Genomic DNA, 121,896 nt, shown 5'->3' on the forward strand with positions numbered 1-121,896 from the left:
GCGTTTCACTTGTCAGAGTGAGACTAAGCTTTTACTGTACATAAGTTTTATGGGGTGAGCAGCCCACTTCTTTAACGGCTCAACTGAACAAATTCCCAGAAGTCTATGCTTTAACACGCCTCATGGCTAAACAATACAAAACAAAAACAAAACAAAGGTTGCCCAAACTCAGATCTCTTTAGGCAACGTAATCCAAACTTGTGCATTCCTGATGAGCTGGCAGAGTAGAGAAATAACACAGGCCATCCTATTAATGCTTAAAGCGCTCTGACAGAGCCTTTTGTTACTTACTTAAACCACACTGCTACAGCAACCCAGCAACCTAATGGAAGACTAAAAGCCATTAGAGGAGAAGGCTTAGCCAATATAAACTGGGCACACAAACTATGAAAGGAGAAGATTAGGGCAATCGATATCTTCCTTTATTTTCTTCTTCCTGCTCTTGCTTTTTTCCTCCAGTGTTAAAACTGAATGTCAAAGTATCTTTATCTGCTGAGTAAAGGAGGCCCCTGTTTACACAAGGAGCATGGACAGAGGGTACATCACATGCAGATATAAGGCATCTCCATTTACGCAAGCTGCAGCTTTCACCCTCGGCTTCCTATTCAGGTATACTGTACACCAACTGGCCACTTTACTTAGTCATACTAGGTACACTCACTAGGTAACACTGCTAGAAATGAATGGGGCCCAATTTGCCTGCGGAGGTCCCTATTGCATTCACTTTTTGATCCATATTGATATGACGGTATCACACAGTCCATCTATGATATAAAATCTCTTGTTTCATCTACATCCAACAAAAAGGAGATCCGCTGGGTAAAGATCTGATAGACAATTTGAATCTCTTGGCCTGGAAGTAGCCACCTCTCTTGGTGCAGAGTGGTCACCAAGGGATGGACATGATAAGCAACAATATTCAACTGTATTAAGCATTACCCACTCCTTTACATTGCCCCGACCACCAGGAAGCATTGTTACTACCCAGGATGGCTCAAAGCTTTCATGTAGTTACACCAAATTCTGACCAAACAATTTGATTGTTGCAGCTGAAATTGAGACTGATCGACCAAATTTCATTTCTCCAATTTCTTTTGTCACATTTTGGTTCAATTCTGTAAATTGTAGGCTTCGTTTCCAGTTCTTAGCTGCAAAGAATGATACTCAATATAGTCTTCTACAACCATATCTTTGTTGTACTGAGGGGTTATTAACCAAGGTTATCTACCATTTCAAACAAATATGATCATTCTTATTTTCCTACTTTATCAACCCTCCAGAACCATCTTTGAAAACGTTTTATGGATAGCTAATAAAGTATACCGAGTACACAGTTTAATTGATTGATTAGGTTGTTGCCATGTGAATGAATGACTAAGGTCTACACAAGTAAACAATTCAGCAAGTGTACCCAATAAATTGGCCAGTGTGCGTGTCTGTTGGGCATCTTGGCTTTCATGTCAGGAAAAGCAGAAAAACTCTTGCGAGACAGGACGCATGAGTGTAGTCTGCAGTCATGTTTGCATGGCGACAAAGCAGGGAGGAGCATGCTGAGGGAAGGCACAGTGTGTCTTTTTACAGGCCTGCTGAGGCTGGCATGAAAAGAAAGCCAGAGAGTCGAAGACGGATGGTAAAACCAAAACTTCAAAGACCTCTTCTCTTCCTCTCCTTTAGATGTGCTGTACAGTAGAACACTGAAAGGGAACCTGCTGGTTCACTTTAACACAAAGACACATAGAGCCATGTTGTCTGATACTCCCACAAACACACCTGGAACTATCAAGATAGACGTTTCCTAATTCTACAAGAACTATTGTGCATTTAGAAAACTACACATAGAGTACCAGACTTATGATGTTCGACACATTTCTACCTGTAAAGCCAGCAATAATCCAGCACATACAGACAAATGCTCCAGGCTCTGGCACCACAAGGTAAAAGGTTCGAGTGTGTTTGCTGAGAGGACACAACTCTTTCATGTCTACTAGTATTTTTTTTCCTTTTTTTTGTTGTCACAGACAAAATAAAAACAAACCACTTTTGTCGTCTTACAAAGAGACTAAACAGCTTGGAAAAGGGTGGCTAGAGGCATCGGAGCTGGCGTCACAAGTTGTCCTTCAATAACATCCTTTTCCTCACTATTATATACTCGTTTATGTTCAAGACGATTTCAATTGCATTATCTTGAGGAACTTTACAAAGAACATGTTTGTGCCCAATTAAATACATTAAATTCCATTTTAGTTCGTTAAAATGAGGACAATCCGGTCTAAATCAATTCAATTATACCCTATAATGACATCTCATCTCCAATAAAAACAACAGCTCTAATGCTTCTTGTAAAGAAAATGAGCCGACTGTGTGCAGGAGGCAAGAAGACGCCTCCATAAAAACAGTCCCAGCTCCCACTTATGTCTTCCTGTGACTTACTGCCCTCTTGTGGCTCAGGAGAGAAGCAGCATTCGTGTTTGAATCCCAGAACCCTCACAGTGCCTCATCACCAGCCAGCAGCTGCAGCAAACCACAACTCTGCCACAGGGTGTGACTGCAGGACCCAGATGGAGTGAGCGGCAAGGCAGAGGGAGGAAAAGCGTATGGCTTATTTTTACCCCCCTTTTTTCTGTGGGTCGCCCAAGGGGGTCTGCCACAGCCCCCTATCTTCCCACCACAGTAGCCACCAAGCCCTGGAGAGAGAAAGCCAAGGCACCACATATTAACAGGGGCTAAAATAAACAATGTGAGCACACACACAAAATAAATCCACCCTGACTGGTTGACTGCAAGCACTGGAGCGCAGCAGATAAGCCGGTGCTGTTGCTTGGTGGTCTGTGGGGTTGATGTGGCTGCTGGTGATGCCACAGTAATCTCCCCCTTCCATATGCAAACGTTGGGCCCTCATAACGAGGAGGCAGTGTTGCATGTTCAGGCTGAATACACACTCTGCAAACAGCTGAAGTCAAAGGATACATTTGCACAAATACTTCACATACTTGTGGTGGGGATACTGCCATGCACAAGTGGCAAGTTTCGAGACATCTGGATATCTGCCCCAAACACACAAAAAAAGGGAGGTGAGTGGAAGGTTAAATGCTGCAACGTTTATATGTACATATACTGAGATTACTGAAACCACTAGAACTTTCTCACATTTTTTTTTTAAATGGCAACAAAACTGCTCATAACTGCAAAGTGAAAAAAGCGACACATGATTTTTTAACTTTTTTTTTTACAAATACAAAATTTAAAACTGCATAAAGACCCCTTCACCTCCATAATAAAAACAGTTCATTTCAAAATTCACCTAATTATTAAATACTTTCTGTTAATTTAATGCTCTGCTCAAGTGAAAACAATATTGGCATTTTTATCCAACTTGCAAAATGTTGAGTGTGACAGAAAAAAAAAATTAAATAATAATAATATCAACCGGAACAAACCATTTCTGCAGTGAAGCCTACTAGGGATGCTTCTATTGAGCAGGAACTGATTTGGACTTTGACAACAAAAATGTAAATTAAATTCTACTTTTTGTAAATTGATACTCCATCTTACATTTTTCACCATCTTCTTGGAGATGATCGTCTCGTTTATAATCAGAAACAAACTTTCTTGATTTAATTTAAAAAAAAATTATAATAAATAATCATTTTAAAACCAAGACTTCTAGGGGTATGGATAATTTTGGCCTCAAATAAGATTTTCTTCCAGCTGTTATACTCCCATCATCTTCGAGTAATACAATATATTTCACGAGAGACATAAAACTTGAGAAGTGTTACTTTGGTGAATAAAGCCCTCAAGATCTCCTCCTAAAGTCGTTTATTACACTTTCCAATGGATAAATGTGAACACTGAAAGACAAAATTCGAGAACATTCTGGAGATTTAGGTCCCCCCCTTTCCCGTATTAATGGGTATTTTACTCCACCTCATTCGACAAAAAAAAAAAAAAAAGACATTTTGAAGGGGCAGTGACAGCTTTCACAACCAGAAGCTTGGCAAGAAATACACCTGGTTGGATTTGCAGTTTACGGAGTTGGTGCCAACATTTTCTCTCTGCACATAGCTCGATATTACTGCAGATGTAAGGAGCAGATACTGAATATGGGAAGCTATGCGGCCTGTGAGTCTAAATGCCTAAACCTCACCTCTGTCCAACAACAACAGCGCTGCGGTCTACAACAAACTGGCAGCTGCTCCTGCTGCCACAGGCCTCCAACATGCTCATTAGTTGATGAGAAATAGATTTAGCCTCATATTACTGAGTGTTTACCGAGTAGCTCCTCGAGATATATTCAGGCGAGAGCAGTCAACTTCCAGCTGGATCTTCTCACAGGTGGACGAGGCAGAGCTGGCGCAGGTGGAAGCGATTAACTTAATTATGGTTTAGTCCCATTTAGTTTTGCCCGCGTCATGCTACTGGCCTTAGAAGACTGCTTTTCTCCTTCTGTTATACAATTTGTCTAGACTCTAGACAGTAAAGTAGATTTATTTTGGTGTGGCCAGTGTTGTAACACCCACCAATAACAAAAAGCAGCGAAGACTAAGGATGGTTTGTTACAAAAAGTAGCTAATTTGTATTGGCCAAAGTTGTATCACTAGCTGGCACAACGCTATATTGTAAAATAAGTGTCCCATTAACCATTATTGTCAAGTGTAAGAGGAGAAAAAAACCACACTAAATATCTCCAAAGAATGGTTTAAGTTTAATTACTTTTTTTTAAATGACTAAGTATTGTCACTATAAAAAGTAGTTGTATAAATCAGTTTTTTTGTCATTTTATTTGTCAAAAAAGTTGTGCTCTGTTGCTCGTGATTGATTTGTAAAGCAATAAACAGGATAAAACATCCAAGCGAGTGAATATTTTTATAAGCACTGTAATTATTTGGACTTCAACAGCCATCGTAACACTGAAAAGCAAATACTGCAGTTCATTTTAAGTGTAAAAGAAAAGAGGTAAAGTAAAAGAATAAATAATCCCCTTCTTAAACTGATTACAATATGTGACTGCATGTGGCTGCTCCAAATAAGTTTGTTTTGAGGAATCACTTGAAACTAAAAAGTACTTCTTAAAAAAAAAAAAAACATTGTTTTAGTTTCTGTTGTCTGAACCGTAGTATAAACAGCTCTTGACTCAGATGTTCAGTGACTCATTCTGCCTGTTTTTTCCTACTGAAAAGCTTTAAATACGTCCTTTATAACACTCTTTACTGTCACAACAGAAACCAGACGATGTATTTACATGGCATATTATGCGCATGAAAATGATCGCTAATACTTTCTTGAGCGTCACAATGGTGTTATTGTTTCGCTCTGCTAAGTCCTGTGCACTGTCAATCAGCGTGCTAAATCAAATACAAGCAGCCCCCTAACCACATCAAATGTCAGGTGCACAGAGTTCATATGAAAAGAAAGTTTTTCGCACATTGTAGGTCCAAAACCCAGTCGGGATATCGCTGTGTACCCTTGAGCGAGCTACTTTACCAGAGTAAATATTTGGTCAGCTGTATAAATGGGTGTTGTGTAAAAAGCTGCAAAGTGAGCTGGCAGTGCTGGGAAAGAGTCAATGCCAAAGAGAAACGCCTCCACTCAACTATTGAGTGATGAAAATACATGTGTGATTAAATTACACTGTAAAAAGAAAAAAAAAGAAGAAGAAGAAAGCAGAATAAAAAAATTATTTAGATTGAAGAGGCAGTTTTATGTATTTTTCAGGCCATTCTATAGCACAATCATGTTAACTTCAGTTGGCATACAAATGCTGCACATATCAAACATGACTTCAAATAAATTTGACGTTGTAATCTTTTGCCTTGAAATTGGATCTTTGTGTCTTTAAGAAGCTCCTACTCTTTCGAGCACTTCGCCTTCAGCACATCGTCCCAACATTTTTTTCTGAATCACCCTAACCAGTTAGGCTCAAAAAATTTTTGGTTTGGATGCCTGTCACAACACATAGAATTATTTCTTGTATTCATGATTTTATTGACCTGATTTAAATATTCAGAAAGCTTTGACAATTTTCATTCATGATTTCTTGTAGTTGTCGCATTAGCTATTTGTATTTATTATTGAGTGAATGAAAAGGAATAACAATTCATGTCCTTTCTTCAAAAAGAATGATGTCTGAAGCTTTGAATGTGAAAACAACCTTAATCATGTGATTGTATTTTAAATTTAAGGATAGTTTTGTTAGGTTTCCCCATCGCTTAAGGAATGTAGGTTAGAAAAAGGAAATCGTAGAATACAGCCTACACTTAATTTAACCTTTGGCTTATCAGGCCTTTGTGATATCTCCTCTCCTGGCAGCAGAAATCCTGTGCTATCGGAGAGTTTACACTCTGTCTTAAATTTTTGTGCACACGTTGTTTTTTTGGGGAGCAGAGAGTGAGGGGAGGTTGCTTAATGTCACTTTCTTTAAACGTGTCACTCAGTTTCAAATGCAAAGTAAAGAACCACAAGGAGATCTGAGGCAGAGTGTGAAGATTGTTCTTTAGATTTATTTTAAGTCCTCCAGTGTCTTTTTACTTAATTAAATACATAATAAATATATCTGAGATAGATTATCAATAATGGTAATTCTTGACTGATTTCCAATTTCATAATTTTTCTTATAAATTCAGATTTTTTTTTTTTAAATTAAAGTGAATTTTTAAAGCTGATGAAAAATAAATCTTAATCTTAAGAAATACACAGAAATCTCACTGCTTCGGTTATTTGTAATAGAGTTTGCTCATTAGATAAGTAAATAATTAATTATTCAAACTAGTTGTAATGTATTGAGTCTGATTTATTTATGAACATGAATGTAAATTAACACAGCGCCTCAAAGCTATTTTACACTCCTTTTAATGGTGTAAAATAGCCATGATATGTGTTTTTTATCCTTTACTAAACATTAACCAAGATGTCACCCATCATATAGTCTAAACATAAACCACTAAAAATCATTTTAGTTTTTAGGAGTCTAAACTTCAACATTTCTGAAAATAAAAACACATAAGCACACACACACACACACACACGCAGTCAACATGTTTATGAAACAACACTCGGCCCTCCTGGCCCCACCTCTATTACCCAATTACACTCGCCCTGCTTGTAATGATTGTGTGGTCTGAATGATAGCCAGCCTGTTTTGTTGTTTCTTACCACATTCCCTCTCACACACACACGCAGGCACACACACACACACACACACACACACACACACACACTCTCACGCACGCACACAGTCTCTTTGCGTCTGGATGGATTTCCTCTAGAAGAATTACAAGTAAAGGCAGCGTCTCAGTTAGTAGGGAGTAGGGAATGTCTGAGGCTGAAACACGAGACTTTAATGATCTGGAGGGAATCCAAAAAACTCTTCGCCCCCACACCTTTTTTTTTTTTCCCTTTCCTTTCTCTTCACCCTCTCTTGTGAAACTTTGGCTGCCATAAGCCCTGTAGAATAGACTTGTTTGTGTGCCGAAGTAGCTGAGAAACAGAGTCAAGACTCACTGTAAAGCGGGTGTCTCGGGGCGGAGGTGGAAGCCACAGTGGGAGGACACCCACACGAGACATTCCTGACTGACAGTGAGCTGTAAACAAACATGTCTTGGCTGAAGGGTTCCAAAGGTTTTCTTCAGAAGCAGAACGGAAAACATTAAAAATATGGATGGTATTGTGAGGTACTGACCACCAGCATTGTTGATTTCGGAATGGAGTTTCTACAACTCTGAGAAGTGGGGTATGTTGTCTTTTTTTTTAGTCAGTCACCCAGAAGATAATAAAATGACTGTGTTAAAAAAAAGGTAAAACATTTGCAATGAAGCATTCAGATCAGACATAACAACCTTTGAAAAGTAGTAATATGGAGTTATGGGAAAAAGAAAGTACAACCTCTTTTAGTTTTTACATATTAACATTGGTGAGTATCAGGGATAATTGTCTTGTAAATATCTGGTTCCATTTGTATTTCTAACTGCAAGGGTGCAAATATACATAGCCATTTCAGGATAATTATATATTGAACAGAGCTAAAACTAAAATAGGAAAAAAAAAACAAAAAAAAAAAAACCTGTAGCAGCAACCCCCAGTAGACATTTTCTCATGGTTGAATTGTAACCCAGTCTACTTTACAACAGTTTATAAATCTCTTAAAGTCCCACCAAAGCTTTTGATTCAGGCCAAGTTTCAGATAACTGAACCAATAAACATCTTCTTGTCTTTCTATACTCGAACCCACGACTGCAAGGCATCTAGTTCTTAAAGCTGCGAGCAGGCCTAATGCCTCTGCCACCATGCTTAAGAGGTGTGCTGATTTGCCAAGTTTACTTTTTGGACAACAGCTTAAGATTTTAATCTTTTTCTGCTCATGTCTGAAATAAACACAATACGAGTTGCTTAAGTGGAGAGATAAAGAGAATGAATCAGATGATTAAATGTGATTCATTCTCAGCTTGGGTAATTACAGCTGTTATCCAAATTGTAATTAGGAAGAGTCCGAGGATTTTAATATTTTTCCATACTTTGCTTTTTTTTCTATATTTATATTAATGAAAAGATATAAAATAATACATTTCATTCATTAAAATTGTGTAGTAACCCTGGTGAAAATGAATGTATGGAATCTGTCATTCCTTTACACTTAAAGTTAGATTTAACCATTTTTAAACCAGAGATGGTTTATAACAAACCATCTCTGCATTCCGATTTGGAATTTGGAATTTAATCTGATTATCCCGATTAAACCCTAAAAAACAAAGTAAAAAGTGTACTTTCTTTTAGTCTGTAGGGTCAGCCAGCATCTTAAACATCCAGATAAACTGTTATTTATCCCCTCTGCCACCTCATCCTTCCCAAAGAAAAATCTTTGATGAATGTTCCTTGCATATCTAGAGGGAAGTTGTTTGAGTTGGCGTTGGACATTGTTTGGGCCTATGCACAGTAATTTGAGACAGCTGCAGAGAGCAGACCTCAGCACCAGAGGCAAACTGTTTCTATTATTGTTAACAACTATTCAGATGTGAAAGAAAATACACAAGTCTAAGTGCCAATAAGAAGTTTATTTAAATTCAGTCAATATTGTTAAAAAAAAAAAAAAAGCCGTGAAATACCTTCGATATTTCTTTATACAAACTCTAGTTGCTTGTAGATCTAAAAAAAAAAAAAAAAAAAAAATCCTTCCTGCTAAACAACTGCAGAGAAAACTAGTAAGGCAAACTGGAAAATGTTTCCTCAGAATTCATACCAGGCGAGAAACGGGCCTGTTTTTCCTCAGAATTCTGATGATATGCAGTAAATTTACATATTGAAATCAGAGCAATGCAAAAAACCAAACAATATTTACAATTCCTTTTTAAATCAGATTTGTTTCGTAACAAAAGTCTGAAGAAAAAAAAAACAAAACATGTGGCAAACGGGAGAAAAGCATTTTGTTTCATCCACATTAAAGCACTTTCCGGAGCTACTGTATCGATGCGTACATTTGCTACTTCAGATATGCCTTCATACCGGAGGGAACGCGAAATGTGACCAGGTTCTAATTATTCCAACGCTCCTCAGTTTCCTTTTTTACTTCATAAATATCTTCGGTTTTGCTCGATTGCAGTGTTGTCTCCTTCACCGTGTACGTTATGAAGTAGCTGCTAATCTGCCTCTTTTTGGTTCAATGTGCATCACCTACATCAAGAAAAAAAAAAATCAAGAGGTTTCTTTGCTTTGACAAGAGCTTTTTTGAATTACTGCAGCAACGAGGCAATAAAAATACTTTACTATGAGCTACATGTGTTTGGATATTTGTAAATCTCAGGGTTTATTAGTCCCGAGACGTTTCCTACAATTCTGAGCCGAGCTACTCTCCCCCAAGCATTTGAGGCAACGAGGGAAAAAAAAATAAAAAAATCAGTTTGTTTGCCAGTCTGTTACAATATTTTTTAATATATATATTTATAACAAACCATCTCTGCATTCCGGTTTGTATTATTTTCAGCTTCTAGTCTAACCCTGTTAAATACTGTAGGCAGAAACACTGAAGCTTCAACACTGTTCACAAGATCTCTGAATCAGCCGAAAAAGAAAGGAAAACATTTTCAGTTACGATCCAAGAAGAAAAAGAAGAATCCAATTTAATATTCCAGAAACAAAGGCTTGTGACATTTCCTCTGCTGGCAGAGACAAAGTCAACCGAAAGGTCACTTATCTAACTCTGAACATTGATAAGCTCCGCTATAACGTGTCACACATACAATAGTGAGTGAAGAACAGAAGCGATTAAATGATCAATGTGGAACAAGGGTGACCTCTACTGATTCAACTAAGAGAGACCTTCATAAGACCAGAGGGGGGGAAACGACAACAGGATGAGCAGAGAATGAAAAGAAGTCCAGAGTTTGTTTTTTTTTGCTTCTGTCTCATAAATGAGGCACATCAGTCCAGATGCTGAGGAGTGGGAGGTGTAGGGAAATGAGAGAGGACGGCGGAATGGGTTGGGATTTTAGTGGGCAATGTGGACCGTGAAGAGATGTTTATTTGACCAGCCTCTTGGCTACATCTCCATAGGCGATCTCTATCTCCTTGTCGCTGGGGCAGGTGTTGGTAAACTCCTCACGTGTGTAGGCGTTATTCAGGTACTTCCAGATGGACGTCATCTCTTTGGGAATGTCAAAGCCTCGGTACTTCTTAGTCACAACCTAAAAGAGAAAGTTCAAAGTTCTCTTGAACAACCTGTAACATGCGACAAAGAACTGCAGGCAACTGAGATGAAGATGCAACTGTCTGGGGGCATTTTCAGTCTTCATAAAAACCTTTCATCACAGTCTGTTTAAAGTTAAAAGTTACGATATACACGGCTGTGTGAGGAAAAATTCCATCTTACTCCCGAGAGGTTGAATCAGGTAAAGTAAAAATTCATCTAATTTGACTCAAACTTGCTTAAACCATCGACGTTTACCTTCACTATGTGCAGTTTGGGCAGCAGGTTGCAGTCCGCCAGGGTCATTTCATTCCCGTCCAGGAACTTGCGGCTGGAGAACTTGATGTCCTCGATGCTGTTGTGGTCGATCTCGTCGGGCAGCGGGGAGCGAAGGTAGTCGTCCAGCTTCTGCAACGTCTTCAGCAGCCCACGCTCCAGAGCTGAACACAGCGACAGCAAACGGAGATCATTTCACTGAAGCTGCTTAGGCTGTATGCTTTGCAACCACACGGGGGCAGCATTTATCAAGTAATATACAATATGTACATTAAAAAAAAAAAAAAAAAAAGCTTTTATCGTATGTATTTTTGATTATAAAAATTTTTTAAACAATATTCTGCATTCCGTTAGGATGGAAGGCAAATTCTACACACAACACATTTTATCATCTGTGATTGTTTAAGAGATTTTATTGTTAGAAAAAATGCGATGAATTTGAGGGAATGAAAGCTTCAGGGGTTCAACAGCTGCTATGTTTTAGAGCGCTTATCAGTGAACTGTGAGATTCAGCCTCTCACTGTTGACACAGCCAAGGCCCTCGTCTAAACTCACTATGGATCAATATTTCCCCAAGGCGGAGCACAGGCACCTGAAGCGAGATATGGACTTCTCCATAAAGAGCTGTAACAAGAAACCTAACCTAGATTAAGTAATCCCTAAAAGACTTGATATTCTAATCTGTAGTCTAACTGAGAGATGCTTTACTTTGCAGGGGTAAGGTAGAACAGGAGCAGACTGTGAGCACTGGCTGCTGAGAGGTTTTTTCTGGAAAGCTCCAGGTGAGATGAGGAGCGACACAAGAGGAGGCAGCAGAACAAAAGAGCTGTGTTCCTGAATCAGGGCAAGAATCCGCCAATCAGGGCAGGGCTACAAAGGTTGCCTAGTGACCAGACAACACTCCCTTCACAGCTGAAAGGTATCCATGATGCAGTTAATCTTACACACCTGTGTGAGAATGCGAGTGTGAAAGACAAATGCAGATAATTTACCCTCGTTTGCATCTGGCTTGGAGTTCTTGATGTAGGCAGAAAACTTGGCGAAGATGTCCATGCCGGCTGTGTTAGACTCGGGGTGTTTGGCACCAAGCTTGATGTATCTAAAAAAAAAAAAAAAAACAGCAGATAAAACAAAGTCTGTGCTTTACCAAAGGAGAATATTTTTGTCGTTATGGTAATCACAACTGACAGCAAAGAAATAATCTTCAGTTGCCCAAAAATACCCACAATTCTGAGTAAGGCAATGTAATCTACAGTCAAAGTAATGTACCCATATAGAGCATAAATCTAACTGCACATCATCCTGGTGAAATTAAGGTGGTTTATGCTTTTCTTCAATGGTAACAGGCCAGATGGATGCAGCCAAATACAAAGCAACTCAAGAGAAAAGCTGAGAAACACTTCAGACAAATGTAGGATTATCACAAAACAAGACAAACCCCAACATGTAACCAGATCAAAGATATGATGTAGATTAAAGCAGATCCATGTGTTGAAATGACTTCCTTGAAATCTAAACTTAAATCCAGTAGAGAATCAGTGACCAGACTTGAGAAATACTGATCAAACACACCCACACAGACACACACACTGCATACAGCTAACTGAGGTTCTTTTTTTGCACAGAATGGTGAAACACTTCTGTCTATAAACAAGCTGATAAATATACAGACTCAGGGAAGTTGTGATTTTACTAGTAAATTATGTTTTACAGCTTGTATAGTTTTATTTTTATTTCACAATTATGGACTATTTTGTATTTGTGTATCGCGTGAAATCTATCCAGGGGCTTTTACTCAAGAACAGACTGGTGCAACAAAATTTGCTTTCAAATTTATTCATTCAACTTAATGCAGTGAGCGCTCTCAAATAAATAGTGACCCAAACTTTGTTCTTATTGCTGAAAAAAAAACAAGAGTCCTTTTCTTCTGTTTTTCAAATCGAGCCCAAAATAATTTGCAAACTTGTTTCCCCCTTTTTAACGGGTGCGGGGTCGGTTGGACCCCATTTGTAAACAAGGGTTAGATAAAAGGCAAACATTCAAAAATAAACCTTTTGTTATTTTTTTTTAATGTAGTGATTTACACTTCCTACAAATAAATCGAACTACTTGTTTTAATAAAATACTGCAAGCCTAATTTATTGTTGATGCTAAAACATTTGGACACCACTGGTGCAAATCCCTTTTCCTAGACATGTTGTGGCGTAATTCTCTAAATGACTTAAGTTGAGGTCTCCACTCCCATTTTATGCTCAGTGTTTTGACTATAATGAGTTATATTTGGTGCATAGGTGTGGTGTGCTATTATAGTATGGGTTAAGAAGGACTCACTTGGGTGGGCTGAGAACATCCTCCAGGAACTCCTCGATCTTGTTGACATCAGTTTTGACCTCGCCATTAAACGTGATGAAAGGCGGGTGCGTGCCGGGAGCCAGGTTCTGGAGGTCTGCGGGCTTCCTGTGAAATCAAGGCCATTCGATTCAGTCAAAGCCGTTTTTTTTGTTTTTTTTTTAAACCAAGTCGTCCAGGCTTTTCTCCCACTGCAGCTCCAGCTGCTGTCTCTCTAACCGAGTGTTGTGCTCTTGTGTGTGTCCTCCGTTCTGCGGCCTTCGCAGCCAGCACATTCTGTACCAGATGGCAGGCAGATGAGGCCGAGACACAAACAGAAATGAGCATGTGCTGAATGAGGAGTGTGAACACAAGTGAGTGGTCAAACACAAACGGCGTGTTAAATCCTCTCGCTATAGAAAAGCAACACGAAACACAGCAGCGATGTTGCTGTGGGCTACAAGAACAAACGTCCACAGATCCTCAATGTTTTTATTGTGACGACGACGACGACGGCGGCCGCAGTTTGAGAAAAGCCATTTAAGGGCAAAGAAAAAAGGGGAAATGACCTCAACTCTTTGGCATGTTAATGGGGTGTGGTACAGTCCCCGAGAGATATCACTGAGGAGCGGGTAAAGAGGTGCCCTCACAGTCCAGGAGAGCAAAAACATGTCAACCAATCAGAAGATTAAGAAATTCCAAAGAATTATTATTAATAGATGTAAAACATGTTTTTCCAGGGAAACAAGCTCAACACGGCCTCCACTTCTGGTTAAATTCTACGGTAAAACCACCATAAACAAAAACATGCATTTCATGTTGACTTCAAAGGCTCCCAATGACAAAGAAAAAGGCAAATATGAGTTATTCATTCAAAAAATTAAAATACAGCAACAAGAAAGAATTACAACTGGATGAAGGGAGAGAAGGAGGTAAAGAAAAATAGTGAGCAACATCAACTGCTTTACATGGCTGAATTTTATAACATCCTTGCAGGAGCCACACAGGGAAATATATGTAAATATATCTAAACCTCTGAGCTAATTATGAATACGCAGGCATGCAAGTAAAACCTGACGACTAGCAAAATAGGCATGGCTTTAACTTCCAGCACACTTATTGAGACTCAAATTCCAGGTTTTGGTTGAACTTTTGAGCTAAATTATATGAATGATAAAATGGTGGATGAATAGAAGAATAAATTGATGGAAAGGTGGAGGAATGAATTAGCAATCTGAACAGACAGGTAGATACAGGGATGGATGGAAAAAATGGATAGATTTGTTTAGGAAGCAAGAGGAATGTGACTCACAGTTACATTGTTGTTTTTTTTCAGGGGGAAGCCCAATCATATTTCTATTGCCATATAAGCAAACAATGTTTCAAAAGAAAGTGGCAAAAAATACGTAGAAGACGTAAATCATCCATCAGAACCCTGGATGGAGGTGCAGATCATCGGGCCCCTGGAGAAAGTACATGTTCCTGAAGCTGGTAGGCAAAACTAAAGAAAAATTCTGAAGATCACAGTTTTCTTATCCAAGTGGTTGGAAAACATGTTCCGCACCAAACGGGAAGGGAGTCGAGTCAAGGAGCTTTAAATAGCTTCTCCGGAGCCTGTATGTTTATTTTTCTCTCATTTTCTACAGCTTGGGAAGGGGTCATGGGAAAACCAAACAAGGAGTGGGGAAGCAGCGAGCGTGTTAAAGGGTGGAGCTGGATCAAAGGGCTACAGCACGGCTCCACCCAGGAGGAAATCAAAAAGATGCATTTTGTCTGAAATTAAGCAAGGTTTAAAAACAAGCAGGCCTCACCTTTTCAGGTCCACTGTGGTGACGTTAAAGACGACTCCTTTAAGCCAGAGTATCATGAAGAGCCTCTGAGAGAAGGGGCAGTTTCCGATGCTCTCGCCGTCGCTTCCCGCCTTCAACAAACAGAGTGAGAGTTAGAGAAGCAAAAGAATAACCAAACAACTTCACGTATCTTTCTTTAGAAACAAGGGGACAAAATGGGTAAAAAAAAAAGAAGAAAACAAAACAGATTTAATCACTAGAACCATGGAAACCCTAACAGTCAATATCTAAACATCTCTGAATGCAGTCGGCTTGCATTTTAGGGCTGCAATAATTCAACAAGTAGAGATCATATCTCTGTTACACAACCTTTACAAAGTTCACAGCTTTTCACTTCACTCCCCAAGTGAGGCTCTGTTTCAGACAATGACTCTTTCAGGCTCTCCGCCTCAAAAAAGATAAGTAGGAGTGAAACGCTGGACGCCGACTCTTAAGTCCTAAAGACTTCAGCACATTTTCCTCTTCATCAATCTGCAAAAACACTTCAGAGTAACGGGAAACTTAAGAACAAGACTTTTCTTAAGTAAGCCTGCACAAACAGGCTGAGCAGGGTGATTAATCGACACAAACTCTTCCAGTCTGATGAATACTGTTTAACGACGCGATCAAAACAAACCGGGGGCTTGAGAAAATCAAAGCTAGCCAGTCACAAAGAGTTTGTTTCCTTTGAAATAAATGTCTGTGAGTGATCCGCCCTACTACAAAAGAGAAAAGTTAAAAGCAGTGATTTGTTTTCTCCTTCACACCGAACAATAATCACAAATAGACAAACCGTCAGAGCAGTAAGAGCTTTACCCGAGGTATCCTAATAAAATCTTCTTAAATGCACATTTAGATAAATACCAATATCAAATTTAACAGCCTGAAATTACATTAGTCTTAAAAAAAAACTTGTATAACTCCAGAACAATAAAAAAAAGTAATCTAAAAAAAGGTTTTTAATATGTTTTAATGATTAGTAGCAGTCAGTTCTTCAAGAGAGCACAGAGTTTGATGTTGGACATGGGCTTGACCGGTCACATGTTAAGCCACACCTGGACCAGAGGCCTCATCAGAACAGTCTTACATGATCAGAGGAGAAAAAGGATCCAGTTCTTGCTTGGTGGTTCAAACTCTATTCAGATGAATGAATGTAAATTGTGCATTTCACTTGGAAGTCAAGGAAGATGGGTCTTAATAAGCACTTTGAAAGTTTTCTGTATTCACAACATAAAGGCTGATTTCCTTTTACAGCAGGACTCGTGCTGCTGAATGTACCAGCACCGGCGTTAATGATCGTCTCATCACGGTTCTTGTTCGACAAGGAAATTTCTCTGATTTAAACGAGACACAGGAAATCCATAGAGCATTGTGGAGAGGAACATAAGGCGCTACACTCAACAATGCTGACAAGCTGGGAGTGCTATAAAAGCAACCTGATCTTCCTGAACGCCTCAGCTGAGCCACAGCGGCAACACCTCCAAATCAGGCCGAACTGATAAAGGAAAATCATGCAGAACCAAGTACAACGTGCCTTTACTCTTTTCTTTTAACCAATTTAGAAAATGTCATATTTAAACTGATTAAAATTAATAACGTCCCATTTTTAAAGTTGAACAACACAAAGGTGAAAGTTTCATATTTATTTTGCGGGCCGCTGGATGTGTTTGTGCATGTAAAGCAGTCCATCAGTTCTGCAGAGCACAAGCTGAGGTCATTTGAATGCTGGTGCCCCGGAATATATTCATTACGGTAGAGCTGCAGAACTCTGCATTCCCCTCTCTCTCTCTCTCTGTGCAGTTCTCCTTAAGGCGGTTTCACGTTTTCAAGAAACTGCACAGATCATGCAAAGTGGGCCGAAAGATAAGACTCATAGTTACTATAGGACAGATTTGGAGCGAGCATTGTGACTGATTAAAATCAGTTGACATCTTAGATAAACACTTTCCTATCAGAGATGCAGGTCTGATCTGTGGACAATAGAGGACTTTGTTCCAACCAAACCCAGCATTTTCTTGCTCATGTGGACAGACTTGCTGCTGTTGTCCTCTGTGTGACGCCCTGTGGGATGGCTCCGTTTGATCTGTCTGCTGGCTCCCATTGTACAGCGGCTGTCCTCTCCCTTTCCCTTTTTTGAACTCAATATCTGAAACGCTGGGATTAAATCCCACAGCCATTATTTGGTAAATGAAATTCCCCTCAAGCGTTTGCATGATCAGCTCCAGAATAAAGCTCCGGCCTCGGGGCAGTCGGACCTGCGTCAGGATCAGAAGGACATCAGCGGGATGATTATCTCGCAGCACAGCGCCTACAGAGGAGCATTCAGGTCTAGATCAAGGGTGGAAACGCGACACAGCAACCGTTCCCATAGCAATGGCTGGAACATATGACATGGAAAGAAGAGCTTCCACCATGCAGAGGAAGAATAACGCAGGTGAACTGTCTGAAGCGCGCTCTCTGTCAGCGGTGATAAAATGCAAAGCGCATGACAAAATGGCATTTGTAAATCAAAAGAGGGTTTTACTGTAATTCAAGATAGAGAGCAGCTTTAAAATAGAGTACATATGAGTCACTGTGATCGAGAAAGAGGGCACCGTTTTCTTCCTTGTTCCCAGAGCAGTGGCAGACAGCAGCTCTCTGCCAGGAGAGATCGGCAGCATGACGAGAGCCAGAGACGTTACAGGAAGCTAGGAGGAAATTAAGGATCAAATGTTTTGATAAACATGAAGGAGTGTGAGGGGTAATGGATGCCTTAAGTGGGAATGAAAGGAAAAGGTTAGATAGCAAGCTCTGCAAGCAATGTGCTCTTTGGCTTACAGCCCTCTTCTTCCTCCTTCTCTTCCCTTTTAATTCCTTCTCCCCTCATCCTGGGCCCCTCTGTGGAGTTGGGGGGGGTTGGGCATTTGGAAATAAGGGAGAAAGTATTCCAGAAATGTCCTGTTACACCCCCCCAACCAAGATGCCTTCCTTAGTTTAGGAGGTGATGCTGGGAGAGAAGAGTTTTACTGAAGAGGACAGCAGAATGATACTGTTCTCAGCGTTGCCATTAAAAGGTGAAAATTCATAACCCAGAAGAGGTTTGGGACAGCCTCGTAAACAGTGTCCGCCTTCGTCCTACTAACACTTTCCAGAGTTTGACATTTAGGAGAAGGTTTCTGGAGAAACTTCTGTAACGCACCAGCACAAAGCATGGCTTGTTTGTCAAGTTTTAGGTCATATTTTAGCAAGAGGAAGGAAAAAAAAAAAACACAAATAAAACTCATGCACAAGAACAAGCTATGTACCCATAAAAGGCAAAACACATGAGTTGGCAAAGGTGTAGCTTTTCCAAATAGGGCTGTTATTCTGATGATTATTAGGGGAAAAAATCTTAGCATGTTATGCTGATTTTTTTTTACTTGTTATGCAATATTAGAAATGCATTAAACATGTAAATAAATCCATACATTGCTCCTGATCTGATCTGTTGATTATGTTTTAGATTAACCGATAAATAATTGGATAGCAATAGGTGCTTAATAGATTTTTTTTTTGCAGAATTTAAACTGGGTAAGGCTAAAACTATGCCACTAAAGGAGTTCACAGAAGATAAGATAGATAGTTGCATTTTTTTAAAAATGTATATGTTTTTGAACAGTTTTGCCTTAGCTGTTGCTGTGTGTGTGTGTGTGTGTGTGTGTGTGTTTTTAAGCAAATTGGCATTTCCAGCTAATGATTAATCGATTATTAAATTCGTTGCTGATTATTTCAATAATAAATTCATCACAATTAATCATTTCAGTCCTATTTCCAATTAATTCCTTAAAGAATGTAGAAACATTTACTAGTGACAACTGTACTCATTTGTTTTCCCCAGTATTAGAAATGTCCAGCAGCTGCACACATATTTAAGTCATTTGGATAAAAAAAAAATTATTTGAAACAGGAAGTAAGCATCAGCTGACTTTTGCAAACAGCAGAGAGAAAAATCAACAGATTCCAAACACACACACACACACACACACACACACACACACACACACACACACACACACCGTTACAGTGGAGGGCGTGAGTGTGGTGTATCTAGGAGACGATGACCCGGACAGTGAGGCCAAACAAAAGTATTCAGGATGTGGCTGGGTATGCACTCCCAGGCACCAAGTCCAAGCCCATAACATTTTACAAGCATAAGATGCAAGCTCGACATGCCGTTTCTGGAACGGTGACGCGACAATTCTCTACAATAATGAATCCTGTTCATGCAGGGCACAGTCCGCTCAGCCTCTGGTACAGAAAGCTAATTTTAGTAACGTGGCGGCCCGTGCAGCTCCCCTCCCCGACACACTTCTTTTTCTAAATTGGTCGGACTGCTCTGAAGGTTCAAGCCGCACTTGACCGAATAAGGAACTGACGATGCAACGAACGCCACAGCTTCCCTCCTGATGCTTTCACACAGTAGGAATGCAGCCATGGAAACCTGAGGGCAACGCCTCTCGAGGCTTTCTGGAAAAGTCTCCAGAGTTGGTGGGTGACTAAAATAAATCCTGACTACATATGAAATGAAGAACTCTGACATAATTACAGAGCTTGTACTGGGATTTTGTTCACTTTATAGATAGAAAAAAAAAAAAAAGCTAAGTGTAATAATTACTCATGGGCCATATTTTTTAATCATTCGGCGCCTTGCAAAGTTATGCACACCTCTTTGAATGTTTTCATACAGAAAGCTAAATACAGCTCAGATTTGTTACCTAAAAACTGGTCCACATTAGAATAACATTTTAATTTTTCACTTATCATAAACCTGAAATACATAGAAATTTCTGATTACAGTGTAAGAAAACCTGAAAACGTTTAAGGGCTGTGCCTACTTTTTCCAAGACATTAAAGACAAAAAAGCTTAAAAAAAAAAAAAAAAAAAAAAAATCCTTAAGGGTAAAAAAGTGAGGTTTGGCCTTATGAGTGAATGACTCAGACTGGATCGGGTGGGTAATGAGTCCTGACCACAGCCAGAAAGATGAGTGTACAGAGGAGTCATTTTCAGAGGGAATATGGGAAAACCAACACATCTTTAGTCCGGCTCTGACTCAGGCTGCCGTCACTCTGTGGAAAACTCAGAACTTTCCAGTCAGTTGTCTGACTACTGTGCTGGATTAGTCCATGAAAGAAAACCAGTGGATTTGTGTGGAAACTTTGACCCTGAAGACTAAAAAAAGCCTTGAGCAGAAATGAAGGGAAGATAAAGGTAAAACAGGAGGTAAATGTTTCACCTTTACAGCTGGAAACCAGTCCCTAATTCCAGAGCTGGCGTGCCGATCAGTGCCAAAGAAACCCTGGTTTTATCAGCCTCGCTGAACAGAGGACAAACTGACGTGCCAAAGATTTGCCTCCCAGGTCGTCTACTACATCTTGCTTTTCCCTATAACACTATAAATAATCAAATATGCAAAGCAACAGCTCGTGCTCCAGTTTGCGAGTTTGAATAGGTCAGTACATAGACTATTTTTATGCATCTTACTGCTCTTTCCTTTCAACAGGTGCTGTATTTCTAATTTCCATACAGTATGAAAATACTTCAAGCCTATCAAAAGGTCTCAAAGATATGAATGTTGTCTTTAATAAGGATAACTTTCATTTTAAAAAATGATCTTGCAGAAGTGAAAACTGAAAAGCTTAATAAAAATGGCAACAAACAACCAATCAATGTACTATTATTAGTAGTGCACGGAATATGTGTTCAGGTTACATATTTGAAGGAGTCAGCACACACCACATGAAATACAAGAGAGCATAACTTCAGTCTTGTTACTCGTCTATATGATCAACATTCTTTGCTAAAAGAAAAATCAAACGAACAAAAAAACACACACATATATATGAATTCCTTTTTTAATCCCATCTCTTTTCAGCAGATGAATTGTGAATACGCAACAAGAAAAAAAACACAAGTTACTCTCACATTAGGCTTATTATTTCACGAGAATGCTCTGATCCTAAATGTTTTATCTCCAGATGTTGAACTTACAAAAATGCAGGCTAAAAGTTTGCGTTTTGGTCATTTTTGTTTCTCTTCCACATGTCTGTGGTTACAATCAACATTCTCTTTAGCTGTGTAACATTTCTACTAAGTTTTCCTCTTTGTGTTTTACTACCACAGGAAACGGCCATAAAGTAATAACTAAGGGTGTAGTGGGAATCTCATGGCACGAGATGCAACATAGGAGGCAGGAAAACCCATCAACAGCACCTTATTACCACATAATTAAAATATTCTTTATTGCCTGCCATGTACCAATTTTTATGTCGTATGACGAGGATGATGAAATTTTGTCCAATCATACATAACAAAATAAGCACAGAGCAGCTTTGTATGAAATAAATGAAATGGAAGATTATTTTTTTTCTTCTGAGACCAAACTAAGCAGTCAACCATGTCCAAGTCCAACTCTGTCGCTTTCTACAGCAAAACAGTGAGTTGGTGCATCTTTGGGATTAGAAAGTGAAAACAGGGTCCAGCTAAAAACCAACAAAAAAAACTGCCAACAAATTCTGATCAGAAAAGGAGAGGCCACATTTATTTCCTTAAGCCCGGCCGAGTGGCTTGGACAGAGCCACTCATCCTCAGAACAGCCGATGAAATGTAAAAGGATGGAAATAAGTTTTAAACTTAAAGCTTCAAAATCGATTACGGATTGACTTCATTTTTTATAAGTATACATTTGAAAAGTTTATGAAAAATCTTGACAAAACTCATGCATCAAACTGGCTGCATCGTACATCAAATGGTAAACAGAGAATGGTAGACCCAAATACTTTGTACGATGAAGCTAAACTGTTTAGATATTGTACAACTATTGTCTATTCCTTCATTAAAACAATCTCTTTTGTTGGTATCCAAACACCAGATCTTATTTCACAGGCAGAATTACTAACCTTGTTTGATGTGGTCAAGAAGAAGGTGTGTTTTTTAAGGACCTGGACACAAATTAGTTTTGGTTTAATAGAAATTAAAGGGACTTGCTTCTGCAGCACCTGTTCAAATTGGCGTAATAACACACCAGCAGATCGATTAGGCCAGCAGCCAGAGACTCAGTCAACCAGACAGAAGCAGCAGCTCAGGGCCGTGCTGCAGAGGCAAATTCACAAAGCGTAAACAACACACAGCAAAACTCTGCGGCTAACCTGTGAGACAAGACATTAGCCTTTGTCCTCTAACTCACAATGCTGACAGATGACTAAACCGCTTTATTGATTTACTAATAAGTAGAAATGGTTGCTCAGAAGGAGATGAAGAACAGCTTAAAACAGAAAAATAAGACACCATTCAGCCTTGGATTTCTCACTGAAGAAGAAGATCTTTGTGTTTCTATAAAACCGTCAAATCACAAGGCACGTCTGACCGTCACATGCTGCAACAGATAGCACACCACTGGAGCAACTGTCCCTCAGGCCTCACAGTAAATCTCACAGGACAGGGACTGTGCGAGCATTAATGTTTACCATGAGGTTCATGAATAGAGACGAGAAAATAAAACCCGACTGGGAGCCCCGTCAACGGCAACAGAAAAGCTAAGCTGTCGTCAGCTTCAATGGTTCCCATGGGACCGTCCCAGAGGACACGCACAAACACAGATGGGCTCTTCTGCCATCCAGACCTAAAAGCACTTCTTAGAGCACATTTACTGGCAGCAGGCTGGAAGTCTGGAGGCAGCAGCAGACGGCTTTGCAACCATAATGTGTGACCCTGGCACGGTCTCGGCGTGCAGACGGAGATAAGGACTGCCTGTTTCCCAGACTCATCAGTATTCTGCTAATTTCCATTCAGTCAGGTCGGATGGAGGCGGAGAGCGTTTCAGTAACTGATAAAAATATGCTTATGGTACCCTTTGAACTTTTCTTTTTTAAATACACATTTTGTCCCATTACAAACTTTTATCTATATCATTAGGGCTGCGCATGACAGACAAAATAGCACAAAAATAGAGGCGGGGGGATTATCCACGGTTTTATAAAAACTGGGAAGAGTGTCATTCATTTAGCCTCTTAAATCAATACTGATAAATAAACCAAATTCACCACAAGTCATAGTAAATATCATCCACCTGTGTGTAGTTTCTCTGAATCCATATTCAAGTCGTATCCATCCACATAAACTGAAAGGATGGGCAAAGGGGAACAGTAAAAAACAAAAAGCCAAACATTTAGAAGTTTATAGTTGTAACAGGACCACATTAGACACATGCTACATTTAACACATGGAGTCCATCACCACGTAAAGTGACACTTGATGAAGGTTATCTACTTGACGTTTCGATGAGTGGAGGTGCCAAGTAAAACAGACGAGCGGACGACAGGAAGTCCAAGTCCAGCACCAGGATGCTACTGAAAACAAAATGTTATCTAATCTTTTGATGATGTCAACATTGGACCATCCCACTTACAAAGCCATTATGTCATAGCCATGTGCAATTCGACGCTATAAAAACAAGCAATCATGAGAACGGTGTGAACAGCTGCCATGGCAATGCGAACATTGTTGCTATAAACAAGGGCAGGTAGAAAGAAATGCGAGATCATCCATAATATCTCAGATCTGGGGCCGTCAGATTCTTCTAAAAAGGTAAAAGGAGTTTGTGGAGAGTCTTTTTTCTGGAAAGATTATTAGTCAGTTTGGAAATTTCACAGTAATGTGACAGATATGACATCGCACTGCGTGGAGAACTTACTGAACCCCACCTCACAGTAATGTGCCTGCGTGTCTCTGCTATTGTCTCCCATGACTGGGTTTAACGCAGCAAACTGAGAACGACGACATCAATAATACATGTGAGCCACTGCAGCTCCGAAAAACAAACAAACAAAAAAAAAGATACACATTGCACAAAAAAATGTTTGGACTGCATGGAGCAAGGAGGGAGAGGCAGATGACAAAAGTTAGCCACAGTTCTAAACCTTTGAGACCAGGGGATGATGCAACCTCTACTGCAAGATGTGAAATCAGAAATAAAGAGAGGGTTAAGTTTGTTGCTTAGTTCCAATAACACAGACTTGTCTTTAGACAGTTTTTCCTCAATGTTCCCATGGAAGTCTGCCACCTCAGTAAACACTAATGCTTAAAAGTATCGACATACTGGCAGGTTTGGACTTTTTCCAACCTGAACTGCTTTGTCATTCGGACAAAAAAAAAAAAAAAACATCCATCAATTCATGTTGCCAAAGCAACATGAATTGATGGATGGTCAATGCAAAACATTCACAGTAAGCATCTGAGAAGAGTCAAGTATGAAATGTACAAGAGATGAAATGAGCATCACCTGGTCAATTTGATGGCATGTTGTGATCATATTCTTAGTTCATTGTAATAAGTTTCAGTTTAAATATTTCCCACTGCACGTTTGGAAGATTATTATGGGAACCTCCCTTTGGAGGTTTTACAGATGCTGAAGAGAGCACTTACTCTTTCTGAGCTGGGAATGCCAGCAATCCCCCAGAATGAACTGGAGTGTGTGATGGAGGTGGCCGGGAACTGTTCACCCTCAAATAAGCGTAAGAAAATGGATGGGTGGATGCATTTCTGTTTTGATTAGCCTCTGTTTGAAGCAGAAAACATTTCTCATGTAAAGTTATTTATTTGATGCTTTACCGTTCACCGTGCATGTGGTTGGTACAAGAGTTGCAATGCTGCAAAAACTAAATAAAAAGAACCACTGTAACAGGAGATTTCATAAAGTTGCAAACCTTTTGGTATGTCCATCCCTTCCAAATATTTGTGCTCTCAAACCAACAACCTCTCCCTCAATGCAGTGCCACCTCCCACTACCCTTCCCCCCTACCCCCCCCCCATTTACTATTTTCCCGCCCTGGAAAGGAACACCACATGCTAAAGAAAGAAAACAGCCATTCACAAGTCCTCACCATCATCATGGTCCCTGATGAGGCAGAGCTGCATGAACTGACCTAAACGCAGTAGGCCCGAACAACTAGAATAGTATAATGTAGAAAATACGTATTCAAATAGACAGGCTGCATTGAAACAAAAACACACAATTTCACCAATTTTGTGTTGAAACAAAACCAGTATACCTTTAAACAAAACAAGCTGGGGACTTCACAGGCTACCTGATGCCCACAATCCCAAAACATTTAACTAACACAACTGATTTCCAAGACAATCAGCTGCTTTAGAACACGACACCTTTCAGGAACAAACGCAGCACAATGAAAATGGTACAATGAAAATGGCACAAAGCATAATTCCCATTGTTTGATCAAACCAGACTGACCGCAGTGAGCCTTTGTTAGCGCCCCGTTTCCAATTTATCCCCCCCCCCAACCTTTGCGGGTAAAACCTACATCCACCCTGGCTAACACTCTGCAGACTTCACCTGGTTCCAGTTATTTAACATGAATATGTATTTAAGAGGCAAAAACACTTGGCATATCACAACAATAAAAAGTCCTCCAACCGAGACGTAGCTAAAATAAAACGTTTGAACTACAAAAAAAAAAAAAAACTTGAATGTATTAGTACGATTTTTGCTTCCAAAGGCGTTAATGAGACTTAAATAATCAAATTACTCACTGATATTACTGTAGCAATGAGTCTTCGCAATAATAATAATAAAAAAAACTTCTACGACTTGTGCTGCAGTCTTACCTTGACAAAAAGCTCGATAACGGGTTCGTTGTCCGCCTTTACTCCGTTCTGTGGCACGGATAACGACATTGTGGCTGCTTCTCTCAAGTTTTAGGGCAAAAATGACTTTTTTCCCCCTTGCTACCACGCCCGAATCAGTTCGGTTCTTTCCCCCCCACCACTTCTATTTTCCCCCCACTCTTTCTTTTGGTAATTTTAGCACCAAACCCTCTTGGATATTTTCTTCCCCTCCGAGGAGGAGCGGCAGTTAGAAGCAGACAAAAGCGAACAAGGAGGAAAAAGGGCAGCGGGGTCTACCAAGTACAACTGTTTCAATGTCCACTACGCTAGCGTAGCTACAAAACTATCGTTAAAGCGCGAAGCTATCTCTGCTGGTCTTATGTGGAGAACAGTGATGGCTCAGGGTGGGAAGAAGCAACGGGAATACTTAGCAGCGTGATGTCATTGGAATTGTGGGAGGGAGGTGAAGCTTGTGCTGAGGATGGTGATCCCTCGGAGCCGCTTGGTGGCTGACTGCAGAGGAACGATGGGTATGGCAAGCTAATTTACGACATAATAGTTATATTACTTTAAACCCTGGGAAAAGCAAAGTCCAGAATTACCCATATCCTTGACATTTTGACTTTAAATTACTTTTCGAAAAATTAAGTTACTTTTTTTTTTTTTAAACGGCAATAATTATCTATACTCTTGCACAATCAGTAGAAAAATCTTCATTGACATTACAGCAATGAAACCTTGCTGACAAGTTTTTATCACCTGAGAACCAAAACCTTCCAGGAACGGATGTAATTTGTTCAAAATGCTTCTTTTGCTGACTTAAAGAGCTCTTTGTGGACAAGGACCAGGGTATCTGAGGACTACTGCATCAAATCAGTGACTGCTGCTGAATGATCCCCCAGACTAATCTGAAAAACGGATCATTCTGCTTCTCCAGACTCTGGAGCTCTCTTCCTTTCAACTCCGTGATCTCTAAAAAGTTCCAAACTTATCTTTTTAAATATATTTAATTTTACAAATAACTTGTTTTATGCATTGTTGGTTCAAGCTGTTGTACCATCTTGCTGAGAAGCGCTTTGCAAGGTTTCTCTTGAAAGATGGTATATAGTTTTACTCACATTTGATAAAAAGTGAGCAAGTAAAAAAAAAAAAAAAAAGAAGTGCGCTGTGATGACTGCATGGCCACTCCATGAATCACCCTGCTGGGCACCATGACTATCAGACCTCTGCTGGGAGATGCTGTGCCTTTTCTTTACTTGGTATCAGATCAATACCAAAACATCTTTGTGCTATAACTTTTCAAAACTTTTGGAGCTGTGCTTTGCTTTACACTTTGCCAGTCATACTTCTTTAGTAGATAAACATGAGTGACAAAATTTAGTTTTAAACAGAAAGGTTTACGCTGTGTCTTAAAAAAAGGTTTAATTCTGAAAGGATGACAGGATGACGAGAGAAAAGGTTACTAAATACAAATCATACACTATAGCAGTCCCACAGAAATTAGCACAGGTCAGGGGCATCAACATAAATTGCATATCAATCAATTTAGAAAAAAAAAAAAAATAAAGCATGTTTCACATCAAATTGCTTTCATTTTCAAATAAGACAATTTCAAAGTCAGAATAAAGCAGGTTAAATGATCCAACACCAGTTAAGTTAGAATATGAAACAGGATATTCTGTTAAAGCCTCTTCAGCTGCACATGACGTTGACGCAGCTTCCACTGGGAAAAGACATTAGTAACAGTTTCTTATTGTATGGTGTTATTTCCCTACGCTCTTCATATGGTCAGTGGTCCATGCACATCAGAGGTAATCACTGAACATGCAATCGCTTCTTAAATGATCTACTGTACATCAACATATCATTAACCTGCCCAACTCAAACCTATGAAATTAAAAATTTCTCCTGTTTAACAATCTCAAAGTATTGACAACACAAGTTTTACAGTTTAGATAAACTATCTAATGGATCCATTTTTTTTTCTTAAAGAAACTCACTTTCCAGAATGTACCAAACCTGTAAAAAGAAACAAGATTCAAGAATCAACAATTTGTACATTCTAAAGCTGAACCTAGGATGATGACAAACATGAAAAGTGAAAGGAAAACTCAAAAGCTTCATGTTTCAGGACATCTCTGAAGGAGACATCTGGGCCTTCCTCATTGAGCGCAGTGCCTTTTCTCGGAGGTGCTTTTCCAGATCGTCTAAGGCGTCATCGACTTCGCTCTCCGATTCCTGCACAAAGATTAATGCATCTTCTTTTAAATTTACCAAAAATTATTTTGATATCATGCCAAAGAATATCGGCGCAAAAAACTACAAAAGAATCCTTTACCTTTCTCGAATCGCCGTCTTCCTCTGCAGGTCGACTCTCTTGGACGTCTCCGGTCGCAGCAGCACTGTTTTTCTCCTTCTTATGCTTCTTGTGCTTTTTGTGCTTCTTATCTTTCTTGTGTTTCTTTTCCTTCTTCTTCTTCTTTTTCTTTCCACCACCATCAACATCTGAATTCTGAAAAAACAGATAGATGTTTACATTATGATTAATGTAAATGTAACCTCGCTTACGTCATAGAATTGAACTTTGTCAAAGTCATGAGCTCCTTTTTCTGTCATAAATTTAAGGACAGGTGCATCTGAGAAAATTAAAAAGTATCAAAATGTGAAATTACTTTAGTATTTAAAAATTGAATTCTTACACAGAAAATTAGATATGAAATACCAAAAAAAAAAAAAAAATCAAAAATACAAACTTGGCTAAACAGACAACTAAACCCTGCCGCCATTTGCCGAGGCTCGTCCAAACTATCAGTTTAAATGTGAAGTTTAAAAATCCACTAACATGGCGAGTTTATCTGGAGATGACTGATCTGAAGTATTTTGTCTATGAGGTCTACATTGTAAAAGGAAAAAAAAAATCTATTTCCTAGATAAAATAATTACAGTGTATTAGCAGCACAGTAAGCATACTGTTACACATCTTAAGTAACAGTTTACAACCCTTTGCTCTTTATTAGAAAGAATCCTACGACTTCAGAAAAGGTTACTTCAGTATCTAAAATGGTGGAGTGTCAAATTTTGTGACAACCGTATTCAATACTGGCCTTCAGTTCATCCACATCACTAACTCTGGTGTCTTATCTTCCTTTTAAGACTTAGTAAACTCTCTATGGGGTTTAATTCAGATCAGAAGGCTGAAAAATTAAGCTAGATGACATCACAGTCATTAAAGCAGGCATCAGGACTCCAGTTCCTGCTGGAGAATGAAATCAGAATCCTCACAAAACTCAGCAGAGAGGCACGAAGTCCTTTAAATATTTTGGTGGTGCAGTTGTGGTTTTGATCAAAGAATTCAGACAAATACCAGCAGATGACATGGCTCCTCAAATCAGAACAGACTGTGGAGGATTAACATTTGTCATCAAGCAGCTCAAATTCAGAGCCTCTCAATTTAGTTTTAAGAAACTGATCTTCATACTTCTAAAAACTTTTCATTAGCTGTTAATCAAAATGACTAGAAATACACACGTGGCATTTATGATGCTGCATAAAATAAATGAGCTTTGATGATATTCTAGTTTATTGAGAAGCGACTACTGGACAAACCTTGCTGGGAGACTGACTGCCAGAACCACTGGTAGCCTTTTTGGCCGGGGGAGGAGGAGGTGGAGACCCGCTGGCGGAGCGGGAAGGTGACGGGGAAGCTGAGGCCGGGGCCAGAGCCGGGGCCGGACGTTTCTGAGCTGCCGGTTGAGGGGAAAGCGATCGGGATCTGGACGAAGCTCTTCTTATAGGCTTCGGACTGGGAGAGATTCTATCAAAGAAAAACAAAAAGAAATAAAGAAATTTAGAGGCTATTGAAAAGCGACATTAAATCTGCATCTGATGGAAACATGTCCTGAAGTCACCTTTTGTTACGCGGCTCTGGGGTGCGAGACACCCTACGAATGAGCTTACTGCTATGTGGAGGGGACTGCTGTCTTCGTTGGGCAGAGGGGGACGTGCTGGACGAATCAAAGCGTCTCTGGGGACTAGTGGACCGCCGAACAGGGCGACCTCGGTTAGCGGGGGAGGGGGAGAGGCGTCTAGCAGACATGACCGGGGATCGGGTGTCCCTGTTCGGCCTGGCAGACAGTGGGCTCCTTCTATGTCTCGGGGGAGACGAGGAGGAAGGAGGCGAGCGTCGCCGCTGTGCGGGAGAGCTTCTACGTTTAGGTGATCTGGAGGAGCGTCGCTTAGGGCCTGGAGAAAAGCGCTTCGTGGGAGAACTGGACAGCTTCCTCTTCTGTGGAGGCAAAGGTGAGGGGCTGTAGCGGCGCTGGATAGGGGGAGAATATCGTCTGGGGGACAGAGAGCGACGGCGGGGAGGAGGGGAAGGAGACCTGGGAAGAAACGCATTTATAAAGCAAACCAGTTTTTCAAATATTAAATGCTAACGTTCTTCATCAGTAGCAAGATTATACCTGCGTCTGGGAGGGGAGGGAGATCTACGACGTCGAGGGGGAGAAGGAGAGCGACGTCTGCGTCCAGGAGATGGAGAACGTCTCCTCCTGAAGGTACAAGCGTCAATTGTTTTTTTTTTGTTTTTTTTTTTACTTCACATTAGGAAAAATATGAAAATTATATGCAGAACAAATCACTATCAAATAATCTAGTTGTTTAAAAATCAAGTTGTCCAACCTCGGGGAGGGATCTCTATGTCGCCTACGAGGTGAAGGCGTACGGCTGCGTTTCCTCCTTACTTCACCATTTCTGGCGCCTGGCCCTGCTGCTGACCTCTTAGGTCCTTCATCTTCTGAGGAGGAAGATCCTGAATCTGAAAGAAAGAAAACAAAATTCTAACTTTTTTTTTTCTCATGGCTTTAAGACTTGCTGAAAAGACAAAAACAACAACACCAAGGTTGGGACAAGGACACAGCTTCTAAAGTCCATGAGACGATGGAGGCAAGATGACAGAAGGAGACTCGGTTAGAAAGAAGGGTGAAAAAAATAACGTGGAAAAACAAAAACGCTTCTTAACCTGAAGAGGACTGTTGATTCTGCCTGCGATACTGACGTCGCTGCTGCACCGAATCTGCTGTTGCCCCTTTTTCATTTTTATCCTCCTCTGAAATGTAAAGCATTGAGCGTCTGATCAGTGTGAGCAAGGCCATGGACAGAGTGCCAAGGAAGAGTTACAGAAAGTACTTAACAGCGTTCACAGTTGGCTTTGTCAGAATATGGTGCAATATAACAATATGGGAGGTGCTGGACTCAATTATGGAGTTATACCGTATGACTGGATCTATTTTTGTTCAATAAACCGACTTTGTAACTTTGTAAATTCACTGCTTTGCAAAAGTGTTCATACTCCTTGACCTTTTCCCCATTTTGACACATTACTACCAGAAACTATGAAGGATTTTATGAAACATATAAGTTAGTTAAGAATTGTAAAGGGGAATTCTTAAACAGATTTTTTCACCAGTCATGAATCTCTGCAGGTCCTCCAGCATTACCAAGGGCCTAAGAAAGGCATTTTGGATCATTTACTGCCACAGTGACAATTTTTAATTTCTTATGATAGGAATCTGGATTTCTTTTTTATATAAAAATAAATTCAAACCAATAGATTTTTACAATTTTCTCCATGAGAGCATTCAATGAAAAAATTAAAGGTCCATACCGCCCACCCCTTCTCTCACTGTCTTAAAGCTGGGCCATAATTTCCATTCCAATTAAATAGTGCTTTATGAGATGCTCAGAGCTTGGAATATTATTTTATAATCTAACTCAATTTTAAATTTCTACATCTAAAAAGAGATCAAATATCACACTTGTGTAGTCTATTTAGATGTAAATAAGAGTACCTCAGTAAAGAAGAGGGATGAATATTAAAACACACTAAACTTTTTATATCTATATTTATAAAAATTGAAGATCATGAATGATTATTTTTTTCTTTACAATACTGCACTGCTCTGCATTTGTTTATCCCAACCAAAAGAAAGAAAAAAACAAAACCCAGAAGATTGTGGTTGCAAAATATGAAAAGGGTCAAGATGTATTAAACTTCGACACATTTCTGTATACTCACAACAAAACTTGGATCAAGTTAGCAAATTAAAACTTTACAAAAAATATTCTTAAGTAAACCTTTACTAAATCTTCTGCTATTTGCTATTTTTTGGACCTAAAGCTCTCCAACACCTGGACAGTTTCTTTGGTGTGACAATTGTCATTTATGTTCTCTACTGATGACGATTTGCAACTTTATACAGCATTTTCACAACTCACCTTTTCAAACTGCATTACTGTACATTATCATGATTTATTATTGAGGTAAACAGCAGCAGAGGTGTACATTAAATCAAGGTAATATAGCATGTTTGCCATTTTTAGACAAATTGTATTTTTTCCCCACCAGTGCTAAACTGGTTCTAGTGATATCTCAGTACCAGAAGCTAGAGGTGTGGCCATAGTAACCAAAAACCAATCCAAAATGTTTTTAGCACCATTTTTTGGAACCAATATTAAATTTATCATTCACTCTAGTTTAAGATAAGAATCACTGGGCTTCAATAGAAATAAAAAAAATATTCATAAATTACAGAATATGTTTGAAGGAACACTTGTTTAGTAGAACTGTCAGAAGATCAGCAATTTAGTATACAGACATGTAAAAAAATATATATACTCAATGGCTTTCCACACCAGTCCTTTCTTAAAAACCCATTTATAGTCCAGGGCTGGTCGTTGTATTTTATTTTTTTCTTAAAGACGACAAACTCTTACCTGACTCAGACCCCTCAGAGGTTCTGGCCTTTACAAAGTCAGATGGAGAATCTCCCCTTCCTCCAGGTTTTCGCTTTACACCTGAAAGTGACAGATTCAAATCTCAACATGCATTCACTGTAACTGAAACCTGAAGATGTTTGGATGAAATAGTCTGACTGTAGTAAAAAAAAAAAAAGTTTGCTCAGCAGAACAAGAGGTGAAGGTCTTACCTGATGATCTTGGCGGGGAAGCGGAGCCCCGGCCTCTCCTGGCTCGGGGAGACGGCGAGCGTTTGTCCTTCCCAACTGGGCTTACAGAAGCACCAGGACGATGGAGCTGTTTCCGGGGCGGCGTGGTAGATATTCTCTTCACAGGTTTCTTAGGTGAACGTGACCCTGAGGAGCTGCTACCAGAAGATGAAGCAGAACGGGAACGCCTCCTAAAATTAACATATTTCCAGTAATTTAGGGAAACCTAATCAAATGAGATCAAATCTAATTAAGTTAATCTTCGGGGACTTTAAATATCCAATGCGTCTGTGAAGGTGTGACTGACCTGCGAACAGGAGACCGCCGGTGTCTGTGCCTGGAGCCGGTGGGGCCACGTCTAGGGGGACTCCTCCGACGGGGAGACATTCTCCTTCTGGGACTTTGTCTTCTACGAGGGGAGTAAGATCTGATATAGTAGAGAGAACACAATTTTATTACACGTTTTCGACATTTGTTTCTGTGATATTTTTGCAAAAAAAAGAGAAAGCATCACCTAGACCGGGAGCGTCGCCTGCGAGAACGAGAGTGAGAACGTGAGCGAGAGCGGTGGTGGGGTCTTTCCTTCCTTGTTTCCTTTTCTCTTTCACGAGACCTCGGTCTTTCATCTTTTTTGAGCGATTTCTCTGGGGATGGTTCTTTGACTTCGGTCAAAGAGTCTGCTTTAACTGACTCTACAACTGTGTCACTATAAAAAAAAAAGACAAATGAATCAATACATTTTAAGTATGCAAGAAGAAAGAAGCCAAATCTAGTTGACACAAAAAGGGGAGTTTTACATTAACCCAGTAGACGAAGCTTCTTGGACAACGGTTTCTGGCAGGCCTGTTCCTGACGTGTCTGGCTCCTCAGGCTGCTGCTGAGACATTTTAGTGTTGGACTGCATCAGAGGTGGAGGGGGGGAGTCTCCAACAACTGGGCTGGGTTTGCGCACTGGGGATCGCGACGGACTACGCTTCCTTTCACGCTTCCCTGGAGACCTCGTCTTCCACCTTATCAGACACGCAGTAACATTAGATTCAATACAGAGACAAATCCACATGTTTAAATTCAGATAACTTTCATTACAACAACAAAAAAAAACTGTCTGCAAATTCACACACAAAGCAAAAGAAGCCCAAAGAAGGAAAAGAGAAAACAAATACCTTCTTGGGCTCTTTGATCGAGTCCTTTCTCTTGTGTCCTTGTCCTTCTTATCCTGGTCAACCTTTTTCAAAGAAGCAAGCTTCTCCTGTTCAATCTGCCAGATATGAATCACATGTAAAATGATGTATAAGATTTTTAATAATATTGTCAGTGTAAAATACTGAGATAAACTGGATCACCTCTGTCCAGATTTCTACAGGAATGTTTTAATCAGATAAGCGTAACATAAAAAAAACTAGCTTTAATGTGACGTGTTAAGATATTTATTCAAATTTGAGATTCCCCACAACACCGAGCTGTTCCGTTGTGAAGATAATCACCTGTCTCTGTCGGATTTCTTCTTTCTTCTGCTCCAGAAAAGCAGAGGGGATGCCAGCGATGTTCTCCTGTGCGCTCAGCAGCAGGGGCCAAAGGTCCCTCATGAACTCCCGGGCGTTCTTCCCATTCAGGAACCCCGTCAGGTTGATCTGCATCATCTTGCTGTCGGGGTGCTGCAACACAAACATGAAGGGGAGAGAGAAACAAATATGGCCATTTAAATAATTGAAAAGAAAACATCTAGAGGGAGGCAGGGCCCCAGAATTGGGGTGACCTGCCTTCTAACCCTGTCTAAGCTAATCCTGAGTTATAATTAGCCTTATCAAAAACATGTACAGCTCTGAAAGCAAAACTTAACATCTCAGAGTTTCACTATTAGAATTGTACACACAAAAAAACTAAGATTAACTCAGATACTGTATTGTACTCAATCTCTTGGCACTGACAATGTGAGTTAGCTGAGGGGAGACATATCTAGTAATAAAAATGCATGCAAAAAAATGTTTTAAAATCCCAGTTACATCCCAGTAAACCCTATCGCAATCTTTTGAGAGATTATTTGTATTCCTCAGAGCTACCCCGCTACTTTTCATCCCTGTGCCACTAACCACCCCCAGTTCTTCCAGTCTCCCCACAGTCTATAGTTCTGAGGTTAAACAAGTAAGCACAATACAGAGTGCATCAAAACCCAACACAGCAAGTACAGTTCCGGTGTCTTCAGTGAGTCCCGTGGGATCAGTGGGCACGGAGCTCCATTGGCTGGCTTCCGCCTCCCTACTGCTTGAGACTCAACCACCTTGAGCATAATGTTATATCATTTATCTAAATTGCAAGAGACGAACAAGCAATAATGAGTACACAGTTACACAAAAAAATATATTTTTATTCAAACTAGATAAAATTGAGACATATCATAATCTCAACTCTATTACAGTACAATTTCTTTCCACAATGCAAACGTAATTATCTTACAGTTAGCTTTTAACACAACCCCTGCAAATAAAAAAACTAGGGCAAGCTAAAATTTAAAGTAGAACATTAGCTGAAAGCTATGTTGCTGTCAAAACAAACATCATGTGAAATAAATACCTAAGAATTTGAGCACAGTAGAAAAATCAAAGTCCTAACCAAGGCTAGTATCCATAGATGCTTGCAAAGGGTATTCCATGGTGTAATCAAAATATTTAGGATTTTTTATTTAATGACTTGAGTTTCTGCTTCACACTGGCCTTCTATTACTAAAAGCAAATGTGTGTGCAATGATAACCAGCCAATAGTAGACTTCACAAGAGATTTGTGTTATACGAAAAAAAAACCTTGTCTGTTTTATTTCCTTGTTTTAAACAAAAAACGTATGAGGGGAATAAAAGGGGGTAGCTTATTCTGACAGGAGTGCAAATCGGGTTATTTGAGACTAAACTTCTTAGACTAAAGCTTGTTATGTAACAGATAAACAGTTTTTAATGAATGTGTGCATTGGTAAGCTGATATGTAGCTGAAAAGTATTGTTTCTAGTAGTTAAAATTGTTTTTTGCTGACCTCCAGTGGTTGAAGTTATCAACTTGCAAATGTAAAACACTTTCCTTTTATCTATAAACAAGGAGAGTTTTGGGATTTAAAGATGTGCAATAAAAAGTTCATTGAAAAGAGAGAAATTGATCCAAAAAAAATTTAAGAACTTAAAAAAGGAAAGCAAGTCAACTTGAATAGGTAGTAAAGGTTTTAGTAAAAATTTGAGCTAGAAAAAAATTTAAGGCACCAGTTTGTCATTGGTTACTATGGCCTTAACACCATTTTACAAACAGTTTCACTTTCAGTTTTTCTCCAATTAATGACTAAGGTGAGAAGATCTGTTTTTTTCCCTCCCTTAACATTGTTTTATAGTTTTTAACTTATGGCTACTCATAGCGATCCCTATTGGCCCTAGCAACACTGCTTCACACTTTATTTAGGAACTTTTAAAGGCTTATGTTCTTTTTCACAATTAGATGGAAACTAAGCTATGGAAGGGTGTAGGTAAAAGTGCAACTTCAGACCCCACCCTAAAAAGCTAAAGGTGAAACTTGCAATCAGGGGGGTCAGTGAGACAATACTTTTCAGTTTAGGATTTGAAAAGTAAAGAAATAATTATACCAAGAAACAAGCTACAGATTTTCTTTTACTTTTTCTGTATTATCTTTTATCATCTGTAACATTGTTAAATATAAACTTAGCAGCCTAATTATAAACTATATATGTACATACGGACAGTATGATTATGGTACTGTTCAGTTTTGTCTTTCACTGGCATGATATGGATGATCCCTATATACAACTCACCTCAAAACACACACTGCACCATGAAGGGAGAGTTGGGCTCAGAGACTTTGGGCTCAGGAGAGAGCTAATTAGATGTTGGTGCTATACTTCTGATGCAAGGTATAACATCCATATTGGTTCAGGCCTTTTAAATCATAAATCACATCATCATTAGAAGACTGCTGAATAAAGGCATGTTGTCACAAAACAGCAAAACATGGAAATTTAACACAAGTCAGATTTAAACCAATTTTTACTTTACCCATTCAATTTCAGTGTCACTAGGATCTGTAAATATTTGTTCATGTCCCTTCTTACTGGCTTAACAATACCCTCAAATTAAAAACAGTTCTTTCAATAAAAAAACAACAACAAAACATTAAGACAATGACTTTACCTTCTCTTCAAGTTGGTTGAATATGAACTCTATGACCACATCATCCTCAAATCCCAGAATCTCAGTCACACGTTGAGTGATCCATGGTTTGATGACTTCTAGGTTCACTTTGGTCATGTCCACCTACGGAAAGAACAAGCAACAGTTGTGGAATTGTAAACATACAGCAAATATATTAATAAAATATATAAATACTATAAAAGTAAACTTATGTCAGCATACATATTTTTCAACAATAAGGTAAATGGCTCACTCTGCGCTTCACTAAATAACTCATTTGAACCAATGTTCAAGTGAATGTAAGCATAACAGATAAATTCAGCTGATGTCCAAATGGCATGCACACATCTCTACACGTTATGAAATTCAACTTGGAGGAATGTCATTGATGATTAGGGATTTTTTTTTTTTTTTTTTAACTGCACATGCTGCGTTCATGTACAGCTGGAACACTAAGATGTCCCAGCTTAAATATTAACTTCAAAGTAGGGCTGGGAGATATGGCTGAAAAACCTAAGATGCAAGTGTTTCAGATCAGTCAACATCAATAATAGTTGATTTCTGTTTTAAATATCTGAAATACTGCCAAATTGGTGGTGGGACCATTCCTGTTTTATAGCCACACTGTGTTTTTTTTATTTTTTATTTATAAGCAGTTATGAGGCAAAGTGGTGAAACCTGAAACTGCAAGTTACTCAACAGGTTGTTGCTATGTAACCAAAGAGTGAGTTAGCCGATGCCACCAACCTTGCTAATGGGTTGTATTGGTGGCATCTGTGTAGTTCTGGATTGGAGTTCAGCGAATATTCTATCAGATGTATTATCTATATTGATCACATGTCTATCGCAAATTAGATTGTTATTGATTTATTGTCTAACCCTACTCTAAATATGTTTAAAAGTCATTTAAACATATTTAATTATCAAATATGGGCAGTTGCTTTTAAAAATGTCTTAAATTTAACACTAATTGTTTTCAATTGGTTAATCTCCAGTCAGTTCTAAGCTTTTCCATTCTGAAAGTTTAGAACAGAAAATCTAATTAAGTTTAAAAACTGAAAAAGATTATGTGCTTACTGCAGAACAAGGTGAAAAAATATACATGTAAATATTTTTAATTTACTTTTACCGAAAATGTAACAAGAAGAGATTTTTGCCCACTGCTACAGTCCTACAACAATCTCCTATAAGGAAATTTGGCTATGCAACTATTAAGACTTAGTAGCAGTAGGTCACTCAAAGAGTTATTTTGGACTGATTAGAGGTCAAAATTGCTTATATTTTTTAAACGTCAACTTGTTTATATGGGCCACAAGTGCCGCAATAAAAAAACTGTACCAAAAAAGAAGATAACATGCAATTTATTCAGCATAATCTAAAATATAAAATATTTGTTTGTTTTCTTTATCTCAGAGAATCTTTAAATTACATAAAAATGTAATGCTTTTAGTAAACTACGTTAATATGATGTTCTGAAATGATGCATATACTAATATATAATAGAACCTTATGCATACTGGACAAGGAAGTCCAGTATGCACGTGTTTCCAGAAGTAACTTCGGTTTAATCATTTTCGTGTAACCAATACTTGAGGAATTTTAATGCAACAAGTTTGTGTTTTAGAATATAAACATCCATGTTAATAATAAAGCTCGTTGTCAGACATAGCCCACCTTCTTGTCGAGACATTCTGCAAATGTCTAAAACATTCTAAAACACAACAAGTTTGTGTTTTAGAATATAAACATCCATGTTAATAATAAAGCTCGTTGTCAGACATAGCCCACCTTCTTGTCGAGACATTCTGCAAATTTCAGCTGCTTCAGCAATTTTTTCTGCTTGTTGCTGAAACGGTTGTCTTGCTCCGCACTCGTGCCCTAAAATAAAAACAGGCAAACATTTTTCAGTCAATCTGGGTCACACATGATGATCAGTTGCTAAGTCACCAGCAGGAAGATAAAGGTTTCGTAGTAGTCGTCACATTACAAACAAGATAGGAACATTAGGGGACATTAGTAAGCAAGAAGTCAACAAACCCCGGTGTAACATTTCTAATTGTGTAACATTTCTAATTAACAGCGGCGCAAACGTGTTCGCGAATAGCTTGTCGAAACATTAGCGACGCACCGGCCAGGCGCCATCTTAAGCCAAGGTCTGGTCTAATTCCTGCAATATTACCCACACATAAGCCAAAAACGTTTTAAACCGGCAAAGTAACATTTAATGATGAAGTACTATAATAAACACTTGTTATATAAACACTAAGTCATTCCTAAGATGCCTCAGTTCAAAGAAACCCCATAACGAAATCCCGAATTATTTGACATCAGTTGATAGACGAAGCCACGACCGCACTGCTTCTAACAGTATGGCCTCCTACCTAAACACACACGCCATATTCACGACAAATATCAACAATATATGAGCATGCAACCAACCAAAACGGCGATAACGCATTAGCTATTTGCTTAAAGCTCTTACGCGGAAAAATCCCGCGTCCATTTTTGTTGAAATACGATTGTTTCAGGCGCAGTGGAGAAGGACGTGCGTCGGCCCGGTTGAACTCTTGAGTGGGAAGCCGGATGAAACGTGCGTCCCGTGAGGAAGGAACCGGTACTGCAGCTGGAGGAGTAGTTCCTATTCTGTATTGGAGAACGAAAGTTACGAAAGCAAATCTACGTAAATTCACACTGTTTACTACGAGTATCGTTTCACAGCAAGACAACAAGAATCTTAGACTAGGAGCCCGATCACATAGTACCTTTGTGGGACCTTTTTTAAAAATATTTATGTGCCACTACCACTCTGAAACGTGGTAGTGGCAGCATAATAATGTGGGGATATTTTTGTTTATCACAGACGGTGAAGCTTGCCAGAGTTCATGGAAAGATAGGTGGAGCTAAAAACAGAGCATTCTGTGAGAAAACCTAGATCCCTCTTAAATGTATAACTATAATTACAGTATAAAAGTATAAAAAAGTATAATTAAAGAATAACATATACATTATTTCAATTTTGAAGAGTTTACAAATTCAAATGTTCAAATTATTATTTTTTATATAATTTACATCTGAATGTAAAGCGTAATTCTCATTTTTATAGATAGAGTAAAACACAATTTTGTTTTATCCGTCCATGCTATGGTAACTGTTCAGCATACACAACATTTCCATGCACTATTCTCCAAAGTGATTAAAGGTTGATGATGGTCATTCAAACACAACTCTGGCAAAAAATCAAATAAATAAATAACGACCTCCTGTCAGATTCTACATCAAGTAGCTTTATTTTTGATATCATAAGAGTGTTTTAAAGGCAGCCAGAATGAACAATGTGGTAAGCGGTCCAGAGTTAGGTGAGTGGCCATACCAGAATATTCTGGCAAACAACAGTTTTGTAACTCTAAAGGTTGCCTCTGGTCTATTGTAAAAAAGATATATATATTGAAATAGAATATTGTGTTGTTGCATGCAGGAAACATAACATTTAGAGATTTCTGTTCCTTAAAAATAACAATGTGTGTGTTTTTTTTCCTTTCTGTTATTTATGGCAACTTTCTGATGTGTAAAGTGATGCTTATGACAAGACAAAAAACAAATGTGAAAAAGCTTCAACAGTGTATGATTCCCTGAAGTAGACTGAGCAAGTTTCACTATGAACTAAAAGGTTCTGACTAAAAGAGTTCACTGATGCTTTGTTGCTTTATCAACAACTTGTAAAAGAAAGTTGTTGATAAATGCAGGTTGAAAAAGCCGGTGGTGAAGCATTTGTCTATCAGCTGCCAAAAAAGGAACTGCTAGCTGACAGGAAATCCCTCTCTGGTCCTCTTGTCTCTGACGCAGCGCAGCATGTCTTCCACCAGCTCCTCGAGCCCGAAGGCTGGTGCCCAGCCCCAATCCCTCCTGGCGTTGGAGTCGTCAAATCTCACAGGCCAGCTGTCAGCTGCAAAAGTTACACAAAATGATTTCATCAGCAAGAATATGTTAGCAGTAGGAGTTCACTCTTTAACTTCACAGAGCTTGGGAGAAGGTGTAAATAAAATTAAGGGCTATCCAGGACTGAAAAACCTGTTGGTTCAGAAACCGTCACACTAGTTAACACATCACCTGGAATGCCATAAATAATTTAACCTTCTTGCTTTGTTTCTCTTATCTCATAGCAGATTGTGTATAATGGAGCTGTTGATGCCATTAACTTTGTGCACCTTCCAGCATTTGGCATTGTGGTTCTGTTGGAGTGTCCTTTGTATGTTTCCTCAGGATTAGGATCTGCTAATGCCTGGAAATGGCATTTGTTGTGACATGTGTTGTGATTCATTTAACATAACTTGTCAAAAATAAATTAAATCAACACATCGATGAGTTACACAAATTACTTTTTGTATGTAATATAAATACAGAACTGCTTTTCTATGTTACATTATGTTTGCATAGCAGTAAAAAGAAACCATACCAATTGTTTGGCGCACTGAGTCTGGATTGTAGGTGACTTTAAGGTGTGGGAGATGCTTGCGAATTTCTTGGGCCACCTCCTCTGGTGTGAAGCTCATGGCGGCTATGTTGTAAGTGCGCAGAGACAGCTGGCACTCTGGAGTTTGCATAAACTCTACCGTGGCGCGGTGGCAGTCAGAGATATGCATCATGGGAAGACGGGTGTCAGGTCGCAAGTAGCACTCATGGTGACCTGTGCTGAGAGCGTCGTGGAAGATCTGAACTGCGTAGTCTGTAATAACATAAGCCCAAAGGTTTTAGTCAACCACATCTAGCTTATCGCCATGGAACTGCGCTGAATACGACTTCTTGTGAGGTGAGTAATACCTGTTGTTCCTCCACCAGGAGGAGTGTTGACTGATATTACACCAGGGTAACGCAGGCAGCGAAAGTCCAAGCCATATTTATGATGGAGATACTAGAGAAAAATAATGTGTTAGTGGGTTTTTACCATTAGCGGGTTGTACAAATATTCAGACATCTGCGCCCTGAAATTAGAACGTTTCCACCTTTTGTTGCAATACAGCCAAAAACTCCAATCTCACTGGAATCTTAAGTGATAGATCAACAAAAAGTAGTGCATAAGAAAATTATATATACATTTGCAATGTAAAAAAAAATTGTAAACCATCCTGTTACCTAAAACATTTTGAAAAGTGCGGCATGCATTTGTATTCTGCCTTCTTGTATCAATACCTTGTAGAACCACTCCATTCTGCAATTGCAGTTGTAAATCTTTAGAGATTTCTGCCTACCAGTTTCATCTAGAAACTAAAATTTTTGCATAACACTTTCCATTTATAGATGATGGACTAAACAGAGCGCTATGAGATATCTGAAGCTTTAGATACTGTTTAATAATCTAACCTTGCTCACAACAACCTCATCCTCTCTTCTGTCAGCTGAGTTCGTTGATCTTCATGATACTGTTTGTTCACTAAGCCTTCACAAATGGTTATATCCATACTGATATTAAATTACATACCTTATTTAAGAGGTAACTAAAGGCAATTGGTTGCACACTCAATTTTATTTGGGGGTCTCAAAATAAAGTGGGCTGAATACAAATGCACAGCACCTGTTTAAAATTTTTATTCGCAAAAGTCTTTTACACTATTACATCATTTTCTTTCCATGTCATGGTGATGCATTTCTTTTTGTTGGTGTTTCACAGAAACAGCAACGTGACAAAATGTGAAAAAGTTGTATCAGCATAAATGCTTACGTAAGACTCTGTATTTCCTCACTATGAGGTTCAATCTATGCCTGTGTTTTTAAACCTTACCTCCCCCATCAGTTCGCCATGCACTTTAGAGACACCGTAGATGGTTCTAGGACGCTGTACACAAAGGTCAGGGGCGGGGTCACGGGGAGAAGAAGGACCGAATGCCCCAATGGTACTGGGGACGAAGAGGCGAAGGCAGTTCTCCAGGGCCAAATCCAGAACGTTGTGTAGACCTGGAAGGGGCAACAGAAACTCAGAGAGGGGTAGCTTAAAACCTGGACAGACGGAAAACCGCGAACATCAAAACCGACCTGTGATGTTAATCTTTCGTGCTAACGCTACGTTAGCCTCACCCACAGCACTAAGCAAAGCGCTGTAGTGAACCAGCCAAGTAATGCGGTTATTTATGATCAGTTCTCTGAGGTGCCTGTAGTCCAGCACATCGGCATACACAAATGGCCCTACAAAAATAATCAGAAAGTGGAAACTAAGAAACAAGTCAAGGATAAAAACACATCAGAAAAAGGGGAAAACTGAATTACTTTTTCCTTACCACTGGTGTAAACATGAGCCGGGGGCTTCTTGATGTCAGACAAGATCACACTCTCCGGCCCATACTGGTTCCTGGATATTAATACACTCCTTGTGAAATTTCAAACATTTTAATTTTGAGATACAAAAAGTTTGTGGAGAACTTACCTAAGCATTTGAGCAAGCCCCACTCCCAATTGCCCCAAACCACCTGCACAGAGATATTTGTATATTTTACCTCTTCAAGAAAACAATAACAAACATATAGAGACATTGGTACATCGATGATCAACTGGCTGTAAATGCATTTAGAAGACACACAAGAGCCGATGGCAAAAAAAAGGGTTTCGTTTGTCCCAAGGCTTTGTTACAGAACAAAAAGTCACCCAAGCCTATTATTCTCCTCCCTTTCATCTCACAAACACTGTCTGTTTCCACTCTTTTGTGATGAGTCAAAACAGGGTCCTGCTGCAAGCGCAGAATGAAAACAAAGTCCACATGTCTCTCGTGTTCTGCTTTTGACAACAATCCCTCAACAACACCAGCCCTTCATCCTTAAACCACCACAATTCTTCACGTGACTGCTCGAATTTGCTTAGAAAAGATCCGGGGAATTCTTCCTTTTACTTCGCTCGCTAGCTGCTCATCAGCACAGCTCTCTGGTCTCACTGTAACAACTCATGTCCAACGACAGAAGACAGTGGAATGGTGTGCAAAACATATTTAAATTCAGAGATGTTCAATGTCCACCAGATATAAGTAATTGTGAGCAAATAAAGGCTGGAAATCGTCTTCACCTGTGATGAGCACACGCGGGTTTTCCTGAGGTGCATCAGCATTGCAGGACTCCTGACTGTTCCACCTAGTCATCTTTCTGGGCAGAGAGCTGAAGCTGCGACTGGGGCCACTCTGCGCCCTGCTGAGGCAGCCTCGGCACAGGAGGCCCAGCAACCCAGTGGTGGGCATACACACCTGAAGGCCAGGCTGCATGTTCAGTACCAGTCCTTAGGAAAGTTAAAATACCAAATTCATTACTGTGATGATCATAGTTAAGTTACTTACACATCAGAAACAGAAGACAGAAATTACCTTTATGCAGATAAACTCAGAAATCCCCGACAGGTGACTTTTGGTTTCAAAATCAGCTGATGCAACTCGGTAAATCCACAACAGCTCCTCACGACAAAACTAGAAATCGAAAGATTGCAAGACTGCATTTGTGTGTTCTAGAATATCGGTTTTAAATCTCCTAGTAACCACTGGCTAAGCGTGCAGGTGAGGGGAGACATGCTGGGCGATGTGGTTCTGGTCCACCTTTGTGTAATCACAGCGGCCTGTGCCTCCCGACTGCACAGGACTACAGTCTCCAGCCTGCAAAGCTCCGTGTGGACAAACATGCTGACTTGCTGCGCACAGGGATTTGCATTGTGAAGACTGTTTAGCTGAGCTTAACAGGACTGCGAGGTGTGTCTCTCATATATCCTTCTACTATATAATGTGTGTGGTTATATATCCTTTTTATGAATGAACTGTGATAACCTCACTTACGTTTCTCTCCCTATTTTTTTTATTTGTCTTTTGGGATAATAAAAGTGGAATACATGTATTGTTATTTGTTATGCATGTTTCCAACTGGCTCTTCATGTCCACCTACGTTCATAACATGAATTTAGAAAACTGTTATTAAGGCGTAGAAGAACTCTAAAATAATACAAATCACCACATTTCTTACATTCCACTGTTGTTACTTTTAATTCAGCTTTAATTCACTTCTAGGTTGTTATTTTACAGTCTGACATGTGGCATTAATTTCAATGTTACTGAGCATTTAGGTCATATAAATAAAACATATATATATATATATATATATATATATATATATATATATATATATATATATATATATATATAACATGTTTAGTACCATGATTAAGTTGGCACTAAACATGTTCTGCTAATTGTTGCAGAACACTGCTAATGTCTATTCAAGACCATTATTGTCACAACAATTGCTAAAGTCTTACGTGCAATATTGCCAGCAATGGATAACATGCACTTTAACATGAAGATGATTAATTAAAATCAATCCCAACATAGGGTCAAAACCTAACAATTAATATTTACTCCTTTGTTGTTAATTTGTGTTACATATATGTTTAGTCATAAACCCACACAGGCTCACCAGTCGATGCCAGAGTATGGAACAGCATGCTAGAGTCCAATTAAATTGTTTATATGCAAATTTACCATCACCCCCACATATACACATGGAAATAGCTGTTCACTCTGAGGACCACAAGGCATGAAGGAAATATTGTAATGTAATAACTATATTTTGTAGTAGTTAAGCTGGTCATGAGCTGCTATTAAAAGGAAAACACTCAAATCTCATGTCTTAAAATACTAAAAACCCATTACGTGAAGATTTGATGAAAGTTTAATAAATATATTTGCTCTTACATTGTACTAAGGCAGGTATTAATAATTACCAGACGCTTTAATCCAATACTGTCTCATAATAATCAGTATTAATGATCTGTAATTTTTTAAAATAAAATTCTAAGAAAAAAAAAATAAATACAAAAATGACGACAACACTCAATTCTTAGAAAAAAAGGATCAACATTTATGAAGGCGAAAAAAAGCCCAGTACATTTAAACATGGAAAACATTAAAATATGCCTCTGTGAAATAATTTTCTCTTTCAAATCCTAATTTCTTTGCAGGGGTGTCACCTCTGTGTCACCCTGTGCCACTCAATGACCATGCTCCTTATTTCCTCCTGAACTGCCTCAAGATGTCGCGCCTGCTGCGTCCACCTCAGGAAAAAGCCTGGGGGTCAAATCAAAGCATCACCATCATGTAATACGTACCAGAATCCGTAATACTAAAGTGGTATGATTAATCGGACTTCAGCTCACCTCTCCAGAGCTGCAGGGACTGTGGGTGAACTGAGGGCCAGATTGCCAGCTCGTTGGGTTCATACAGAGGGTTTGAGTAGTAATCCCGCTCAGGCGGCCTCAGCAGGGCCTGGAACAAACAGTGAGTCCTGTCCTTCACTTCTAGGGCACACCTGAAAGTGATTGTTAGTTTCAATGAGAAACACTGATGAGCTCTGCATTGCAACCTGTGTCGAGTGAAAAACCCGCCGGTGTCGAACTGACCTTTCCTGGTCATTGTTGCACAGAAACGTGCCGTAGTCTGAAGCGTAGACTTCATTTGCCAGTCTGAGGAGCAGCGCCTCAGAGAAACCCAGCGCCAGGGGGAACTGACGCCACAGCTGCCAAACGCAGTCCAGCAGCAGCAGGAAGATTGGAGACTCCTGCTGGAGGCGAGCGTGGGAGTAGGCTGAATGGGCACACCGCTGCTGGAACGGATGTCCTGCCTGTAGGATGGGCCACGCACTCAATTGAACAGGAAAACATGGTGTCTTGCAAAAACCAGAAATTTCTGCCTCGACGTAAGCTGTGCTACGTAGAGTTCACAGGTTTTTGAGAGAAAATGATTGAACAGACAGCGTCATGAAGTGTAAAGGAACAAAGCAGCTCGAGTCTGAAGCTGACGAAATGTTTCAGTTAGGGTTGGGTCATTAAACGGTGTTCTAAACGTCTCAAGGAGCACTGTTCATTCTATCATCTGCAAATGGAAAAAGCTTCACACAACTTGGCATCGGAAAGCCGTTTTAGACTAGGAAAGGAGATCATTAATCAGAGAAGCCACCAGAGGGCCATAGTAACTCTGGCATATTTACAGCTCAATGGAGAGAATCATTTGACAGGATAACTGTTAGTTTTACACTTCAGAAAACTGGCGTAACAGTGGAAGAGTGGCAAGAAGACAGTTATTGTTGAGAGAAAGCCATAAGAAGTTATAGGCCATATTAGTGAGTCGGCAAATATATCAAAGAAGGTGCTCTGATCAGACAGGACTACAATTTAACTTTAAGTACACCATGTAAAATACTGTATGCCAGAAAACAATATTCCAATATACCACAGCAATACATGGGGGTGGCAGCGTAATGCAGAGGGAATGCTTTTCTTCACCAGGTACAAGAATGTTTATCATGGTTTGAGTAGAAATAAAAACTTGCAGAGATCCCCCACCCCCACATGACTTGTAGGTGGAACTGCAATTAAACCACTTCTGCAAAGTTTTACATTGAGACAATAGGTTGGGGATGAAATGCAACAATTAAAAAAAAAAAAAAAACAAGAATAACTTTCTTCCCACTTCACAATTTTGTACTAGTTGGTAAAATCTCAACAATAGTAATGGGAGATGGTTTTTTTTGGTTGTAACTCAACAAAATGTGAAAAATCTCATAGAGTGTGAAAAGTTTTGCAAGGCGCTATCTTGTTTCCAATTTTAGTTGGGGGTTATTTTCGTGAACTATTATATTTTCACAAAAATGTGACCCACTAAAAACGCTTCACTTCACTGGAAAAATAAAAAATAAATAAGGAAACAATGCTCTGAACCCCATTTCTTCTCTCATACAGACTGTAGCCCCACCTGCAGCCACTCCCTGTCCAGGAGAGCCAGGAAACCCTCCAGCGTGCGGCAGGTCGGGTCCATGATGAGTTGGGCCAGAGTGCAGATGAGCAAAGTGCAGTCTGTACCTTCATAGCCGTGGACCAGCGCTGAATGACCGTCCCTGAACAAAAACAATACAGTCTATTAGGGCTGAAACGATTCCTCGAATGATTCGAGTACCTCGATTACTAAAATTCCTCGAGGAAAATTTACCTGCCTCGAAGCTTCGTTAATTTATGTTTTATTAGTTAGCGCACCGTGTTCCGGCGGGACTTCATTTGCGTTGCGCGGAGCTCTCACTTCCGCCTCTGAGTTGTTGACAAAAGCTAAGTCTCAGCGGCATAAAGTCCAATCTTCAAGATTGGCCCGTGGGGATTTTATTGATTGATGATAATGCCCGACTTTTTATCGTTTTTGGGGAACCAATAAGCATCCTTAAAATGACTGGGGGAATGCCTGGAGTACGGCAGCATTTCTCCTCCGGGGCTGCTGGTTGAAAGCGAACGGCGGGAAGAGCGCTGAGGTGAGCGGATAGCCTGAACAGGGCGGGCGGCTGAGTAGCTGATGCTTACCGTGTAAATGTAGCTTTACCGACGAACCGCACAATAAATTTCATATCCCGGTCTGAAGAAACGGGTGGCGGAGCGCATCGTACATGGCTGGTAGATGAGTTTCTGAGTGTGACCAGTGAAGGTGTCGTAAATATCCCGTATTGCTTCCCCCCGTGTTCGTCCCCCGGTCTAACGGTTCGTCAGTCCGCTGGTCTATTTCCTCCCCTCCACCCCATCTTACGTTCGTTCATTGGCCCTCTCCTCCCACTCCAGGCGGCATTTCCCGTATTTTCAAACCCAAAGCGTGACAGGTTAGGTGGCAAGGTGAGTTTAATTAATCTATTAAACTCACTGAAGATGAATACATAAACTAAAAGCTGGATTGTAGACATTTTTATAAGCATATTTGTGAGCCTGCCTCTTTGTTATTACATTCAATATAATTTCAGATTTTTCTATAACTTTTCTTCTGGTTAACTTAGAAAGTGAGCTATTATTGTTACAGGTTAGTTTTCGAAACTACAAAAAAGCAACTGTTAGGGATGCTCAAATATGAAAAATTGGACTGATATTGATATCTGATAGTAACACCGGTATTATGCCAGATTTACCAACATTTCATTTTAGAATTTTTTTTTATCCGATTACTCGATTAATCGTAAGAATAATCGATAGATTACTCGATTACTAAAATATTCGTTTACAACAGCCCTACAGTCTATTAAAAAGAGTCATATGCATTAATTCCTTAATGTAGCATGTTTTGGAAGTTTGGGTACAAGACACATATATTCTTTCTTCATTATATTTTTTTCCCCCCAAATCTTTGTGTGATTTGGCTCCTTTAGTGCTTTTATTTTTAATAATATCTGCTAATAGAAATTACAAATTTTATGTTTCTTTAGTACTTGAGCAATAAAAAAAAGATTTGAAGTTTCATCTTTTTATATTTATTCTGCTTTTTATCGTTGCCCAGTTGCCATGCTTGTTTACTCTACTAAATGCTTATTAAACTGAAGTTTATTAAGTTGTTATTATGCAAATTTATGTGCCCACCCGGTGTAATCTCGTCACGGAAATGTACTGTGGGTGTTGCTCTTACCTCTCCACACACTCTACCAGCAGGCCAGCTGCGGACAGAGCAGTCTGGACGTGAGACAGCCATTTTGAATTCTCCAGCTTACTGAGCCAGCGGTCCACGTTGTGGGACTCATCTCCGCAGGCTTCCACCAGTTTAATCAGGCTTTCCTGCAGAGCCTTACCCCTGAACACACAGAGGCAAAGAAGACTGAGAAGCTAGCTCTGGGAGAAATATCTGCAAAGTTACTAACATACTAACACACAAACCTTTCCATCTGTTTGTGAAGCCTCTTCCAGCGGCTGTAGCACGATTTGGACTCAAAGCCGCCGCCTGTCATCCGGGCCTGCTGAACCTGCTGACTTGAACGGGTGTCAATAATGAAACCTTTATCTGAGTCCTCAATCACAACCTGAAGGAGGAGTTCGTCTTCCTTGCAGCGTTTCTTGTTGGCACCCGTCAGCGGCTGGCTGCTGCGCATGATCACCTGAGTGAATACAGAACGCAGGTTAGAAATAAAACGGTGCTTGTACAGTGTTCATACTCCGTGAACCTTTCCACCTTTTGACAGGTTACAATCCCAAATTTTACTTTGTTTTATTGGGATTTTGTGTGATAGTTTTCATACTTGCTATTTCCAGATAAAAATCTGAAAAGTGGGACTTGGTTTTGTCTAACCCCCTCCGAGTTGGACACTGTGTCTACTAGACACAGTGTAATTGGAAAACCTTACATCAGGTCTTCCCTATCTCCTCTATAAAACACAATGACGTTCTTCTTGCCAATTTTCATAAAGAACATATTTATCTACTCACCTAACAGTTGTCTTTTAGTTTACTTGGATGGTCATGCCTTGGTATGTTAGTAAATTTTCCATACTATTTCCATTTTTTGGATCCTGATTTGAACAGTGATCCGTGAGAGGTTGAAACTTTAGGCTAATATTTCACAAACTAAAACCACATTTCTCCCTGTGATCTGTCTTTTGTGTTCCTTGGTTTTCATGATTTTGCTCTCTAACACCCCTCTCAGGCCTCTGCAGAACAGTTGGAATTATACTAAGATGAATCCGAACGTACACCGAGCATTTCTAATTGTTGTTATATAACAATATCTGTTTTTCTTTCCGCTCCACAACCGTGAATTACACTGTCTGTCACATGAAACCTTAATAAAATAAATTGAAGTTTGTCCTTTAAATGGAAGAAAATTGTAAGAAAGTTCAAGAGGGTCGGATAATCTCAAAAGCACGATCCCCTTTACCATGCCATTCTTTCGATGATAGTAGCACAGGACAGGGAAGCGGCCACCCTGCCTAAATTTGGCCACTTTCTTCAGCGTTTCATCATCGATGCTGTTTGGAACAATGACTACCGGAGGGTAGGAAGGGCACACAGAGTAGGTTTTGTTCACGCTGCTCAACCTCCATTTCTTATGCTGAAGATAAAGAAAGATGACATAGTATATGGTCAGAAAGTGCTGAATAAACCGTAAATCTGCTAGAATGCCTAGAAGGGCAGCTCAAGACCATCTTCAATTAAATTATGCTACAGGAAGTTTGAACAGAAAAAGACTGTTGCTCAATATAGTAAGTTATCAGGTCACATCTAACAACTCAATGACGGAAAAGCTTGACAAATTAATCTAGAGGCTATCTTGGAGAAAGTAGCACATTGAAAAACACTGCATTTCATTGAGAGGCCTTATAAAAAAACTTTAACAAAAGTCAGTCAGAATGTGGTTAAACAATATATATGGTCTTTAACATGCCCAAGATATATAGATAACAGTAAATTTGACTATTTGGAATGTGTTGCAGAAAGGCTTCAAACAATGAACAGAAAAAAAAACAAGAATAAAATGAAAACGAAATGCCTTGACATGCAAATTCCAGTAAGTTCCTCCCAGTAACCAGGCCACCCTGACACATACATTCCACCTACTTGAAGAATCCTGTGCTCATTAAACACTTCCAACAATTAAAATTATTACCCAACCCTTCGTCATGGCGACATGCTATTCCCAAAGAAAGACATGAACTCAAGCTGTGTGTTTGCACATTCTGACGTTAGGGGAAAACAAATGACAGCTAAGCAACAGGGATATCCTGAAAAGTGACCTTTACGTCCACCCTCCCTGGCATTTTCCTGTCATATGCCTGCTGGATCGTTGTTGAAAAAAACATGGTTACTTTTTACAGCTTTTGTGTCATGCTTTATTACTTAACTTTTGTTAGGCAAATATAAAGAGCTTTATAGTTTCTTACAAGTTCCTTAATTTGAGTGTAGTGTTTTTCAGGGGTCGAGAGACCCCACTGCTCCCGCAGGCTAAGGTCATTGGGCCTGTAAAAGAAAGGATACATCTCCGACACATTGTCCAGACAGGACAGGGTCTGCAGGAAAAAAAGAAAGATGGCTGCTAAATGTTGTAATCCAAGAATGTAACAATTCAGGGCAAAATATACTGATCCTTTGCTTTTGTTAAGGCATTACTGTAAAAATACCTCAATCGAGTGTGCAATGTTGAGGCACTGCTCCATGCCTGGGATGTCCAGCTGAAGCACGCGCAGATCTTTGCACTTGATGGTGATTGTCCCAGAGGATCCAGGCGTCCTGTGCATGTAAAAGTAAGTACACACATGTTACTTCTAAAAGCATTGGTGGATGCTTTTGCTTCCACGAATGCAAGGATTCCTTGCCCGACTTGCAGCAGAAGAGGAAACAACAATGGTTGTTCTGAAGGTGTGCTTCTCTTAGTCAGTGAACCATAATAGTTTCAAGTGGTTTCAGAAATACTTTCACAAGGCATTGAAACCAAGCTTCAGCAGGAGGCACAGGGGACAGTGAAGCATGTGGCCAGCAGCAAGTTGCATAGAGAGGCTGCAATTTTGTTAGGAAATTTCCTTTTTCAGCAGAGGCAGAACACAGCAGGCACATGGCAACACCAACAATTTCCAACCTGTCACTGTGGGCTGCTTTTGAGAGGAAGCCGGAATAGCCCAAAAGGTTTTCCACACTGGTTGGACAGATTTAAGGAAGCGAATTAGACATAGTGGGATCAAATGACAGAGTTATGTTTAGTTCATTTATCAGCTTGGCAGTGCAAAAGTCAGTAACTCTGAATGCCACTCCAAGTCGACGGCAAAGTGATCAGTTGGTATATTAGAGGGATTTAACAGTCTGATTCAAGTTGCAAGGAATGAAGAATAGATGAAACCAACATGCTCGTTTCAAGTCCTTATTCTAATAAGTCAAGTAGGTGATGAGAAATTGTGTCTTTAATCAGTAAAGTTTCGCTGGTCTGGACGCTTTCCTCAATCTCACCTTTTCTCAATGGCATCGATATTCCTGAGCAGAAGCAGAATCTGCCTGGAGCTTCCCTCCTCCCTGTCCGAGAATAGCAGGTGGTGACCGGTGATGCACAGGGTCCCTCTGCTCGGTGGGTGCAGCGGCTGACGGAGCACAACATCCTCCACGTTGGCCGTCTTGATGTGGTCAGAAAACTCCATCAGCCGACTCAGACTTCAGAAAAACCCTCAAAGAAACGAACTTTTCTTCTTTCTACCCCCCGCACTTCACTTCAAATCACCTACTCGCCTCTGTTTAAGAAAATGAAAGCAAGCTTCCTCTTCTGTACTCAGAGCCAGCTGGGCTGTCTTGCAGTTGCGCTGCTGGTTTGACGATAAGGCGTCTAAAAATAGAAGAAACTTCATATTTGCCTGAACATAGCTGAACCAAATGCGGGTTCACCTTTTACTGTAACTACTTGTTAAGCTGGTGTCTAGTGTGGAAATGGAAAATGAGTTACTTGAGGCAACAAAAGACGGAAGTGCGCGTTTCCTGAGACAAAAAAGCGACCCAGTATGATGTGACATTTAAGTTAAGTTCAGTTCAGTTTCGAACTGAGAGGCAGCTGAGGTGCGAATGCAATACATTAAACGGCCACCATGTGGCACCACAAGGCAACAAAAGTTAGCTGTAGGCCAGGGTTTTGCAACGTGAACCAGAGGCAATTTTGCCCTCAGTCAAACAAAACTTTAGAGCAAATGTTACACGGTCATAAAAAAAATAATAAGACAATTGTTAATACATATTGACAGTAGGAAATTTGTAAAGCACTTTTTTCTATTTTTAGTGTCTCCTCTAGAAACTATAAATAAACTAAAAATAGAGAAAAACATCAATCTTTTCATTCAAAATTAGGATGGATTCATTTTATTACATGGAATGTTATTTGTGGAAAACTATGAAATTCACCTCAGTTATTCCATGATAGAAAATCTGAATCACTGTTAAAAAAGTATTTATTAAATCTATTTAAAAAAATAGATAGTTCTTTGTCAGTTTTAGCCAAACATATTAGGAGCCATTGTGGCAGGTCCAAGGAGCCACTTATGTCTCTGGATCCACAGATTACAGATCTTTGCTTTTGGTCAAGAGTTTAAGACTTTTACAATGATTAGATTAGTTTAGAGGATTAGAGTGATTTTGCTCTAGCTTTTCTAAATACAGCTTGTCTGTACCTGCAAAAGCCACAAAACATCATTTTATTTTCCCTGGTTCCCTGGGACGTGCTTTCTTTTAAAGATTTCAGACATAATGTATGTCAATTGCTATATATTTCCCCCATTGTGAACACAATTGCCAATATTTTCATCTATCATAACAAATACAAGATATTTTTTTGAGTTTCAAAATGTTTGGTGTAGTGTTAAACAGAAGAACCCCAATAGTGTTTTTTTCACCTATTACATATGTGCAAATTAGACTCTTGAAGCATATGAATGGATGGACGGATTTCTATTTTTTGTGCAAAGTCAATTAAAATTGGTTTTTGTCTCATCCTACACATGCAAATAAGTTGATTTAAAGTAAGAAAATAACTTCCCCATATATGAAAAATAAATAAAGAATTATTGAAAGGATTTCAACACAAAGGAATGAAAACATATGTAAAATACAATGGTAAATGCAGAGGTTACGCGCATGACTCTATTTAGTTTTACAGACATAGGACAGATTTAGAAGTGGAAAATTTTAACTAATATCCCAAATACACAATCCAGCCTTATTTTATGCTATTTTGCAAAAAAACACCACTACACATGTGATGTATTTCATTACTATACAATAAGCTCTAAAATATGATAATAAAAAAAACACAAGACTGGTATTTTATTTCATCCTTTCATAAACAAATAAAACAACACATTTGTTGTTATAACAGATGCAGCTATATAAATGGCCTCCAGGTGTCTCACCATCTGAAGATGTGCCACACAATTTTTAGTCAACCAACTATATAAATCCTGAGAGTTTCACGTGCAAACACAAATATCTTAGCCCTAAATCCGTTTGGGAAGTCGAGATAAATAAAAAAAAAAAAAAATACAATTTTGATTAGCATTAGTAAGTTTTATTATATGAATAATAGGGTGGAATCTTGGCTGGTTGGAATAACTACTTATAACTTATTGTAAAACCTTTTCCCATGAAGATTAATTATTACAATGCGTTACATTATATTACAATGCTAATGATGCATGGGAATGTGGTTAGTCATCTGTTTGCCTCAGCTTTTTTTTTGTCTGCAAAGAAAATAAAAGGTAATGTTTTGTTTTGTTCATCATTTGCTGGGACCTTGATGTTAGAGGTTTCTGCTTGAGGTCGGGAGAGACTGGAATACTAGAGTAACTATTTCTTTCCTGATGCTACAGAAAGATCAGTTAGTCCATGCTAAGATCCATTTACCTTTTACCTTACAGATCATCACTGATTTAGATCTTCTGATATCTAAAGTGCTTGGTCTTCTCCTGGTGCTCTCTTAAAAACCCTTTTTTCTTTCATGCCATACAAGTCTTCATTGTGTTGGTGTATCCCATAAAATCTTATGTAAGATGTGAGGTTTGTGGTTATTACTTGACAATATTTGAAAAGTACATGCCATTTTACATTCATTGGCCTTTTATTGGACGCACCCTTTCAATTGGCTTGTTAACACAATGAGCCAGTCACATGACAGCAACTGAGTAGGTTCAGTCTTCTGGAGATAAGCTACTAAAGTTCAAACCAAAGACCAAGATGTGGAGGAGAGGGGAGTGACTCTGAATGTGACACAGTATTTGTGTTTCATAAATTGACAGTCTACTGAGATTTTCATCCATCTCTCAACTATCACTCTAGACTTGTCAGAAAAATAGGAAATGAACCCCCCTAATTGATATCTGTGGACAGGAAGAAGAGGGGGGCCTGCTTTGAGATGATGAAGAGGCAACAGCAGCTCAAATGAACACATGTTGTAACTAAGGTATGCAGAATATAATCTCGAAATGCCCAATTCTTTAAGTAGATGAACTACAGCACCTGAAAACCACATCGGGCGCAACGCCTGTTAGTTCAGAACAGGAAACTGAATTCACAGTTTCTACAAGCTCACTAAAATTAACAATTACAGAGTGCAAGATTTAAGCCTGACCCGATTCTGCATGAACAACGCATATGCATGGATCTGACAAACTGTTCGGACTATGTTATGGGTTATATTTTCTTGATGCACTTTGGGCCCTCAGTAAAATCTGAGGACCCAACGCATCAAAATACACAGAGACTACTCTACTTTTTTTTTTTTTTTTTTTTTTACATAGTTTTCGTGAGGAACTGTTACTTTTTACACTGACATTTGTGTAAGAATTGGGTTGTGTGTGTGTGTATATAAGATATCTTCGCTATCTTTTTATGCATAGCCTCAGGTAGTCTTGGTTTATCGAAATTAAATTTGTTTTGAAGTTTTACTTGAACTAAAACTCTCTGCTGAGGTCTTGAGGTCCGACTTCCCCTTTCATAAAACAGCTAATAAATTATCCACCCCTCCCGTCCTCTGCGGGATGGGCGGCCACTGTGTGACTTCTCCCTATAAAGGAGGTATGGACCTGTTGCGCTCTCCGCACCCTCCGGAGAGCCGTTGTCAAACCGAGTTCAGAAAGTTTCGCTTCCCCGTTGCATGAATGGATTTTAAAGAGCTTGGAGCTGATTGCTCGGAGGGAGACACGGAGGATCTGGACAGCGTCAAGGCGCTGACGGAGAAGCTGAAGCTGCAGACGCGCAGACCGTCCTATCTGGAGTGGCAGGAACGGCTGCAGAGTCGCCCTTGGACGGACAGGAGCCCCGCGGACTGTCCGGACTCCGCCGAAGGAGACGTTTCCATGCCCGCAATTTTGAGAAATGACAACTCAGAGCTTGTTGTGCGCAACATATGCGGCTTTGATACCATTGATGATGCGCTGGAGTTTCTGAGAAAAGAGCTGGTGAGTTGGGTTTATGTTTAACTAACTTATTGCAACTTGACATGAATGATTTCCAGCTAATTCTCAGCCCTCTAAAACCAAAATCTGATAAAGTCAGGAAAGAGGAGAGAAGCTTCCTGCTTCACTGTAAGGTAGATAATCATCTCCTCGGTGTCTGCATGAATACCTTTCTCATTTCAAGGATAATGAATGATGACATGCTTAAGTCTGTTTAAACAAACACCTGGTGAAACAATATGATGCCTGTTTTCTCACAGCCCTTACCTGGAACCATCCAAATGCAAATAATTTCAGTTTCGCACAAGTGAGCATATGAGTTTTAAATAAGTGATCAAATGTGGAATCTGCTCTCAGTTTTTTTTTTTTTTTAGCATTATCAAAGGGTACAACTATTTGCAACAATCTGCCAAATATACAAATATTTTTTAAGGCATTTATATTTCTATATGAGAAAAAATATTTCAGAATAAAACTAAGTTTATAACTACAGTGATTAGTTTTCACACCCTATCAGAGTTGTTGGTGGTTAATGAATACAAAAAAATACCCCCTTTTTTAATCAAGAACATTCTACCCTACACTCTGCTACAGAGATAAAACTAGTGATTTCTTACGTCTCACCCCAGTTTCCCACTTTTTTTTTCCTCACTGCCCAGAGGGAGATGCAAGTCCAGGACAACCGACTGGCCCGGCAGCTGATCCGCCTTCGTGGGGAGATCCACCGGCTGAAAGTGGAGCAGGTGTGCCACCGTCACAAGGAGATGCTGGATGATGCCACTTACGAGTTGGAGGAGTGCGAGGAGGAGTCGGACCTACTGTGTGACATCCCCATGAAGGCCGCCTTTGCTCTCTCCACGCCTCTGAAGCACCTAGGCCTCACCAAAATGAACATCAACTCCAGACGTTTCTCACTGTGTTGAAAAGGGTCAAATTTTGCCCACACAGAAACAGATGTTCCCGTATCTCTTCTCTGTGTTTGTACAAGGCACGTCACTAGAGTTACTTCCTTTCCAAGGGCGGACTGGTGAGTGGCAGGCAGCAATTGTTGCCAGCAGTGAAAATGAAAATGTCTGCCTTGATTGATTTGTGTCAGGGTATGACATGAATGAGGAAGTATTTATGTACTCACCTGCAGAAAGCATGCACACCTCGACTACTGCCAGAACTCCCTGCTGGTCCGCGTCTGATTCTGCTTTTTTATACCACAGACTTGTCACAGAAACAAAAAAAACTTTGAATGAATTCACTATATTGCCAAAAGCATTAAGACAAACCTCCAAGTCCTTGATTTCATTTGTTCCAAACACCTCCATGGCCACACCGAGGCAGCCGACTGCATGTGCAAATATTTCTAGAGCAGTCTCAGGATGTCCGTGAAGTCAAGTGTAGTACAGTGATAGAATCCTGCTTGTGCAAAAGTCAATTGTTTGGGGCATCAGAACGAAGTGGGAACAGTTTTGAGGAGACAACGTAAAATCATAAAATCAGACACATAGTGTGTACAAGTTGCCACCTATCTTGAAGTGTCAATCTCTATTTACCTCTGGGCTTTGTGTGCCCTTCAGAGTAGCTCAAGAACAGTGTTTAGATGCTTTCAAGGAATGGGTTTCCGTGGACCTCTGTCCAAGTATATAGTAAAACCTTCGGATGTAGTGGTGTAAAGCATGCAGCTGCTGGACTTGAAAATCTCTGCTTGACAGTGGCTAATTTGCTCTGTTGATCATATTTACATGCCTTCCAGCACATTGCTGGGCCCGGGTGTGAAGTCACCACCCAGAGTTGCCGCACTGTCCTCCAGAACCTCCGTAAATCTGAAGTTCAGATCTGCAACACACACATCCAAAAGGCCAGAGCAGAACAGACACCTCAAGAATCCCAGTCAGTTGAAAAGCTGTACATGAAGAGAGGATTCCTTAAACTTTGTGTTTCCTTTTAGGATGCCCTGCAGAATAAATAGGAAGGAACTGATGTGTGTGGGTCTTTATCCAAAGTAACCTAAGTGAAAATTGTTTGTTAAATCTGGACTTGATCCTAGGAGATGGTCTAAGTGGGGAAGATCTTGAAGGTTTCTTTGCCATTGGATGAATTTGGGTTTGCCAGTTGCTGAGAGAATGGTACTTGCTTGCTCTGTGCCATGCATAAATATTGGTGGTGGGGGTATGGTGTGTGGTTGTTCCTCAGGAATGGGGCTGAGGAACAACCACATTCAGTGAACCCCATTAGGTTCATTGAAGGTCCTCTCCGTCCTGCAGAATACAAGGACATTTGGATGCTTTCTCATTCCAGCTTCACTGCCCACCAGAGCAAAAATAAGATCCATGTACATTAGTGAGTTTGGTGTAGAGGTACTTGACTGTCCTGAAAAGAACCTTGACTTAAACCTGATAGAGCTCATTTGGAAATGAATTAGAGTGAAGACCGAGAAGCAGACCATTGGGAATGACCTCACAAGTGTTCTCTTGAAATAAAGGTCAAATATTTCCATAAACACACTCTTACACCTTGTGGAAATAGTTTCTAGAGGAGTTGAGGTCGTTAAATCTTACATGCGTGGGGGCACTATTTAAATCGATGTAAACGTCATGGTGAGCATCTGAATACTTTCGGCAACACATTGTATCATGTTATTTAACTGAAACGTGACCCACCAGAGACATTTTTTGTTTACTTTCTCAAAGACCCAGGGACCAATTATTGTGACAGAATCTTCAAACAGAAAGGTAAAATATAATTCGTGAAGCAAAAAAGGAATTTGGCCATCAAAGCGGTGAAAGTGAGATTGAAGACAAAAGGTCAAACTTTGTCTGAGCTGGTTGAGGGACGAGGCGCCAACAAGTTGGATCCTTTCAGGCTGTCACATGCTTTAATGAAATCAAAGAGCTCAGAGCCGGTGTGTATTTGTTGGGCCTGGTGGAATTCAGCGAGTTTCTATGCTAAACAACGTCCCCTCACACAGCAGCACTCTTTAAGCCTTCATCAGTTTCCACCAGAAAGCAGGAGGTCACCCCCATGATTTGTTTTACACCTCTCCCTCACGGACCAAAAATATCCCTTCAACCTCAGCACGGCTGTGACAAGAGCCAGGAGGCTGTTTTGTTTCCCAGTGACATGTTGAGATGCTGCAGAGCACTGACTGTATAAAGCTGACCAAGTGTTGCTTTTCCCCCCTTGAGCACACACTCCCACCCAAGATGAATGATTTGCTTTATACTTAAGTAACAAATGCGCGACTGATTACTTTTGCTCCTCGTATGTTGATGTATTTTAGTTAAAAGTATAACACTGAGTTCTATGCAGATTTTTGGTTGTTAAGTACTGATGTAAATGTATCTACTATGCATGTGAGTATAAAAGAAAATACCTCGGCTGGATTGCTTTCTTTCTTGCATAAAAGTGTTTAATAATAATAAGAGTAACTTAAATTCCTGGATGGATGGATGGATGGATGGATGGATGGATGGATGGATGGATGGATGGATGGATGGATGGATGGATGGATGGATGGATGGATGGATGGATGGATGGATGGATGGATGGGAATCTAACTGACATACAATGTTTTCCACACTCTCTATTATTTTTCCATGCTTATCCTGACCAGGAAAATGCTTATTATTCCAGACTTTCCCAGACTGTAATGAAATCCTGTAAGTGGTATTACATTCCCCCCACTAACATTCAAGTTCACAATAAAGTTTAAACCACCCATCATTTTCAATATTTTACTTGCACTAACCACATTTCCTGGGTTTCCAGGCTTTATTAATCTGTTATTGTTGTCTAGAAATAAGATAAACAAATCAGAGATGACCTTGCACAGCGTAAAACCTGAAAGTTATTTAAAGTAAAAATCACCACAGACCCCAACCCTATCATCTGGCCTAAAAACAGATTTTGCACACAAGTGTCCTGCTTCTTTCTTTCATGTGTTGTTGCTCATTTCCTGCAGGCTTGTGCTGAACCAGACACACTGTAAGATACAACTTGTAGAACATGAAACAAAATATTCCTTGGCAGATTGTTGTTACGGAGGAAAATGAGCAGACACAGTCTTCATACTGTGGAGTGCTGCAGGACACATGACCTCATGTGTGACTTGAAATCAGAACAACCAGACGTGAAGGTGAATATCAAATGAAAGAAGTTGGAGGGAAGCCTGAGTATCGCACCTTCAATAGCCTTTTTCTTTACCTTTGTGTTTCTTACGCCACTCAGGTTTGCCCTTCAGATATTCTCCCTTGACCTTTCTTCAGCATACCTAAAGCTAACACGTCCTTTAAAGCTGATATCATGGAGTAAATAAAGCATGCTCGGCTCTCAGCTCAAGCTGATATGGCGTGTGCGAGTAGTAAGCATCGGCAGCATGAAAGAAGACTGCACCTGCATCACAAAGCGGGCTGTAGGAGGACTGGAAAACTTTCTGTGCGTCGATAGCATCTAAGTTTGATTGCGTAACAGAATGTGATTTCCAACCACGTTTGGAAGCAGTGACAAATGTGGAGCAGGAACACCCTGAGCTGGCCGAGGCCTCCGATTTGAGGATTTCTGCTATTGTTTACACACATATATTAGGTGTTTTACTCAAAACAGCTACCAGAAAGTCTCTGGAGTGTATCATGATGTGGGAAACTTAAACACCCTCAGTACGTTTTTTTGCAGAATTTCACTCTAACGGAAAAAAGGAGAGAATTCAGGCGGTTTTGGTCGCGAGCGAGACTCAATCTAAGCTGTGGCAGCCTTCAGAGCACATATTTCTGTGCACTATCTGTGATACTTGGACTGACTTCCTGCCAGTGCAAGCTCTACAGCAGCATCCGTTCACCACAAGAGAAGAAATGCGACCCGCAGCCTGAGATGTTCAGAAGTGTAGATGCAGGGGCTCAGAGAGAGAGAGACCTCACAAATCCATGTTATGCAAAGTTTATTTTATTTTTATTTTAAAGGAAAGTGATGCTTTGGTGATACGATACATAAAATCAGTTTTGTCAAGTTTGATTTGATTGGACTTCAGATTAAAAAAAACAAAACAAAAGCCAGGGCAAAGCTATTTTTTAATTGACATTAAATGAGAAACCATATTTTTGCAGTCATGTGTTCTTGATACTAAACCAGAAAGAGTTTTAACCCACAACAGAGGAAGTGCAACTGCTGCAAATATGCTTATGTGGTATCACTTTGGGGGCAAATGTGATCTGTTTCATTAAGGTCTTGTGTGATTTTAAATTTCTGTTTGTGTTGATTAATCAGGGATTAGCGTGTCAGCTGCATGCTGGTAGGGCACCTTGCGAAGGCCAGTGACACCCACATCATCACATGGTGAGAACCAAGACAAAAATACACAAGCGTAGCATCACCACCATCCTACAAAGCCCTCCTTTTCTAACTGTATTGGAACATTCTCATTTTCTGGATAAAGGCTTTGTCCTGACCCCCTTTTTTTTGTCGTCTTAGAGCCCATAACGTTCCTCTTTGCACACAGCTGCACATTCAGCACCTGTTAAACAGACTGCAGAGCAACCCTCAAAGTTTCAACGACAGGAAACTCTCTGGGTCGCTCTTCCATATGCGCGCGCGCGCGCGCGCGCGTGTGTGTGTCTGTGTGTGTGTACGAGACACCGCATCAAGCCTGTTTGCAGGCTTAGTTATAATAAGAGAGGCGGATGATGACATCTTCACACCCAAGCTCTTGGTGTGTAAAAAAGTTGCTCTCTCGACATATAGCTCGGCAGAATAAATTCAGGTCTGAACAAAGGGAATCTTGATGGCGGCATCTGAAATCTGACATTATTGGACATTTGAGGATAGATTCAATTAATTTAACAGGTGAGTAAAAGACTTGTGATGGTTTCAACCTTCAAAGTTTGAGTTTAAACATGCTGTTACCAGCAAAGACTGCATACAATTGACATAAATATGTACTTGCTTTGTTTTTTTGTTTTTTTTTGGAAATATATTTAATCTTTAGCCAACTGGAAAATGACTTAAGAAATTATTTTTATCCAAGTAGCTGTGTTCCGTCTTTTATTTCTGTCTATTTACTCTATCATAAGGCGAAAGCAGAAGTTTCAGAAAGGCTGATGACATCATCACACACAAGTATTGCTCTAAATTATCAATATAAAAACCTTTCTACCGTGTAGTCTTTATTTATCTGTCCGTTTTCTATGTAGTAAACCACCAACCGTGTCTTTTCTGTTAAACAGAACAATAAACTTCTCAAGGTATTTTATTTTAGAGATAATTTGAACAAAGGTAGCATAAAACGAACCTCCGGTCTCAGTTTGGTTCTTACTGTTACAAAAGTTGATTTGAAAGTGTCCTCGACATGGAGATCTTGAGTGCTTGTTGTGTTCATATCTGCTATATCCTGTTAACATTCAGCAGTTTGTTTGGAAAAGGCCTTCAGCTGCTTGTAATGATAAGAAAAAAAAAAGGCAGAGGGTAGCCCCCTGAGTGGAAAATACTGACTTGTGTGACTCCCCAAGTGTGGGCCAGAAAGCCTAGGAGAGCTGATAATAAAAGAACGCCTTCAGATGCTGGTGATCCCCCTTGTGATTCATCCTAAGGACCTCTTTGCTGCAAATGGCGGGTTGTTATTTAGACCTTTGCAGATTTCTCACGGCTTTAAGCCTCTGGGACAGACGTCGGCTGCGATTAGCCCGCTGACCCTTTTTCCATGAGCGGCCAAACACGGGAGTAGAGCGGCCTTGAGAAAGCTGGTTTAAACGGCGCATTAGTGTGAAAATACGAGACGTAGCACATGCGGGCGACAGGTTATGCGAGATTAACATTGCTGCGAGTTTCTAAAAGAAAACCATTAGAGCCTAGAGGAAAATTGTTTTTGAGGGGATTTGGAGAGCTCCGAACTAGCGTGTGTTTCAAGCGAGTCAAAAGCGCAAAAAAGTTTCAGCGTTCAACGCTGTCGTCCTCCATTTTGTTGTCAAAACATTTCCTCTTACCGGCCAGAGTTGTCCTAAAAACTTACGATTTCGGATAGTGGAACCTTCTTATTTACAATAACAATAATACTAATAATATGTTGTAATTGCCTTGTTTATTTTATTGAACAATGAAGCATTAGTAATTGTTTAGTGAGCATATAAATCTTTCACTGTGTTATTTGAAGAAGTAACGTGTCCGTTTGAAATTTCAGAAAAGATGGGGTGCGCCTGCAGTTCGGACTCAGACAGCGAATGGATGGAGAACTTGGACGAAATTTGCGAACACTGCAACTGTCCAATTCCTCCCCAGGCCTGCAATCCAGTAAGTGGACGCAGAGGTCACGTTTGCTCTTAAAATGCTCAAATGGCTGAATTTGAATGACCGCACGTGAACTGAAGCCAGAAGGTGTTCACTTTACATGGGCTCCCACCATTCAGTCCCTTTGAGTAAACATGATACAGTACAATGTGTTTCAATCCGCTTCGGTACAACAGAGTTGAATAAACTTACATAACTGCAAGGGAAGCTGTCTTTTGTGCGTGTGATTGAGCAGGAGCACAACTATTCCCTCAGTGTTTTTCTTTCCTCGCTGTGACTGAGATGTCCCACTAGATTAGGAATTAAGGAGAAAACCTCCTGCGTGTGACACAACACAGAGGCGTTTGGTTTGCAGAGAGAAAAAAAACAAAAAACAAATAAAACGGACGACAATTACCGCCAAGAGCTGGTTACCCAAACCAGAAACATACAAGTGTCTGCTTAAGTTTTACATTGTTTTCTTTCTTTGTCCAATAATGCCTCTTTTTTTTTGTCCCTTCAGTACACAGATCAGGTGATTCCATATCCATCACAGTATACGCCCCCGATGTCACCTTTACCAGGTATATCTCCTGACTTTGTCTCTTTGCAGCATATTAAAGCTTCTCTTGTGTTATTTGTGTTTGAAAAAGTTTGTATGTTTAATTAAATGTGTCAATTTATTCGTCTGATAGGGGAGAAACACTGCAAAAGTAACGTTCAATAAGTTTGTTGAACATGCTTTTTCGTCCTGTCGAGTACTGTTCTCATTCTGAAAGGACGATAGTACTGATTATTATTCTCATTTCAGAATCTGTTTACTCGGCATTTTCCACTTTCCTCCAACCTTGTTCTGTCCACGCAAGTTTCCTTTCTCCGTTTTCTTTAAAATGAAAGCTACGGATCTAGCCGACTGCTCGATTACCATGTTGACGCTTGGAAATATTCAACTTCCTGGGGATTTAAGTTTGAAATGAAATGTAGTTTACAAGTCAAATGTACTTTATTTCAGTCAGTCCAAGTATTGGCAAACAAATATATGCAAATTGTCAAACATTTTATGAATAGAATTTAATTTACCTTTTGCCTCCTTCCGACGCCTCGTGTTCCACATGTCCCATGTCAGCCTCCTGTATTTCCCCAATTATTTGCCCCATTTTGGGGACAACTAAATCCAATTCTATACATAATATCTAAGTTATTGTTGCATTTGGACTGGAGCGATCTGGTTAATACAAAAGTCAACGTATCTCCTGTATACTGGAGAACGAAGCAATCTAGAGGCTCCTCCGCAAGTAAAGAGGTTAAAAACTTGAAACTTATAACAAGAAACCGGCACAAGAATCTGAAAACTGGACCTGTAATAAAAGAATAGTCATACTAAATTTTGTCTTCTTCGTACCTGTGAGGATGTAACCAATAATGTTTTGCATAACTGTGGTGTGTACATAAGAAATTTTGAAAATCCAGCAAGGATGGTCATCACAATAGTCCAGCCTACTTGGGCCTCAGGTGTAAATTATTTTTTAAAATATATTCTTTGATAGAAAATATACAAATTTTGTCATGTACTAAAAGTTGTGTTTAGCTATATATTTTACTTTTAAAAGATTGATTATCTGAATTATTAAAGTCACGTTTTGTGCTTGGGTTTTTGCATTTACCAGAACGTGAAACAATATAAACTTTATTTTGTTACTGAGGTTTTAACTAAAGATGCATATTTTAATTTGTTTAGTTGTAAAAGAAATATTTTCTATTTATGTATTTATATTGATGACATACTGAATAAAAGAGTATAGGAGCCAGGTCATCAGAGAAAATTCCCTCCCCCCCAAAAAAACAAGAACTGCCTTCCTCTTACTAAATATGTTAAAAGCTAGTGAAGAACCGATAAAAAAAAAACAACAACATATTTCTAACTTGTCTAAAATACGTCTTAACTTAGTTCAACAAAAATTCTGTTCCAAAAGGAAGAAGTGATACTTGTAAGACATTTCATGACAGAAATGTTATGCTGCACGGGTCAAGGAGGCTGAGATTCAGCTTTGCCATCACTGCTGTGTTTGTAGAAAACCAATCAGAGAACCGTTCAAAGATGCGCAGTGCTCTGAACACTGGCCATAGGACTAAAACTATGAATGCTTTTTTCTTGCAGATAACATCGGGGTGGCCATTTACAGCTATGACCCCAAACACGAAGGAGACCTGGGTTTTGATAAAGGAGACAAACTCAAGATCATCAACAAGTGAGCTACACTGTAAAAAAAAACGGCCTCATTTTACGGTAAAAAACTGGCAGCTGAGTTGCCAGAAGTTTACCGTCTTTATACGGTAAAATTCTGGCAACCAAAACTGCCAGTTTTTTACCGTATTTCTAAAATACGGTAAAATTCTGGCAACCAAAGCTGCCAGTTTTTTACCGTATTTCTAAAATACGGTAAAATTCTGGCAACCAAAGCTGCCAGTTTTATACCGTATTCTGTAAATGCAGGATTTTACCGTATTTTTAAAATACGGTAAAATTCTGGCAACCACAGCTGCCAGTTTTTTACCGTATTTGCTAAATGCAGGATTTTACCGTATTTTTAAAATACGGTAAAATTCTGGCAACCACAGCTGCCAGTTTTTTACCGTATTGTGTAAATGCAGGATTTTACCGTATTTTCAAAATACGGTAAAATTCTGGCAACCACAGCTGCCAGTTTTTTACCGTATTTGCTAAATGCAGGATTTTACCGTATTTTGAAAATACGGTAAAATTCTGGCAACCACAGCTGCCAGTTTTTTACCGTATTGTGTAAATGCAGGATTTTACCGTATTTTCAAAATACGGTAAAATTCTGGCAACCACAGCTGCCAGTTTTTTACCGTATTTGCTAAATGCAGGATTTTACCGTATTTTCAAAATACGGTAAAATTCTGGCAACCACAGCTGCCAGTTTTTTACCGTATTTGCTAAATGCAGGATTTTACCGTATTTTTAAAATACGGTAAAATTCTGGCAACCACAGCTGCCAGTTTTTTACCGTATTTTGTAAATGCAGGATTTTACCGTATTTTTAAAATACGGTAAAATTCTGGCAACCACAGCTGCCAGTTTTTTACCGTATTTTGTAAATGCAGGATTTTACCGTATTTTTAAAATACGGTAAAATACCGTACTTCCTAAAATATGTTAAAAAAAATAAAATGTGGTTTTGCCGTAGTAAATACGGTCATGCTGACTGAGGCATAATATCTACATGAGTGAAAAACACATCCAGACTGTATGATATATATTGACATTTTATTGTAAACCCTCCCCCCCAAAAAAAACTTATGCTAAATTACTGGTCACTGTTCCTACCAGAATTTTACCATACAAATTATAGTACAACAACCAAGGAAGTGTAACTTGTCAAGCATTTCTATACAGAAAGTTATAAAGAAAATAATTTCTAATTAAACAAAAATACAGATTACGAGTAATCCACTTAAAGAAACAATTTCTATTTAAAAAGTCAAGTTAAAAAAAGAACTGATTCTATTTTCTGTCCAGTTTCCTCACGGTATTACTGAGATCTGGAAAACAAAAACGAAAAAAACAGTATGTGTCCACATAAGAGATAACATATTGTAGAAGAAAAAATGGTGATAAAAGGATTCTTGTTCTGGGTTGAGAGTCACAAGTCGCTGAGATCAGACTTTGCTCAGGATGGTTGTAGTCTTCCCAGTCACAGGTTGAAATTGAGACTCACATGTTGTCAATCGGGTGTTTCCTCTCTGCTGGAAAACAAACAAAGAAAAAGTTAGAAAGATGCACTACATGAACATCTTATTCGCTTAAATGTTTGTTTCACCTTTGTTGACTTGCATATGGACACAGGTACTTCAACCAGGTGGTGTGATCATTTCTGACTGAAAATTCAGTAGTTAAACCTTTGTTTGTTGTCAACAGGTGTGATCCTCTGGTCTGGAACCAGACAAAATACACAAACAAAAAACATAAATAAAAACAAATATAACTGTTTTAGGCAATTTATGAAATAGATACTCACCATTTATCTGAGTCTCATGAAGGCCAATAGGTTGTCTTCAACCATTTATGTAAGTTACATTTCCTGCAAGCTAGCAGAAACAAAGCTGTAAATGTGAACACTTTTCATACAGGCAAACAAATTGATACAGCTGAGACAATTTATGCTAGGTTAGTTTTTCTCAGTCACTTTTGGTGCATTTCTCAAGTCATTGTTGGCATTTACAAAACAGTAAGCGCATTTCTCAAAACAATTTGTAGAAACAGGAAAAATAGCATTTGGTTGCTTTCAAAATCCTTAGTTCAGCTCTTAAAATTCTGTCTGTTAACATATCAGTGACTCAAAATAATAAGTTATAGTTTCTCTATGTACAGATAAGACAGTCAAATTGATTAGTCATGGGAAGAGACTACAAAAGGATCATTTACGCCAGTGTTTCTCAACCCTGGTCCTCAGCGCCCCCCTGCTCTGCATGTTTTAGATGTGCCTCTACTCCAGAACAGCTGATTCAAATGATTGGATGACAATCAAGTACTGCAGAAGCTTGTTAATCATCCAGAGATACAATTCAGGTGTGTGGCAGAAGGGAAATACCTAAACCTGCAGGACAGGGTGACGCTGAAGACCAGGATTGAGAAACACTGATTTACGCTTTTGCTATAATTTATTCATGGACCATGCCATGGTGATTCAGAAAGAAAAAGACAGAAATGCAGAGAACAAAAAAAGTAGAAAAGGAGCCACAGGACAATCTCCTCAAGGAAAACTGTACAGTGCTGTAGAAATTACATTACATTTTAATTTCCATAGTCACTTTGTTCCTTAACTCCACTGAGGAATCTTTTTTCCTCAGTGGGGTTAAGGAATGAACAGTAGGGTGGGAGGACCTCCATCAGCATCATGTTGTGGGTCTCAGCCATGTCCTGATGTTGGACTGATGGAAACTGGCAGATGTCCTCAGCCTCTTCTGACTCTTCTTCTGCTTTCCTCCCAACTATTTCCTCCTCAGCCTCACTCCTCTTCTTCTCTCTGTAGGGCAGTATGCAAGTGCACAGTCTTTGCAGATATATTTCTTACACCTGCAGCACACAGTATGTGTTTTACAGTCTGAGGGCAGAACTGACATCTCTTCCTCTTACTTGGCTTAGCTGGGGAAGTGGCTGTGGTAGATGGATCCTCAGGTTGATCAGGAGCTGCTGCACTCTGAATAGCTTTCACAACTGCTGCTGAGGCTTCTGTGTGGGGGACATGCTTCCTTCTTTCAATGAGTGGAGTTACAAGTGCCTTTCCTAGCTGCTCCAGGAACACCCTCCTCTTGTTGTGCTTATGAGACATCCAGGTTGGGTTGATCTCTATCCAAATCACAAAGGCATTGTAGGAGGACACATCAATGATGTTGTGGAAGATGACCAGGGACCAGCGGGCAGTCATTCTTCTGCAGCTATATGCTCCAATCACCTTATCTAGGTTGTCCACACCTCCTTTGTTTCGGTTTTATTCCAGGATGATGATTGGCTTCCTGTCTTCACGGTCACTAATGTTGCCGTCTTTGTGCAGTGTGCTCAGAAGAACTACATTCTTGTTTTTCTTTGGGAGGTAGGAAACTAGAGTGGTGGTGGGTGTGAAGGCAAACTTTGAGGAGAAGACCTCTCTCTCCTTTGACCCAAGCAGTGCAGGTGGGAGCTCAGGCTTGTTCTTTCGAACTGTACCAACCATGGTGATTTTCCTCTTCAGGAGCTGCTGTCCGAGTTCATAAGAGTTGAAGAAATTGTCACATGTCACATTGTGACCCCTCAGTCCCTCTGTCACATCAAGCACAACTCGCAACTCCTGGTTCTTCTCTGGGCATCCACTGGTTGACTTCCTAGTATAGACTTGCATTTTCCAAGCATAGCTTGATTCGGAAGCCACCCATGACTTGATCCCATATTTTGCTGGCTTGCTGGGCATATACTGCCGGAAAGGACAACAACCTTTGGACAAAAGACATTAGCATCAGTGATTAGTATCAGTGTCACAGAAAACAGTCAAAGAAATCAATAGTGAAAATCACTTTTATTACAAATATGAAAACAGATTACCTCTAAATGGAACCAGTTGCTCATCCACTGTTACATCAGGCTCTGGATTGTAGAGGTAGGGCAACCGCTCCACCCACTTGTCCCATACCTCTCTTATGGCTGCAAGTTTGTCTGTCATACGTCTTGCTGGTCTTGATTCACGGTCATCAAATCGTATCAGTCTTGAGTAGGTGTGAAAGAGTTTGACTGGCATTGTGGCTCGGAAAATTGGCCTTCCACTCTCTGCTTACTTCTGCTACTGATTGATCTGAGACACAACTAAAACTTTGTAACATTTTGTGGTTTGTAAATAACTCTGTGACCTTGATTTCAACTCCATTTGCCTCACGCGTCATTTTGACCTGAAGACCATCTTTGTACCTTTTTTTGTACAGCTTACATGGAAATGAGAATAAAAGCAACACTGAACTTTTTCTATTGTCTGGGCCAATCTAGGAAAAGTCTTAAAATCTCAAGTTAAAAAAATTACATTTAGGGGATTTTGGGGGGGGTTTAACACAGTGGCGGGTCATTTTGACCCGAGGACAACAGGAGGGTTAACATATTTTGATCAAGATGATAAAAGCAAATTACAACGGGGGGAAAAGCATAGAAGTGTACATAACCAGCTACATGATGTACAGAAGCAAAACTTGCAAAACTAATTTTTTTGATGTGCAGAAGTGACACAGTAATTTGAAGATTGAACAGGTAGTTTTAAGAATTTCAATTCTGTTCTGAGAGATGCACCCAAACTGAGAAAAGCTGTAAAATATTAATATTTAAATTCTCTTATCTTAAAATCCTTCAACTGTCATGGAGCCAGTGACTTTAGTGCAAGTATTTTGGGGGTGAGAGTCAAGAGGTCAAAGGAAAATATTAAATATTATCTCTGATGCCAAGCTTTATACTTCTAAGTATTACCAAAGTATTGAAACAAAAGCTAACATGTTCTTCAGAGATTTAACTTGCATGCATGAACATTTCACACTCAAAGTAATTCAAATTAATTATTGAACCAAACTTGGAAAAAGTTGCTTCTGCCATTAACAATAACTTTAAGCACATGTAGTCTAAAGTAGACGAGAAATATAATCTATGCAGCCGTTCCTACAGAAACATTAATGGAAGTGTTGCATCTGTGAAAATTAAATGTTCCGTTTAGTAAAAATATATAGCGTATTTTCCGGTCTATACAACGCTACTTTTTTCCTAAGTTTTGAACCATGTGGATTGTAGCCCGGTGTGGCTTTTCTGTGTATTTTTCTTCAACCACCAGGGGGCTCTCTAGCAGGAAGTGAATCATTAGAAGTCAAAATTGTAAATCAAAGAAGAACGCGTTAATTTTCATTTAGAACAACCACATGCTAGCAGCAGGCACGACGGAGAAATGCTTTCAAACTCATATGATGCAGCTTTTAAGTTGAGGGCTGTCGATCTGCCACTACAGGAGGGAAATAAAGCCGCTGCACTTAAGCTCGGTATAAAAACCGTGGTTCGACTTTGGAGACGTAGTGCTGCGTCCTTAATATATCCAGCAGATTTCATAGGACGCAGCTCTCTGCTGGGTCCTTACGGAAAAACTGAGAGCAGCTTACAGGTTGTTTTTGTTTGTTTGTTTTTTCCCCCAAAAAATTTGAAGGTGCTAAAAATACGGTAATTGGTTTTAAAAGATTTTTTTTTTTAAATAAATTATCTGCAAATAATGCCATCTTCGAGTGTCTGCTGTAGTAGTGACTAGCGGCGTAATGATGTAACTTTCTTACCACTAGATGGCAGTAGGTACAGAGCATTTTACATTAAAACATTAGTGATGCATTAACGTTACAGGTAGCGGTGAGAGCATCGTATTTAGCAAGACTATGACGACAGTGATGAAAAGATAGTGAAGCTCAGCAGTAGTTAGAAAGAACATGGGTCCATTTCCCACAACATGTCTGTGTGAAGTGAGCTTCTCAAGCCTGGTTACTATAAAAACTAAAACCAGAGAGAGACTGAGAGCTGTTGAGGAAGAGCTTTGTCTTTCTTCAATTTCTGCCAGGAAATCAGCTGTTTTCATCCAAACATGCACAGGTTTCACATTAGATGGGTAAAATAAACAGATATTAACATCATTTTGTACATGCAACTCTTCATATTGTAACAGTAAAATCTTTCCCAAATATTATTGCTTCTTTCAGAATAAGAATTATTTTCTGTATTCTGGCTAAAAAAATGCTTGTGGATTCGTTTGTAAAACACTGAAGTTTTCTAGAACTTCTTTAAATTTAAGCCCACAGTGTTGTGTATTTTTGAAGTGGACTCAAGACACTTTGAGAAGAATGACTATATATATAATATAGGTGGCTACAGAGTATCTTTGTTTACTGTGAGTGATTTACCCCCTCCCTAAGAGGTGCTGTTTTTCATGTTCTTTGTATATTCTGGGTTATTTGGGTGAATGTATTGTTTTGGGAGGTGATTTGATTTGTTTATTTGTTTTAATCATCTTTCTCATCTCTTTGAGGTCACCTGGTCCTGTGTTGCCGTGGAAGTGCGCCCATGAGCAACGCTGACAAGGACCTGGTGTTTCCAATTAGCCTCATTGGGAAAATCCATTTTCAGAGAGGGAGAGATGTATTTCTATTTTTGACTGGATTCCATATTGTTTGTTTCTAGTTTTGTTTTTAGTGGTGTTTAAGTTAATGGTAACTTTATAGACACTCTTTAGGTATAGTTTAGTGCACATGTTTGTTTGTTCTAGCTGAAAATGGCTCCACCCCTCTAATTAGTCCGGATGGGAGCCCATCCTTTAAAAACCAGGTGGTTGAGATGAGAGGGAGATTCTCCTTCTTGTTGTTTTGACAAATATGTTGTGCTGAACTGAACTGAAAGGTATGAAACAGAAGATAAAAGAAAAGAAATATATTGAGTACTCGACAACTGCTGACTCCAGTCTCTTTCCTCTTGAGTCGCATAACTAACATTTACATTTTTGGTCGGTGGTGTGACTCGAGATTTTTTCAATTGAAAAAGTGTACCTTGGCTCAAAAGAGGTTGAAAAACACTGAACTAGATAATTATTTGTTTACATGACATAACAGTCTCCATTTACTGTAAACCCTGCTATTTATCACAATAACAAAATGAAAAACTCTCTAGACTATTCTCTACTAATAGCACAATATTTAAAACCAAGTGTGGGATTTGTGAAACTTCAATGATGGGTGACTTTACAACTTGTATGATTTTGGATAACACTAGAATTGTTCTTTATTGAAGTTTCACAAATCAGATAAAGGTTTTACAAATCCCACACTTGGTTTTAAATATTCTGATATTAGTTGAGAATAATCTAGTCCAGATTTGAAGAGTCTAGGTGTTGTAGTTTTTTAGCTAGAGTAAATTAAAGATGCTGATTGTAGTGAAAAATTAGGTGGAATTGCCCTTTAGCCATTTCCCAAATTGGAAGCAGCAATTGGAAACCAATTTCAGCTTCATTCAAGCAAGAGGGGCTAACATACAGTTCTCTTAATGTTAATGATCAAATGCTCTCATAAATGATAGTTGCGTTGGCTGTAGGAGTTTGCTTTGCAATCGGTGGGTCGCCAGATCGATGCCTGGTCTACTGCTGAGATTTCAGTTTGGTGTATTAAAGGCATTATTAAAAAAGAAACCAAAATATCACACCAGCATTCTGTTCTTTGTAAAAAATTCTTTTGCAGTCTTGTTTACGCTTTTACATTGTAGATCTAAATATCAGACAAAATTTGTAATTTTGGCTGATTGCTACTGTTAAGTTTAGGGTAATTAACTGCTGGCAATATTACAATTTTTTAAGAACTTTACAATTACTTATTTTTACACTATATTTCTGTATTTTCTACATTCGTGACTGTCACAATTATTTAGGATATATGTTTATTCAGTTATGATAATGCCATCTATTTTCTACGGCAGTATAATGCTGTGAATATTATGGTCAGTAACTGCTGGTATTTTACCATTTTTTACCGTAAATTTACTGACTTTCTTTGCAGTTTCGACTTACGGTAGTTCCATGTAATTTCTACGGTAATGCAATGTTTTTGGATACGACGGTCAAAAACTGTTGGTCTTTTACCATTTCTTACCGTAAATTTACTGACTTTCTTTGCAGTTTCGACTTACGGTAGTTCCATGTAATTCTACGGTAATGCAATGTTTTTGGATACGACGGTCAAAAACTGTTGGTTTTTTACCTTTTTTTACCGTAAATTTACTGACTTTTTTTACAGTGTACTTTTAAATCCATACAGAGAAAACTCGCAAGTGGAAAAATGCATCTGACTCCAAACAACAATGCAGTTAAAGCTGCAATCTCCTCACCTCAGTGTAGATGGATGTGACTAAAATTTGATTTGAAGAATTTTTAACAACTTGTGACACCAAAAGTCATATAAATGACATATAAAAGTCTCCTGCTGTTGGTTCTGGTGTCATTGTGGTTCTGAGAACAGATAGTGAACTCAACATGTTTCCGGTGTGTTTCCCGAGCAAGGATGCTGTGAAAACATGAGCTCAGCCAAAGTTTCCAGTCACCGTCAAATGTAGAAAATTTAATAGATGCAAAAAAAAAAAAAAAAAAAAAAAAAAAAAGTGCTTCGAATACAAAGTTCAAAGAAGACACCCAAACTCTCATGGGCAAAATAGCAGTCAAGAAAAGCAATCAGAAGTCACATCTGTTGCAGACTCTTTGTATATTTACATAAGTAAAAACAAGTTGCTTTCTTTGAACGAGCATAAGACATGTATAAACGCAGATAATTGTCCTTAAGATTTGCATATGTATGCTTTCTGGTTTATGCAAGACTTCCTCTCGCGTGAAGTTCTGAACATCGCAGAGGTGACATTTAAATCTTGAGAATTTGTCTTGTAAATTGCAAAAAAAAAAAAACGTAAAAATACTCAATTTTTAGTTTATTAATTATTTTTCTACTTGTTACACAATCCCAGCTTAAGTAGTTCTTGTTTACTGTTGAGTGATTTCAAAATTCATATAGCACAGAAGAATATTTTTGATCACTTGATGTTTGATAACTTAAGGAAACAACTTGAGTGCTTTAAGAGTCTTAGAAAATCGATTCCAAATCTATTGCTGAATTTGACAGTGTTATGCATTTGCTACTGCAACGTGCTAACGCTCAGTTGACTTCTGCGGTAAAAAGTTAGATTTCGAGCTGCCACTTAATCTGAATAACTTATGTTGTCAGCAAACAATGCAAGGACACAAATCAGTTTCACTGATTGGTTAAATTGGTTGGATTGGTTAAAGACCGGTTCATTATTTTTCTAACAAACTCCATTTTTGTCATAAACAAGACATGACAGAATATTTCTGCCATTCTTTCTACTGCTGAAAGTAATTTTTTTGATGTAATGAAGTTAAAATCAGCTTGCGGCGCGTAATAGGTGGAAAAAAAAAGACAAGAAATGACGGAAACGAAATCTGAAAATGTTACACTTGAGAGTAGATTTAAATATAAAATTATTAAAAATGTTGGATGATAATATAAGTAAATGAATTTGCAGAAAGTGTTTGAAAGTGCTGAGTCTGATAAAGGGGGGCATGTTTAATGTGAAATAGCTTGACTAGTATTAGATTTTGTCAAAACATTTTTTACTGCAAGGCTTTAAACAAGCTGTACTCACAGTGGGGAAGATTAAAAGCAAATAGTGAGCTTTTTTCTGTGCATAAATCATATTTTGCATGCAAAACATGTTGTGGTCCTTTTCGTGCTGCAGTTACAAATGCTGCAAAAGATCCATGAGTCCATAGCAGTTCATTAAGAGTGTTTGTTCTCGCTCAATTCAAAACAACCAAATCTTGTGCGCTGTTAACAGCTGGCGTCTGCTCTGCCTTCCAGGGACGACGCGGAGTGGTACCTGGCCGAGTCGCTCACCACAGGCCAGCGGGGCTACATTCCCCACAACTTCATCGCGATGACCACAGTGGAGACTGAATCGTACGTCACAGAGGAAGCAGCATAATGTCACGACTCTCGGCACCATCTCATCTGGCTTAATCTTAACTCGTGTGATGCATGCCGGGTCTCTGGGGGAGAGGAAGTGGTTAGCTCAAAGTACGTTTGTGTTGCAGGTGGTTCTTCAGGAACATCTCTCGAAACGATGCTATGAGGCTCCTCCTGGCTCCAGGGAACACGCAGGGCTCTTTCCTGATTCGAGAAAGCGAGACTTCCAAAGGTGAAATGCACTCGTTTTAATCTTCTTTTCATAAATTAGCAGAGATCTTAATAAATAGAACAAGAAACAAATCATGTTGCATGACTCAGACCCTCTCCATCCCTGGGGCTGAATTTTCCATACCCCACTTCCTGTTTGCTTATTGGGTTTATTCATTTGATTTCAGTTTTGCTTTCTTGTTAAAGACCCAAATTACCCCTGAGATTTTCTTTTACCTCCTCATTTTTTCAAATTTGCTGTCAGTTGACCAGATATTAAATAATGTTAATTCAGCTATTGTTAAAAAAAAAAACTAAAACAAAAAACAAAACTATTTTCTTGTTGGTTTTTTTTATGAACCTAGTAAAAATATTAAATATGACACAGCTAGACAAACAAAAAATTAGCATCTTAGCGCCAACCGCATGAGCTGCAAACAAATATCATAGGTAAAAACTTGACTTATGCTTCTCTCAGGTCCTATGTCTTTGATGCATCCTTTTTGTCCTTTACATCCCTCATTTTCTCAGAAAATGCTGCACAATCACAATCAAATTAAAATACCATGAGAAAATCTAACTGAAGAAAAATGCTAATAAATTAGAGGTGGTTTAAACAGAGCAACTAGCAAGGACGCTTATCCATAGATAACTTGCTTCACGGGTGGCTTACAAACTGGTCTTATGTACACAGACGTAGGTTGGCCACAGTTTTGTAGGGTTACCCACAAACAAACCAACTCGCACTCTGACCCAAGTTAAAAACACCTTTCAGACACGTGACCTGACACCAGGGTAGTGAATTGCAGGACTTTACAACAAGCAATTTTAGGATGACCCCTAACCTCTTTGAAAAAGAGCTTCTAAATCTGCTTTGAGTACATTTGGGTCGGTGACGTCACAAGACGTCGATTATCATCTGGCTTTAGCTGATCGTTTACTGTGGTAAACAAACACTTTGTAGCAGATTTTGGTTCTATATTTTATGTTTTAGCTCGAGTTTGATCCCAATTAGCTCCATTAGGCTCATTAACTGTCTGTCCTCTTGGGATGCATTTCAAGATGTACCTGGTGATTCATCCGATTTGCTGGAAATATTGTTGGGACTTAATGATCACGTTAATGGAAATCATTGAGCTAAATGTTTTATAACACCTGGGGTTGAAATGAACGCAGAAAATCTTTATTAATAAAATCGTTTTTTTTTTCGTAAAATTAATTTCATAGAAAATGTCTAGAAAGTGGTTTTACCTGTCTTTACACACCAGTCAAAAAAAATGATGTTAAAAGTAAGCTAAATGTTTAAACCTGCTGACATCGTTGTCTAAGTGTGTTATTCTACTGCTTCTGCTTGTTCTGGTCAAAGCATGTTTTTGTCACTGTCTCACTATTCATTTTTAATGCTGCTCCAGGGTCATATTCGTTATCGGTCCGAGATTTGGACCACAACACGGGGGAAGGCGTGAAGCACTACAGGATCCGCAACATGGACGATGGAGGCTTCTACATCACAACCAAGATATCTTTCAGCTCCCTGAAGGAGCTCGTCCAGCATTACTCCCGTATGTGTGCCTCCTGAGGGATCCAGTCTACATTCCTGATTACTGAGGAGTTGGAAAGCTGCATTTGTTGCTGTTTTCCAGGTGAATCAGATGGCTTGTGCACAGTCCTGGTGAAGCCCTGTCAGTCCAGGGCGCCGCAGAAACCCTGGTGGCAGGACGAGTGGGAGATCCCCCGAGAGTCCCTGAAGCTGGAGCGCAGGCTCGGAGCTGGACAGTTCGGAGAAGTCTGGATGGGTGAGCTGTTTTCCTTTTGCGTGAGATTTAACTTGTGTGCTCAGGAAAAGAAAAAACAAATGTAGCGCAGATACATCAGATGTGAAAATGCCTGGTCTGGTTGGGAGCTAGACTGCGTGCCTGCCAGGAGCCAGAGTTTTTCTGCAGTGTGTGCAGAAGAGTTTCCTTCAGCTTAGTCCTAATTGTAGGCTTGTTTGAGCTGCTTAGCGAAAGAATGATGTGTGGTATTGACCCTGTTGTGCATCATTTCTCCGAATACTCCTATCTAACCTTTTGATGAGTTCATGGCTCTTTAAGATTTGTCTCCCAACAACACTTTGGATCTGATTATGCAGCGTTAAATTAAACAAGAGGGGCTAAACGTTTTGATCACGAGCACATTGGTTAGGCCACAACCTCATTATCATTCAATTGAAGGGATAATTTCCCCGCTATTTTCCGTCCTCATTTGCCAGCACCATTTAACCTCCAAAACACAGCACTGAACAAAAGCTAAACATTACTAACCATGGAACTTGCCCTCATTTCACTGCCACTTTTTTTTTTCCACATCATTGTACGGCTTGAAATCTGGGCTCTTTGTTTGTCCACCCCATCCAAAGTGAAATGTTTACTGACGCCAGCAAACATGAGAGCAACTATGTACCTCGATTCAGATTATTCACATTTTGTCAGACAAAAAATGTATTGGGATTTTATGTTATAGATCAACACGCAGTAATACGTATTTCTGAAGTGTGAGAAAAATTACGATTTTTTTTTTTTATTCATAAGGCAGAACTACTATGTGATTTAGAGCAGAGGACATTCATCGGTTAGAATAACCTAAACTTTTTTGGCAGAACTTGAAAATTGATGTTCACAAACTCTCATTGTCCAATCAGACTGAGCTTGAGCTACTAAAAAATAAATAAATAAATAAAAATACACACTTTGCTAGATGCATTAAGCATTCTGGTAGAGACACACAGCAAGAAATTTGGAGCTGGATTTGCAGTACATAGTGGTTCTGCCAATTTAGTGAATCACGATACTGAATAAATGTAAAAATGTATGCCACACTTTTCAGATTTTGTTTAAAAAAATAAATAAAAAAATGTCAAAATCCTTGTACTAAAAGTTCAGTAAGTATTGCGTACTAAGGCACTGTACATGATAACCATCAGTGCATTACCAAAAGAAGAAGAAAGCGAAAGAGGAATGCTTTCATTAGTGGATAAAGATTTGTTCCCTCATCGCGATATGCTTCACGCTTGGCGTGCCGGAAAGTGTTTTAAGTGAGAGAAAGAACAAACTGGATGGCCATGGCTTTGGTTGAGTACATGTTAGTGAGTGTTAGTGTTCCAGAGAGCTTGTCGCCATGAGAGTCATGTGAGGCTGTTTTTAGAGCAGCACACATTTGAACCAAGCGATGAGTAAATGCTTTTAGTAGTACATCAATTTCATGTGTGTGAATCACAGTGGATAATAGAAAATTATTATTATTATTATTATTATTATTATTATTATTATTATTATTACTGGTCAAGTATATTATTATTACTGATCAAGTATAATATTATTGCTGTCATCCAAAGCAGCTTCTTATTTGTTATTAATAAAAAATAAATAAATAAATTTTTAAAATCATAATTGTCTTGTAGAATTACACTTTTTAATGTTTAAATACCATGATGTAAAATGGCTATTGTTTAAAAGAGAAACTTTGAAATTACTACTACTGCTGCTAAACCACAGCTATATTGAGTAATGCAGACGTAATAATGTCATCAGTAACATTTGTTTTGCTTTGTATTTTCTACAGTCAAAAATTTAGACCAAACATTTGCCAAATTAAGTTTTCTTTTTCTATTTCTTACTTTGCATAATATATTACATAATATACAAGGGTGACAACATAGTATTAGCTGGTTAATAAGTCTGGCTATGTGCTAATGTTGCTGGGCGGTAGTCGGTTGGCTAACAGACATAGTCATCATGGAGTTTTTTAATGACGGAAAATGAGCCTTTTCTTGTGAGAAAGTAGAAAGTTTATGCAGGTTTCATTGAGCCAGCAGCAATAAGTGGGGTAGGGGCGCAGTTGAATTGGACTTGGGAGGGGGGGGGGAGCTAGTTTGCCATCCTCTCATTACAAGAACTTTAACCTTTAGAAGAGAGAAGATGACTATTTTTTGAGATTTTGAAACCTTCACTATGTAAAAACTTTATACCTTGATGTCGACCCATGTCTTGTTGTAGACCTAGCCACATTAACCGATCTCATTCAATTTTGTTAGAATTTGTTTTGCAGTAAAATTAAAGGGACAATTCTATATAGGTACCTATATATAAACCTTAGGTTTTAGGTTGGGTTTTTTTATACGTCCATTGACATCCAGATGTCCTTTTCCAGGTATCTACAACAACGACAGGAAAGTGGCAATAAAGAATCTGAAAATGGGCACCATGTCAGTGGAGGCCTTCATGGCAGAAGCCAACATGATGAAGAACTTGCAGCACCCTCGTCTCGTTCGTCTCTTCGCCGTAGTTACCCAGGAGCCTATATATATTGTCACAGAGTACATGGAAAATGGTAAGTCCTCTCAAATATCATCACGACAGGAGATTAACCTTCCTTTGGAGTGTTTTTATATGCAAGATTAATAGAAAATAAGTCCTCGTATAGACATGCAAGCTCCTTTCAAGAAGGTTTAGTCAACTAAAATATGTTTCAGCCTGTCTGAATTAATCATCTTCTTAATCTCCTGCCTCGTTACCATAAAGACAGAGTTAGGAAGAGTGATCTAGGAGCTAGGAATGAAGACAAAGGAGTGGCGTTAGCCTGGTGTCACAGATGTTCAGGATTAAACATGTTGATCTGTTATCGGACTCAGGGTGGGAACACAGGTTTGAACAAAAGACCAGGCAGCACTGGAAGCTTCAGCCCTTTAATGAGTCGCAATGTTTTCACATGAATACTTCAGTCCAGCGAGTCTGTTGAATCAACTCAACGTCAGTGGATCTGATTTTTTTAGAATATCTTGTTTGTGCATGAGATCAGACATACTGGAAATATAAAGTGCATTCATCACCAGCGATTGAGCATGAAGCTGGAGTGCAGGAGGTCCAGCTTGTTTATGCTGGCTATTTTTAGTTTCTCCTCATTAGGCTCGCTTGTGTTCACTGCTAAGGTGTTAAAATGTTTCCAAGCAAACATGAACTTTCCCTTCTTCTTTTCCGGTCCTGTCCTGGAAGGTTAATTGTGTTTACATGCGGAGGGGAAGTTTCTGACGTGAGAGGTTTTCATCATGCACGCTGGTGCCATAAACAATCCGGCAGTAGATTTCACGGCAGCCGTGTGATCTGCATCCTGTCTGTGGGTCTTCCTTCTTTTCCTCCTCGTATCAGATATCTCATTTAAGCTAACCGTGAGCTCCAAAGACAGATAAAATAAGGGCATGACAGCAGTCTGCTGGTTTCACATGACCAGAATCTGCATTCAGATGATAGCAATCGCGGATCTTTTTCCCCCTTAACCTCGAAAGTCTTTGTGATTCTTTATGTTGTGAGTGACGGCGCCAAAATGCACTGAGAGATGCTTTCATAAACACAACAACAGCCTCAGAGCTGAAGTGAAAGGAGTGCCTTTGTGTTATCATTTGTAAACCAGCGGCAGTGTTTCCACATAAGGCTGGCTCTTTGTCCAGGAGCCATGTGTGGACAATTGTCTCCTCTGCCGTCGAGGTTCCCATCTTTATACAGTTTGTCCCGTATTTTTTTTGCATTATTGAGCACAATAAGGAAGGAAAAATACCAGGCGCGTCATTCCGGCTGCCCTTTGTGGCCTTGATAAAGAGGGTTGCTCTCGCTTTTAAACTTCAAAAGCAGCCTTCCAGACTTAAGCAGAGGAGTAAATGTCTCTTCTCTCCAGGCACAGTCATTCTTCTCAAAAGTATTTCCTTTGGTCTTATTTAGCCGATCTTCAAACGGAGATATTGTTCTGTGTTAGTTATCAGAAAATGCACATCAACTTGACAGATTACACTGCACCTCCTCGAAATGTTGTTTCTGCTGATTTCTGCTGTTATTCCGGTCCTGCTCGATTTATTTATATCCGTGAGGAATAATAAATTCCAAAATGTCATTTGTCATCCAAATGCAGCATATTATTTTTATTGTTTTACATTTTCATCTTTGACATGAAGTTAACATTTTTTACATTTTTATTCCTCTTCTTGAGATATCAGTGTTATGATGTAAAAGCTTTTAGGCATTGGTCATAGTTAATGCCACTCAAACATTAAAGAGATTATATTGAAGCACACTCATGGTTATTCTCCATTAATAAGAGCTACTTTTTCAGAGCAGTAACTATCATTAAGACATTGACAAAATAAAATGGAAAAATGTCCTAAAAATGATCAAACTGTTTTGGAAGTTATCAAGTTTTACTTTGAAACTTTGAAGAGGATGTGAGGTTCGGAAGTAATTGGGTGACAGTGATATGTTAGCAGGTCCAAGTCATAGGAAATAAAAATAAAAACAGCAGCATGACTATATACGACATTACATAGTGATGTTTTGAAGACAATGCTCCATAGGTGTCAAATAATTCTATGCAAAAGCACAATTCTTCAAAATAAATTCACTTCCTGTTTGATTCTATCAGGAGTTTGACAATACCAAGTTTCTGCATACATACATTTTTGAATGAGCGCGTTTGACTGGCTGATTCGATCAAGAGAAAACATAACACTAAACCGGATCATTTATTTCCCATTTTTTCTTTATGAAAAAAGTTGTAGGCTAAGATCACTGACAGGCACCCAAATACTCTACAATTTCATATGTTTTAAAAATGGCCGAAAAAACACATTTTAACAGAGTAGCAGGATGTGTGACTATCTCAAAGATACCAGAAGGAGGATGTCACACCTAAGATGCCTGCTACACTCAATTTTAAAGATTGGTTTATAAAACCCACAGATTAGATTCATTACATAAAAACTTTAAATTATTAGAACTTCAGATTTGCAGATATTAAAGCCTGAGATGTTAAGAGGACGGGCCTGTTCAGCAAAACAGAAAATGAATCAAAAGCAAATATTTCCTTTTTTAACCTACATTTTACTGAAAATATTTGAAAAGTGCTAAAATCTGCCTTTATAATAATTTTGAAGGCACAGAGAAATGTTCTGGTGTTTGTCAGAAATGTTTGAATGTACACACCTTGGTCACTCTTAGTTATTTCCAAACACATTATGATTTATTCATTTGAAATGCAATATACAATGTGGTCATAATCCTGTTTTTGAAATAGTATGTCCAAGCTTCAGTTTAAAAATTTTTGGAATATTTTCTTTTGCAGGAAGCTTGGTAGACTACCTGAAAACACAGGAGGGAAGCAATTTACCCACCAACACACTGATAGACATGTCATCACAGGTGAGATACGTCTGCCTTTATCATTCTTTGCTTTGAAAAATAATTTGACCTTCCAATTAATTTACCTGATTACCTCTTGTTTGTACTTCCAATTCCTCACGCTTAGCGTGATCCTACTGGGCAATAAATCACCAACTGTCTTAATGAGGCTTGAATTCCACGCTAATCTTGTAATGCCACGTGCAGACTTGGGTGGGTATGTGTGCAGAAAGGCGTGCATGTAATCGTTATTACAAGTCTAGACGCCGTGACACAAATAAAACCATTCTTCGCACTAATAAACAGGATTTGGAGTGGACAAACTGGCTGAAACTGCGACTTATTTTGCACTCTCACTTTTAATTTATCAAGGCTGGCAACTAAGCTAAAATATGGAGATCACTCCACAATGACAGAACCTGAAACTATGATGCAGATTAGTTTCTCTGAATCTCTTTAAGCTTACTGATATCTTATGTTTAACTAGATGGTTAAACAGGAAGTGCATTTAAAGTGATAATATTATGATGTAGTAAGCTCTCAACATGTGAACAGGATGTGTGCTTCAAGGTGTGGGAAGGCTCATGAGTTTCAGAGTTTAGTCAAGCTCTTTTCCTTTGCCAACCAGACTTTATTCTAACCCGAACCAATTTAAAACAAAAATCAGAGAAAAGTTAAATTCAAAAAGTATTTTTACTTTTTTTTTGATGCAGGATTAATTTCAAAATGTTACTTGCCCTTGAAAAACCTCAGTTTTATGGGGTATTGTGGGTGTGGGAATGACAAAGTCAACCACAGGAAGACAGCCTGAAGTTTCAAAGTCTTACACGGCAAACGGCTTCATCTGAAGAAGGCAAACTCTTAGACGTGTCAGAACTCGGTGCAAAGATCTACGCTTCATGCAGAGCGGTGTGGTGAAGGTTTTACAGCGAACAATGCTTTCATGCCAAGCCATCATACGCCGACAACATTTTGTGGTAACATGGCTTCTCGGCATCATGCGGTGGTGGATGGTTAAATGTTATTTTGGCAAGAATCTGACATTTTCTTTTAGTAATGTGCAAAAGCATATAGTATAAAGAAGATAATCTTGGAACATGTAAAAAAAATAAAACTCACTGAAGTCTTGTTAGTTATCAACAAAGGGCAGCTAAGTGCTAACAGGTCTGAAGTGGACATCACGACACCATAATACCCCTTCAATTTCTTTCATTATGACCTCAAATTTCAAAACATTTTATTGGGATTTTGTGTGATAGACCCCTCCCCACCAAATAACTTCATAAATATGAAGAGAAAATGAAGGCCGACATAATGTTAGATTGTTTTGTATATAAAAATCTGAAAAATGTGGTGTGGCATTGTTTTCAGTCCCCATGAGTCAATACGTTGCAGCTTCTCCTTTCTGATGGGATATGTGTCTGTCAGATTTGCACGTTTAAAAACTGAAGTTTTTGCCCATTCTTGTTTCCAAAACAGCTGAAAGTCTGTCTGATTAAACTCGTACACTCTGTGAACATCAGTTTTCATGTCTTGCCACAGATACTAAAATGAATTTACAGTTTGTCCTCTGTCTGGCTCTATGTTTAAGGCTATCCTGGAAAGTTAATATCTATCCTAGATATATCTAACATTGAAAAATCCATGCTACTTTAAATAAAAACAATATGAATCCCGTTTTTATTTAAAAGATTGCTACCGTATTTACCCCCATCCATATTCTTGCTCCCCCTTAAGGAAAGCATTCCCTCAGCACAATGCTGCTGCCACCATGTTTCACTGTATGGATGGTATATTCGATGTGGTGTGCAGTGTTAATTTTGTGCTGCACGTAGTTTGCATGTTTACCAAAATCGATTTCAGTCTCGTCTTACCGAAGCACCATCTTCCACGTGTTTGCTGTCCCTGACAAACTGACCGTAGAACATCTATGGTGATCTTTCCATATTGATTTTTCTTGATGGATTCTGTTATGGGCCAGATTTATACCACACTGAAAGTTGTCATGTCAAAAGATTCCCCCACCTGAGCAGCAGATCTCTGCAGCACCTCCAGAGTTACCATAGGCCTTGTGGCTTCTTCTCTGATTCAGACTCTCCTCGCATGGCTCCTGTCAGATTAGGTGGATGGACATGTCTCAGTATGTTTGTAGCTGGACAGTTCGGATAAATTTGCTAAATTAGGGAGGGAACTTCTGCAGACCTTTTGTTGCTCTGGATTTTATTTAGAAGTGTCACATTGGATGGATATAAACACACACCCCATTTTTCAGATTACTAACAATTATACAAACTTTTACCATTTTCCTTCACCTTCTAGAATAACCCAGTTTATTTCACTGAAACTTGAGTTCAGTATGAGGTGTACATCTCAGGTTTCTGAGAAGAACACTGCCTGCCCTGACACTTATGTGACACATTGCAGCTTCTGAGATGCACACCTTTCCTCAAACAAATCCTCACAGTTTAAAGCCTCGACTGACAGGCAGAAAATGGTCCAGTTGTTCAGAAACTGTGGGAGGTGAGGTCTTTGGAATTGCAAAAATCTTAATTGAGACACCTCATGCAAGAATATCCTCTGTCATCGAGTGTAGAGTCAGATGTCGCCAGCGTCCTATGTTTAATAATGAGTCATGGGGACAGAAACTCAGTCGCTGAATAGACAGGTCTAAAGTAAGGCTGCAGCTTTTTTCCCCCATAAGATTGAGTTGTGTAAGCCGCTCAGCTTTGCACCTGGGCGGAGTACGTCAGAGCACAAAAAAAGAAGGTAAAAGGGTGAAAGCAAGTGACCAGGGGAAGTGGTAAACTCCCTGGTTTTGGTGCATCTGTCCTGCTGGAGTGCCAACATACACACAGATCCTTCACAGACATTTATTTCACACTTCAACACGGACAAACACGCTCTCTACGGGCATGTGTAAATGATGTGCTGCCCTCTGCAGGTGGCTGACGGCATGGCGTTCATCGAGCAAAAGAATTACATTCATCGAGACCTGCGGGCTGCCAACATTTTAGTTTCCCATGAACTCATCTGTAAAATCGCAGATTTTGGCCTCGCAAGATTGATAGAGGACAATGAATACACAGCCAGAGAAGGTAGGAGGAGGACCCTCAAGACTTGTTGTTTAACGTTATTAAGACTTGCTCGAGATTACTGTTTTTTGTGAATGTGTTTACTTTTTTCATAATCTGTATTTATATTTTTTAAATGCATTAACAGGTGCAAAGTTCCCCATTAAATGGACCGCTCCAGAAGCTATAAACTACGGCACTTTCTCCATAAAATCTGATGTGTGGTCATTTGGGATTCTTCTCACAGAAATAGTGACATACGGGCGTATTCCTTACCCAGGTAGGTACTCCTACCTAGTCTACTTGATTTTTTTAATTTTGTACTTATGTGTTTTTTGACATGGTGTGTCTTCAGCGATGACAAAAAGGAACAGTACACCAAAGAGACTAACCCAGAGGATGACAACCGAATCACAGAGAAAATAACAACAGTTATTTATCTATTGAGTTTAGGCCTTCATTGCATATTCATTTTTGGCACTAATAATTTACTTGAACCATTGGAGTTGAACAATTATGTAGCACACATGTGCTGTGCTTTAGGTGTAACTAAACATTAATCTCCCTAAATACTTTAAATGATGTTGAAGGCTTTTAACCTTTTAATCTTATTAGCTGTTTAGTGTCATTATTCAGTGCAGCTGCTGGTTTTTGTTTTCAGAACAAAGTGATTTGTTTACCGTTGGATTAACTGGATGCTCTTTGAGCTAGGTTTTAAATTGTAGATTTACAAAGTTTTGTAAAGCCTTTGGAGTCTTTACAAAAAAAACAACAACAACTTTCCAAGTTATTTGGACGTGTCACGGTTTTGCTAGAGTCCCAATTTATTCTAGAGTCTGAAGGAAGACCCAGCTGTCGTCCTAAGATGAAAAAACTAATTTCGACCTTAGAAACAATCAAGAATGAGATATCTATAAAAATGTTCTCTGTCGACTGAAATGAGTTAACTAAATGGTATGTAGTAGTGGCAAATGTGCACTACAGAGGACAAATTTACATGTCGTGAGGTGGATATCAACAAATTACTATTCTTTTTTTATTATTATTATTATTATTTTAACTGATCATATTTTTATTTCCTGTTCAGGTATGTCCAACCCAGAAGTGATCCAGAACTTGGAGCGTGGATACAGGATGCCGGCGCCAGAAAACTGCCCTGATGAGCTTTATGACATCATGAAGGAGTGTTGGAGGGAGAGACCAGAGGACAGACCCACGTTTGACTACCTGAAGCACCTCCTGGAGGACTTCTTCACTGCCACAGAGCGGCAGTACCAAGAGTAGCTGCAATGGACAGAAAAAAGACATACAGAGACACATAAATGTGTAATCAAACTAACAGCATGACTGCAGACAGCCAATGCTGGATTTTTAACTGTTTGCTAAAGAGTAGGAGCCGGGACGATCGACATAGTGGTGCTTTGTTTCTGCATCAAACTAACCTGGAAAACGTTTGCCATGATCTCTGATGGCAAACGTCATCAGACGTGACGATCCTGCTGATGATCAATCGTGACTGAGTAAACGGGGGACTCAGTACTGGGCTGAAAAAAACAGCTGCACTCCTGGTGCTTTTACAGTGACATGTAAATAACTGCTTCAGTTGAATTTTACCTCCACAGAATGATAACAGTTGTGTTATGGTGACAAACTTCTTGTGAATGCTGTGTATTGTTGCATAAAATAAGCCAGTTGAGCAGATTATTGCTCAACTGAAGCATATTGGCTATAAAAAAAAGGTACATTATGGATGTTTTATTATTATTATTATAGAGAATGAATGTCTAATGTATAAATTGGAAAAGAAGTATTTCTGTAAGTGTGATGATTAGTGTGCATCAGATACTGTTTTAAAGTTCCTGTAAATACATCTTCATTTGTTTTCTGTTTCTTTTTTCGGCCAAAATTGACATATTTATGTCTGTTACCTTTTATAGTACCAGCAACCCATTGACAGCAAGCTTTGAGTAAACTCAGGCAAGATGCATCTTTAAAAAATAATAAAAATAAAAAAATAAATAAAGTGTACTTGAATATGGTGATAGATTATAAAAAATGTAGAGCTCAATGTACAAAATAACGTTTTCAACCCAAACATACCTACACTGCTTAGAAAGACACATCATTGTTTTCATTGTATATTGAGATACATTTCTCCTGTTAATTAAGAAAGAATTAGGAGAAGTTAAGAGTAGCACATTTTTCTATCTTCTTGTTGCCAGAATTGAGAGAGCATCTAGAGTTACAGAGTTTTTATTTTCTGTTTTGTGAAGCTTCTCAGGCTTTGAAACTTCCCCCTTTTACCTTCTGATGTCATTTTGATCAATATAATAATGAGCTTTGATTAAAGAAGACCCTTAAATACTTTCACTCGATGAACAAGGTACATCAAAAGAGGAAGAGTAATTGAAATTAGATAAATAGGCAGAGGTAACGTGGTTTTTATGAGACAAAATTGTTAAGCAAAGCACCCAGAAATTGTGATCAAGTTAAGAGTTCAATATATTTTGACTCAATAAAAGGTAAAAAGTAGTCATCCAATAAATGACTCAAGCAGGAATAAAAATGTATTTTGTATAAAAGGCTACTTAAATACTGAGTAATCAGATGGAGAAACATAATTTGAGTAAATAAGTAATTGCATCAAGTTACTATAGCCACCTGTGCAGGAAAGACATGCTTGCAGAGATCAAAAATAACTATTTTAAAAATGACAGACAAAGCAGCAATTTTGAGTGTACTGAAATGATCTATGACTTGACATATTTTGCTACTTTGCCTGAAAATGGCAAATTATGTACTAGATTGTGAGGTGTAAGAGCATTGCACAGAACCCACAAATATTTCTCTGCGGATTGTAATCAGAGCTTCTCCCAGGACTCTGATATGTGCCTAGCATGCCTCAACTTTTTTTAGGTTAAGAAATGTAAACAGTAAAAGATGCAATGTTATCTGTTAGATGCAAGTGGAGGTAGGAAGCAGACTATTTGTGCATGTAGTAAACGTAAAGAGTCATCTCTGCGTGAAACCCTTTTGTGTCACGCTGTCGCCCCCTATGGGCAGCTGCTGACATCCCATTGACCAAACGTGTCGCTGTTGTCTCCTCTCCTGCACTGTGGGTAAAACCATCCAAAAAAATAAGACTAAAATGGCATTTACCTCGCAAGGCACAAAGAAAAAAGTTTGCTACTACTATGATGGTAAGTACTTTCATAGTTGCAGTTTCATAAGTAGACTCGATAACTGATAAAATCCGACAGAGTTTGCATCTATCAATTTTACCTCTTGCTAACCTAAGCTAACGTAGCTAGCTTGAGACGCAGCTTGATCTCCTCACCTCAGTTTTGAGATGTTGGTGTGCTTAAACTCTAAAAAGGTGATTTGGCCGTAGCCAAAGATAGCTCTTCAAATACAACTCTGTGCATCTTTGAAACGGTTTTTATACTTTGATAAAAAACCAGACAATCAGCTAGCGCGCTAACACATGATGCACGGTTATTGTCAGTAAAATTAGTTTGTACTGGGAAGAGACTCATTTTATTACCTTCGAAAGTTTGGCGTTTGTTGTTGGAAATGCTCAAATCAACGTCAACTGATGTTAAAAAGCCAGTAGGTAACTTTAGGTCACCCCCCACCCCCACCTCCCTATTTCTAGTATCGCCGATAGGATAGTGAGCAGACCTCAACAGATGTTTATTTACTGATATATTCTGTGTTTTTTTCTCATTTCAGGTGATGTTGGAAATTACTACTATGGTCAGGGCCATCCCATGAAGCCTCACCGAATCCGCATGACCCACAACCTGCTGCTCAACTATGGGCTCTACAGAAAGATGGAGATCTATGTATGTGAAATTGGGTTTATGCTACTTGGTTGTGCAGACAGGTTCTGTCCCAGGACATAATCAGTTATTTTTGTTGCTGCAGCGTCCACACAAAGCCAGCGGAGAAGAGATGACCAAGTATCACAGTGATGACTACATCCGGTTCTTGCGCTCTATCAGGCCGGACAACATGTCAGAATACAGCAAACAGATGCAGAGATGTAAGTTTCGTCTGAAAATCTAACGAAAATCTTTCTGTTCCATTATTGTTTTTACATGCATCTTGACTGATTTAGAGGAAGTAGCTCTTACAAAGCCATTTATGCCTTGCATACAACCTTTTCAGAGCAATTAGAAAAAAGCATGTAGTCGGTCAGAGATGAGAAATTATTTTAATGCCCCTAAATCAGTAAGCCTGTGTTTTTATCAGCAACTAATTTGTGAGAATAAATTATTTGCTCAGGACTTTCTAGATTTTCTCATGATTATTTGGTTAAAATACATACAATTCTAAATAATCAAACAAATTAAAATATTCTAAAGAAACACAAGTTATTATTTAGAATATTTAGAGAGATGTAAGGTTACTCAGTAAAAAAAATTTGTAACAGAAAGAGAATAACTTATGCTTCCAGGTCATGTGGGTGATTCTTCAGAGTGTCTGAGGATGGATTGTGTTCATGCTGCTAAATTAAGTAACAAGCATCGCATGCCACTTCTGAAGCTAGTTTTGAAGCAAATCAGACAACATGTCTGGTTTTACTCTTTGTTGCATAAAAGCTAAAACATTTTAGTTGCATATTTAGTACGATTGGATCGTTCAGGACTGATGCTGTGCCCGGTCTGAACAATACGGATGTCTCTGATGTTTGCGTTTTGCAGTTAATGTGGGTGAGGACTGTCCGGTCTTTGATGGCTTGTTCGAGTTCTGCCAGCTCTCAGCAGGGGGCTCCGTCGGTAAGTCCATCTTCTCTGAAGAAGTCCGGTAGGCCTTTGTTGTAGAAAAGTTTTAAATTCTCACTTTCTCGCTGTGTTTCAGCCGGTGCCGTGAAGTTGAACAAACAGCAGACAGACATCGCGATCAACTGGGCCGGAGGGCTTCATCACGCCAAAAAGTCCGAAGCCTCTGGGTTTTGCTACGTCAACGACATCGTACTGGCTATCCTGGAGTTACTGAAGTGAGTGAGACAGAGAGGTTGATGCTCAGTGTGTGTAATAATGACATTTCCGGCCTCTGATGCCACAGAACATACATAAAAACAGTTGGAATTAATTAACATTTTCTCATTCGTAGATACCATCAGAGAGTTCTGTATATAGATATTGACATCCACCACGGAGACGGTGTGGAGGAGGCTTTCTACACCACAGATCGTGTCATGACTGTGTCCTTCCACAAGTATGGAGAGTACTTCCCAGGCACCGGTGACCTCAGGGTATGGCTTTAACAACTGTACTTGTAAACACGTCAGAGAGCTGCACTATTAAAATGCTGCTTTTCTTGTTCTCTTAAGGATATTGGTGCTGGGAAGGGTAAATATTATGCTGTAAATTATCCACTGAGGGATGGGATTGATGACGAGTCCTATGAAGCCATTTTCAAACCTGTGAGTTAATAAACTCCTGTTAAATTCATAATGTAGATGTTCTTCGACGCAGAAAAAAGCAAAAATTAATATCAACTGTCGCCGTTGCGTTTGTTTTCTTCTGCAGATCATGGCGAAGGTGATGGAGATGTACCAGCCCAGTGCTGTGGTCCTCCAGTGTGGAGCTGACTCTCTGTCAGGGGACAGACTGGGCTGCTTCAACCTCACCATTAAAGGCAAGATTATGGGACTCAGATGAGACACGCAGAGTCTCATTTGAATGTTTTTTTAATATATATATATACTATTCTTACACCATGTCTGCTTAGGCCATGCCAAGTGTGTGGAGTACATTAAGAGCTTCAACCTGCCGCTGCTGATGCTGGGAGGAGGCGGCTATACGATCCGGAACGTGGCTCGTTGCTGGACGTTTGAGACTGCTGTGGCCCTCGATAGCTCCATTCCCAATGGTATGCTTTTTCCCCCCCCCCCCTCCCCGTTAGAAATTCTTTGCTCCCAATTCTTTATCAGTGGAACTCGTTGTGTCGGTGTCAAAACATGCCGGGTATGTGTGAGGAGACGTAAAATAAAAGGAGTATGTAATAAGAATCTATAAGGCTTTATTTTCCCTGATGTATTTCAGTGTTTCCTCAAAAAGGCACACTAGGAATCACTGTTTTTCAAGTTGGCCCTTAAAAATATTCAACTCAGATGTTGTGAATGAACCAACCAGATGTTCGTGCCCAGATGACATAATAAATAAAATATGTAAATATTTTCTCCCAAACTGACAGAGCTCCCGTACAACGACTACTTTGAGTACTTTGGACCAGACTTCAAGTTGCACATCAGCCCCTCCAACATGACCAATCAGAACACAAACGACTACCTGGAGAAGATCAAGTGAGTTCATGAAACACGTTTCACATTTAGAGTATTTGTCGTTTGCGTTTGGCCTGAGAGAACAGAGAACTTCTTAGAGCTGAAGTGTTCCTGTGTCGCCCCCTACAGGCAGCGCTTGTTCGAGAACCTGCGCATGTTGCCTCACGCCCCGGGAGTCCAGATGCAAGCCATCCCTGAGGACGCCGTACAGGAGGACAGCGGCGACGAAGAGGACGATCCAAACAAACGCATATCTAGTAAAATCGTTTCTCAGTTTCTTCCACATTTACTCTGCGTCAGCTCTCAGGCTGTTGTTGTTGTGGAGAAGCAGCAGCATCTCCTAATGCACATCTCCCTCCTGATAAATGTCCAGTCCGTGCTCACGACAAAAGGATAGCATGCGAGGAAGAGTTCTCGGACTCGGAGGATGAAGGCGAAGGCGGTCGCAGGAATGCAGCCAGCTACAAGAAAGCCAAAAGGACCAAGACCGAAGGAGAGAAGGAGACGGAGGAGAAGAAGAAAAGTACAGAGGAACCAAAAGGTAGTCGTCCTCACATCCTGTTATCCTGTTAAGTAATAATCAAATCATTGAGGGAGTCGTTTCAAATCTTTCACAGAAGTAAAAGAAGAAGAGAAGGTGCCAGAGGAGGAAAAAATGGACACATCAAAGTGAGAAAACACAGCACAATCACATTGACCATGATGGCCAGGAGGCAGCTAACAGAAGGTGTTAATCATTTCCTTCCTTCTGGATCCTTTAGGCCAAATGAGGAACCCAAGACACCTTGAGGTCCCGAACTTCCTGTGACAACAGTACATCAGATCAGAGCTGATCCTGAGGTTTTTTTTTTCTTTTAATGACTGTTGCAATGAAAGCTGGTAAATAACTGTATATTTTAAGACAGTGGAGATGAAATGGTTTTCCATTTGTTCTTTTCTTAATTTTTTCAACTTTTCCGTGTTTGGACAGAAAACGTATTTTTCAGTATTTTTTTTTTTGTATGAATTTATCTTTTTATTTACTATATTTGCTTTTCCAGTTGTGAAAATATCTGTAAAAATGGCTTAGCATGTGCCTATTTTATATACCTGGATGTAATTTAACTAATTTTGGCTTGTTTTTTGTCATTTGAGCCCCTTGTGTCATGTGCCTTTGGAGTTGTAGCAGAATAATGTAGAAAAATGTGCCCCTTTTCTAGAAAACATGCAACTCATCTTGTCCACCAAAATTTGCAAGATGTGTATTTCTATACATATACATAAATTAGCGTGTGCTTTTAAGTTGCATAATAGCTTTAGGCATTTTTCAGAAGCTAAAGAGATCGCATTTTGAACACGTTTCTTTAAACTAACTCGTCTGTGGACGACTTAAAAGTTCACCGAAAAGGAAGGCCAGATGTCTCGATTGATTTGTGTATATATTTGTATTCTGAAAACATTTTGATTGAACAAAGCCTGTCAGAGGTTTCAACTGTAATAAAATCTTATTTTAAAACAATAGGAAATGCGAGTTTTCTTTTTACAATGAAACAGAGATTTAAACTGAAGGTACATGAGGCAGATTTTAAAATGGTACAAAAATGATAAAAGAAAAAAAAAAAAAAAACACATTTGAACCATAACAGCATCCCATCAAATCATTAAGACAAATGCCACTAATGGGCATAAATGGTAAAATGCAACTGCTTCAACTTACTCAAGTCCAGATATATCAAAATATTTGAATTGTAACAGTCTCTCTGTTCAGTTTTTCATCCTGTTCAGTTGGATGAAAAACGTTTTTGCTGGATTAAACCCAGTCATTCAGCATATTACTGCCGTGCAGCAGATCATCCTGCTCTGCAGGGGGCTCTTCGGCTCCTTCCTCTGGAAACGGCATTGGGATTTCATCCCTATACTTGACTTTAACCTGGAAGTGTAAGAAAAAGAAAAAAGTTAAATTTGCATGAATTAATGATCTGATTCAGTAATTCCTTATTTTTATGAGTTGACAACTTCATTTAAATTTTCACATATGCTAGAGGAAAAAAAATGATAGGGCAGCAAATGGTTATTGTGTGTTCATCTGAAATACACAATAATGATTCTTGTACTTTAATTACAGGAATACAAAGCAAGAAAAGCTCAAATCCTCATTTTAATTTAATTCTACTAAAGTGTATAGGGAACAATGCACATTCTATTCCAGATTCTTTATTTTCAGATTGAAAATAAAATGTAGCAACATTTTCACTAAAGAAAGTGAATTAGAGACACAGCTAAAACTTTACACATTATTGCTTGAAATTAGGCAGGTAAGTCTAAGTCAAAAAACTGAAAAAAGGCCAATCCTGCACAGATCTGGAGTCTTTAATGCAGCATCAAATAAGCAGTATTATTGCATTCACACAGATTTCTGCATTAAATGCAGAACACCTGACAGGACCTTACCCTCCTTGCCTGGACCGGCTTCTTCCTGCACGGGCAAAGGTACAGGAAGGAAGTGCAGGCAGCAAAGCAGCGAAAGGTGAACACTGATTCCACGATGCACATTACGATGAGGGGCATCCAAAGAATGATGCTGGTTGCCTAAATTTACACACAAAACATTTCTTACACACCCATGTCATCTTAATATAAAGGGTTGCTGGTCGAACATGGATGAATATTGTACCTACATAGATACGAGTCGGATCGAAGGGGCATTCGTTTGTGATGGTTGCAGGGTCGGGGGCTTCATCAAAGAATTTGCAGAAATTCTTTAGCACACGCTCTTTCCTGAGGATGATGGCTCTAACTAAAGAATACGACAATCCCAAGGCAGCAGAAATTCCTAGGAAACCTGCCAGGAAGCTGAAGACCAACAGAACCCACATCTGCCAGAGGAACAGAGACGGAAGGGCATTTGTTAGGCATAAATCTTCATATTTAAAGGCAATGTAAGAGACTGCACACATGAGTTTTTGTACTGTAAAAGATTAGCATGTTGTACCGATACTTTCATCTTTAAACCACTTTTGTACCTCCAAATACATACAGGTTCTAACAGGAGCAGACAGACAAGATTTTTGGTACCCCCCTTAATTACTGAAATAACTTGAAACTGACAAAAGAAATAAATATAAACATAAATTTAGCGAATGAAAATCATATTTTGCCTTTTTTTAAAGGTAATTGTGAAAAAACATTAAGCTCTCCTGCCTTTTCCTTGTGGTCCTACCAGCATTTGCAGAAATGCGCCATTAAGAAACAACCAATTAGAGACGGGAGGTAGATCTTACCTCCCGTCACGAGCATGCCAATCATGCTCGTGTATGCACTACTTGGTTTGCTGCAGCTGAGATAATGACAAAGAGGCAACGTAATGATAAACAAAAACCTTTAATCCAGCATCACTATGGCCATGCTCACTAGCCTTCACAGCAGTGTCCACTCTAGGGAAGGACACTCCAGAGAGTGAGATGGGGTGCAAGCAGCACGTACATGAGCGTGATTTGCAGTGCGAAGCTCTTCCTCCTTTGTCTGACTGGTTGTTTCTGACCAAGTGGTGTATTTCTGCAAATGGCAGAATTACATGAAGGCAGAGGAGCTCCATTTGTTCACAGATTATCTGTGTTGTAATTATACTGGCAGGACATATTGTAAAAAGTTACCTACTGCAGTTTTAACAGAGGAGTGTCAACAATTGTGTCCATGTGTGTAACATTTGTGGGCTGAAGGAGGTGGGAGAAGGTGGGGGAAACTGAGCGGAAAAGTATTTACCAGGGTCTTGTTTTTCTTGTTCTTAGACAGGACAATAGCAACTATCCCGCTGATAATACCCTGAAGGAAAGGAAGTAGAAACATCATTCCTGACATATGAAAAGCACAAATTTACTTCCAGCAGCAAAAGATTTAATGACAAAAACAAAAGAACAAAGAACAAAAAAAAAAAAACTTCAGCGTGTGTAAACCAACTTACAATCAGGCCTTCCACGATGGCAGTGACGTTAAACACAGCGAATATAAGAGTCCGGACCTTGATCTTCACAATGAAGTATCTGAGGACGACGCCGTGGACCAGGGCTCCCAGAAGAAAGTTGACGTGGCCCACCAGCACCAGCGTCAACCCCATCTTCATCAGGGCCCTGTTGTCTTTGAGGTTGGCGCAGCATATTCCTGCAGGAAGCGGAAGTAACTTTTATCTGTTTGGTTTTGTAAAAAAAAATTTGAAAGTCCTTAAAACAAATCGATCTTTAGCACATAATAAAATTCAATATTTGAATACTTATCGAGTACATTCAGAAGAAGAAACAAAGCTAGCCAGTCTCTCACTTATTGCTCCTCCCAATATTAGAGAAAAAAGTTCAGATTGCCAGATGGGTTTTTTTTGTTTTTTTTATATTTCAACAGTAAACCAGTGTGTTACACAAAAAGCCATGCGAGTTTATTATGTATACATTTTGCTTTTAAACCCATTTGATGTCAGCTGCTTCAAAATAAATAGTGGCGCCGTTTAGGGCAACCTATAAAAGCAATGCACAACTATCCTTAATCAATGCTTGGACTGCAAACATCCAGGAACGCAACATAAAATATAAACCCATGTCAACAGCTCTGCTATGAGCAGGTTTCTGTAGTTTCAACAGAAGGAAATGCATAACAACTGCAGATGGATGGCATGTAACCAGATCGTTAGCATGAACAAAACACTCTGCCTCGGATGTGGGGGATTCAAACACCCACCACCACATTTACAAGACCTGAAGGGTCAGTTGGTGTCGGATAGATACTCGGGTTCTCCGTTCGAGAGTGAATGCTGTGAAAATACAAGCAATGTTTTTGGTTATAATACTGTTTGGCATCTCACTAAAACAGTAAATATCCATAGCTTTTACTTCAAAGCTGATGTAGCTAGATTGATAATCGGTTGGTTATTTAATGGAATGAACAATGTTCTCTGTGAAAAGCTGCAGAAATAAGATGACGGATGGCATTTTATTTGGCCTGCCAGTGGTTTGATGGAAGGCTAGTCATTGTGTCCTGTATCTGATATTAACTTATAAATAGCTTTATAGATATAAACACACAAATCTTAAACCACTTCTTCTGTGTGTGTGTGTGTGCTTTACAACTCTACCTGACCAGAACAAAATAAGAGAATTGGAAAGACATAAAAATCTTGAAATAGAACCCTAACATGGTGTCATGTAAAGACAAATGTTATCAAATCCTAATGAATAATTTTTAAATAATAAATTCACACACACACACACACACACACACGCAAAAAAACAACAACAATGACGATTACTCAAGTGATGTAATTGTGAAATCAAAGATGCCTGAAAAAGGAACCAGCACAGACACTCCAAATGTTTGTTGCAGAGGCACCAGACGAAAGAATCAGCAAAGATTAAATTACAGCTTCCCTCCATCTGCAGGAACACCTTCACTCTCACACAGGTGGCGCTTTCAAAGTTAACACGTTTAGGGTTAAAAGCCATGAACCGAAGGAGAAAAAGGGAGGATTTGGATTTCAGCCGTTTCAACTGTTTCCAAATGCAAAGACCACGCCTAAACATTTCACTCCGAAACCAATCAATCCTCTGAGGCCTGCAAAGAATTTCACTCACCAGCTTCGCTCACATACCTGAGTTAACCATGGTGGCTTCTACGTCCCTTCAGATCACAGCTGCTATTAGGAAAGTTGTGGCAAAATCATTTCTGACGACGCGCTTTCCACGGCTCTGGGACAGTGGATCTCAGACTTCCGTGACTGAAACTTACCTGAAAACAAAGAGGCGATCCCGACCGCCTACCTGAGCGGAGGCTCCGCCCACAACAGCTAAGCAATGCTGCAGCTGCGGGCGGAGAGATAAGAACAGACAAAACATTTAACTGGATCAGTGGTTCTACACATTTTTGTAACCAAGAAGAAACTGTTCAAAGAGCCGCTATATTTACAGACCTTGTTAAGCAGTACTACAACGTCACACTTTGTCAGTTTGATGTGTCATCTCATTGTGGAAGCCTATTTCCGCTAACGTGATATAAACAAGTAAAAATGACTTTGTATAGCATATCTATGAGATAATTATGAGATGAGATAGTATCTCATGAATAAAGGAGTTTTCCGTTATATTCTTTTTGATTCCATTCTATTCTATAGCGTAGAATAGAATAAAACCCACACATAACTATTATATGTGTTATAAACAAAAAAAAAAAATCTAACCAAAAAATAAACTGATTTCATCAAACTTTTCATTCCTCAATCTGATCATACAAAATGTAGCTGTTTAAGACATTTTAATCAGGAATAACTTCTATCTGAACCAACATTAAAAAGAGAAAACGTATAAACCACACATAACACATATAATAGTTATGTGTGGTTTATACGTTTTCTCTTTTTAATGTTGGTTCTTGTTTATTCCTGATTAAAAATGTCTTAAACGGCTACATTTTGTATGATCAGAATGAGGAATGAAAAGTTTGATGAAATCAGTTTATTTCTTTGGTTAGATTTTTTTTGTTTATATATTTTACAAATACTAATATTCTGAATCAAACTGTTTTCCCATTCATATTGAGACTGATTAGAAATCAGTGCAATTGCATAATATGAGAAGACTGTATTAGAATGACCAGATTTAAATGATCCCTGCTACAAAATAAATGATGAAAATACAACAATGGCTGCAGGACAGTTATACAAGAAAAAGAAGTCTTGGAGTCTCATTGGCTTGATTGCCCACACCTGCGTCTGCTGCTTCACCACTCTACTAATGTCCTGCTTACCTGAGTACACATAGAGTTGTTGGCCCAGTAGGACACTTGCAATGGGTTCAGTACAACAAAGCAAATGTTTGTCTCCTGCAGCATCCTGGACACAAACGGCAGAGTCAAACATCTACAAAAGAGGGCTGTTAGTAAGATTGCAGGTTTCTGCTGAAACTAGACCTGGTCAGCATCTTTTCATCCATTCCTGCTTTGTCTCGGCGTCCCCTGAATCCCAGGTTAGACCCTTACACCTTGAACATTGGGTTTCATTGTCTAGAGAAACTGGTTTTGGCTTTTGAGTCCCATACTGTTGCGTAATTTATGCAAACTGTGTTCTATGCAAACTAGGGTGACATTTGCTGGCTAAGCCCGTAACTGTCCATGTTACCTTTTGTCTTTAATTCTGTAATTCACACTCTGGAAACACTAGATGGCCAAAGCCTGCATTGGCACTGACAGGCGGACTGTTTGAGTGACCTGTTGACTGTAAAACCCCAGTTAAATTTATTTACCTCCCTCTGTTATAAGATGGTTCACATTTTGAAATGTTATTCCTTGGAAGGTGTGCACTGGGTTCTCCACACAATGTCGCTCAGTTTATGGCTTCCAGCAGAGCTGATGTGGTTAATTTCATGTTGAATACATCTTATCTCATTGCTGAGGTATGGTTTGGGAAAACTGAATTTGCTAATACGGTGTTCAGCTTATCTCTAGACTTTTTTTTTCCTTCTCCGCTTTCAGCTGTATGTTCACTGTAGTGTGATCCTGTCAGATTAGGGAGTCGGCTCTGCATCTAAATCCTGCAACTACAATGCACAAAGGTCGAGGTAAGTGCAGATGCTAATTGAACATAATGTTTAAACTAACTTGAAGTATGATCTGTTTTCAGTTGGGAGGAAGTAAATGATGACGCAGATGCCTGTTCCTGCTGTTGCTCAAAGTGTAGAGGCCCATCAGTCAAGAACTTTCCTAATGGTGAGTTTCTTGAAACCTGAGGCTGTTGAGTTGTAACCACTTGCCATAACTTTGTGCTCATCAACTCAGACGCTAAAGGAGTCATCAACATTGGCCGTCTGGTCATTGTGGAGGACTGGGAGTCAAGTCCTGTACTTCCAGACTCTAAACCACTTGATGCGTCTGGCTCCTCTTTACCTACCACCATGATGGCTGCCACTCCTGGTCCTGGAGAAAACTTTCTTGGTGCTGCTGCTTCTCTGACACAAGCTGAGCTTCAGTCTTCCCCGCAGGGCCTTATTGTGGTGCGCCAGGTGCCAACATCCAAACTAACACTCTGGCTACCTGGCTACCCGGAGAAGTGCAAGGTAACCTCTTTTCTTGGTCTGCTTTACCAGGTCAAGATGGTCATTCATTGCAGGAAGTTTCAACCATAGAGGGAAATTCTCTGACTCTACCCACAAATGAAATCACTCACTCAGTAAGCGACAAAGATGATTCTTCACAGTGGGACATGAAGCTGCTAACCCTGGTTGATGGATGACAGATTCCTCAAGAAAAGGAAATCATTGCCAAGAAATTTGCCAAGAGGAAAAGCAGATATGGAAAGATCTGGGATTTCTGATATGTTTACCCGGTCCGATTTATCTCTTCCGTCTGAGATAAATGTCAACATTTCTGGATTTGTTGAGGTATTAAGTTAACTTAAATGGCACTGTTAACATTCATTCAATAAATTAAGTTACTTTTGTTTTCAGGAGAATGACGAAGAAGACAGATTGTAACACAAACAATCTGCAACATTTACTCTTGGTTGTGATGCATAATTTAGGGGTTTCTGATAAATGATGGATTTTCACAGGTGCAAGCTTGGAACCTATTTGTGCAGAATGAGGGGAAAAATGGTTCCAAATGTTGACAAAGTTGGCCTGTTGGGACAGATGATCCATACAGACGTATGGCATCTTGTTACTGAAGCGAGGTGTTTCACATGGTGCCAAAAAAATTTAGATGGGGACAGCAGAATAGTCTAAAAGCATAGTAAATGAGACCACACCTATGCATTTATTTTTCATTGTAAACTCTAAATGTAGGAAATTGTATAACTTCATTGACGCACTCAGATCAGCACAGTTTATAGGTTTTGTGAAAGACCTATGTACTTCACGTTAAAATGACTAACACTGCATACGGAACCCCCTCCTGCTGTGGAATTTCATTAAGTCAAATTTGAGAGTAATTTCTCATGGCTTTCATGAGGGAGGACAACTGCCAAAAATGCTGGTTGTATTTAGTTCGTGCACAAGCAGCAGATTGGCAGAGTGCTGCACGATTTGCACTGAAACTCTTGTTTCAAATGGTCAAAGTATTGGTGCATGCTGCTTGCTTTCCAGCACCTAATCAAAGCTCCACGGAAAACCTGTAGGATGTTAAGAAAATGCAGCTGAAGTACAAAACTACCTCCGTCACATTCTGCTCACTAACCACAATGCCCTGCATTGTAAGTCATGCAAAAGGAATTGAATGCAAAGTGTATGTAATCCATTTGCATCTAGAATATTGGAATGCCACTGTGAAAAATAAACTCTTCAAATATGTGACAAGTTTCTGTATTTGAATTACTGAAATTTTAGATAGCCTAAGGTATGAAACGGAGCATTTTATGTTATTTCCCGTATATTCATTCATGCATTCTTATTTATGACGCATGCAGAATGAACTCCCCTCGGTTGGGTCTTCCCTTTATAAAGTTTTTGTTTGTATTCCAACCCAGGCGTCGCTGTGGGGAGCTGGACTCTGTTGGGGCAGTTACACTGTGCACTCTCCCTTTTACTACGCATGCTCTGTGTGTTTTTCCTATCCCAGGTTTGACCCTGACCACTATTTCCTCCGCACCGCTACTCTCTATAAAGTGTCCATGCTTTCCTCACGCAGTCTCTTTCCCCGGCCGCAAAACGACCGTGAGTGTCCAACTCACCGTTATAGGAAAAAAAAAAACTTAAAATAAAAACGCATAAAAAAATATAAAATCTACAAAATCTAAATAAAAACAAACGCAGAAATACTTAAACACAAACCTTTAAAAAAATAGCAAAATTAAAAAAATATATATACAAACAGAGGTGGGATTTTAAAGAAGTTCTCGAGGTTTATTCTAAGAAGCTGGATTTGCGGAAGCTCTTATAATAATCGGGGGAAACTGAGGTACGATTAAGAACCGGGTTGTTTACTGTTTCGGGACAATTTCACTAATTGCGTATATATTTGTATTCGGGGAAGCTCTAAGAAATGAACACTGCGACAGGGAGTTATCCGATGGCTTCTCTCTACGTTGGCGACCTGCACCCAGACATAACGGAGGCTATGCTGTACGAGAAGTTCAGCCCCGCCGGACCGGTGCTCTCCATTCGGGTCTGCAGAGACATGATCACCCGGCGCTCCCTCGGATATGCTTATGTGAACTTCTCGCAGCCCGCTGACGGTAAGGAGTGACTTGAAGCAACTCAGTGCAGTGTGAGCATGGCTTGAAAAACGCAAAAAAAAAAAAAAAAAAAAACTTCGGCATGTTTTCCACTTGATGCTCATAATGAATGTAAATATTAATTTGAAGGTAATTTGCTGCACTCTTAATTGGGGCTTTTTGCCTCAGGTTCATTTCTTTCATTGCTGGTTTTTGTAAAATAACCCAATAAAAAAATGTTCATGTAATTATTCTTAAAAGCTGGCAAAAAGGGACATTATCTTTACACCAAGCAATTAGCCATTTAAATAGACATCTTCTCTTAGCAGGCAGAAAAAGCTACAAGCACAGCAGAACCTCCCTCTCTCCTTTGAATCTGTCGACTTGCCTTTTATTGTAGAGATTGTTTACTCTGTCTGGATAAAATCTAGCAACTTTTCCGTTTTAAAGAGGCTTGATGGCACTACAGTATTATATATAGCATGATCTTTACAAAGTTCATACTTTATAAAGTATGAACCCTATAATGGGTGCATTATAAAGTTATAATAGATTGTATTTATAAACAACCTACCTGGTACTTCTCGGTATTCAGAGGTATGCCTGGTACTTTCCTGAAATGTGACATTTACTTTCTGGAACTCACAAACTGGCATTTACTTTCTCTAAACTTACCAGGTGTGGTCCTAAAACATAGATATTATGTGTTTGAAATGTCCAGAAAGTACATGCTAACTTTTAGAAATTCAAAATTTCCAAATACCTCATAAGTCCTGAAAAACATGCACTGTTATGTGATGAATATTTTGTGATAATTATTCAGGAAATTTGGTTTAGAATTAATTAATTAATTAATTAATTAATTAATAGTACAACATCAATGGATAATAAATTATAGAAAAATCTCAATTAGGAGACGGATAATTACTCAAACACTTTTGAGGTTAAGAAAATAAAGAGACTACGTGTTTTCAAGATGACATTTCTTGTTCACAGTTAATTATTGAGCATGTTGATTTTAGGAACATTATTTTTTTAGTGAGAAAGTATGATGCAGCTTCTTTGAATATTGGGGCAAAACAGTAACACGGTCTCAAAAATATGGACAAGTGGTAGGAGGCAGGGTGGGGTAATGTTAGCATAGCACATCAAAACCCAAAAACCGGAGTTAATTTCAGGCGTTTTATGATTTATACATTAAGAGCGTTTGGGGTGGTGGTGGTGTCAGGATTCGAACCATGTGATAAATAATCACAATGGTCACACTTTAGGAATAAATAAATACAAAAAGATATAAATACATACATACATACACACATAATTATTGTAACTTACTGAAACATTGACTCTGCTAGAAAGTAAAAAAAAATTGTATATAATACTGCCTGGCCGTGACAACCTCCCCTCTCATTTTGTGGTGCCACTGGAGTATTGATATCCCCAAATTGACATAAATAAAAAAATACCTTTACAATAAGTTTAGCATTTTATGATTTGAGGAGGTAAGTAAAATTGTCTGTATAAGCAACTGTATCGGCAAATGTTTTCACAGTCTATAGGATTAGATTGTATCAGACACGGAGAGGAAAAGTAGCAGGTGTTGTGGTTGCCGTTGGGGTCTTGGTGACACTGTCTACATTGTGTGAACTTTTCTCCTGTTGTACCAACACAAAACACCTGTGACAGCTTATCCACGCTTGAGTTTGTGACTCGAGCCCACCAGAGATGGATGACGACAGATTTGTTTCCTGGAAGGTGCTTGGCAGTGAGCAAGCCCCGAATGAGTTATGCTCCAGGTTGTGTCTGCTGGGTGTGTAAATAGATTTCAGGATTCGTTTGTGTGAATATGAACAACGGGTTGATATTCCTGCTCAGAACCAGTTGATTTAGGAGAATATTTGCAATCAAAAAAAAGTAGTAGATGTAATGTCTGTTTTTTTGTTGTTTTTTGTTTTTCTCACTTGTGACATTTCTCATCTGAGAAGTGTTGTTGAATGTTTCTCTTCCCCATCAATGGCGAAGAACGCTCTATTCCCACTCCATGCCAGCACACATGCCACACAGGACCCCTCTCTAAATATAGCTCTTACATCTGAGCAGCCCAAAGTGTGCCTGCCGTATAACACTTGAAACAAACAGTTACTGGTTATTAAAGACAACGTTGATTATTACACCTACTGACTGACTAAGTTAACACGTTAGCCGTTTCAGGGGGCAGCTCTTGGTCTACTGATTTCCATTCAGAATCTTCCAGAAGTCCCTGTGATGCCACCTTCTGTGAGCACACTGGCTGGGAAGTACAATTGTGAGCCAAACTGCTGATGCCAGCAGACGCAAGGGAGCTCCGTTTTGTTTACCAGACACTTTCAGCTGGAGAGCCCCTGTGTGTGTATGCATGTGTGTGTGTGTGTGTGTGTAGGTGTGTGTGTGTGTGTGCGTGTGTGTGTGTGTGTGTGTGTGTGTGTGTGTGTGTGTGTGTGTGGGTGTGTGTAGCTCCTGAACAAAAGGGGATGTTTAGCACGGGAGCCCACATTGACATGGGAGGTGAAGCAAAGGATAGCTACAGATTGATGTTGCTGGGCGGACAGAGCAATGGTCGATGACTGCGCTAAGAAAAGTCTAAATGGAAACATATTTGTTCATAACTATATGAGCCGAAAGTCTTGTTTTGACTTCAAGGCATGTGGTTTGTCCAAAATGAAAGACATGTGCTGCGAGCTTTCCGACTGCAGCTGCCCCACACTCGTCCCAGCTGCTGGCAGATAACTCATGAGGCGCATGCTTCACTGCTCTGTCTTTAGCATGCGCGTTTTCAGCAGGCTTGCAGCCGGGATTCTCCGCAGTGAAAGAAAGACATTCAAAATGTTTTTAAATTATAACTTTATGATTATTGTTGCACCAAATCACTGGTACAATAGAAGCGGTACATTCAGTTCATATTGTCCATACTGTGCCTTCCAAAAGTACTCATAACCCGTGAACCTTTGCAGGTTTTCACATGTTTTCAGTCTCAAACTACATTTTTTTTCTTTGAAGAGGTTTGTTAGAGAGAGTCTTGAAGACCAAAGAAGAGATCAGACAAGTCTGGGATAATGTTGTGAAGATATTAAAAGCATGGTTAGATGCAACTTGCTAAGCTTTAGACAATTGATGGAAAAATGTTTCAAGTATTGTCTGGAAATGGAAAGAGTATGGGACAAAAACAAATTGTTCAGTTCCAGAATGTTCCAGTATGTTTTCTGAGTGAACGTCCAAGTAAAAATGTAGTAAAACTTGACCTTTCCCTTCACTTCTTTCTAGCGGAAAGAGCCCTAGACACCATGAACTTTGACGTGGTGAAAGGGAAGCCAATCAGGATCATGTGGTCGCAGAGAGATCCCTCCCTCAGGAAGTCCGGCGTGGGCAATGTTTTCATCAAGAACCTTGACAAGTCCATCGACAACAAAGCCCTGTACGACACCTTCTCTGCCTTTGGCAACATCTTATCGTGCAAGGTAGAGTCTTTATAAAAGTAAATATTTATTTATTATCTGTATTTGGATTAAGTCAATAAGTGTTGGGTTTACGCAATGTAGACAATTGGATACTTAAAAAATAAGGGAAGAGGTAAAGTGGAGAACGAAAGACCTGCAATTTCATCTACATCCAGAACTTCGTACGAGTCTGGAAACATTTGTCATCCTTCACTTGTGCTCTGCTCTAAATTTCATCTATTGGCTATTTAGATGTCTGGTTATTTGTTTAATAATATTTTATAATATTTTTCTTAGCATCAACTAGAGAAGCTGGAACAAACTACATCTTTCCGAAAGGGAATTTGAAACAAAGAACATGGAAATCTAATTTAAAAAAAATATTTTTCTGTAAACTCAGTGAAAAAGCATCATGTCAAATATAACTGGTGTCACATAATGGGGAAGTATGGACACAAAGTAAAAATTGTTACATTAAGGTTATACTGTAGCAAAACAAAAAGAGTCCAAGACAGAAGGAGTAATAGAGAGTCTAAAAAAAATAAAGACTGCAAATGAGAGCACTCACAAAACCTCCAAGCCTGCACATAAAGACTTTGATTTTTACAAAGTGGCCACAGTATATGTAAATTGTAAAACGCCATGCTTACTGTTCACTAGCACTCCTCTTAGTGCTAATTGACTGTAGCTTTGCAAAGTAGTGCTAAAGCTTCTCATACAATTATCCTTCCAAATTCTTCAGTCTGTGCTTTAAAGCTTGAGAGCTGTCTGCGTTCCTGAAGACATTATACCCCTGTCCGCCTTTCCAAGGTGGTGTGTGATGAAAACGGATCAAAGGGCTACGCGTTTGTCCACTTCGAGACGCAGGACGCAGCAGATCGCGCCATTGACAAGATGAACGGCATGCTTCTGAATGACCGCAAGGTGTGAGTGTCTGATCATTCTCTTTAAGTATATTCCCTTTAATTTTTTTAAACCATTACCGTGAGTTTGTCTAAGTGAATTATACATGTTATCAACCCTAATTACAGGTCCAGGTGTCAAGAGTTTTGTTTGCGTTGATGTTATGTGGAGACTGTTATTCACTTTGCCTTGCAGAAGTTCATAGACATTGAACTTTATTGCATTTATCATGCTGAATCAAACTCAAACTTCAATGTCCGTTATTCAGATTGCTTGTGATCCACCAACATGAAGCAAATAATACATGGTTTTCTAATTTTCATTTACAGATGAAAGTCTGAAACATGTAATAGTATGTGTATTAACCTCACCTGAGCTGCAGAGCTGCAGGTGTTTTTGGAAATGTCTTCACATGGATTGCAGGATTCTAATTCTCAATTAGAGTAAGATCTGGAATTTGACTGGTCCAATCAAACAAATGAATACGCTTTGATCTCAGCCAGACTATTGCTGCAGCTGAGTGTTTAGGATTGTTGTCCTGCCTTGTGGTGAATCTCCACCCCATCTTTATGTCTTTATGAGCCTTTAGCAAGCTTTCCTCCAAGACTGCCTTGTATTCAGCTCCAATCGTTCATCCATCTCATGGACTCCTGCTAAATAAAAGCAACATGCCACAACATGATGCTGCCACTACATACTTTTGGTGTTCTGGATGATGTGAGGTGTTAGATTTCCACCACACATAGCACTTTGCATGTATATCAAAAACCAGAGTATCTTCTTTCACATGTTTGTGGCTTTTGGCAAACTGCAAATGGGACTTCTTATATTTTCTTTTTTCGGAAATAATGTTTTTCACACAACTCCTCCATAAAGGTCAGATTTTTGGACTGCAAGGCTTATTATGGGTACTCCAGGTTATTCATTATGTTGTTTCTTTTACAAAGCACCATTCTCTGCGCAGTTCTTTCTAGAGGCCCCTGAGCATTTCCCAAAAACAACTTAGCCTTCTTTTTCAGTTTTCTGAGCTTCTTTGAGTCTCTAACTCTGATGCTGATGGTAGAACAGATTGTACTCTCCACAGCTGACTTATAGAAGAGCTGCAGCATCTTGCAGCAAACCCTAAAGGATAGACGCTTCCTCAACAACTACAGCTCTTTCCTTTATCTAAGTACACTTCACCACTGGCAGTGATGGCAGTCCCATTATTGTTTGTAAAGAAAATAAGAACAAAAACATAATTGAGATAAGCTCATTTTCTTCTCACAGTGTAGCTTTGCACCATATTGTGTTGGTGTAAGTCCCAGTGAGATCCATTGAAGTTTGAGTTTGTTGCCTAACAAAATATGGAAATGTTCAGTGGTTATGAATGCATTTGCAGGGCATTGTTTTTTATTCCTGTATTTCTAAACATGAGTGAACTGACCTGCTATGCTTTTTTTTGTTGTTTGAGGTGGTGAGTTTGTGTGAAAATATATTGACTAATATACTCATCATTTATTCCGCGCCAAACTTAGAAATAACCAACTCAAAGCTCTTTCCCACCAGAGACGTTCTTTGTTCCCTTATTGTCCACTTGCTGGTCATTCGTCTTAGAGTGTGTGAGTGTGTGTGTGCGTGTCTATGTGACAGTGCTCGTGTGTTTTAGTGATGGATCGAATGCAGATATGCAATACAGGATGGCAGAAGGGGAGAGGTCCTCATAACCAGGTAGATAAGATCGTTTAGTCTGCATCTGATTTGCCTTTAAACTTGTGAGAGTTTTCCTAAAGCTCTCTCCATCCACCTCCTCATCACGTTTCGGACCAAGACCTTGACATGGTTATGTCTAGCATGCCATCATTTATGCTTTCCTTTGGATGCTGGATGTGTTTTCTTTTCTTCTTTTTTTTTCTTTTTTTCACAGTCAACCCTGAGAATGAAGAGTCACACAATAAAATCTTGGTTTCAGTTTGTCCAATGGATGTTATCCGTGTTTATGTGAATAAAAGATGGGGCCTGGTGTGTATCTCAGGATTGTTGAGACTATTTTACAAAAGTGTGTTTGGCTTCTCATGCTGCTCGTTCAGGTTTGTGGGTCGTTTTAAATCTCGAAAAGAACGGGAGGCTGAACTCGGTGCCAAAGCCAAGGAGTTTACCAATGTTTACATCAAGAACTTTGGTGATGACATGGACGACGAACGACTAAAGGAACTTTTTGAAAAATACGGTAAATTGACACATACAAGCGCTTTGCAAGCTGTTTTATATTAACTATTGTCAGGTTACACACCCAAACATGTCCATGTATTCTACTGAGATTAAACATGATAAACCAAGACGACGTGATACGGCTATGAAATGGAAGGAGGATGGTTCATTTTATTTTCAAGTAAAGGCGGGAGAATCTGTTGACAGGAAAACTATTAGTTGTGCACTTTACAAATCCAGTCTTTGTGGAAGAGGTATGTTATTACACAAAAAGGTGGGGTTAAAATGTTCTGGATCAGAGGGCTGTAAAACAGATGCACACCACATTTTCAGACAGTTTGCAAAAATTAAAATACGAATGCCAGATGTTTCCTCACTGTGTGCTACTTTATGTCGCACATCATGCTATATGCCACAAAAAGACAATACAATTATTTTTACCACCTCTTTTCCACATTTACAGGTAAAACCCTGAGTGTGAAGGTGATGGCAGACTCCTCGGGAAAATCTAGGGGTTTTGGGTTTGTTAGCTTCGAGAAACACGAGGATGCTAACAAGGTATTTTTAAATGACCAGGGATCCGTAGAGGCTATGCTTGATTTTGGAAATGTTCTCACACAAATGTCTGTTCATCCAAAAGGCTGTGGAGGAAATGAATGGCACCGAGCTGAATGGTAAGACCGTCTTTGTAGGCAGAGCTCAGAAGAAGATGGAGCGGCAGGCGGAGCTGAAGAGGAAGTTTGAGCAGCTCAAACAAGAACGAATCAGTCGGTATCAGGTAAATTAATAATGCCCATGTTGCTTTTACTGACTTTACATTCAAATATCTGAAACTGAAATGGGAACTCCTTTCATCAGGGAGTCAATCTTTACATCAAGAACCTTGACGACACAATCGATGATGAAAAATTGCGTAAGGAGTTTTCTCCATTTGGCTCCATTACAAGTGCGAAGGTGATAGAAAAAATGAAAAAATCTAAACAGATTATTACAGCTTATCTAAAACGAATCTGCATTGCACTGTGATTGCGCATGTGTGTTTAGAACCTTTGTTTATTCGTTAGGTGATGTTAGAAGAAGGCCGTTCAAAGGGCTTCGGCTTCGTCTGCTTCTCTTCTCCCGAGGAGGCCACCAAGGCTGTGACAGAGATGAACGGACGTATCGTTGGCTCTAAACCTCTGTACGTCGCTCTTGCTCAGCGCAAAGAGGAGCGCAAAGCTCACCTCACCAACCAGTACATGCAGCGCATTGCCGGCATGAGGGCCATGCCGGCTAACGCCATCATCAATCAGTTCCAGCCCACAAGTGGGTACTTCATGCCCGCCGTGCCCCAGGTGAGGGAATCACTTTCTAAATTGATAAACTGACCAACTCATAAATTAAAGGAGAATGAGCCGATTTGATGTAAGGAATAATTGTAGTACTACTTTAGAAAATCCGGCAACAATTAAAAGTTTCATAATAGTTTTTTTTTTTTTTTTGCATGTATTGTGGTTAAATATGTAAATTGCCTACATGTTTCCTTTTTTTTTTGCTAAGCATTGCATTAGAATGCAAATTAAAGTTGGATGTCTTTGCAGCAAAAATAGTGAGACATGTCCCATTTGACCAGAAGAAGTAATTTTTGCCTTTATAGGAGAGTTTTTCTCAAAGGAAAAAAGTATTAAAAACTCCTGTTTGCCGTCTGCCACTGGTGAAAGCAGACACAACATGTGCATAGAGCAAGAAAATTCTTTAGCTAGATAACGCCTAAATATAATTTTGTGATCATTTAAAAAATATATATAATAACATTGCACATCACCCTGAACGCACCGTTCCCAAAGAGAAATATGGAGGCAGGAGTACAAAGCTTTATTGTTGCGCAGGGACAGGAAAGCTGGTCGGATTTAAGAGCTGGATGGATGGAGTTAAATACAGGGCAAGACTGGAAGACAATATCTTTGAGATTGCTAAAGACTTGAGACTGGGAAGGAAGATTACATTCTAGTAGGATAACAACCCAACATGCACAAACATGCTTAGATCAGAGGATGTCTGTGTGTTAGAATAAACCAGTCAAATCCACATTAATCCACCTGAAAATCAATTTCAAGAGTTGACAGTTCATGTTCACAGATATGACTAAGCTTCTTTACTACAGGAATTGGCTAACTTTTCAGTCTCTAGGTGCAAGAACCCGGTAGAGACGTACCCCCAATAACTGCTGCCTTAATTCCCTTCTTGCCCCTATTAGGCCCAGAACAGGACCACGTACTATGCACCGAACCAGCTAGCTCAGATGCGGCCCAACCCACGGTGGCAGCAACAAGGTGGTAGAGGTCAAGGTGAGCTTATAGTGCCTCTGTAACATCCAAGTAAACATTCAACATAGTGTAGAAATACTTTGCCTTTTCCACCTCTGCTTGTGTTGATCCCAGGCGGTTTCCAAGGAATGCCTAACTCGCTGCGCCAGCCTGGACCCCGGGCCAATCTCAGACACATGACTCCCAGCAGCGGTGCACAGGGCCCACGAGGTCTGCTTTGCTATGAAAAGTGACCATTATCAGTGTGTCTGCTATTTAAATTTGCACTTTTTCGTCTTTATTTTATCTCTCTCCTGTTAGGTGCCGGTCAGACCATGGGTCCTCGTCAGTCGATGGGAGTTGCTGGCCCCAGGGCCATGCCTCCTTACAAATATGCCACCAGTGTCCGTAACCCCAATCCCCAAGTGGTGCAACCTATTGTCGTACAGCAGGTATTATTTTTAGCTCCCTTTCAGAATAAGCATGCATATCTATAAACACTCTTTTCTGAAATACCTCATTCATCCCGTTTATAGACTCAGCCAGCTGTGCATGTTCAGGGCCAGGAGCCGCTCACGGCCTCCATGCTGGCTGCTGCGCCGCCTCAGGAACAGAAACAGATGCTAGGTATGACCCTGTTCTGCTGCGAACAAACTGAACCGACTTTTGACTTTCTTTCGACTAATTTGTTATCGTTTTAAAACAGGGGAGCGTTTGTTCCCGCTGATTCAGGCCATGCATGCCAACTTGGCGGGAAAGATCACTGGCATGCTGCTGGAAATCGACAACTCGGAGCTGCTGCACATGCTGGAGTCGCACGAGTCTCTCCGTTCAAAGGTACCTTATTAATCCTGCCTGGAACAAAGAATGTTCCCCCATGAAGTCACTGAACTGTTTCTTTCCTGTTTGATTGGTTCAGGTGGAGGAAGCTGTTGCAGTGCTGCAGGCCCATCAAGCAAAGAAGGATGCTACTCAGAAAGTAGGTGCCATGACGACTACTGCTGCTGCTACATCCTAAAAACCGGATTCTGTATTGACTTGGTATGAAAAACAGTAAAACTAATCATATTTGATCATTTCAAATGAATTAAATTGTGGTACTAATGAGTTCATTGTGTTGTTCCAGGACTGAGAAATCAAAGTCAGGATGGACAGATACACTACAGTACCTTCAATAACTTATGCAAAAATATCAGGAAAAAATAAAAATACAATTAAGAGAAAAATCTTATTTTTTCTTAAAACCCATTCAAGAGAATTCAGTTTCTAGTTGCAACACACTTTTAAACTACACACTACTTTGATGTGAAAGAGTCGTGAACACAGGACACATTTTATCAGAAAAGGCCAGAAACCTTTTTCCAAAACCAACATGAATCTTGTTCTTTATTTTTGCTTGAAGGCTTCACTTTGATTTTAAAATGATCGGCTTCTTAGCCATCTCATGTCATCATGGGCGTGTGGAATTATCAATAAAGGGATGATAAACAAACATAAGTCTCTCGGTGTTTTATTGAGTCAAGTTTGACTTCAGGTATTTTGAATGAAAATAAAGTCGAGGATCATGACTCATATTGAATAGGATGTGCTGCTGTGACAGGCTTAGGTGCTGATAAGTGGTTGGAATTTCTTTACAACAAGAGAAGGTAATTTTTGCAAATTACAGATTTAAAATTTTTTTGGAGCAACACAAATAATTACTGTAAATATAAACTATAATTACTGTAACTATAAACTATAAACAAATAAATAAAACCTTCAATGTCTTAGTGTTTATCAATGTTCAAGACCTTTCATTTTTTTAATTTAACAAATTTTTAAAAGTTTAAATATAGAAATGCAGCATTAATACTGCTATTAATGCTACATTAATAGCATTAATAGGAATGCTATTAATGAATTATCATTATAGGTCTTATGTCTAAGACTTGTTTTTAAGAGTTTCAGAGATTTTTAAAAATGTCTTTCATACTTACAAAGAAACATATTCTAATATAGTGTGTATTTTACTGTGCTAGTTAGCTTACACTTTTAAGTTAATATTTTGAGGAAAATAGTAATTTAAAAATAAATACGTTGTTTATTAATCATCATAATGTTGTACGAAAAAAAAACGTATTTGCAATTTAATTAAATGTAATATGATAGTGGCCATATGATTATAAAAGTCAGAATAACCAGTTAGTTTATTACTTTAATATTATGCTGAAGTATTGACAAAATGATAGTGAAAGTGATCATAATATAAATATTGTTGTGTAAATAATTAAAAATTTAATTTACTTAGAGGAGACAAAGAAAAACAGAATAATTTAAGCAAAACAAGTATTGCAAGCAATTTACGCAGTGGAGATTAATTACGAGGGATTTAATGTTTCCGCTTTTGCACAAAGAAGTACACTATTTTTATATGCAAACAAATTTTATTAGTAGTCTTTAATAATAAAAATAATCTTTAGCTTCAACTTTGAAGGACTACTTAAGTCGATCGATCAAACTGAAAAAAGATAATAAACGTGAGTAGTAGTTCCAGGGACGACCACTGAGAGGCGCTGTAGCCAAGCATATCCTGGAGGCGGTCTTTACTTTTCAGACCATATGTTTCAGCCAACCAATCAGCGGAAGCAGTCATAGTTGAAAGGTTACGTCTAATATGGCGGCCAACAAACGAGTTCTGTATGTCGGTGAGTCTTTTAGATTTTTTACTTTAAAAGTGAATTATATGATTTATGGTTTATGTGTTTTAGGAATATTATTCTTCTCCACTTATAATTGTGTTCATGAAAGTAATAAGAGAGCGCAAAGACGGTGTTTGTACCTTTAGTAGACATGTAGACAGAGAAAATGTGCACTAATCTACCAAATGCTGCAACCTTTTTATATCTCCTAACTTTAATGTTGTACTATTAACTATACTAGTTATGCTATAAAGACTAAAGATTCGCCTCTGAATCTTGACAAACATCTAAGATGCACAATAAAAATAGCATATTGTTATTGTGTATAAGCTGAGTGTATTGTGTGTTTTCTCTGAGGTGGCTTGGCTGAGGAGGTGGATGAAAAGGTGTTGCATGCAGCTTTTATTCCCTTTGGAGACATCATAGACATCCAGATACCACTAGACTATGAAACAGGTAAGCCCTCACACTTATTGTTACATTTACTAAAAATGCCGGTGGATCCAGGCCTAATTACTGTGTGTTGTGTGAAATTTTCAGAAAAGCACAGAGGATTTGCATTCATTGAGTTTGAGCTGGGAGAGGTGTGTGAAGGAATGGAAATATAGCAGTTTAAAGCGCGTTTCTCTATAAGGTGACTGATGGGTATTTTTTTCTTGTGCAGGATGCAGCCGCAGCTATCGATAACATGGTAAGAGGTAAAAGTGTGCTATTGCTCTCTGGTGGCCTTGAGAGTTGTAGCTGACGTGCTTCTTCTCTGCTTTTTGCTAATCAGAATGAGTCTGAGCTTTTTGGACGGACCATCCGTGTCAACATTGCAAAGCCAATGAGAATCAAAGAGGGTTCTTCTCGACCTGGTAATGAAAACTATATTCCACTTGGGACTTTAAAAACTTTTTTTTACTTCATTCTGTAATTTTTTTCCCCCTCCCACTAGTGTGGTCGGATGACGACTGGCTGAAGAAGTTCTCAGGGAAAACGGTAGAGGAAGCTGAAGCAGAGGCAGCATCTGGAGAAGCAGCCACCGCAACACAGGAAGTAAGAGGCATTTCCTTATCTTAATAGTTAGTTTACATGTCTGATAAGTGGGTTTCTGTGTTGGTCACAGCCTTCGCTGCTGAATGTGCTTTTGTGAAGAATTCAGCTCATTCAATGCTCAGCTTGGCAGGTTGTTTCAAAGTGAAGATGCAGTGCTTTTGGCTTTTCTTTTTTTTTTCAAACTTAACTGGAATTTAATAATTTAATTTATTATTTTGCAGGGTGAGCCTCCAGCTAAGAAGGGCAGAGTGAATCCACAGGTCTACATGGATATAAAGATCGGTAACAAGCCAGCAGGGAGACTGCGCTTCCTCCTCCGGGCCGACATCGTTCCGATGACAGTAGGTCTGTACAAACTCCTTAAACATGTTGTTGTAGGATTGACAGATCTGTAAGGATGAACATTCTTTCTCGCTTAGCCAACAGATGTCCTGTTTTTTTCTGTGTGGTGGGATTATGTGGTGTAGGTTTATTTTTATTTATTTTTTTAAGTTTCTAATTGACACAAAGCAAAAAGACAAAATAAGAAGCTTTTTAGCATCTCATCTGCAGTGGTTTCCAGAGAAACTATTCACAGAACAGGGACATTTAGTTTATATACTTCAGGAATTAGAACAAACTTAGAATCCAGAGAAACTCATCTAGAGAAACTACTCATGCACTAGTCATTCAAAGCACTTTGAATTGTCTTGTTGCTGAAAATGTGCTATATAAATAAAATGATCTTACATTTCACAATAATGTGCAGTTAGTGTTGCCCTCTCAACATTTTAGGCCCAAACGTCAGGATGAAGGTGAGCTTTTAGATTCCTACAAATTCCAGCAGCAACATGTGAAATATGACTCAAACCTGCTGGAAATCTCTCAGATGCATCAAAGAAATATGGAGGGGGGAACGCAAACCAGTTTTCTACAGCTTTAAAAGGAAACTACAGATTTAACATGATGTTTATCTAAAACTTTACACCGTTTTTAAATTCAATAGAGAACTTCCGCTGCTTGTGCACACATGAAAAGGGGTTTGGCTACAAAGGCAGCAGCTTCCATCGCATTATCCCTCAGTTCATGTGCCAAGGAGGAGACTTCACCAACCACAACGGCACTGGCGGGAAGTCCATCTTCGGCAGAAAGTTTGATGACGAGAACTTTGTCCTCAAGCACACGGCTCCAGGTAAGGAATCTAGCAGTAAGCGGATTGTTGTTTTCTGATCCTGACAACGTTTGGCTAAAGTCGCGTGCTCGCTCACACAGGGCAGCTCTCCATGGCCAACTCTGGGCCAAACACAAACGGCTCTCAGTTCTTCATCACCACAGACAAAACGGACTGGCTGGATGGGAAACATGTTGTGTTCGGAGATCTGGTGGAGGGGATGGATGTGCTGCGTGCAATGGAAGTAAGAAATCAAGCCACAATCTGCTTATTTTACTGAAATGCAGGTTTCTAATCCAGCATAAAATCATGCTTTTAAGGAGTTGGTCGTCTTTTAAAAATAAGGCGCATTTTAATGTAACCTGACTTTGCTTTATTCCTCCAGGCTCAGGGAACGAAGGATGGCAAGCCAAAACAGAAAGTGATCATCTCAGACTGTGGAGAATATGTATGAATGAGTAAAAGAAAAAAAAAACTGTTTGTCTGTGTCTGATGGCTGATGTTTGTCTAAGACCAATAGGTTTTTTTTTAACTGAAATCCATTTCTGTTATGTAAATATTTCAATAAACTCATTTTTATAACTAAATCACAGGTTGGTAAGCATTTTCAATAATTGCTATCATCTATTTATGTCTGAGTTACATATAAACTGTGGAAAAGGTGTTATCACTAATTTTTAAATAATATTTCAATTGCAAGGGGAGCGATCTTAAGATTTATCCAACCTATCACAAAAAATACAATATGTTCCTGTTTCCTTAGATCAGTATATCAAAAAACATGGATCAGGATAGTTTGACAGATGCTAAAACTCTTTTATTGATTCCTTTTCTCTCAAGACTTGATTTCCAAATACCGATCACCTGCTAGCATATTTTTTTTAGCTGTGAATTATTTTGTCCTTACTTTCGCCTTCCCTTTTGGTCATTAAACACAAAACTCTGCCATATTTAAAACACAAGAACTGGAAAGAAGTTGAGTGACAGATCATACAAAATTTGAAGGAAAACTTTGGAAAGACCCACATAAAGTCTGGCTCCTTAACTTTTCACTGTCCTCTATAAATGATTACCATCTTATTGCACTGACTTGGTAATAAAATGTTTTAACTGGCTTGCATCACTAGATACCAGTTGCCTATAATCCAAACTGTGGATTCGAACCAAGTACTCGTTCATTTGCAATCTTTCCCCAGAGACTTAATGGAGGGACTTATGTTGCTAAGCCAGAATAATGCCGCCTGTCTCTGGATTCTGAATTTCATGCTGGAGAGATTCAGCAGAGTGAATCTCTTTTTGTTCAGTCCATTTCTTTTAACACTATCAACGTACAACTGTACGTACACATCAAAATCTGTTCTGTAAAGTTCCTTATTACATGGTTGTAATTTTGGTCAGTGTAAAAGTAATAATTGAACCAACAAGGAGTGACGTCTGGTTCACCTGTAATTAACGATCTTGCATGAATAATACCACTGGGATTGTGAACTGGACCCAGTAGAGATTGCACTTTCTGAGGAAATAAAAACCCACACACCCTGGCAGCACCCTTACAACATTCTTGAACGCTGAGTTTTGAGATGATGTTGATATGACGATGAGACCTATTCAGATGCATACTGATGAACTGGAACGGGTGCATTTAAAAAAAGTAGAATGTCATTGAAAAGGTAATCCATGCATCCATTTTCTTTACACCCTTGTCCCTTAGTGGGGTCAGGAGGGTTGCTGGTGCCTATCTCACACCTAGGGGCAATTTGGAGAGGCCAATTAACCTGATAGTCATGTTTTTGGACTGTGGGAGGAAACCGGAGTACCCGGAGAAAACCCACGCATGCACAGGGAGAACATGCAAACTTCATGCAGAAAGACCAGGGCTGGAGGTAATTTATTTCAGTAATTAAATTCTAAAAGCCAAACTCATTAAATGGTTATCACACACTAATTGATATATTTCTAATTTTGACTACTTTGGCTAACAGCAAATCAAATCCAAGAAATCAGTTTGTTGTACAAAAAAAAATTATAGCACTGATTAGGTATTGGGTACTAGGGGTGCACCGATTGGAGTTTTCTGGTTGATCACTGATTACTGATCTTTTAAAATGCCTAACTTACAGATTTGTGAAGATCGGCATCAAGTGTAAAAATCAGTTGATCCCTGATCTCTCAAAGTTAAGGAAATCAGCATTGATAAATCTGCTGGTCGATAAATCAGTGCACCACTAGTAAACACAGTTTGCTTTGAGGGGTTAGGTCAGGAGAGTTTGCTTGCAAAGTGAGTTAATCGGGTGCCTGCATTGGGTCCAGCTGATAAATTAAGACACTTAGAATCAAAACGAATCATGTCTGTCTGTGGAAGCTTTACGCTGGATTTCAATACAGTGCCTTTTTACACTTCCTCCAAATTCTGTGACCTTTATTTCTACATCAAATGCATTTTTATGACTTAAATTGTAATTGAGAACTTTGGACCACTGAGCAACAGTCCAGTCAATGCAATGGTTTTCACCTTTACTACAACACTTCTTCCTTCCACTAAACCTTCCTGTAATGTACTTTGATGCAACATTCTGAACAACTTTCTTTAGCTTTGACGTTTTGTAGCTTGCCTGTCTGTGTCAATAATAATTAAACATTTATGCATAAAAATTGTTTTCATTTGTATTATTTAATATTTTCTTTTTTGGTGAAGTTTGGTGTTTTATTTATCCACGTTGACCGAAATAAAACGGTGGTATATCATAAATATGTATATATTTTATGGTATTTTCATCAATTGAGACGCCTTATAAATATTTTTTGGAAAGGTTTATCTTTTTTTTTCTTTTTCATGTTTTTTAAAACGTTGTTTTTTTTTTTTTTTTAAACAAAACAAAACAACAAAACCAACTTTGGAGAGCTTGTTTGGGTCGTGTTTTACGTAAGAGTGGAGCCTTTTAAGAGTACCTTTCATTGGTCGAACAAGTTTTGAGGTTGTGGAGCCACACCTGTACAGGTCATCGCGGTGGGAAGTCACATGCCAGGATAGCAGCTCCACCCCAACTTTCAGCTCCATTCTAGTCTCGGGGCTGTAAATCTGCCGAGATTCTCGTCGGGGTTGTTGATCCACGGACTGCTGCTCTGCTCCGACTCGGAGGCGCCGCGACTGTTTTTGAGCTTTAAACTGTGAGTAACTTCAAACAGATACGAGCGAACATAGTAGATCAGACTGTGATGTGAAGCTGTTTTAATGTGTTTCATGTGGGAACTCGTGTCAGAGCGCAATTACGCACAGAAACTCGGAAACCTTCAGCGCAGGGATGGGAAGTAACTAGCTGGATTTAGCGAGAGTTGCCACACTGTAAAAATGAAATGGACGCTCATGTAAATGAGGTCTAACTAGATAAATAAGAACAACGTGTATTTCAGATTTAATACTGTTTAAACTAAACTACCAGAACACAAAGTTAATGACATTTGTGTTTGTTGCTTTCTCAATGATTCACTTCAGCTTTCGTTTGTTTCAGAGTCCATATCCATGGTATTTAAGCCCCGAGGAAAGCCTTTTAGTCTGCCTTCGATCAGCAGGAAGACAGTCTGTGAACAAACTCCATCATGAACTGGGCATTCCTCCAAGGATTGCTCAGTGGCGTGAACAAGTACTCCACAGCCTTTGGTAGAGTGTGGCTGTCCATTGTGTTCCTCTTCAGGATCATGGTGTTTGTGGTGGCGGCTGAGAAGGTGTGGGGAGACGAGCAGAAAGACTTCAAATGCAACACGGCTCAGCCAGGATGCCACAACGTCTGCTACGACCACTTCTTCCCAGTGTCCCATGTCAGGCTGTGGGCCCTGCAGCTCATCTTCGTCACCTGCCCCTCGTTCCTGGTGGTGATGCATGTGGCCTACAGGGAAGACAGGGAGAAAAAGCACAGGGAAAAGTATGGTGAAAACTGCCGCCGAATTTACCTGAACACTGGGAAGAAACGCGGAGGTCTGTGGTGGACCTACGTCCTCACGCTGCTTTTCAAAATAGGGGTGGACGTGACCTTCGTCTACCTTCTCTACCACATCTACGAGGGGTACGACTTCCCCTCTCTAATCAAGTGCAAAGAGGTACCGTGTCCCAACACAGTGGACTGCTTCATCTCTCGGCCGACCGAGAAGAAAATCTTCACCCTCTTCATGGTGGTCACCAGCCTGGTCTGCGTCCTGCTCTCCATCTTCGAGATCGTCTACCTGGTGGGAAAACGCCTCCACGAGTGTGTCACCGGGGACTTTCACTCAAATCGCATGACCAACACGCTGTCCAGCGGATCCAGTCTGATGGACTCGATGAAACAGACGGGCAAAAAAACACCCGAAACGCCCGCACCCTCGTACAGCGTAGCTGTATCGTGAGACACGAGAGAAAAGACTTTCTGAAAAAGCACAAAGACGGCGAGGAAGCAAAGCTTGGCACTCCTTGCTGCCTGAAAAAGACTTGTTGGTATAAAGCACCTCAAAGACTGAATCTTTGTACAGAGTTTGCATTTCTGGGTCATTTTACATGCTGTTGGTAAATAGAATATATTTTAACTGAAAAAGCTCTACTGAAGTTTTAAAGAAAGAAAAACAACAGAATCCCATATGTCGCTTTGTCTGATTTAGGCCTGGAACCAGAAGTGTGAGTCACTCCTCGGTTTGGCAAGTTTTACCAGCACATGTGGTTCCTCTGTGTAACATTTTCCCCGTGCTTAAGCCCGACCTCAAATGTTCAGCCTGCTGAGAGTCTTCCCCTTTCCCTCAGAGCCTGACGTTGGACACTTTTCATGGATGTTACTTGTTTTTTATTTTGTTAGTGTTATTGTGTTTTCCTGCTTTCTGTGTTTATCCTGGGGGCAAGAATGTGGTTTTCATAAACCCAGCTGATCAGGATGTGGATATTTTACATTCGACGTCACTGCATATGTGTTGATATTTTGTAATAAATGTTATTTTATGTTTTAAAAGGCTTCTTTCTCATATTTAAAAAAAAAAAAAACTGACATGGCGGGTGGAAGAGAGGGGAATGTGTTTAAGAGCAGTGTAAACCATCCACCCTTACTACAGAAAAGGATTTGTTGACTCTGCACAAGCCTTGTGGCTGAGCAAAGATCTCAGCCTTCCTTCCTGTCTTATTCCTACTTTTTCATTTGTTTCGTAAAAAGCCTTGCGCCCCATTGGCCAGGCTGATTATCCTGTTGCCAAGAGCAGCGCTTTCATTGTTTGGGTACATTGGTACATTGAGGCGGAGTCACCCACTCCATGGTTTGATTCATCTCCTCTGAAGAGTGACC

General features: G+C 39.4%; 12 protein-coding genes and 1 long non-coding RNA gene across 17 annotated transcripts; 7 read left to right on the forward strand and 6 right to left on the reverse strand.

Annotated features, from left to right (window-relative positions):
- Positions 1 to 9,030: 9,030 nt before the first annotated feature.
- On the reverse strand, positions 9,031 to 27,022 carry clic4 (CLIC family member 4). The gene is made up of 6 exons (XM_014987773.2): positions 25,748 to 27,022; positions 15,091 to 15,200; positions 13,283 to 13,408; positions 11,944 to 12,050; positions 10,934 to 11,115; positions 9,031 to 10,673 (listed from the first exon to the last, which is right to left on the reverse strand). Exons 1-6 carry the CDS (start codon positions 25,814 to 25,816, stop codon positions 10,509 to 10,511), a joined length of 759 nt encoding a protein of 252 aa, XP_014843259.2. The 5' UTR covers positions 25,817 to 27,022; the 3' UTR covers positions 9,031 to 10,508.
- Positions 27,023 to 27,152: 130 nt separating this feature from the next.
- srrm1 (serine/arginine repetitive matrix 1) lies at positions 27,153 to 39,540 on the reverse strand. Of its 4 annotated transcripts, none has more exons than XM_014987769.2 (17): positions 39,411 to 39,540; positions 38,717 to 38,806; positions 36,929 to 37,051; positions 34,236 to 34,406; positions 33,915 to 34,009; positions 33,549 to 33,761; positions 33,266 to 33,457; positions 33,059 to 33,178; positions 32,734 to 32,906; positions 32,522 to 32,602; positions 30,768 to 30,854; positions 30,428 to 30,563; positions 30,211 to 30,297; positions 29,656 to 30,129; positions 29,354 to 29,561; positions 28,086 to 28,259; positions 27,153 to 27,985 (listed from the first exon to the last, which is right to left on the reverse strand). In XM_014987769.2, the coding sequence occupies exons 1-17, from the start codon at positions 39,429 to 39,431 to the stop codon at positions 27,875 to 27,877; spliced, it is 2,556 nt and encodes an 851-aa protein (XP_014843255.2). In that variant the 5' UTR covers positions 39,432 to 39,540; the 3' UTR covers positions 27,153 to 27,874. The 4 variants fall into 4 exon arrangements, with proteins under 4 accessions (XP_014843255.2, XP_014833746.2, XP_087859010.1 ...); XM_014978260.2 differs by having other exon boundaries at positions 32,734 to 32,942; XM_088002884.1 differs by lacking the exons at positions 38,717 to 38,806; positions 39,411 to 39,540 and adding an exon at positions 38,603 to 38,633 and having other exon boundaries at positions 32,734 to 32,942.
- A 651-nt stretch (positions 39,541 to 40,191) lies between these two features.
- Positions 40,192 to 45,048, reverse strand: tdh2 (L-threonine dehydrogenase 2). The gene is made up of 8 exons (XM_088002541.1): positions 43,973 to 45,048; positions 43,344 to 43,386; positions 43,198 to 43,268; positions 42,956 to 43,105; positions 42,705 to 42,877; positions 41,747 to 41,837; positions 41,382 to 41,651; positions 40,192 to 40,871 (listed from the first exon to the last, which is right to left on the reverse strand). Exons 1-8 carry the CDS (start codon positions 44,163 to 44,165, stop codon positions 40,726 to 40,728), a joined length of 1,137 nt encoding a protein of 378 aa, XP_087858667.1. The 5' UTR covers positions 44,166 to 45,048; the 3' UTR covers positions 40,192 to 40,725.
- A 729-nt stretch (positions 45,049 to 45,777) lies between these two features.
- LOC106918201 (myotubularin-related protein 9) lies at positions 45,778 to 53,227 on the reverse strand. 2 transcript variants are annotated; one of them, XM_014987764.2, is made up of 11 exons: positions 52,664 to 53,227; positions 52,299 to 52,355; positions 51,844 to 51,952; positions 51,607 to 51,732; positions 50,604 to 50,777; positions 49,610 to 49,827; positions 49,365 to 49,526; positions 47,691 to 47,832; positions 46,340 to 46,560; positions 46,097 to 46,248; positions 45,778 to 46,007 (listed from the first exon to the last, which is right to left on the reverse strand). In XM_014987764.2, the coding sequence occupies exons 1-11, from the start codon at positions 52,846 to 52,848 to the stop codon at positions 45,907 to 45,909; spliced, it is 1,647 nt and encodes a 548-aa protein (XP_014843250.2). In that variant the 5' UTR covers positions 52,849 to 53,227; the 3' UTR covers positions 45,778 to 45,906. The 2 variants fall into 2 exon arrangements, with proteins under 2 accessions (XP_014843250.2, XP_014833754.2); XM_014978268.2 differs by lacking the exon at positions 52,299 to 52,355 and having other exon boundaries at positions 52,664 to 53,226.
- Positions 53,228 to 56,222: 2,995 nt separating this feature from the next.
- fam167b (family with sequence similarity 167 member B) lies at positions 56,223 to 60,010 on the forward strand. The gene is made up of 2 exons (XM_014979654.2): positions 56,223 to 56,643; positions 57,300 to 60,010. The coding sequence occupies exons 1-2, from the start codon at positions 56,344 to 56,346 to the stop codon at positions 57,561 to 57,563; spliced, it is 564 nt and encodes a 187-aa protein (XP_014835140.2). The 5' UTR covers positions 56,223 to 56,343; the 3' UTR covers positions 57,564 to 60,010.
- Positions 60,011 to 62,280: 2,270 nt separating this feature from the next.
- Positions 62,281 to 88,301, forward strand: lck (LCK proto-oncogene, Src family tyrosine kinase). The gene is made up of 13 exons (XM_014973612.2): positions 62,281 to 62,466; positions 63,797 to 63,906; positions 64,406 to 64,466; positions 66,041 to 66,131; positions 75,847 to 75,945; positions 76,080 to 76,183; positions 77,574 to 77,723; positions 77,805 to 77,957; positions 80,350 to 80,529; positions 83,305 to 83,381; positions 86,302 to 86,455; positions 86,580 to 86,711; positions 87,519 to 88,301. The coding sequence occupies exons 2-13, from the start codon at positions 63,802 to 63,804 to the stop codon at positions 87,713 to 87,715; spliced, it is 1,503 nt and encodes a 500-aa protein (XP_014829098.2). The 5' UTR covers positions 62,281 to 62,466; positions 63,797 to 63,801; the 3' UTR covers positions 87,716 to 88,301.
- LOC148152819 (uncharacterized) lies at positions 67,155 to 68,170 on the reverse strand. The gene is made up of 2 exons (XR_015761957.1): positions 67,923 to 68,170; positions 67,155 to 67,837 (listed from the first exon to the last, which is right to left on the reverse strand). It is a non-coding gene; the product is annotated as an uncharacterized LOC148152819 (long non-coding RNA).
- A 1,177-nt stretch (positions 88,302 to 89,478) lies between the features above and the next one.
- Positions 89,479 to 94,228, forward strand: LOC106907764 (histone deacetylase 1-like). The gene is made up of 14 exons (XM_014973613.2): positions 89,479 to 89,631; positions 90,164 to 90,276; positions 90,359 to 90,476; positions 91,138 to 91,212; positions 91,295 to 91,433; positions 91,550 to 91,691; positions 91,770 to 91,862; positions 91,969 to 92,077; positions 92,171 to 92,311; positions 92,636 to 92,744; positions 92,853 to 92,980; positions 93,097 to 93,264; positions 93,341 to 93,392; positions 93,485 to 94,228. The coding sequence occupies exons 1-14, from the start codon at positions 89,580 to 89,582 to the stop codon at positions 93,510 to 93,512; spliced, it is 1,467 nt and encodes a 488-aa protein (XP_014829099.1). The 5' UTR covers positions 89,479 to 89,579; the 3' UTR covers positions 93,513 to 94,228.
- Positions 94,129 to 98,489, reverse strand: tmem54a (transmembrane protein 54a). Its single transcript, XM_014973617.2, has 6 exons — positions 98,335 to 98,489; positions 96,664 to 96,860; positions 96,465 to 96,524; positions 95,381 to 95,578; positions 95,154 to 95,291; positions 94,129 to 94,632 (listed from the first exon to the last, which is right to left on the reverse strand). Exons 1-6 carry the CDS (start codon positions 98,345 to 98,347, stop codon positions 94,513 to 94,515), a joined length of 726 nt encoding a protein of 241 aa, XP_014829103.2. The 5' UTR covers positions 98,348 to 98,489; the 3' UTR covers positions 94,129 to 94,512.
- An 862-nt stretch (positions 98,490 to 99,351) lies between these two features.
- Positions 99,352 to 101,172, forward strand: zpcx (zona pellucida protein C). The gene is given in 7 exon segments (XM_088002592.1): positions 99,352 to 99,738; positions 100,030 to 100,129; positions 100,209 to 100,294; positions 100,357 to 100,442; positions 100,512 to 100,816; positions 100,819 to 101,028; positions 101,030 to 101,172. Coding segments are annotated over 7 exon segments (1,095 nt in total). The 5' UTR covers positions 99,352 to 99,526; the 3' UTR covers positions 101,126 to 101,172.
- Positions 101,173 to 102,204: 1,032 nt separating this feature from the next.
- On the forward strand, positions 102,205 to 113,230 carry pabpc4 (poly(A) binding protein, cytoplasmic 4 (inducible form)). Its single transcript, XM_014973610.2, has 15 exons — positions 102,205 to 102,903; positions 106,183 to 106,376; positions 107,166 to 107,281; positions 109,328 to 109,467; positions 109,912 to 110,006; positions 110,089 to 110,226; positions 110,307 to 110,402; positions 110,513 to 110,782; positions 111,685 to 111,775; positions 111,869 to 111,964; positions 112,055 to 112,185; positions 112,270 to 112,360; positions 112,440 to 112,570; positions 112,653 to 112,774; positions 112,860 to 113,230. Exons 1-14 carry the CDS (start codon positions 102,711 to 102,713, stop codon positions 112,749 to 112,751), a joined length of 1,881 nt encoding a protein of 626 aa, XP_014829096.1. The 5' UTR covers positions 102,205 to 102,710; the 3' UTR covers positions 112,752 to 112,774; positions 112,860 to 113,230.
- A 1,082-nt stretch (positions 113,231 to 114,312) lies between these two features.
- On the forward strand, positions 114,313 to 117,186 carry ppie (peptidylprolyl isomerase E (cyclophilin E)). Its single transcript, XM_014973614.2, has 10 exons — positions 114,313 to 114,417; positions 114,769 to 114,867; positions 114,952 to 114,995; positions 115,076 to 115,102; positions 115,187 to 115,268; positions 115,349 to 115,449; positions 115,671 to 115,794; positions 116,435 to 116,620; positions 116,701 to 116,843; positions 116,985 to 117,186. The coding sequence occupies exons 1-10, from the start codon at positions 114,387 to 114,389 to the stop codon at positions 117,051 to 117,053; spliced, it is 906 nt and encodes a 301-aa protein (XP_014829100.1). The 5' UTR covers positions 114,313 to 114,386; the 3' UTR covers positions 117,054 to 117,186.
- A 2,383-nt stretch (positions 117,187 to 119,569) lies between these two features.
- gjb10 (gap junction protein beta 10) lies at positions 119,570 to 121,569 on the forward strand. Its single transcript, XM_014999947.2, has 2 exons — positions 119,570 to 119,767; positions 120,109 to 121,569. Exon 2 carries the CDS (start codon positions 120,197 to 120,199, stop codon positions 120,977 to 120,979), a length of 783 nt encoding a protein of 260 aa, XP_014855433.2. The 5' UTR covers positions 119,570 to 119,767; positions 120,109 to 120,196; the 3' UTR covers positions 120,980 to 121,569.
- Positions 121,570 to 121,896: the final 327 nt, after the last annotated feature.

This window comes from Poecilia mexicana, unplaced genomic scaffold, assembly GCF_051168715.1.
Source record: "Poecilia mexicana isolate PSO_F unplaced genomic scaffold, ASM5116871v1 scaffold_22, whole genome shotgun sequence".
NCBI classification, from domain to species: Eukaryota; Metazoa; Chordata; class Actinopteri; order Cyprinodontiformes; family Poeciliidae; genus Poecilia; species Poecilia mexicana.

Excerpts from the sequence above, each read along its gene's own strand:
- clic4 (XM_014987773.2), bottom strand. The coding sequence starts at position 25,816 with ATGTCGTTATCCGTGCCACAGAACGGAGTAAAGGCGGACAACGAACCC. Across the intron at positions 15,201-25,747 it reads TTATCGAGCTTTTTGTCAAG|GCGGGAAGCGACGGCGAGAG; the intron begins GTAAGACTGCAG and ends TGTTTGTTGAAG. Across the intron at positions 12,051-13,282 it reads GATGTTCTCAGCCCACCCAA|ATACATCAAGCTTGGTGCCA; the intron begins GTGAGTCCTTCT and ends TTTTTTTTTTAG.
- srrm1 (XM_014978260.2), bottom strand. The coding sequence starts at position 39,431 with ATGGACGCGGGATTTTTCCGC. Across the intron at positions 30,564-30,767 it reads GAATCAACAGTCCTCTTCAG|ATTCAGGATCTTCCTCCTCA; the intron begins GTTAAGAAGCGT and ends TCTTTCTTTCAG. Across the intron at positions 28,260-29,353 it reads GCAGTCAGTCTCCCAGCAAG|AATTCAGATGTTGATGGTGG; the intron begins GTTTGTCCAGTA and ends CTGTTTTTTCAG.
- tdh2 (XM_088002541.1), bottom strand. The coding sequence starts at position 44,165 with ATGCAGCCTGGCCTTCAGGTGTGTATGCCCACCACTGGGTTGCTGGGC. Across the intron at positions 43,106-43,197 it reads GGCTCATGTTTACACCAGTG|GGCCATTTGTGTATGCCGAT; the intron begins GTAAGGAAAAAG and ends TTATTTTTGTAG. Across the intron at positions 41,652-41,746 it reads TCCTGGTGGAGGAACAACAG|ACTACGCAGTTCAGATCTTC; the intron begins GTATTACTCACC and ends ATGTTATTACAG.
- LOC106918201 (XM_014987764.2), bottom strand. The coding sequence starts at position 52,848 with ATGGAGTTTTCTGACCACATCAAGACGGCCAACGTGGAGGATGTTGTG. Across the intron at positions 49,828-50,603 it reads ATCATCGAAAGAATGGCATG|GTGATCATGCGCAGCAGCCA; the intron begins GTAAAGGGGATC and ends GTATTCACTCAG. Across the intron at positions 46,008-46,096 it reads GTCCCTGCAGCTCTGGAGAG|GCTTTTTCCTGAGGTGGACG; the intron begins GTGAGCTGAAGT and ends TTTGACCCCCAG.
- fam167b (XM_014979654.2), top strand. The coding sequence starts at position 56,344 with ATGGATTTTAAAGAGCTTGGAGCTGATTGCTCGGAGGGAGACACGGAG. Across the intron at positions 56,644-57,299 it reads AGTTTCTGAGAAAAGAGCTG|AGGGAGATGCAAGTCCAGGA; the intron begins GTGAGTTGGGTT and ends CTCACTGCCCAG.
- lck (XM_014973612.2), top strand. The coding sequence starts at position 63,802 with ATGGGGTGCGCCTGCAGTTCGGACTCAGACAGCGAATGGATGGAGAAC. Across the intron at positions 63,907-64,405 it reads CTCCCCAGGCCTGCAATCCA|TACACAGATCAGGTGATTCC; the intron begins GTAAGTGGACGC and ends TTGTCCCTTCAG. Across the intron at positions 66,132-75,846 it reads AAACTCAAGATCATCAACAA|GGACGACGCGGAGTGGTACC; the intron begins GTGAGCTACACT and ends TCTGCCTTCCAG.
- LOC106907764 (XM_014973613.2), top strand. The coding sequence starts at position 89,580 with ATGGCATTTACCTCGCAAGGCACAAAGAAAAAAGTTTGCTACTACTAT. Across the intron at positions 92,981-93,096 it reads TCCAAACAAACGCATATCTA|TCCGTGCTCACGACAAAAGG; the intron begins GTAAAATCGTTT and ends ATAAATGTCCAG. Across the intron at positions 93,393-93,484 it reads GAAAAAATGGACACATCAAA|GCCAAATGAGGAACCCAAGA; the intron begins GTGAGAAAACAC and ends TGGATCCTTTAG.
- tmem54a (XM_014973617.2), bottom strand. Across the intron at positions 95,292-95,380 it reads TCGATCCGACTCGTATCTAT|GCAACCAGCATCATTCTTTG; the intron begins GTAGGTACAATA and ends GTGTAAATTTAG. Across the intron at positions 94,633-95,153 it reads AGCCGGTCCAGGCAAGGAGG|GTTAAAGTCAAGTATAGGGA; the intron begins GTAAGGTCCTGT and ends TTACACTTCCAG.
- pabpc4 (XM_014973610.2), top strand. The coding sequence starts at position 102,711 with ATGAACACTGCGACAGGGAGTTATCCGATGGCTTCTCTCTACGTTGGC. Across the intron at positions 109,468-109,911 it reads GGAACTTTTTGAAAAATACG|GTAAAACCCTGAGTGTGAAG; the intron begins GTAAATTGACAC and ends CCACATTTACAG. Across the intron at positions 110,227-110,306 it reads AACGAATCAGTCGGTATCAG|GGAGTCAATCTTTACATCAA; the intron begins GTAAATTAATAA and ends TCCTTTCATCAG.
- ppie (XM_014973614.2), top strand. The coding sequence starts at position 114,387 with ATGGCGGCCAACAAACGAGTTCTGTATGTCG. Across the intron at positions 115,269-115,348 it reads AGAGGGTTCTTCTCGACCTG|TGTGGTCGGATGACGACTGG; the intron begins GTAATGAAAACT and ends CCCTCCCACTAG. Across the intron at positions 115,450-115,670 it reads CAGCCACCGCAACACAGGAA|GGTGAGCCTCCAGCTAAGAA; the intron begins GTAAGAGGCATT and ends ATTATTTTGCAG.
- gjb10 (XM_014999947.2), top strand. The coding sequence starts at position 120,197 with ATGAACTGGGCATTCCTCCAAGGATTGCTCAGTGGCGTGAACAAGTAC.